Here is a 140,266-nt window from a genome sequence, read left to right as displayed (position 1 = left end):
AAGAGGGAAAAACATGACAATGTGTTGATTTTACAATCAGAGTAGACTGCTCATATAGACCTATGTGAATCTGTGCATATGTCCATATGTAATATGGTCTGTAGTTGAGAAGCTGTGGTCTTTAAGACAGGGTTGACTGCAATGACATTGTTTCACTTTTTTATTTTATTTTATGCAAAATTAGGTTCACATGTTTATGTATTTGTGTTATATCTGTGTCCCATATTTTCTATAATATTTTGAAATGTGCAATAGGCTTTAGCTTTGAGGTGCTTTTAAAAAAATGATTTAAATGTGTTTTCTATATATATATATTTTTTGTTCTTGTTTTTGATATTGTAAGCGGTGCACTTACAATATAACAATCTCCTGTCCCTGCGCCCGTGTGTTAGCCCCCCCTCGCCCGCCGCCCCGGGCCCCCAGGGGCCCCTGCTCTCTCTCTCCGGTCTGATCAGAGTCCGAGGGGCCGAATGCAGCAGGGAATCAGCTGACCTGTGGGCGTGTCGCTCCGTGTGATTGGATGAAACGGGACTCTGGGAGGATTCCTGCTACGAGCAAATTAATTTCATGCGCGGAGTGTGTGTGTGTGTGTGTAGTTATGCGTGTGTGCACGCTTTTGTGTGCAGTTACGTGCGTGTGTGTGTGTGTGTGTGCACGTGAGTGAGTGAGTGAGTGAGTGAGTGAGTGAGTGAGTGAGTGAGTGAGTGAGTGAGTGAGTGAGTGAGTGAGTGAGTGAGTGAGTGAGTGAGTGAGTGAGTGAGTGAGTGAGTGAGTGAGTGAGTGAGTGAGTTTATCTGGATCGTGTCTGAACGGGGATCAGAGTGGGGAGCCCCAGGCTAAGCCTGCTGTTCGATGGAACACGTGTTTGATGTTTTTATGTTTTTGTGTTGTTTTTAAGTTTTTGTGTTGTTTTTGTGTGAATAAGTGTCCTGCAGGAGTAGAAGTGTTCCTCATGACATGTTACATCACTTACACACTATAAGCTGATTGGCTGTTACAATCTGTAATGCTGTCCTTGTGGGCTGTGTTTTTGGAGCGGGGTTTAAACTGTGATAATCAGGCTGGGCTGTTTATGACCCCGTTACAATCGCCCCGCAGTCCCGTTACAATCATCACATCCGTCTGCCTCTCACGCTCAATCACAGCGGCTCCTCTGTCTGATTGGCTGCTGAAAGGGCAGGGGTTTCCCTTCTGCTTCTGCTCTGTTTTAAATGTACGCTGTTCAAGCTGCAAATGTTAAAACAATTTTTTACAGAGGCAGGTAATGGAAAATGTGCATGGTATCAGTACTGTGTGTGGTTGAAAATAATCTGCTCACTACTTTGTACAAAGACTGAGTCGCTCTGTTTGAGGGGTTTACATGAGGTCGTGTCGTTGCTGTCGTCTTAAAATAGCCTCTGTTTAGTCCGAAACCGTTCAGTTGGTTTAGTTCTGATCAAGGTCCAAACACTACAGACCCACAGTGTAACTGCAGAATGGATACAGAAACACTACATAGTGCTAAAGCGCATCAGGCCCAACGTTGAACACACACACACACACACACACACACACACACACACACACACACACACTTTGTTCTGATGCAACATGCAATCAGAATACTCAGCCAGTCCGAACTGCCCGGCATACACCCATGTAAACAGAGCGATTTGTGGTGTGTCTTGGCTGAATCCCCCCCCCTCCCCCCCCGGTTCTGCCACCAGGACAGTGAGTGGCAGATCTGTACGTATGTAACATACTCACCCCCCCCCCCACCACCACCACACCCCACCCCGGTGTAAATACGTTTGTATATAATGCAGCCATCCTCATATATGCATATATAACATTGATATCCAGAATCTTTGTGCTTTTTTAATTATGATATATATAACTACTACCCAACTGTTGCTATGGGACCAGTAACTACAACAGTACTGTGATATTTATCTTAAATAGTGCAGTTCTGCTCAAAAATTTCTGATCTGTAAAAAAAGAAAGAAAAAAAAAATTGCTGTACTTTGAAAGCATGTGCAAAAAAAGAAAGGATGAGGGAGGACAGATTGGAGGAGAGAAGGAGTGCGGTCAGAACCGGACCGCGCGGAGAGATGATCGGTCAGGACACGCAGGTCTGGAGCTGGTTCCTGGGCAGAACGTTTTGGGTCCGCCGCCAAGCAGGAGCCGAGTCGTTACGGTTTCAGAGACGGGACGTCTCGGGAGTCGATATTTCACTGTGGAAGCCCTCCTGCCTGCTCTGAGAGGCCCCCGCGCCCCTGTGCCCCTCGCCGTGGAGCGAGGCTTGGGCCCGCGGCTGGCAGGACTACCGAGTCTCTAGGACCGTGACTTTAACCCCAGGTCATGTGATTTTGTGGCCGGGAGAGAGGAGCACAGCTCAGACCAGCTGAAGAACCACGGAACCACAGAACGCTAGAACCCCAGAACCCTTCCCTCCGTTCTCCACACCTCTCTCTGGCCCACGGCCCCCCGTCAGCCCAACAAACTGCCATATCTAACTACGGCCACAAGCTGCTCCCACAATCCACCTGTGCTGGATTTACTTTTTTTATGTCTTGAAGTGTCTGAATGAAGCAGTGGGTGACTGTATTAAACATTGTTTTTGTAAAAAAAAAAAAGAAAAAAAGAAAAGAAAAAATGTTAAAGTGCTTTGTACACCATTTATTTTACAAAAAAAAGAGAATGCAATGTCCTGACTAATCTTGTTTTTTTTGTATGAATGAAGGGTTTGAGAAGTTGGGTGCTGAGGTTCACCTGTGATGTGATCCTGCATAAACTGAAATGTTTTCTATTAAAGCTGTAAAATAGGGAGGAAGGGATGAAGAAAGGAAACCCACGCTTTACGCCTGTCGAGAAAAATACATGCTTAAAATGGCATTTAGAGGTAAAAGCTTGCTGTAAAACCATGCATTACTACATTGATTAAAGATATTCCTGGAAAAGTGGTTGCGTCTTTGTCTCAATTTATCATTCAAAGTTGTATTTTCTTATTCATTCTTATAATCCACAAAAACATAAGATCCACTTGGGTTGGGAACCACTTACTGGTGTGATCTGGCAAAAAGCCACTTTGCTGGTGGCCAAACTACTGATTGATTAGAATGAAAATGTACTGTCATTCGGAAGAATCATGAAATGGTGATCTTGCACCACTCCTGTAACCCGGTGACTGTAGATGTATGTGGTCATATTTAAATTGGTTGGAAGTCCGTGTAGGCTTTGGAAACCCCGTATATACAATCTTAAGTAAAGAGATTCATTTTTGCACAAGTTTGAAAAACTGAAAACGCACCCTGGGTTTTTACGATTTGAAGATATCCCTGCCAAAAAAACAAAAAACATTTTATGACCACACGGTGGTGCCATTTCTCAAAATAACAGTTCAATTCCAGTTCGTAACGTCCAAAGAATAGCGTCGATGCCATTGTTCTACGCTTATTTTTGATAAAAGCATCGCAGTCGTCCCACCAGCTCCATGTGGGGAAAGTCCGGAGATTGGCGTGGAGATGGCGTTGCGCGCGCGGACACGCTCTCAATGCTTTGCCATCAAGCCAGGAACATGGTTGCGTGTGCGAAAATCAAAGCGTTCTCGCGAGAAAGGACAGGTTTGGTATCTTACTCAGTCCTTTGTAAAGTACATATTCTAAAAAAAAAAAAATGTATTCAATAATTCAATTGAACAGTGTTTAGTAATGTTCTGTTAATGTGTGGAGTTCATTATCCTAAATGTATATTTACATAATTTACAAAACATCGCTTATTGATCCATTCGCTTTCTCTCGTACACACTCACCTTTTCAAAACAGGTTACAGAACAGGGCTAAACAATACACATTGGACTTCCCTTTAGATTCATCTTAAATAATTAATATTTGCACTCGCTTTCTAAAGGATTTTTGTTTCTTTAAGAAACTGGAAAGGTTGGACTTTTGTTGAGTGTCCAATTGGAAGTTGCTACAGGGCGGGGGTTGGCCAATGGGAAGCGCGGAGGCTGAGTGGATTAGGGGTTGGCAGAGAGACAGGGTGCGTGGCGAGCGAGTGGCTCCAGTTAACGAGCGAGCCGTAGCAGCCCAGCTGCGCTAGAACTGGACGTTTGCGCAGCGACAGGGAAGAGACACGAGCACGATAAATGGACTTTCTAACAAAGGACAAAAGACAGCAAGCCAGCGACTTTTAAATAAACCTCTTTTTCGTTGAGTATTCTCCACAAAGGGTAAAATAGCATTTTCTGCATTTACGCACAAAAGGGCGTTGCTGAATAAGACAGCAATGTCTCAGAGAGTTCGACGAAACGTGTCGCCGACTACCAACATTCCCGCGAGCAGCGGTGGGGGAGGTGGGAATGGTGGTGTTGGAGCTCCGGGGGCTAATGCGGGATTAAGCTCGTTTGGTCGCCTGGTGCCCATGAAGGCTACCGTTCCGTTTCAGCTGAAACTTCAGCCACAGCCCCCCCTGCAGACGAGGTCGCCGCATGGTACCCGGAGCGGGGGAACCAGCCCCAGCGCCAGTGGATGCGAGGCGACCGGAGCGCGCACGTCGACGTCGAGCAGCCGGAGCCCCACTCGTGCTGTCTCCGCCAGCGCCTCCCCGCTCGCTCCATCCTCCGCCTCTCCTCCCTTCTCCTCCTCGCAGCACGCGAGCCCCGCCGCGGCCGTCGGCACGCAGACGGCTAGCGCTTCCTCGGGGGGCACCCCCACCATCACGACCCACGCTTCCGCGTCAGGCACGGGTAGCGCGACGGGCAGACCCCCCCAGCCGCCACCTCCCGCCCCCCCACAACAGCAGCTCGCCGTGTCCTCCGCGCACGGCACCATCCACCATAACAGCGGCAGCGTCATCAGCAGCCTATCCGCGCCCCCGTGTTCTGTGCCTGGCAGATCCCCGTGCTCCTCCCCCACGCCGCCGCTGCTCTGGCTGTCAGACTCTTCGCTGCAGGCGCCATCACCTTCGTCCTCCTCCTCCTCCTCCTCGTCATCCTCAGGTGGCCCCCGGGACAGACCGCAGCCCCCGCCCCAGCGCGCGTCCCCGGAGCCCGGCAGGCAGTCCCCCGAGAGACGGAGCCCGGGCTCGCCCATCTTCAGAGGTGTGTGTGCGCGCCGTGAAAAACAAAAACAATAGACTCCAGGAGATAATAGGGATTGCGCGTGTACGCCGCCCTGATCTCAGGTACGGAGTAGCATGAGGGTCAGCATAACAGGGCATCTGGATTGTAAGGTGGTGTGCAAACTGGAATGAATGCAAATGCTGTTCATTTTATTAATTCACGGATTCATCTTTCGTTTATATTCCTGTGCGGCAGCGCGGCTTGCACGGGGATTGGGATTGTGTGTATAAGAACCTCCTGTAAGGGAACTGCTAATCACGGTGGCATCTTTTTTGAAATATTTTGGGAATTTTAACCTTTCTGCTTGTAAACCGCCATTGTGTCCTATTTCATGTTTTCAGGCCTGAAACGTGTAATGTGCACAGGCTGCTAGTGTAAACACTCAGTTGTATCAGATTAAATCTGTCATTTCCAGACAAGCCTGTTTGTTTGGCACCCGCGCTGTGCCAGGTGTTGCGCGGCCCTCCGGTGGACGCTCGCCCGTTGTTGCTGCCTCTTTTCCACAGATGAGAAGCGACGGCAGCGAGACTATCAGCATCCTCATTGGCTGCATGCTGTCGGTCCAATCAGTGCTCGCATTGACGTTATTGGCGCTGTTGTGCGGCGCTGTTGCGCGGCATGCTAAGCGTGTTAGCGGCGCCGTTAGCGGCATGCTACGCGTGTTAGCGGTGCTGTTAGCAGCATGCAAAAAGTGTTAGCGGCGCTGTTGTGCGGCTTGCTATGCGTGTTAGCGGCGCCGTTGTGCGGCTTGCTAAGCGTGTTAGCGGCATTGATAGCGGGCGCTGAAATGCCCATCTGCTCCAGCGCATTAGCTCCCTGGGCTGTGGGGGAGGGGCGGGGAGGCCAGAAAAACAACAAGGAAGGAAGGTGGGCACTGCTGAGGGAGTCTCGTCTCATCCACAAATGAAAAGGAAGAAGGCAAAGTAGCTTGCCTGGCTAGGGGGATGTTCCTTGTGTTTTCGGGGGGACGGAGAGGAGATGACAGGCTCTGTCTGCTCACAGAGGCTTGGCCTGTGGGGCAGTCCTGCTGTTTGCGCTTGATATCTGCCGCTGAAAGCTGCTGACGGTCATATTGCTCCTGAGTCTATAAAGACTGTAAAATCAGTGGATCAGCATGTGTAATGACTCCGCTCCCATGACTGGGACCCGCAAGGTCGGCGGTTCGATCCCCGGTGTAGCCACAATAAGATCAGCACAGCCGTTGGGCCCTTAACCCTTCATTGCTCCAGGGGAGGATTGTCTCCTGCTTAAGTCTCAATCAACTCTTAAGTCGCTTTGGATAAAAGCATCAGCTAAATGACATGTAATAAGGTCTGGGGTGATGAGAATCAGCAGGCCCCCAGACTCCAGAGTGCTGACAGTATAAAAGGCCTGTTGTGTGTGTATGTGTGTATTATGTGTGTGTGTGTTATGTGTGTGTATATGTGTGTGTGCATTACATGTATGTGTGTATATGTTTGACATTTGCACAGTGTGCTGGTTTCTCTTTCCCATGTCAATGTGCCATTCCCACGGTGATGTTTAAATGATGCTAATTGGAGATGTAGATCCTGGTCTATTTATAACATTAAGTGTCCTCTGTGTTAGCTCTTTGGCCAGCCAACCAGGCCTGAATATCAGTGGAGAAAAATGAAGCTATTTAACATCAACAAACACTCATACAGCAGTATGTGTTGAAATTGAAACGATGAATGAGTTTGTTGATTCCCACGTACCTGGTCATGTGGTTATGAACAGAGGGAAGGTTTGGGAAGTTGTGAGGTGATTCCAGGCCCAGACTCAGATCCGGTGGAGTGTTTCTGGGAGAAAAACACGGCTGAGCTGGGCAACCCCCCCCCCATGACTCAGAGGAGTCAAATATGCCCCTGACGTGAACAGGCCAAATTTCAGGATTCCTGCGTATTTCATAAAACAAACAGACCCTGGACAGGTGTAAGTTCAGGTTGTTTGTTTTAGATTATCTAAGCAGTTGTATGATCAGCAGTTAAGCAAATGGACGAACCTTGACATGGGTCGGAGGTGTTGGGTCAGAGCGGAGGTGTTGGGTCAGGTCGGAGGTGTTGGGTCAGGTCGGAGGTGTTGGGTCAGAGCGGAGGTGTTGGGTCAGAGTGGAGGTGTTGGGTCAGCTCGGAGGTGTTAGGTCAGCGCGGAGGTGTTGGGTCAGTGCGGTGTATGGTCAACTCGGAGGTGTTGGGTCAGAGCGGAGGTGTTGGGTCAGCGTGGCCGTGTTGGGTCAGCTCAGAGGTGTTGGGTCAGTGTGGAGGTGTTTGGTCAGAGCGGAGGTGTTGGGTCAGCGTGGCGGTGTTGGGTCAGCGAGGAGGTGTTGGTTCAGGTCAGAGGTGTTGGGTCGGCGCGGAGGTCACGGAGGCTTGTCTGGAAAGCTGTGCTGGCTGACGGGGGAATGCTGCGGAGTGTTTGTGCTCTGTGTTATCTGTTCTAAGCTGCACACAGAGAGGAGTACGTGTGGGGAAGGTTTGTGTGAACCAACGGAGAAAGACAAAACAACCCTCCTACAGTACAGCAGATTACACTCTCACTCATTCACACTCTGGGCCTCATCTGTGTGTATCTGTGTGTCTGTGTCTGTGTATGTGTCTGTGTGTGTGCATGTATGTCTGTGTGTGCGTGTGTGTGTGAATGTACAGTGCATCCGGAAAGTATTCACAGCGCTTCACTTTTCCCACATTTTGTTATGTTACAGCCTTATTCCAAAATGGAATAAATTCATTTTTTTCCTCAAAATTCTACACACAACACCCCATAATGACAACATGAAAGAAGTTTTTTTTGACATTTTTGCAAATTTATAAAAAATGCAAAACTAAGAAATCACATGTACATAAGTATTCACAGCCTTTGCCATGAAGCTCAAAATTGAGCTCAGGTGCATCCTGTTTCCACTGATCAACCTTGAGATGTTTCTACAGCTTAATTGGAGTCCATCTGTGGTAAATTCAGTTGATTGGACATGATTTGGAAAGGCAAATCAAAAGACAGTGCATGTCAGAGCACAAACCAAGCATGAAGTCAAAGGAATTGTCTGTAGACCTCCGAGACAGGATTGTCTCGAGGCACAAATCTGGGGAAGGGTACAGAAAAATTTCTGCTGCTTTGAAGGTCCCAATGAGCACAGTGGCCTCCATCATCCGTAAATGGAAGAAGTTCGGAACCACCAGGACTCTTCCTAGAGCTGGCCTCCCGTCTAAACTGAGCAATCGGGGGAGAAGGGCCTTAGTCATGGAGGTGACCAAGAAACCGATGGTTACTCTGTCAGAGCTCCAGCGTTCCTCTGTGGAGAGAGGAGAACCTTCCAGAAGGACAACCATCTCTGCAGCAATCCACCAATCAAGCCTGTAAGGTAGAGTGGCCAGACGGAAGCCACTCCTTAGTAAAAGGCACATGGCAGCCCGCCTGGAGTTTGCCAAAAGGCACCTGAAGGACTCTCAGACCATGACAAACAAAATTCTCTGGTCTGATGAGACAAAGATTGAACTCTTTGGCGTGAATGCCAGGCGTCATGTTTGGAGGAAACCAGGCACCGCTCATCACCTGGCCAATACCATCCCTACAGTGAAGCATGGTGGTGGCAGCATCATGCTGTGGGGATGTTTTTCAGCGGCAGGAACTGGGAGACTAGTCAGGATTGAGGGAAAGATGAATGCAGCAATGTACAGAGACATCCTGGATAAAAACCTGCTCCAGAGTGATCTTGACCTCAGACTGGGGCGACGGTTCATCTTTCAGCAGGACAACGACCCTAAGCACACAGCCAAGATATCAAAGGAGTGGCTTCAGGACAACTCTGTGAATGTCCTTGAGTGGCCCAGCCAGAGCCCAGACTTGAATTCGATTGAACATCTCTGGAGAGATCTGAAAATGGCTGTGCACCGACGCTCCCCATCCAACCTGATGGAGCTTGAGAGGTGCTGCAAAGAGGAATTGGCGAAATTGCCCAAAGATAGGTGTGCCAAGCTTGTGGCATCATATTCAAAAAGACTTGAGGCTGTAATTGCTGCCAAAGGTGCATCAACAAAGTATTGAGCAAAGGCTGTGAATACTTATGTACATGTGATTTCTTAGTTTTTTATTTTTAATAAATTTGCAAACATAAAAAAAAAAAAACTGTTGTGTGTAGAATTTTGAGGAAAAAAATGAATTTATTCCATTTTGGAATAAGGCTGTAACATAACAAAATGTGGGAAAAGTGAAGCGCTGTGAATACTTTCCGGATGCACTGTATGCGAAGGAAATTCCTTCATTCCAGCTCAGAGGAATATTTCTGTTTGTTCCTCTGAAATGCCAGAATATCCCAGCAAGAGGCCGTGTACCAGCCTGTCGCATAGCCTACAGCAGGGCTGCCCAACCCTGTTCCTGGAGATCTACCATCCTGTAGGTTTTCACGCCAAGCCTAAGAAAGCACACCTCATTCAACAGCTAGAGCAGGGCTGTCCTGTAGGTTTTCCAGTGTGAGGTTGGACCAGGTTTGTAAATGACAAAACAAGTTGGGACATTAAAACTGTGTGGAGATGAGTGGGCTGGAGTCACCCTGACTCTGCCCCTAGATCTGGGGGTGACCTCCTTCGAAAGCCAGCACCCTTCTTGCTTTGTTAAAAAGCAGAAAGGATGGAGAAAATGGCAGGTGTTTGTGAAACGTTTCCCTTGAAAGAGTTCGGGTTGAGCGAGCGAGGGACAGAGTGGGGGAGCTGCTGGAGGAGGCTTCCAGAGGAAGGAAAGAGTGAGCGAATAAGGGAGGAGAGAGGGGGAGGGAGGAGGGAGGGAGGGGGGCAATTATTTGTGGCGTCTCAGAAAATGTAGGTCAGGGCGATCAGGCTGCCGGCCGCTCGGTAATCAGCTGTAAATTCATTAAAGATGGCCGCCGCGCGTGCCTGTCCGTCTCCATCCGCCCGTCTGCAGCGGGGAAGCGGTTCAACCGCGGCAGAGCGTGTTTACACTGCCAACTGTGTGCGTGTGTGTGTGTGTGTGTGTGTGTGTGTGTGTGTGTGTGTGTGTGTGTGCACGCGTGTGTGCGTGCGTGCATCTGTCTGTCGAAAGAAAGAAAGACATTGGAGCAGATCTTCATTCTTAAATGAAATTAATTGGTGTTAATAGAACAAAGGTAAAATGTCACTGCCAGAACCCAGTGACACAAAGGAAGTGACTACATTTCCCAGGGTTCCTGGGTTCTGGCTGTGCTTCCTGGATTTGTCTGGGTGTTATTTTGGCATTGTAGTGCGTTATGGCATCTGCTGTTTTATTTTAGATGGTTTCACACAGTTTACACATTCTCTCTCTCTCTCACACACACACACACACACACACATACACACAGTCTCTCTCTCTCACACACACACACATACACACACACGCACAGTTTACACAATCTCTCACACACTCGCAGTTTACACAATCTCTCACACACACACAGTTTACATAATCTCTCACACACGTACATACACACACAGTTTGCACAATCTCTCTTTCTCTCACACACACAGTTTACACAATCTCTCACACATATGCACACATAAAATTGCATTTTCAAAGAAGTGTTTAGTTCTAATAAAATTTAGCAGTAAGCCATGCACTGGTATCAAACAGCACTAATTAACTACCTAACCCTAACCCTAACCCTAACCCCTACCCCTAACCCCTAACCCTACCCCTAAACCCTAACCCTAACCCCTAACCCTAGCCCTTAACCCTTACCCCTAACCTCTAACCCTACCACTTAACCCCTACCCCGCACCCCTCACCCCTAACACCTAACCCATAACCCTACCCCTAATGTCTCATGTGACAGTCAGTCATGGTGGTATCTGACCTGTTTGGTTGTTTGTTCTGTGATCTTGATATGCACAGTTTTGTGCGATGCTTTGGATAAAAGCGTCTGCTAAACTGTAATGGTAATGTAATGTAAAGGTAATGTAATGGTAATTGAATGTAATGGTAATTGAATGTAATGGTAATTGTTCTCTCCCCCCCCCTCCAGAGAAGCCCCGGGTGGCCCCCGGCCCCGCCGCCCCCCCTGGCCCCGCCCCCCCGGCCCCCCCTCCCTGTGTGCATCACAGCTGCTCCCTGGACACGCTGACCGGGCCGTACCTGTCAGGCCACTGGCCCCGCGACAGCAGCCACGCCCAGTGCGCTCCCTGCATGAGGGACAAGGCCACCCAGGTGAGCCCCGCCCAGTCAAGCCCCGCCCACCCACACTGCCCCGCCCAGGTCTCTGTGCTGAGGGTTGTGTTGGTCTCTGTGCTGAGGTGTGTGTTGGTCTCTGTCTTGAGGGTTGTGTTGGTCTCTGTGCTGAGGTGTGTGTTGGTCTCTGTGCTGAGGTGTGTGTTGGTCTCTGTGTTGAGGGTTGTGTTGGTCTCTGTGCTGAGGTGTGTGTTGGTCTCTGTGCTGAGGTGTGTGTTGGTCTCTGTGCTGAGGTGTGTGTTGGTCTCTGTGCTGGTCTCTGTGCTGAGGTGTGTGTTGGTCTTTGTGCTGAGGTGTGTGTTGGTCTCTGTGCTGAGGGTTGTGTTGGTCTCTGTGCTGAGGTGTGTGTTGGTCTCTGTGTTGAGGGTTGTGTTGGTCTCTGTGCTGAGGTGTGTGTTGGTCTCTGCTGAGGTGTGTGTTGGTCTCTGTGCTGAGGTGTGTGTTGGTCTCTGTGCTGAGGGTTGTGTTGGTCTCTGTGCTGAGGTGTGTGTTGGTCTCTGTGCTGAGGTGTGTGTTGGTCTCTGTGCTGAGGTGTGTGTTGGTCTCTGTGTTGAGGGTTGTGTTGGTCTCTGTGCTGAGGTGTGTGTTGGTCTCTGTGCTGAGGTGTGTGTTGGTCTCTGCTGAGGGTTGTGTTGGTCTCTGTGCTGAGGGTTGTGTTGGTCTCTGTGCTGAGGTGTGTGTTGGTCTCTGTGCTGAGGGTTGTGTTGGTCTTTGTGCTGAGGTGTGTGTTTGTCTCTGTGCTGAGGGTTGTGTTGGTCTCTGTGCTGAGGTGTGTGTTGGTCTCTGCTGAGGGTTGTGTTGGTCTCTGTGCTGAGGGTTCTGTTAGTCTCCGTGCTGAGGGTTGTGTTGGTCTCTGTGCTGAGGTGTGTGTTGGTCTCTGTGCTGAGGGTTGTGTTGGTCTCTGTGCTGAGGTGTGTGTTGGTCTCTGGGTTGAGGGTTGTGTTGGTCTCTGTGCTGAGGGTTGTGTTGGTCTCTGTGCTGAGGTGTGTGTTGGTCTCTGTGCTGAGGTATGTGTTGGTCTCTGTGCTGAGGTGTGTGTTGGTCTCTGTGCTGAGGGTTGTGTTGGTCTCTGTGCTGAGGTGTGTGTTGGTCTCTGTGCTGAGGTGTGTGTTGGTCTCTGTTTGTGTCGTTCTGCCAGAGTGAAGGAGTTTCCTCTAGCCCTGCCCCCTGGCCCATTTGGCCCAGTGCATTGTGGGTGGAGTGCACACAGGAAGTCGGGGGGGGGGGGGATCTGGACCCAAACAGAGCTGCAGTCCTGGGGCTTTCTGCCAAAATAACTCCACCAGTATGACACGGGTTACCATAGAGACCACACAACAAATATAACAAGTCATACACACTCTTGCGCACACTCATATATACACACACACACACACTTACTGCCTACACATACACGCACACTGTGCATACATACACACTGCCTACACATACACGCACATTGTGCATACACACACACTGCCTACACATACACACACATTGTGCATACACACACACATGCACACATGCATGCACTGCGCTGTTGTAGATCCTTGGCATTCCCTCATGCATGGGAATACATCTGTTGATTGTACTACATTGTTGGCTTGTGAAATGGAAAGGTGTGTTTCCAATGAGCAGCAGTTCTGCAGGCAGAAACGCCTTGTTAATGAGAGACGTCAGAGGAGAAGGGCCAGACTGGTCAAAGCTGACAGGAAGGTAACAGTAACACGAATAACCACACATTACAACAGTGGTATGCAGAAGAGCATCTCTGAACACACAACACATCAAACCTCTTCAGTGGATAGGCTACAGCAGCAGAAGACCTAATAAATACCTAATAAAGTGCTCACTGAGTGTATCTCTGGCACTGTCTCGGGTTCAGGGAGAGATGTAGTACTGAACAAAGTCTTGGTGTTTGTACAGCAAGTATGACTGCTACAAACACCCTTCTGGGCGATAATCTGATGTGGAGGAGGTGTGGAAGTTATCGGGGTGACAGACTTGCAGGTGTTGAGGATTAGCCGCTGTATGTTTGAAATGGGGCGGCACGGATGGTGCAGTGGGTAGCACTGCCGCCTCACAGCAAGGAGGTCCTGGGTTTGAATCCCGGTCGGCCGGGGCGTCTCTGTGTGGGGTTTGCATGTTCTCCCCGTGTTTGCGTGGATTTCCTCCGGGTACTCAGGTTTCCTCCCACAGTCCAAAGACATGCAGGTTAGGCTGATTGGAGAGTCTAAATTGCCCGTAGGTGTGAGTGTGTGAGTGAATGGTGTGTATGCCCTGCGATGGACTGGCGACCTGTCCAGGGTGTATTCCTGCCTTCGCCTGTTCTGTTTGCAATGAAGCGTTCTTGAAATAAATGCATTTATTTCTGAAAATAAATTTGTGTATGAATGTTTGTGTGTGTCTGTCTGTGTGTGTGTGTGTGTGTGTGTGTGTGTGTGTGTGTTTGAGTGTATAGAGTCCCCTCAAAAAGTATTAGAACAGCAACGTCAATTCCTTTGTCTTTGCTAAACACTGAAGACAATTGAGTTTGAGGTCAAAAGCTGTACATGAGATGACAGGTCCAAATTTCAGCTTTTATTTCCTAGTATTTTTATGTAGATTTGTGTGTTCATTTGTTTCTGGTCCATCAATGTTAAATATGTTCTTTTTTTTGTAATTTTCTGTCATGCCAATAAAGCAACTTGAATTGAAATTGAATTGGGGGAGTGATGGAGAGAGGGAAAGAGAGAGAGAGAGAGGGAGAGAGAGGGGGAGAGAGAGGGAGAGAGAGAGGGAGAGGGGGAGAGAGGGAGAGAGAGGGAGAGAGGGAGAGAGGGGGGAGAGGGAGAGAGAGAGAGGGGGGGGATTTCGTAACATTGCATCAGCACCCTGAGGCTCTTTCTCATGCGTCTCAGCAGAACTGCAGTGTCAAACCCCCCTGCAGGGATTTCTGTGAAAAGCCTTGCTTATTCCCCCCGTTGGTCACACCACCATGAATAACTGCACTGCAATAGTGTTGTTGTAGTCATTATGATGCCTGCTGTTTGCATCAGACTACATCTCCCATCAGCCATTTCTGCCCATTCAGTTTTGACTGGTGTTCAAAATGGCTGCCATTCTTGTTGGTTAGGAGCTGCACGTTAGCCAACACAACTCCACGTTAACCATGCCAGGGACCTGTTTCACAAAGCAGGATTACTGAGTTAACTGGATAACTGCGCTGAATAAAACCCGGAACATACTGGAACGACAGCAAACACAAAATAGTTTGGCCTATCGGAGTTTATTGTTCACTGGTTCACTAATGACTCTTTCCCTCTCTCTTTTGGAAAATCATTATTTTTTAAAAATGTAGGTTTACTGTCAGGGCCCAGTTCTGACAGTATTGCTCTAGCAAATGCAGATGTTGTTGTAGCCCTTGCTCTGTGGGTGACCGCAACACCAGGTCATCTGCATAGAGCAAGAATTTAAGTTCTTTGTTGTTTAGGGTGAGGCCAGAAGCTGAAGATTGTTCCAATAACACCGCTAACTCATTGATGTAGATATTTTTAGAGTTGGTAACAAGTTGCGTCCCTGAGTGGAAAAAATCTGTTCTTTTATTGCCCATGTTTACTCTATACATATTGACATAAATTGACGTGATTGTCATCAATGTTTTTTTTTGGTGCACAAGTTAATTAATCTCTCTCTCTCCTCCTCTCTCTCTCAGACTCCCAGTGCCTGGGCTGATGAGTGTTCGGAGAAGAGGAGGAGCTCCCACAAGCGCTCAGCCTCGTGGGGGAGCACCGACCAGCTCAAAGAGGTCAGACCCAACCCCCCCATTAGATACCCCCCCCCCATGTGTCCATTGAGTGCTCAGCTCCCCCGCTCCGCTCCCCCCCGAGCCGGCCTGGGACACTGGTATGGTGATCATATTAATCTGGGTCTGCAGTGACCCTTAAGCGCCCCAGTGTCACCCCTAATTACTCACTCCCTACTCCTGACCCCTGACCCCTGACCCGTGACCCCGGCCTGCTAGTCCTGTCCCCAGTCCTCCCCTCACTCAGTTCAGCTCGCAGGCTGCATTCTGTACGCTGGAGCTGAGAGCACAGTGCTGCGATCACTGCTTTACTCCTCCGTCTCTCTCTCTCCCTCTCTCCCTCCCTCTCCCTCTCCCTCTCCCTCTCTCTCTCTCTCTCTCTCTCTCTCTCTCTCTGTGGTACTTCTGTCCTGTCTGAGGCTTCATCCGCTGGCTGGATTTTATTCTTGCAGGTTTTCTCTTTCTCTGTCTGTTCCACAGTTCAGGTGTTTACGGATTGAGCAGCAGGGTCTTGAGTGTGTAAATGAGAGACACACCTGTCCCCAGAGCACTGCATCTGAGAGTGAGACTGCACTTTGGCAGCATTTCAAACCAAAACTGGAAGAATCACTGTGATCCCAGTTATTGACTAAACCAATGGCAGTATTTTTATGTAAATATTGCTTGATTAACATAAGTATAACAGATGGTATTTAGATACATTTCATTACATGTACATTACATTACATTACATGGCATTTAGCAGACGCTCTTATCCAGAGCGACGTACAACGAAGTGCAGATCAAACAAGTACAAGTGCGAAGAGGACAGTTCCCGGTCCTAGTGTAAACACAATCAACTTCCAAACTAGCATACCACAGTTGGCAGCTAGAATACCCCGAGTACAACAATACAATAGCTAATACAAAAAAAACAACAACAAAAAAAACAACAATATCGATACAAGTAACAATATCTATACAATCTATACATAAGTGCCATTACAGTCTATGGCATATATAAGGCTAATCATGGTGGTGAGTTAGGGAGGGAAAGGTGTAGCCTGAAGAGATGAGTCTTCAGTCTGCGCTTGAAGGAGGTCAGAGACTCTGCCATTCTGACATCCACCGGGAGGTCATTCCACCACCGTGGGGCCAGGACAGACAGCAGTCGTGAGCGTGAAGTGCAGGTGTGGCGAGGGGGAGGCGCCAGACGGCACAAAGTGGCAGAACGGAGGGGTCTTGCTGGTGTATAGGTCTTGATAAGTGACATGTAAATGTCTACTTGTACGTGGAGTTAGCAGGATGCATTTCTGCTTGTTTATGGAGTATGTGCTATACGCTGGTTAGGTAACTGGTCTGTTTGTTTGTTATTTCACTTAATTTTCTGCTCCAACACTGCTTATTATCTCAGCGGTACTGTGGGAGGAAGCTACAACTCTGCATTACCCAAACTATGGTTTTATAAGTGCTGTTTTGTGATACTTCATCTTGTGTTTATTTCTACCCTGCTGTAAAATATAACTATGCAGCTTGACCAGCTTAAATATGTGCTGATTAAGCTGGTCTAGCTGGGTATGAGCAGGTCAACCAGCATGGCCAAGCTGGTCATGAAGCTGGTCTTGCTGGGTATGAAAACATGGCTTTCAAAACATGGCTTGAGCTGTTTTTTTCCAAAGGGTGTTATATATTTAAATTCCAACTCATTGGCATTCAGTACAAAGTTTTAGTTGCATAAACTCAGCAGGTGTTACAGAAAACTGCTCTTGAAGTTCTGAAGCCTGGTGTGATGAGTGAATGCTGAGTGTTTTGCAGACGCACACATGCTCAATTTGGCACACTGCTCTTCTGTACAGGTGTAGTGTGTGTTTGGTTGTGTGTGTGTGTGTGTGTGTGTGTGTGTGTGTGTGTGTTTATGAGATTGGCAATAATAATAAATGTCGGTCTAAAACAGTGAAAGGGAGTGTATTTGCGCGATGGAATTTTTATGTCATTCCTGTATGAATGGCCCCTCTAACCATCCTCCCTCCTCTGTTTCTCCCTCTCTCTCTCCCTCTCTGTCCCTCTCTCTTCCTATCCTCTCTCATCCCTTTCTCTCATCCCTCTCTCTCTCCCTCTCTCATCCCCCTTCTCTCTCCCTCTCTCATCCCCCTTCTCTCTCCCTCTCTCATCCCCCTTCTCTCTCCCTCTCTCATCCCCCTTCTCTCTCTCATCCCTCTCTCATCACTCTCCCTCTCTCATCTCTCTCCCTCTCTCATCACTCTCATCCCCCTTCTCTCATCCCTCTCTTCCCCCCTTCTCTCTCCCCCTCTCTCATCCCTCTCTCATCCCTTCTCTCTCCCCTTCTCTCATCCCTCTCTCTTCCCCCCTTCTCTCTCCCCCTCTCTTCCCCCCTTCTCTCTCCCCCTCTCTCATCTCTCTCTCATCACTCTCCTCCCCCTTCTCTCATCCCTCTCTCTTCCCCCCCTTCTCTCTCCCCCTCTCTCATCCCTCTCTCATCCCTTCTCTCTCCCCCTCTCTCATCCCTCTCTCTCTCCCTCTCTCTCAGATTGCTAAGTTGCGGCAGCAGCTTCAGCGCAGTAAGCACAGTAGTCGTCACCATCGCGACAAGGAGCGCAAGCCCCCCTTCAACGGCAACCATGCCGCCATCAGCCAATCACAGGTGAGCTCACACCTCCGCTCTCTCTGGTAGGCTGAGGGAGATGCTGTTGTTGCCATGTTAGCGGTTGTTACGGTGACCTTGGATTTGCCAGCTGTTTTTTCTGGAGACGCAGTACAGACGGGGTTTGTTTGGAGTCAGGGTGAGGAAGCTGTTTCTGCCACTCTGTGGAGGGTTTTTTTTTCCCTATGGTTTGTGGTGAATTGGGAGGAATAATGTAATGCTGAATTAGAGATATCACATATTATTTATGCAAGGTTTTTTCCCCCTGATATGTGCTCCTGAGTGCGGGTGATTCAGTACAGCAGGTATTGACCATGTATCTGTAATTTACACCAGTTCCATTGACACACACACACAGACACCCCACACACACACACACAAACACAGACACGCCACACACACACACACACACACACACACACAAACACACAAACACAGACGCCCCACACACACACACACACACACACACACACACACACACACAAACACAGACACAGACAGACACAGACACAAACACCCCCCCCCCCACACACACACACACACACACAGCCGCACACATACACAGACACAAACACCGACACACAGCCACACACACACAAACACACACAGCCACACACACTCACAAACACCCCACACACACAAACACAGACACAAAAACACAGTGAACAGGGTCGCTTATGTTTCTGCTGCGGGAGGCTTGTTATTCTTCTTGGGTATTTCCCCGACTGTGAGGAGTTTCTGCTGCAGATTAACTGTAATGAGAAGCAGCTGAGGCTCGAGCCAGGGTGAGGCTGTGTGCTCTGGGCTGTTAAACTCGGCCTGACTGTGTGTGTGTGTGTGTGTGTGTGTGTGTGTGTTTGAGAGAGGGAGTGTGTGTGTGTGTGTGTGTGTGTGTGTGTGTTTGAGAGAGGGAGTGTGTGTGTGTGTGTGAGAGAGAGAGAGGGAGAGAGTGTGTGTGTGTGTGTGAGAGAGAGAGAGTGAGAGAGTGTGAGGTTGTGTGTGTGTGTGTGCGTGTGTGGGTATTTGTGTGTCTGTGTGTGTGTGTGTGTGAGAGAGAGAGAGAGAGAGAGAGTGTGTGGGTGTGTTTCAGAGACTGTGAGAATGTGTGGGTATGTGTGTGTGTTAGAGAGAGTGTGTGTGTGTGTGTGTGTGTGTGTGTGTTTGAGAGAGAGTGTGAGTATGCGTGAGGGAACAGCCTGGTTTCAAACATAGAACAGACTGAAGAGGAAAATGAAATGGAAATGTAACACACACACATACATATACATATACACATGCACACCCATACACACGCACGCATGCACACACACACACACACACACACACACACTCTCCCCCAGGCTAAATGTACGGTGACTCGTGCAGCCTGAAGCTGTGGGTTCTTTTTCTTCCAGACAGTGCAGCAACAGCGCCCACTGCTGGCCAAACACACAGTGGGAGAAATGCCTTCCACTGGAAATGTCTGCTTGGCTTTGTTAGAGACAGTTTACTGACCCACCTCCTTTCCCAGACCACAAACCCCCTCCATTGAGGCTACAGCCTGCTCTTTGGTAGTTTTTAAACATATTTTGTTTCAGTATAAACAGTAACAGCTTCTTCCACTAGTTTTTAAAATATCTCAGTACTGTGTACTCAGTGTACCTTACATTATATCATAGTTATTTAGATGAAGTTTTTAACCATAGCAAGTTACAGTTGATTTGACTGAGCAGGGGCCAATCCCCCCTGGACCATTATGGGGTTAAGGGCCCATGCACATCAGCATTCTCTTCCTGGTTTTAGTTTCTAATACCCACACAAAAAATTCACAAAGATGTAGGTTTTTATTTTTTGTTTTTTTTTAAAGCCCCTAACCCCACCCCTGAGCCCAATTCCCCCTCCTGTGGTCAGCTCTCTGTACGATAAACATGTCACTTCATGTGGGAAATTGTTTTATAAACGGTTTGGAGAAATAGCACTTGAATTAACAAATCGAAAGCTAAAAAACACTAAAAACTGTGTTGTGGGCCATCAGGGGCCATCAGGGGCCATCAGGGGCCCAGCAGCTGCACTAATATGACCTTTTCCGCTACGCTACAGGCTGCCCCAGTCATGTACCTTAGCCACTAGGCTACAGGCTGCCCCAGTCATGTACCTTAGCCACTAGGCTACAGGCTGCCCCAGTCATGTACCTTAGCCACTAGGCTACAGGCTGCCCCAGTCATGTACCTTAGCCACTAGACTACAGGCTGCCCCAGTCATGTACCTTAGCCACTAGACTACAGGCTGCCCCAGTCATGTACCTTAGCCACTAGGCTACAGGCTGCCCCAGTCATGTACCTTAGCCACTAGGCTACAGGCTGCCCCAGTCATGTACCTTAGCCACTAGGCTACAGGCTGCCCCAGTCATGTACCTTAGCCACTAGGCTGCAGGCTGTACCTTAGCCACTAGGCTACAGGCTGCCCCAGTCATGTACCTTAGCCACTAGGCTGCAGGCTGTACCTTAGCCACTAGGCTACAGGCTGCCCCAGTCATGTACCTTAGCCACTAGGCTGCAGGCTGTACCTTAGCCACTAGGCTACAGGCTTCCCCAGTCATGTACCTTAGCCACTAGGCTACAGGCTGCCCCAGTCATGTACCTTAGCCACTAGGCTGCAGGCTGTACCTTAGCCACTAGGCTACAGGCTTCCCCAGTCATGTACCTTAGCCACTAGGCTGCAGGCTGTACCTTAGCCACTAGGCTACAGGCTGCCCCAGTCATGTACCTTAGCCACTAGGCTACAGGCTGCCCCAGTCATGTACCTTAGCCACTAGGCTGCAGGCTGTACCTTAGCCACTAGGCTACAGGCTGCCCCAGTCATGTACCTTAGCCACTAGGCTGCAGGCTGTACCTTAGCCACTAGGCTACAGGCTGCCCCAGTCATGTACCTTAGCCACTAGGCTGCAGGCTGTACCTTAGCCACTAGGCTACAGGCTTCCCCAGTCATGTACCTTAGCCACTAGGCTACAGGCTGCCCCAGTCATGTACCTTAGCCACTAGGCTGCAGGCTGTACCTTAGCCACTAGGCTACAGGCTTCCCCAGTCATGTACCTTAGCCACTAGGCTGCAGGCTGTACCTTAGCCACTAGGCTACAGGCCGCCCCAGTCATGTACCTTAGCCACTAGGCTGCAGGCTGTACCTTAGCCACTAGGCTACAGGCTTCCCCAGTCATGTACCTTAGCCACTAGGCTGCAGGCTGTACCTTAGCCACTAGGCTACAGGCTTCCCCAGTCATGTACCTTAGCCACTAGGCTACAGGCTGTACCTTAGCCACTAGGCTACAGGCTGTGTAGAAATGTGATTTCAGTGGCCATCTATTAGTGGGCCCGTGTTTAATTTGGAGAGAAAGGGGGAGGCATTCCACTGCCCCAACAAGGCATGTGTGTGTGTGTGTGTGTGTGTGTGTTCAGCAGTCTGTGTGTGTGTATGTGTGTGTGTACAGTAGTGTGTGTGCAGCAATCTGTGTGGGGGTCTGTAGTGTAGTGGTTAAGGTAAATGACTGGGACTGGGACACGCAAGTTTGGTGGTTCTAATCCTGGTGTAGCCACAATAAGATCCGCACAGCCGTTGGGCTCCTGAGCAAGGCCCTTAACCACGCACTGCTACAGGGGAGGATTGTCTCCTGCTTAGTCTGATGACCTGTATGTCGCTCTGGGTAAGAGCATCTGCCAAATGCCAATAATGTAATGTAATGGGGTGTGAGTGTGAGTGTGAGTGTGAGTGTGAGTGTGAGTGTGTGTGTGTGTGTGTGTGTGTGTGTGTACTGTCGGGGTGTATCCCCAACAATAATGTAGGGATTTTACACTCTACAGTACAGTGGTGTCTGTGTGTGTACAGTACCTGTGTGTGTGTACAGTGGTGTCTGTGTGTGTACAGTACCTGTGTGTGTGTACAGTGGTGTCTGTGTGTGTACAGTACCTGTGTGTGTGTACAGTGGTGTCTGTGTGTGTACAGTACCTGTGTGTGTGTACGGTGGTCTGTGTGCCTGTGTCATTACATAATGAGCTGTAGCCTTCGTAAATAAGACGTTAATTTCAGGCAGACTGCAACCGCAACAACACACCCTTGTTTGTGCTGCAAGCTTCATGTACGTAAATCTGGCGAGTTTCATCCATTTTAATTTCACCAACAATCTGATTTGAGTTCTTGTCGTTTAGTATTGCAGTGATGTCATGGCTAATTTGTTAGCTGTGGTGGCGTTGGCTGGCTGGCCTCGTCTGCTGCCACGGGATTGGTGGAGTAGAGCAGAAAGAGATGGTTGCCATGGTTTCAGGGCCAGCTGCTTATTGTCAGCGCAACGCAGTGGAGAAACAGCTCCATCAGGGGGAGAGAGGGATTGAGCTGGGCTGAGAAAATATGGAGCATTTTGTGAGTGTGAGTGTGTGTGTGTGTCAGAGTGTGTGTGATTGTGTGAGTGTACACGTGTATCTCAGCGTGAGCGTGTTTCACTGTGTGTGTGTGTGTGTGTGTGTGATTGTGTATATATACGTCTGTGTGTATATATGTGCTTGTAGGTGTATCTCAGTGTGTGTGTATATGTTTGTGTGCATGTTATTAGGATGTGTGTGTGTGTATGTTTGAGTGTGTGTGTGTGTGTGTGTAGGCGTGTATCTCAGTGTGTGTGTGTGTGTGTGTGTGTGTGTGTAGGTGTGTATCAGTGTGTGTGTGTGTACGTGAGTATGTTTGAGTGTGTGTGTGTGTAGGTGTGTATCTCAGTGTGTTTGTGTTTGTGTGTGTGTGTGTGTGTAGGTGTGTATCTGTGTGTGTGTGTGTCTGTGTAGGTGTGTATATCAGTGTGTGTGTGTGTGTGTGTGTAGGTGTGTATATCAGTGTGTGTGTGTGTAGGTGTGTATCTCAGTGTGTGTGTGTGTGTGTGTAGGTGTGTATCTCAGTGTGTGTGTGTGTTTAGGTGTGTATCTCAGTGTGTGTATGTGTGTATGTATGAGTGTGTGTGTGTGTGTGTGTGTGTAGGTGTGTATCGCAGTGTGTGTGTGTGTGTGTAGGTGTGTCTCTCAGTGTGTGTGTGTAGGTGTGTACTCAGTGTGTGTGTGTGTGTGTGTAGGTGTGTATCGCAGTGTGTGTGTGTGTGTGTGTGTAGGTGTGTATCTCAGTGTGTGTGTGTAGGTGTGTACTCTGTGTGTGTGTGTGTGTAGGTGTGTATCTCTGTGTGTGTGTGTATGTGTGTATTCAGTGTGTGTGTGTGTGTGTAGGTGTGTATCGCTGTGTGTGGGTGTGTATCGCAGTGTGTGTGTGTACGTGTGTGTCTCAGTGTGTGTGTGTGTAGGTGTGTACTCAGTGTGTGTGTGTAGGTGTGTATCGCTGCGTGTGTGTAGGTTTGTATTGCAGTGTGTGTGTGTGTGTGTAGGTGTGTATCGCTGTGTGTGTGTGTGTGTGTGTGTGTAGGTTTGTATCTCAGTGTGTGTAGGCGTGTATCTCTGTGTGTGTGTGTGTGTAGGTGTGTACTCCGTGTGTGTGTAGGTGTGTATCTCAGTGTGTGTGTAGGTGTGTATCTCAGTGTGTGTGTGTATCTGTGTGTGTGTGTGTGTGTGTAGGTGTGTATCTGTGTGTGTGTGTGGGTAGGTATGTATCTCAGTGTGTGTGTGTATAGGTGTGTATCTCAGTGTGTGTGTGTAGGTGTGTATCTCAGTGTGTGTGTGTGTGTAGGTGTGTATCTCAGTGTGTGTGTGTGTGTGTGTGTGTGTGTGTAGGTGTGTATCTCAGCATTAGTGTGTCAGTGGGTCAGTCATTTCTCAGCCTCCTGAGGGTGCTGAAACAGGCCAATCACAGACAGGCTGGGTTTTTAAGATGCCCCACTTTCTCCCAGTGCCGTCCCAGTTCTACACTGACCCCCCGCTGCAGCCCCAGTTACCTGCTGACCTGCCCCACGTTAAAGCACAGGAGCCCCAAAACTGCCACTCACATCAGCACTGAGTGACTGTGTGAAGTCACACTCACACTCACACACACACACACTCGCATTCATACACACACACTCACATTCATACACACACACACACACACACTCACATTCATACACACACACACTCACATTCAGACACACACACACACACACACTCACATTCATACACACACACACACACACACACACTTACTCACACACACACACTCACTCACTGCGTCACAGGAGAGCTTCCCTGTGCTCCTGCCATCCTTGAGAGGGAGAAAGGGAGAGAGAGAGAGAGAGGAGGGGGAAGTGAGTGAAAGTGAGCAGGGGGGAGAAGGAGGGAGAAAGTCGAGCTGTGTGATTGGAAGCAGCACTCAGGTAAGGTGAGCTGGGGAACTACAGGTGTTACAGACGCTGTGTGTGTATGTGAGTGTGTGTATGTGACTGAGAAGAGTGTGTGTGTGTGTGAGTGTATGTGAGTGTGTGTATGTGACTGAGAAGTGTGTGTGTATGTGAGTGTGTGTATGTGACTGAGAAGAGTGTGTGTGTGTGAGAGTGTGTGTGTGTGTATGTGAGTGTGTGTATGTGACTGAGAAGAGTGTGTGTGTGTGAGAGTGTGTGTGTGTGTGTGTGTGAGTGAGAAGTGTGTGTGTGTATGTGAGTGTGTGTATGTGACTGAGAAGAGTGTGTGTGTGTGAGTGTGTGAGTGTGTGTATGTGACTGAGAAGAGTGTGTGTGTGAGAGTGTGTGTGTGAGTGAGAAGTGTGTGTGTGTGTGTGTGAGTGAGAAGTGTGTGTGTGTGTGAGTGTGACAAGTTTGGCTCACAGATGCACGTGCCACACTGCCTCTCTCCCGGAGTGCTAACCCCCCCCTCTCCCCCAGGCTCCGATCCCGAAGAGTGTCCTGATCCCCATTCCCATCTCCAAGCCCGTGTCCCGCTTCCGGAACAGCGTGGAGGGCCTGAACCAGGAGATCGAGCGCATCATCGTCCGGGAGACCGGGGAGCGCGACGAGCAGCTCCTGGTGAGTGGAGCCAAGATGGCCGACACCCACACCCTCAGCCACCCGCACACAGTGGGGCCTTGAGCGTGTGTGTTAGTGTGTGTGTGTGTGAGTGGTGCGTGTGTGTGTGTGTGTGTGTGTCCGTCCCTGTATAACATGACTGTGGGCCCTGAGCATGTGTGTCCCTGTATAACATGAATATGGGCCCTGTGAGTGTGAGTGTGAGTGTGAGTGTGAGTGTGAGTGTGAGTGTGAGTGTGAGTGTGAGTGTGCGTGTGCGTGTGCGTGTGCGTGTGAGTGTGAGTGTGAGTGTGAGTGTGAGTGTGCGTGTGCGTGTGCGTGTGCGTGTGCGTGTGAGTGTGCGTGTGCGTGTGCGTGTGAGTGTGAGTGTGCGTGGTGTGAGAGTGTTTTCTCACCCCCTCTCTCTCCCTCCAGCCTCAGGATGTCCCTGACGGTCACCGCGCCCCCCCTCCCCTCCCCCAGCGGAGCAGTAGCACGCGCAGCATCGACACGCAGACCCCCTCAGGCGGGGGCGGGGGGGGCCGGGGCAGTAACCATAGCGACAGCAGCAGCCGCTCACAGTCGGTGTCCCCCACCTTCCTCACCGTCACCAACGACACCGGCAGCCCGTGTTCCCACGACGACCTGCTGACGGACGGGCGCAGCAAAGGTGCGTGACGCGTGCAGTAACGCTGTCTGAGCAGCAAACAGCCAGGGTGACGCTCGCTCAGGTGTGCTCGGCTGAGGGAGAGGCCAGTGTAACACAGTGTATCAGGTGTAACAGTGTATCAGGCATAACACAGTGTATCAGGTAACACAGTGTATCAGGCGTAACACAGTGTATCAGGTGTAACACAGTGTATCAGGTGTAACACAGTGTATCAGGTGTAACACAGTTTATCAGTTGTAACAGTGTATCAGGTGTAACAGTGTATCAGGCGTAACACAGTGTATCAGGCATAACACAGTGTATCAGGCCTAGTGAGACGTGTTTCCCTGGTAACGACTGACACCCCCCACCCCCTCTCCCCCCCAGACCTGGGCTCGAACTCCCCCCTGCCCAAATACGCCTCATCGCCCAAACCCAACAACAGCTACATGTTCAAGCGTGAACCCCCCGAGGGCTGCGAGCGGGTGAAGGTCTTCGAGGAGACACCGTGAGTACCTCCTGCTCCTCCTGCCCTCTCCATCCTTCTCATCCTGCTCTCTCTCCATCCTTCTCCATCTCCTCCGCACACTCACTCCATCCTTCTTTACCTCCTCCTCATTCTCCCCATACTTCTGTTTTCTTCCTTATCTCCCAGTTTTAGTGGGGAGCTTGGTGTCACCATCCCTGGCCCCAGGGAGCCATGGGGATTTGTTTTTTTGTTTTCACCTTGAAATCTCAAATTATTCACATTTATGAAAAATTTCACTGCAGTCAACTTCACTGCAGTCTGCAACTCTCCAGACCCCTGAACTGGGAACATGGAATTAAAAGAGATTTCATTATAACATCCTTTTGTTCAGAACTATAAAATATATAGTTGTATAAGGAATATAGAGAATATAACATGTAAAGGAGTGAAATAATCACAAGTAGAATATTGTAGTTATGCAATAATACACGATAATTGACCATGAGATGATGTCACCGCTGTGCTGTGACGCCAGATTATAATTGCAGTTACACAACAGCTTTACAAACAGGTTTCTGTATTTACAGGAAAATTAAACAATACAGTAACTCACATAAAGTAACAACTATTATTATGCCGTTTTCTCGGTTCTAAGTGTTGCTAGGTTACAAGTTTATAAGAGTTTTTGAGTTTCGCCAAGTTTACGTGTAATGTGAGATTATATCACTCCTTCGAATGTCTCTCAGCCAATCAAATTGCTAGGTCGGAACTAACTGTTGTATAATGTATAAAAGACGTTAAAAAAAACGTCCGATTCTCATGTTTCGTTTTGGTTTTCCCGCGGCTGGGTCAGGATGCGGCCGGACGCGCCGCAGTTCCTCTGCCCCGACAGGAACAAGGTCAACTTCATCCCCAAGAGCGGCTCGGCCTTCTGCCTGGTGAGCATTCTGAAGCCCCTGCTGCCCACCCCGGAGCGCCCCCTGAAGGCCGGCGGCGGTATCGCGGCGCGCAGCCTCTCCCCCGCCCCGCTGGAGCAGGAGCAGCGCGTCACCCGGGGAACCAGCACCACCAATCAGCCGCCCAGCCTGCCCCGGCACCTGGAGGAGCCCGAGAGCTAGGGCCCGGCGGCGCCCCCTGTGGACAAACCAAGAAACTGCACCTTTCAAAATGCCTAAATTATTTTTAACGAAACCCAGCAGCCGTTCAGACCCAGCGCCTGTTCAAACCCAGCACTTGTTAAACCCAGCACCAGTTCAGACCCAGCATCCATTCAACATTAAATTCAAAGCTTTTTATTTTCTTTTGACAAGACTGGGAAAGTATTCACTTCCTGGAGCAGAAACAGCCTGACCAGCATCTCCAGAACATAACAAGCAGAAAAGGGTGTCGGTGGGGGGTCCAGCTGGCCCCCCCTGGTCTGCTCCTTGCTTCTGCAGAGCTGGGACACACACAGGTAAGACGTGCCGGGGCTCACCTGTGCAAGCTGGCGGAACCTGGCCTGTGCTTCTGAAACCTTTTACCGCGGAGCCTTTTCAAACAAACAGACAAACAAACAAACAAACAAACAAACCTGCTTTCTTTTCACTGTCAAAGAGGGTTTACCTTATCAGGACATGACTTTTTGGACTTGTCTGCGCAACCAAGAAACCTGGGTTTAAGACACGCCCCTGGTTGGTGAAGGTCAGTTCTGATTGGTTTCCGTAGGGCCCTCTGAGGCTCCGCCCCCTGTCTCTCGGGCTGGAGGCGGTACTGTAGCTCCGCCCAGATCCCCGGGTCCAATCAGACGGGACTGACACTCCAATCTGGCTGGTTACCGTGTGCTACCTGATTACCGTGCGTTACCTGGTTACTGTGTGTTACCTGGTGTGTCTCGACCGGGAGCTGTTTCCCCCTCGGTTTGCGTGAAAATATGTAGAAAAACAGAAAAAAAAGAATGTGTGTACCTTTGTGTGTCTGACGCGCACTGCTCGTGTCCTTGTTGTGGAGTGACATTTGACCGCAGGACTCGTGACTGCGGTAGAAGGTGTGTTCTGTTGGCTTTTAAGAAACACGATTGATTCAAAACTCTGGGTGGTGGAAAAGGACAGGATTTGACGCAGGCTTTGGTCACCAGACCCGAATAGAAAATGCTAAAATGGTGGTTGAGCAAAAGGCACTGTGAGGCTTTGAAGGGCGGGTCACAGGCTGGAGAGATGATGACAGAAATGTTTCTATGTGGAACTCTTATCAAAGGGGAAACGTACAAGCATTGGGCCTTTCTTTTTCAGGATTACATTTAAAACTGAAGTACTCGCACCGCTTATTCTCACACATGTAAATTCCTTTCGTGTTTTTTCGTCTGGCTAATTCTTGTTGACGACAACAGTTTTTCAGTTGTTTTTCAGACTCAGGTGGAAAAGACATTAGCAGCAATGAGGCGGCGGGGTCCTACAGCCAGACGTCGCAGGTTGTGTGTTATTAGGTGACTGTGGTCAGCTAGTAGAGAACCGCAGTAGCGCTGTGTAGAGCAGACTGCTAGCTGTCCGTTAGCGAGAGAGATGGCGGTAGCTGTGTAGAGCAGGCTGCTAGCTGTCCGTTAGCGAGAGAGAGCGGTAGCTCGTTAGCGCTGTGTAGAGCAGACTGCTAGCTGTCCGTTAGCGCTGTGTGTAGAGCAGACTGCTAGCTGTCCGTTAGCGAGAGAGAGGGCGGTAGCTCGTTAGCGCTGTGTGTAGAGCAGACTGCTAGCTGTCCGTTAGCGCTGTGTAGAGCAGACTGCTAGCTGTCCGTTAGCGAGAGAGAGGGCGGTAGCTCGTTAGCGCTGTGTAGAGCAGACTGCTAGCTGTCCGTTAGCGAGAGAGAGAGCGGTAGCTCGTTAGCGCTGTGTGTAGAGCAGACTGCTAGCTGTCCGTTAGCGAGAGAGAGGGCGGTAGCTCGTTAGCGCTGTGTGTAGAGCTGGCTAACGGGCGGACATGGAGGCGAAGACCACATTATTCAACCAGACTGATCCCCTGCTGATGTGCAGGGAGATTTAACGGTGCATCACAGCTGTAATTGCGTGTGTAATTGTGTGTTTTACTGCGTTGGTGAGAGGAGAGGAGTATCAGCCCAACAGACCCGTCCTCATAGCGTCACAGTGCTGACCGCCAGGAGGTGCTGACCAGGGGGTCCTTTAGTGTTCATCCTTTCATTCCTCGTTTGCTCTTTAATTTATCTTTATATTTTATTTATTGTTTTATTTAGTTGTAAAACAGGCTCGTTCCAAAGCCCTGGCTTTAACAGGTTATTCCACAGACTGCTTTGACTTGCCGTCCGTTACGGGAAGCTCTGAGGGTTTTTCATGGCGTTTGGAGAGGCAAAGCAGGCACGTCGCTCTGAAGCTGAAACAATACGGAGTTACTGAACGCATTCCAGACGCACGTTCCGTGTAATGTTGGGACAGGGAAATGCCATGGGATAGGAATCAGTCTTCCATGGTTTAGCTGTACTACAGGGTCATCAGAATCCGCTTCTGGAAGGGCTGGGCGTGTGTGTGTGTGTGTGTGTGTGTGTGTGTGTGTGTGTGTGTGTGTGTGTGTGTGTGTGTGTGTGTGTGTGTGTGTGTGTGTGTGTGTGTGTGTGTCAACGTATTTGTATTGCTTAATTATCCTGGTCATATACTCACTGCTGCCTTTTTCCATTGCTCAGCTCTTTTACCTGTCGGTTTAACCACTGGAAGTTAGTTATTTCACCCAAAACATTTATTACTGCTGCAAGATTTAACCCATTCGCTGCCCTGGTTGACAAAAGCCACCCAGTTCATTAACTGCCATGGGTGACAAATGTGACCAATTTTAAAGAAGGTAGCTGTCCACAAATAATTTAATTCATAGTGTTTGCAATATAGACTGCATTCTCTGCACGTTTGACATGTTCAGAGGCTGAAGTTATAATCTTTTTTAGAAGTTAAAATGTCACTCAGGGCAGTTAAACTCCCAGTCAGCTATACAATTGATGAGACGATTTGACCAGTAAATGAAGACGGAAAATTGAAACCAAAAAACCCCCCAGTCCTGGTGCCAGTGCCTTCTACAAAAAATGCCGTTTTGTAGAAGGGCTTGTGTACGTATGTGGCTCTGCTAGCTCGAGCTGTCTGTACGTACATGATTCAGCTAGCCGTGTGTACATATGGGGTTCAGCTGGCTGTGTGTACGTACATGCTTCAGCTAGCTGTGTGTACGTACATGATTCAGCTGGCTGTGTTTACATACATGATTCAGCTAGCTGTGTGTACGTACATGATTCAGCTATCTGTGTGTATGTACATGATTCAGCTAGCTGTGTGTACGTACATGATTCAGCTAGCTGTGTGTATGTACATGATTCAGCTAGCTGTGTGTACATGCATGATTCAGCTGGCTGTGTGTACGTACATGCTTCAGCTAGCTGTGTGTACATACGGGGTTCAGCTAGCTGTGTGTACGTACATGCTTCAGCTAGCTGTGTGTACGTACATGCTTCAGCTAGCTGTGTGTACATGCATGATTCAGTTAGCTGTGTGTACGTATGGGGTTCAGCTGGCTGTGTGTACGTACATGCTTCAGCTAGCTGTGTGTACGTACATGCTTCAGCTAGCTGTGTGTACATACATGATTCAGTTAGCTGTGTGTACGTATGGGGTTCAGCTGGCTGTGTGTACGTACATGCTTCAGCTAGCTGTGTGTACATATGTGGTTCACCTAGCTGTGTGTACAGGATCAGACCTGGTTCAGCTAGCTGTGTGTGGAATCAGACCTTCCTTTTGTACCTTATCTTATTTAGATCCTAAGTTTATGCTTTTTTAAAAGCATGCATTTCAGGGCGTGGTTCACAGTGCTAGTTTGCATTTGTATTATTTTCCTCCCTTGTGTGATGATTGTTGTTACGGTATCATGTTGAGCGTTGAGGATTCATTTTCGTACTTGAATATTCCAGCACTTTTCCCAGCTTTAGATCCGCTTGCTGGGGCTTCTGGGTATTTTCCTGGTTACTCTTTTCTCTTCAGACAAACGCAAACCGATATCTAAAAAAAAAAAAAGTCAAATTTCTTGTAACAACATGACTGCTTATGTAGTTCTGTACTCAGGAATGTAAAAAAAAAAAAAAAAAAATACGAAATTAAAAAAAGTACAAAAAAATCTTGCAAGTGCATATCTATCATACATAGATTATATCCACTGCATCTATAGCTACTTTTGAGTATATATTTATATAGATGAATTTACTGTATCTTATTCAGACAGGGCCATTGTTTGGGAGGTTTTGTTCAGGTAATGGCCTGTGTGTCTTTCCTCTATACACTTAAATGTTAACTCTGTACAGTAGACAGGAACATAAGATGGCCTTTTCGACTATTTTACTGAAACAGAATTATGTAGCAAAGCAGCGACTGGGTTTATACACATGACCGTTTGACTGGACACAAGTTTGATTAAACAGCAGCTGGATCCTTATTATATTTGGACTTTTGTTTCCTTATTTCCCCCAAGTTTTATTATTCAGTCCTCTTCCTCTCTGGTGTGAGTGAACCAATGCTGTCCACATGAGAATAATAAACTTGCACTTGCTCTAAATCATGCATGTGGTTTCTGCTTAGAGGATTCGACTCATTAACCACGAACTTCTCCAGGTTTCTGTTCTCTGGATTTGGGAAGCTTCACCCTGCTCATGGGCCTGCCGCAGAGCCGCAGAACCACAGCCCTGCTCCGGTGAGAGACGCTGCTGATGCCTTTGGCATGAAACCGCAAAATGTAGCAAAGAATCAACCCTTGCCGTCAAAGTCAGAGAACATCTCTTGTTCCAATATCAGTAAAATATAAACCTGGGTCCTGTTTCTCAAGGCAGATTACGGAGTTAGCAGGATAACTGCACTGAGTAAAACCTGGACCAGCTCTTTTTACTTCAGTCCACGTTCCAGGTGTGGGAGGGTGCCGGGTTTTATTTGCTGCAGTTACCCTGCCAACTCCATAATCCTGCTTTGCGAAATGCCCCCAGAACAGGCCTCATCACTTCAGAGACCCGCAGTCAGGGAATTTTGACCGTCGGCAGAAGACTTTTTTTATAAAGAAGAGTTCAGTCTCTGAAAGAAAAATCCATTAAAATGTTGTCAGTTTATTATTTCAGTAGTTAACAACTTTTACCAAAGCAATTTCAGCTTCCTGTTCAACAGAGTTGAGAATCTGAGAAACAACCGTGACATTCAGTATTGAAATAAAAGGCATAGATGGAAAACATTTAAAGCATGTTGTGACTGAAATACATTCCGTTCTATGTCATATCTGTCATTTTATAATGTGTAAGACTCCTTTTGACCTGCCTAAAAGAAAACTGCCGTGTTCAAATATTTACATCTTCTTACTCTCACAACCACATCAACGTTAATATTAATATTAAAATTAAAGCATACTTGAGTTTCAGTGTCACAGCAAAGTGTTGATGTGGGGAGGTGGGTAATGTCTCGAGCATGCCCAGGTCGTGTTTACTCATGGAGAAGAGGAAATTGTGCGTCGACCATGACAGGGACAGGCAGGTATCAGCACTCCAGCAGGCAACACAACCTCATTTTCTGAGCAGCTCAAATAAGAATAATAAAAAGCCTGTGTGGAGACCTTGGTGAGAGTCAGTCAGAGTCCGCCTCCTGTGCACCATCACAAGCTCCTGCAGCTTCAAGCAAACAACTTGGTCCCGCAACAATTCAAATAAAACGTAGGATCCAGTGTCCCAAACAAACACCGCCCCCAGCTGACCAGCCTGACAAACGCCACCATCCCCAAGTGACCAGTCTTTCAAACACCACCGTGCCCAGCTGAACAGGGCTACAAACACCACCGTGCCCAGCTGAACAGGGCTACAAACACCACCGTGCCCAGCTGAACAGGGCTACAAACACCATCTTGCTTCTTGGAGTGTCCGTATACACAAATATCAGGCTATACCAAACAATACTTTAAATAATACATACAGAGACGTATTTGTCTTACATTGGTTACATATTGTCTGCTGTAGTGTAAAATAAAAAATGTGTCAGTTTAAATTTCATAAGCAAATATTTGCAGAAGGCATACCCTGTTCCTCCCCCTATGTCACCCAAAACATACAGTAATGAAATTCACAGCAGTGGGAATCGCTTTAATATTATTAATGGAAACCCAAATCAAACCCCAAACATTACTTTGCATATTTCACCCTCTCCAGTCGCCCACAGTATAGTTATAGTTTCAGTTCAACACTCAAAACCCAACACATGGGGAAGTCCCCATAAAGAGCATTCCCGAATGCTCCGTGATTCCCCGAACTGGGAATTCTCAGCCTCCGTGCTGAGCAGTCACGGAACGAATGTGACCTTGTTCACTCCGCGACGCGATATTCAGTCCACGGTAAAATGTACTCTTTGGGAATAAGATTTTAATATCCACACACACATTAAATCACTCAATCATTTACCCAATGCCTGGTCGATTGTTTTGCTATTCATTAATTGCATCAGTTGCAAAAGTGAAAAAAGTTAAAATATTCAGTGCCCCGTTTACCCCCCAAATGGAAGTTATGCCAGAGCCGAAGATCTAGTGCGCACAAAACACCAGAAAAAAAAAAAAGCAGCTATCTATAATATACACCCAAGTATACTGCCAATAATGATATTACAGAATTATTATAGAATTATTATAGTGTTCCGGAATCTTAATACATTTCCGTGGCCTAAGAGAATATTGTAATCTGCCCGCCAAGTCTGGCCAACCAGAACTTGGATACAGAGAGAGAACACACAGACACACACACACTCACATTGCAGACACTCACACACAGACACACTCACACAAGCAGACAAACACTCATACACACAGACATGCAGTCTCACACACACACACAGACACACACGCTGCTCTGCTGCCCCACAGCGCCCCCCTCAGGCGTTGAGCAGCTCTTCGTCAGAGCGGCCGATGGCGTCCGGGTTGGAGAGCGGGTCCAGGTCGGCGAAGAGGTTGAACCAGGCGGACATGTCCCGCGTCGCTCGGGCGGGGGCTGCAGAGGGAGAGCCAGGGTCAGGGACCGCACCAGAGCACAGGCCACGAACACAACACAGCGCAGAGCGCAGGGAACACAGCACAGAGCGGAGGGAACACAGCACAGAGCGCAGGGAACACAGCACAGAGCGCAGGGAACACAACACAGCACAGAGTGCAGGGAACACAGCACAGAGCGCAGGGAACACAACACAGCACAGAGTGCAGGGAACACAACACAGCACAGAGCGCAGGGAACACAACACAGCACAGCACAGAGTGCAGGGAACACAACACAGCACAGCACAGAGTGCAGGGAACACAGCACAGAGCGCAGGGAACACAGCACAGCACAGAGTGCAGGGAACACAGCACAGCACAGAGCGCAGGGAGCAGAGCGCAGGGAACACAACACAGCACAGAGCGCAGGGAACACAGCACAGAGCGCAGGGAACACAGCACAGAGCGCAGGGAACACAACACAGCACAGAGCGCAGGGAACACAGCACAGAGCGCAGGGAACACAACACAGCACAGAGCGCAGGGAACACAGCACAGCACAGAGCGCAGGGAACACAGCGCAGAGCACAGGGGACACAGCACAGAGCGCAGGCCACAAACACAACAGCACAGAGTGCAGGGAACACAACACAGCACAGAGTGCAGGGAACACAGCGCAGAGCGCAGGGAACACAGCGCAGGGAACACAACACAGCACAGAGCGCAGGGAACACAGCGCAGAGCGCAGGGAACACAGCACAGAGCACAGGGGACACAGCACAGAGCGCAGGCCACAAACACAACAGCACAGAGTGCAGGGAACACAGCGCAGAGCGCAGGGGACACAACACAGCACAGAGAGAAACCCTGCTGAAGATTCCAGCTAAGACCAGCTGGGGTTCTAAGATGCGTGCACACACACCCGGTTATTAGCACACGTCTGTCCATCCCTGGTAACAGCTTAGCATAGAAAATGCAGCCTTCTGCTGCGCAGAGAATGTCAGCATCACTGAATAACTGCACATGCTTCAAGCAGCAGATAGACAAGTGTTTGATACAGGCTCTCATTATCTATAATCTACAGCTATATTTTTGTAACGAAAGATCTACATTGACACAACATGGGTGTGTGTGCATCAGTGTAACGTTAGCACTTAAATCCAGGACTTGGATACAGTCCGACTCCACGCACGATTTTCAAGACTTCTGACTTTGACTTTTCTTTCTTTTTTAGACTGACATTCTCGCAGCATCAGACAGACTCAATTATACACTCTAAAATGGACGCATACATAATTTAAATGGATTTCATCGCAAACGGATATTTTTCAATCGATTTCCAATTTTAAATCTTACCTGCTATTCACCTTTCACTACGCATTCAACGTCAGCGACGTAGGACGTTTGATCAATTTCTCGGTCGACGCGATTTTTGGAGTAAATACCATTTGTGTTTGCACCTTGACTGAGACAAAACTTTGACTCGATGCACCGTTTGTAAGCGTAAAATGGACGCGAAACGACGTCAAATGTTGGTCCCTGGTCCACATACATCCTGAGAGGTAGGCTCAATCCTTTTTTTATATAACAAACGTTCACTTACGCGGCTACGTGACTAAGTTAGCCTACCCAGCTAACGTTACAATGGCAACTCGCGCCAGTCGTGTTTTTTTCCTTCATTTTCTCATGTAGCGAGCTATAGTTATCAAACGCGTAAACTTTTAATAGGCAGTTAAACCAACACTTTTATTTCGGCAAATGGGCATAACTATTGGGAATAAACCTATTGTGGACAATGCTTGTCATAAAATGCGGGTTTAATATGATTTTTGGACTAACTAAGATTCTGCTACTTTAAAATGCGCATTTTTCAAGAATCCGTTGGGTAATAAAGTCAGGAATCCGATGGTACCGAAACGAACAACCTTTACCCGGTATTCAGTTATTTAGACTGAACTTGTTCTGATACTGTGGTCACAAGTTCTTTGGCGTTTCTGGTACGAGGTTACCCCAACGAGTTTAAATTACACCGTTGACCTACGTTAGTCTGCCCTTAGTGTGTTGTGTTACTTGTTGTAGTGAAACGTTCTCATACACTTCTCCAACTAAAACCACTTGTATTTAATTACTGCCAATATCATTGGCGTATGTGTACGCATTTTCCCGTCATTTAAAAAGAGATATATTTGGCTTTCTGTGCACCTCTGCTTAATTTGTAATATCATCATTGATAGAGGGAGTTATGAATTATTATTATTATTATTATTATTTATAAAAAATGTAATTCCCTACATTCTTGACACAAACCTTAGCACTACTGACTTGCGCTTGTTTTTCACGCCACCCAGTGGACGTTCAGGAGAACAGCAGCCGATAGAAAAGTAATGGAAGCGCACTGCACAGAAACACACCACTAACCAGCCAGATACGCCATCGTCTTACCAACCAAAGTTGTTTAAAAGATCAGCAAAAGCTGCCGTTCACTCGGCAGACCGGACGGGCGTCTGTCCCAACACGGACATTTTCCCCAGAGATTCCCGCCACGGAGCAGAGCCAGGGGTGAACCCTCATCTCCCACCCATCACAGCCCCAAAAGTGTCCCGTCACCATGGAAACTGTTGTAGCCCCCGAAAAGTGTCCCGTCACCATGGAAACTATATCAGAGCCACCCAAAAGTGCCCTCACCATTGGCTGTCGTCTTTGGAGCACTTGGAGTGGGCGGGGCCTGGCCAGGAGCCTGTGGGGGCTGCAGGGGCGGAGCCTGGAACATGGGCGGAGTCACCCAGCCTGCAGCAGCAGAAGGGAACAGTCAGTCCGGACATGCGTCCATTAACAATCAAAATTCACTTTTTACTCAATTTACGAAAGTCTTCATAAACAAATGAACAGGTCTCAAAGTATATATTCCAAAAAAAAGTATAACATTGTAATACTTATGTATTTTCACGCACAAGGAAAAGGATTTTTGAACGTTATCCTGTACCAGTGGGCGTGTATGGTGACCAAATGTACGGTTCCCCTCCAATCAAAATCCTTTCACACAGCAGCACACATCCTCATTTGATGTCAGACCCCCACACTTATGTGTATATGTATACTAAGCTAGTGCCGCTCTAACCTGCATTTCAGGGTGTTTTAAAAATGCCATTAATCTGAATAGGGCTCCTGTGTAACTGCATTAAGTGCTGTGATACAGCATGGACAGTGGCAGGGCATTCCTCCGGCCAGCAGGGGGCAGACTGCCGCAGACAGACCTGTGGAGCTGAGGCTCTGGTCCAGGAGCTGAGAGGGCAGGAAGGCGGCTGAGGCGGGGGTGTGGGAGGGGGAGAGGAGGGGTGCGCTGGCGGGGGCCGCGGGGGGCGGCGGTGCCGGGGGCTCGAAGCTGCCGAAAGCGTCCTGCCACTCCCGGCTGAAGTCCTGACTGCCCCCCGACGGGCCCCCGCTCAGGAACTCCTGCAGGAACAGCAGCTCCCCCTTCATCTCTCCATCCTCATCCTCCTCGCTCTGCTTCTGCTGGGCAGGCTCCAGCAGGTCTGTGGCCCCTGTGGGGAGAGACAGAGAGAGGGAGAGAGGGGGTTGGGGGAGGGTTAGAATCTTTATTTATCCTCCTATTTGGCAGACTCCATTACCCACAGTGTCTTACTGGGAAGATGACATCACACATGTGATGACGTCACAGCAAGCGAATACGAGTTAACCCGTATAGCACACGGCTACCTAAGGAAGCACAGTGATGAAAACAGATCCTAGCAAGTGATGCTGATAGTTAGAGACAGAGTCCTGAGCAGAGAGAGACTGTCAGAGACCCACACCATCCCCCCAGAGAGACCCACACCATCCCCCCAGAGAGACCCACCATCCCCCCAGAGACACACACCATCCCCCCAGAGAGACCCACACCATCCCCCCAGAGACACACACACACCATCCCCCCAGAGAGACCCACACCATCCTCTCAGAGACACACACACACACACCATCCCCCCAGAGAGACCCACACCATCCTCTCAGAGACACACACACACACACCATCCCCCCAGAGAGACCCACACACACACCATCCCCCCAGAGACACACACACACCATCCCCCCAGAGACACACACACACCATCCCCCCAGAGACACACACACACCATCCCGCCAGAGACACACACACCAGCCCCCCAGAGACACACACACCATCCCCCCTGACAGGAGAGGACAGGGGTACTGCAGGGGGAATGAGGAAGCAGGAGTCAGGCCCAGGAGCAGAAGAACCGCTCTCTACAGCACACGGGTGAATCAGCAGCCCAGTCCAGCAGGGACTCTCAAATCCGGCCCTGGTTTTCTTTCCTCCCGGATAATTAATTGAACAATTTATGCTGCTGATTGGCCAACCTGTCTGCACACCTGACTCCCAGGTAAAGAGAGGGTGGAAAACCAGCAGCCCTCGAGGGCTGTGATTTCAGGAGCAGGGCTGTACAGCATAGAGGAGAATCAGACAGGAGCACTGTACAGTATAGAGGGGACTCAGACAGGAGCTCTGTATCAGGGACGGTGCAGAATCGGGCATTATTACCCAGGCCCCAGGGCTCTGTGGGTTTGGTCTCCAGTGGGGGGAAGCTGCTGTACCAGGCGGAGCCTGCTGGGGGCGCTGTGGGCGCTGGGAGGGCGGGAGGCACAGGGGACTGATGGGATAGGAGCTCTGGAGGGTCGGGCAGCAGGAGGTCATCGTCTGTGTCGAGTGCACTGGGGGAGTCACCCAGCTCACAGAGGGCTGGGCCACACACACACACACACACACACACAGGTCACGTTAACATATCCATGCACACACACACACACACACACACACACACACAGGTCACGTTAACATATCCATGCACACACACACACACGCACTCGCACGCACACACACACACACACAGGTCACGTTAACATATCCACACACACACACACACACACACACACACACACACACACACACACACGTCACGTTAACATATCCTTGCACATCCACACACACACACACACACACACACACTCACACTCGGACGCACACTCACACTCTCACATACACACTCACGTTAACATATCCATGCACACACAAACACACACACACACACACACACAGGTCACGTTAACATATCCACACACACACACACACACACACACACAGGTTTTTGGGGAGCTCACTGCAGACTCACCAGAGTCCAGGCTGGCACACAGGGAGCCGTCGCTGTCCCTGCCCCCGCTCTGCCTGTCCAATCCCTGCGCCGACGCTGCAGAGAAACCCCACCCACAAGCTCTGATTGACAGGCACACCAATGCAGTCTGAAGATTTCCAGTGCACCAGGGACCATCGAACCTGGCCTCCAAATCCGGCCCTCTAACCTAAACGAATGCATTTCTGTCTGTCAAGACACCGGTGTATATCATCAAGTTCCTCAGCATGAGATGGCAGTCCCGGAGGTGTGGTCACGTTAAACAACCTCAGGATTTCTGTTTGAAAAAAGAGTGAGACGTAGGCTTCATACCAGTGTCTGTGGCCGGGTTGCCAGGTTTGTCCTCATCCAGGGAAATCAACCTAAGGGGGAATCAGGAAGTGTGTAAGGGACGGCATTGAGAGAGAGAGAGAGAGTGTGTGTGTGTCAGAGGCAGCAGGCTCACTTGTCAGGGCTGGGTTCAGCGGCTCTCTCCTGGCTCTTCTCCCGAGTGTCTGCCTCCCCCAGCTGGTCCAGGGGGTCCCGCAGCTCCTACAGGCACACGCAGACCAGTAAAACTACATTTCCCATCAAACCCCATCTCACAGCATACACACATGCAGTACACAGGGAATTACAGTATTTTACCCCACAGGTTTTTTGGAACGGCCATGCGGACACACACACACACACACACACACACACACACACACACACACACACACACACACACACACACACACACACACACACACACACACACACACACACACACACACACACACACACACACACACACACACACACACACGGGCACCTTGAGTGTGGTGAACTGATATGGCACATAACCCTTGAAGGCCTCGTGGATCCCAGACATCATGTGGGCCGTCTTCTCCCAGAAGTGCAGCAGATTGGTCTGGGGGGGGCAGGCATATATCAGCCCTCCACACGACACAGACAAGCAGCATTTAAAGCATTTCACAAGATGAAGAGCTGGTAGGTTGTGAGCGAGTGGGTCAGTAGATTTGGGACAGACCTGGTAGGTCGTGAGCGAGTGGGTCAGTAGTTTTGGGACAGACCTGGTAGGTTGTGAGCGAGTGGGTCAGTAGATGTGGGACAGACCTGGTAGGTTGTGAGCGAGTGGGTCAGTAGATGTGGGACAGACCTGGTAGGTCGTGAGCGAGTGGGTCAGTAGATGTGGGACAGACCTGGTAGGTTGTGAGCGAGTGGGTCAGTAGATGTGGGACAGACCTGGTAGGTTGTGAGCGAGTGGGTCAGTAGTTTTGGGACAGACCTGGTAGGTCGAGTGGGTCAGTAGATGTGGGACAGACCTGATAGGTTGTGAGCGAGTGGGTCAGTAGATGTGGGACAGACCTGGTAGGTTGTGAGCAAGTGGGTCAGTAGATGTGGGACAGACCTGGTAGGTCGTGAGCGAGTGGGTCAGTAGATGTGGGACAGACCTGGTAGGTTGTGAGCGAGTGGGTCAGTAGATGTGGGACAGACCTGGTAGGTTGTGAGCGAGTGGGTCAGTAGATGTGGGACAGACCTGGTAGGTTGTGAGCGAGTGGGTCAGTAGATGTGGGACAGACCTGGTAGGTTGTGAGCGAGTGGGTCAGTAGATGTGGGACAGACCTGGTAGGTTGTGAGCGAGTGGGTCAGTAGATGTGGGACAGACCTGGTAGGTTGTGAGCGAGTGGGTCAGTAGATGTGGGACAGACCTGGTAGGTTGTGAGCGAGTGGGTCAGTAGATGTGGGACAGACCTGGTAGGTTGTGAGCGAGTGGGTCAGTAGATGTGGGACAGACCTGGTAGGTTGTGAGCGAGTGGGTCAGTAGATGTGGGACAGACCTGGTAGGTCGTGAGCGAGTGGGTCAGTAGATGTGGGACAGACCTGGTAGGTTGTGAGCGAGTGGGTCAGTAGATGTGGGACAGACCTGGTAGGTTGTGAGCGAGTGGGTCAGTAGATGTGGGACAGACCTGGTAGGTTGTGAGCGAGTGGGTCAGTAGATGTGGGACAGACCTGGTAGGTTGTGAGCGAGTGGGTCAGTAGATGTGGGACAGACCTGGTAGGTTGTGAGCGAGTGGGTCAGTAGATGTGGGACAGACCTGGTAGGTTGTGAGCGAGTGGGTCAGTAGATGTGGGACAGACCTGGTAGGTTGTGAGCGAGTGGGTCAGTAGATGTGGGACAGACCTGGTAGGTCGTGAGCGAGTGGGTCAGTAGATGTGGGACAGACCTGGTAGGTTGTGAGCGAGTGGGTCAGTAGATGTGGGACAGACCTGGTAGGTTGTGAGCGAGTGGGTCAGTAGATGTGGGACAGACCTGGTAGGTAGTGAGCGAGTGGGTCAGTAGATGTGGGACAGACCTGGTAGGTAGTGAGCGCGTGGGTCAGTAGATGTGGGACAGACCTGGTAGGTTGTGAGCGAGTGGGTCAGTAGATGTGGGACAGACCTGGTAGGTTGTGAGCGAGTGGGTCGGACAGACCCGGTAGGTTGTGAGCGAGTGGGTCAGTAGATGTGGGACAGACCCGGTAGGTTGTGAGCGAGTGGGTCAGTAGATGTGGGACAGACCTGGTAGGTTGTGAGCGAGTGGGTCGGACAGACCCGGTAGGTTGTGAGCGAGTGGGTCAGTAGATGTGGGACAGACCTGGTAGGTTGTGAGCGAGTGGGACAGCATGTTGCAGCGGCTGGCCCCCAGCATGTCCACCTTCTGACAGACGTCGTTCTTCAGCTTCTCAAACTGGCCCTTAGTGTTGCGCACCTGGCCCTGGACCTGCAGACCACGCTGATGAGTTATACAGGGCAGCCTGTGGCCTCGTGGCAGCTAAATAGCTTGCAATGAATATTCTTTCTGTTTCTCTGGATGCAAAGATCCAGAGAATAACTGCAGGAAACAATGTTTTAACATGCACATGCACATACACGCACAACCAGTTTGTCATGTGACCGAGTCTAGGATCGAGTGCGTGGTGACAAGTGGAACATAAACTCAGAGAAGTAAAATATTGTATATAGTGTTAAATATTTCACATGAATTATGTCTGTAAACCTACAGAAGTGTTTATTCACTGTTGAAAACTTGATTTCTCCTTGTGGAAAACGAAACGGGCTCATGTACAGCTTCAATGTGGAGTGTGTGGTTCAGGTCTGACGGAGTCGTTGATTAAACAGTCGCTCAGAGACATTTCAGGGTCTCTAGGGAGCTCTTCCTGTTTTCCCTGGAGGGCTGAGATAATGGTGTTTTCACTGAGGGAGAGCAAACATCGCGTGCTGTTCCAGGACACTAGCTTCCCCCCCCAAAAAAAAACAAAAAAAACAACCTGGCTTTCTTTTTAAAACAGAGCGTTCTGCTGAAGTGTCAGATGGGTTCAGGGTGTTCAGGTCAGGGCCCTGGTTTCTGTTGCTTAAAGCGTCTGTACCAGTAGACCAGGACAGGATGGCAGACTCATTTACCCACAACCCATCTTGATTAGCGCTCAGGCCAGGAAAGCAGGGCACAATGCTGCTGATAAGAGGGGAGTTTCAGCATCCGGCCGCTAAGCAGTCCCGCGGAGGGGAACCTGCTCCCTCCACCAGGGGAAACGCTGCACTGATTTCAGCAGAGAGAGTTTGCGTTTCAAATACCGTTAATGAAAACCGAAAAAACAAAAGCCTGATTGAGGTATGTCTCATCTCGGCTGCACCTTGTCCAGGCTAGTGCCCACAACTTCCCCCCCCAACTCATCAGATCATTAAAGTCATTCACTTCTTTGTTGCTCTGGATAAGAGGATCTGCTAAATGCCTGTAGTGTAATGTAATGTAATTCAAAAATGAAAATACGAAGAGGGAGGCTTCAGAAGGTTTTGAGCCTGACCCAGGGCCAAACAGGCTGTCAGGCAACACTGTGGCCATCCTCACTCTCTCCAATGTGTATTTATATTTAATGATCCCCATTTATACTTTAACGGGGGAGGGGGGTAATGTTGTGGCAGATGGCGCCAAGCCATTTTTAAACTGGCTTCTTCAGAGTCCTAAAAGTGAGTGTAAATAATGCGTAGTGTGTTGCATTAAATACAATTTCACAGAGAACGTAGTCTGAGCTCCCAGCACTGAGGAGACCGGATTGTTACAATATGAAAGGTGCCTCCATGGAAACGCTGCCTGGCGCTCAAACAAAGGGACAAAACCTCCATCTGAGCCAGCCTCCCGAATCATCGCCTAACCCTCCCCGCGGTCCCGTCGAACGAGGCCGGCGTGCGTATTGGGTTACGGGGTTCACACAGCTCCGGTTCGCAGGGTAATCGCAGCAGTGTGTGTTTTCTGGTCTCATCTGCCTCCCCTTTCTCCAGCCACACACAGGGCCCATTCACCGCCACCACCTCAGTGTGACGCACAGCCCACCTGGGAGCCGCGCGGCAGCCATTTTGTGCCGGGAAGCTCACCGCACACATCGGCGAGATGGAGGGGTAAGGATCTGTGCGCCGCAATTAAAAGTCACAACCTCAGATAGAGGTCTGAGCCCAGCCCCCCAGCCCCCCAGCCCCCCAGCCCCCCTGACCTTGCGGAACTTCTCCAGCTGCTTGTACGTGTCGGGGTCCAGCTCCTGGGACACGTCCTTCATCCAGAGCAGGGCGCCTCGGTACTCCGTGCGCGACTTCTCCATGCGCCCCACCGTCAGCAGCGTGTCTGTGATGGCCCGCCGCCGAAACGTCTCCACCTCCTGCTCCAGCCGCTGCAGCGGGGCGCAGAGAGCCAGCCTGGGGGGACGCATGTAACAGGGAGACGGAGAGTCAGTCTGGGGGGACGGGGACGCATGCAACAGGGAGACAGAGAGTCAGCCTGGGGGGACGCATGTAACAGGAAGACAGAGTCAGCCTGGGGGGACGCATGTAACAGGGAGACAGAGAGTCAACCTGGGGGGACGCATGTAACAGGGAGACAGAGAGTCAGTCTGGGGGGGATGGGGACGTATGCAACAGGGAGACAGTCAGTCTGGGGGGATGGGGACACATGTAACAGGGAGACAGCGTCAGGAAAGAGAAAAATAAACAGTGGTGGAACAGGCCTCTGAAACTGAGTGCCACTGTCTATTTGGGCCAGTAAACCCCAGCCTCTCACTCTTCCTGGGGCGGCCTGTAGCGTAGTGGTTAAGGTACATGACTGGGACACGCAAGGTCGGTGGTTCTAATCCCGATGTAGCATAAATAAGATCCACACAGCCATTGGGCCCATGAGCAAGGCCCTTAATCCTGCATTGCTCCAGGGTAGGATTGTCTCCTGCTTAGTCTAATCAACTGTACGTCGCTCTGGATAAGAGCGTCTGACAAATGCCAATAATGTAATGTAATGTCCTATGGTTCCAAAGACAAATGCGTTCCCAGTCAGTTAATGCTAACCAAGCTGACCCCGTGCTAGCCGAGCTGCTAACCCCACGCAAGCTAGCTAGCCGCGCTGACCCCCGCTAGCCGCTGTAGCACTGCAGTACCGCTGCTTGGCGGAGGAGCACAGGGCCCTGCTGGTGGCGTCCATCATGTTCCCCGCCTTGGTCTTGTCGTGTTCAGCCTGGAAGCGCAGAAACAGCCCCAGCTCGTTCTCCTCCTGGGACAGATCTGGGGCGGGCAGAGACAGCGATTGGCCCCTCTGAGACACTCACACTCACACTCACACTCACACTCACACTCACACTCACACTCACACTCACACTCACACTCACACTCACACACACACTCACACACACACTCACACACACACTCACACACACACTCACACACACACACACACACACACACACACACACCAGTCTGCCGCTCTCTCGGGCTGTACTCACGTGTGATTCGCTCCTGATACTTCTCCACTACTTTCAGCAGCTCGGTGCATGTGGCCTGCACCGACCGGAAAAACTGCAGAGAGAGAGACCGTCACTAGCATTACCTCCTCTTTCCATTCTCATCCTCAAAAACTTCTATTTCATAAATAAAACCCTTTACAGGGATATGGACCCTGAACTCTGAAATCTCCAGAGTACTGAGAACCACACACACAGATACTCAAAGGCATATCTTTATTCTCACAGACGTATTTGGCTGTATACATGTACATATAGATCAGCCTCTGGATGGACAGCTGTGTTAAAGTGCTGAGTCAGCAGGGAGACGGGCTGGGCTGAACAGGGGAGAGGTGTGACACACACTAACATCCCCTCTGCAGGGAGACATCACAGCTCACTGTGTGAGTGTGAGGGGCACTACAGCAACTACCGCTACACACACACACACACACATGCAGACACACACACACACACACACACACACACACACACACACTCATACACACACTACAGACTACACATACAGACACACACTACACACTACACATACAGACACACACACACATGCAAGCATACACCCCCATACACACACACACACTACACACTACTCACTCATACACACACTACAGACTACACATACAGACACACACACATGCAAGCATACACACCCATACACACACACACTACACACAACTCACTCATACACACACTACAGACTTCACACTCATACACACACTACAGACTACACACTCATACACACTCATACACACACTACAGACTACACACTCATACACACACTACACACTCACACTACACATGCAGACACACACATGCAAGCATACACACCCACACACCCACACACACACACAGAGCAAGCTGCCATAATGCCTTTATTCCAGGAACTAACAACACAACTCCTTTACCAAAAAGTTGTGAAATACACCCTGTCTTTCATAACCTCCATCTCACTGGCAGCCTAAAACCGGAGGCAGATGTGGCACATTGTAGTTGCGCACGTGCGTGCGCGCACACACACACACACACACACAGGTGGTGTAGGGTGGAGGAGCTGATGGAGCTGTGTTGGGTGGTGTTGACCCTAATTCACAGCGATGATCTCTGGCCTCTTGAGACCCGGCAACAGAGCTGTTTCTCTAGCCACAGCTGGCACCAGACAATAGAAACGCAAACGCACACTGCCTTAGCAAACACACCGATGCCTATGCAGAACTGAAGTCTCGCTGTGTCACCTCTCACATTAGTTTTATTCCAGTGCACTTGAATAAATGTCTTGTTTGATCAGAAACAGGAAAAGGATTTACAATAATGATCTGATCTAGACTGGACACAATACAAAGACAGATTTGGCAGGGATATGAAGGAGTCAAAGATCCACACAGACACACACTTTCTCTCTCACTCTCACACACACACACACACCCATACACACATACATACACACACACACACACACACACACACACACACACACACACGACAGATGTACTGCACACAGTCGGGCATTAGCACACCTCCAGCTTGGCATCCAGATCGGCGTCCGATGCCACCACATACTCGTCCTCTTTCTTGCCCGTCGCCTTGATCAGAACCTGCTTGGTCTTCCAGAACTTCTTCTGCATTCGAGCCATGACCGAGCTATCGTCCTCGAGTACCGCCCGGCCACTGAACATGTCAGCGGAGAACCTGCCGTTTCAGGACGGAGACGGGTTACCACGGTCTTAATACAGGCCACAGTATCCTGTCTGCTATTCATTCGCTATTTTAACACTGAACACCTACCCGTAAGTGCTCATTTTCTGCGCAGCTGTGCTTCAGGTCTGTGAGGGAGACAGTACAGAAACAGTATTTTTTTAAATCGTTGAAATAGACCTGTTTGAAACATACGAGTCATTCCAAAGTAAAAAAAAAACTTAACGTACCTTTTTTTCTTTTTTTTCCCTTAGGCAGCTGACGTGGGCTACATCTCGGTTTACCTAGGTAGTGAAAGACATTACTGGACTCCGCGTTCTTATTCAACAACGTTACAAAAAAAATACATTAGCCAATGATTCTTTATGAATCACTCACGCTTATTTCAAACAATAGGCAATAATGTTAGCTTTAAATGAACGATAGGAGTGCTGTCGCCACTGGCAAAGACGCACCGAGCTTCCCAGGAATATGCTTTTAGAGAAGGAGGAAAACGGAAGCGGTGACAGCTGTCTGCCGGACTAATTCAGGAGCAGCCCATCGACCGATCTTACAATTTCTATCTACCCTAGTAATGTAACGTTAGTAAATACACGGTTACAATATGATATAACACAACAGACTAGCTGCTAACATACATTTTTCAAAATACACCGTATCCGGACTCTGCGCCCTACCAACCAAAAGACACCGAACCAAATAGCGAGCTAACTCCAACGATTATCTTGTCCAAGAAACCGCCACGATAGCCTTATTCTGCAGAAATTTACTTGAACCCTTACGCAGTTCCAATAGGGTATCCTTTCAGCAAGTGATGAAGGTCATGTATTTTTTACAACCTGCCATGAAGTGCCTAAAATGTGCGGTTCACAGAGACAACAATTCTGACATCAGATCTCCGTGTAAAACACCTGCTCTATTTCAGTACAGCTGCCTAAGAAGTTGAACTGGAAAATTATTGCTTTCTCTGGTTAGGAGTCAGCGAATAAGCAAGATAGTCCAATTTTGCGTTAAAAGGTTGCATCATGATAATAGCTAGCTAGCTACTTCTTGCCGATACAAAAATACGTGAGTCAGTCGCCGCTACGTATACGTGTAGCCAGCTCTATCAGATCGTATGTCCACATTGAATGTGCACGGTTATTCGGATAGCTCTACGTCTGCACAAGGACAAAACTCCATTATTCTCCCATTTCACACCCATCACAGATGTAAGCTACGCCTGGCACCCTCATTAATGTACTCTGAAGGACGTTAGCTGCTGTATCCATTATTGTCATCGTTGACAGCTGGCCACATTACCTTTCCGTGCAGCACGCAGTGGGGTATACGGTCGTTTTTATTCGAGGCTTTATTGAGAAAAACAGGATGTGATGCCGCGGTTCATCCGCACCGCTAGGGGCCGCTAAACCGACAAAGAATTCAAAGGAGGAGAGCACATCTGAGTGAGCGGCGAGCATATGGTTCATCTGTTTGGTGACAATTAATTGTTGACATTGCTGTTTGTGGAAACGTTAGTCACTGTTTAACGGCGAATAAACACAATAAGCTCCCCTCGTGAACTGAGATTTGGAACAGCAGATATTCCTTTGGCAAAAATATAAAGCGATGAACTCAGCCATATTAGCCAGTTTATGAACAAGATGCACTTGTCTGACCTGGAGATTGCGTTTGTGATCTGCACCCTGAAATACATTGGCTAATTAAATTTTTTTATTCTGGACAAGAAACAAGTTGGCCTTTTATTTAATATATATTATTCTGAGAATATACACTCAGCGAGCACTTTATTTATTAGACTTAAGTCTACTGCTGCTGTACCCCTTTGTGTGTGTTCAGAGATGCTCTTCTGCATACCACTAACGGTTACCTTGTCAGCTTTGAGCAGTCTGGCCCTTCTCCTCGGCAAAAATGTTTTTTTGTTTATCGCACTATTCTCTGCAAACTCTAGAGACTGTTGTGCATTAAAATCCCAGGAGATCAGCAGTTTCTGAGATACTCAAACCACCAACAATCATTACACGATCAATGTCACTTGCATCACATTTTTTCCCCATTCTGATGGTTGATGTGAACATTAACTGAAGCTCCTGACCTGTATCTATATGACTTTGCATTGCACTGCTGCCACACGAATGGCTGATTAGATAATCACACAAATAAGTAGCTGTACCTAATAAAGTGCTCAGTGAGCATATATTATTTTAACATAGGATACAAATTATCCATTTTTTGTCAAAATATATTAAAGTAGCGAACCATTTCATTAACAGAAGGGTAAAGGCAGGTTCAACACCTTTTAATCAGTAAGACAAAGTACCTACAGTACAATAAAAATGAATTATGTACAACACACACACACTTAACAGATGAACGTCCTCACAAAACTTGCCCGTTTTGGGTTGATAGTGAATAAAGGTTGCGTGGTTGTGAAGGATGTTTTCTGATTGTTGGACATGTCGGAATAAGGGATGCAATCGTCGACCATTTCTATTACATATTGTGACCTCAAGCTGTTCACATCATTTATATCAATAACAGAAATAAACAGTCCAGTGCTCCACTTCAGTCTCAATAAAAACAGAAAGAGTCGGGACTGGCCAACAAGAACGGCTTCTAAGGATAAATATTGAATACTAATTCATAATTCAGCTTGCAAATGGCATTTTACGAATGGTAAGACCCTAAACTGCACCATCATTTCTGAAACCATTATATTATAGGCTGCATAAAATATCAAACCATAAACGCTTCTTGACAGCAGAAAAAGGCTGTAAGTTCATTCAAGTGAAATCTAACAGAAATTAAGAACAAGGGCAGACGCCCAATTTATGCAAGCTTCAGTGATCCTTTTGAAATCAAACCACTCCTATCATACATCAATCCTTGACAGCTATTGACATTCACACTGGCTTAATTCCTCAAGCAAATCCTGTTCTTATATGCAGAACAGGTTCATACACGGTTAAGTTCAGCTCGGTACAAACCACAGAACTACTTATCAACAATTATGGACATTTTACAGCAATTATCCCAAAAAACAGTTCAAAAGCAGTTATGCTTGACAGAATGTAGGGGAGACACTTTTGTTCAGTCCCATGATAACTCTGCAAATCAATATTTATTTTTTTCTGAAACCTCTTTTACTCCACCATGCTAGCAGGGCACAGGGGGGATACAGAGCTATCACACAAAAAATACTGCACTCCAAGTGTTTCAAAATGAATTTTAAAAACTAGTTCATTTCACAACAAACATGTTTGTCAACTGTCAGAATACCCGAAAGTTGCGGTTTGCAGGTTTAATGTTGCATGGTGTAATGGCGATTGTCGTGTTGCTGTGGTGATCTGGTCCTGCAGTGGGTAGGCTATGCTCCAGCGTCAGACACACAGCCTGAGTACCTGTAGGTGTACAGCTTGTTGTCTGCACCTCCACTCAACAGCAGCTGCACAGAGAGGGAGAGTCAGAGGAAGCCTACCTCACACACACACACACACACACACACACACACACACACACACACACACACACACACACACACACACACACTCTCCACCGTCTCACACACACACTCCACCATCTCACACACACACACACACACACACACACACACTCATACACACACACACACACACACACACACACACTCCACCGTCTCACACACACTCTCCACCCCCTCACACACACACTCCACCCCCTCACACACACTCAACCATCTCACACACTCTCCACCCCCTCACACACACACTCCACCATCTAACACACTCTCCACCCTCACACACACTCCACCCTCACACACACACACTCCACCGCCTCACTCACACACTCCACTGCCTCACGCACACATACACACATGCGCACACACTCCACCATCTCTCGCATACACACACACACACACACACACTCCACAGCCTCACACTTCCACACACACACTCCACTGCCTCGCACTCCCACACACACGGCTATCTTACCTCACTATCCGTCCAGTCCACACAGAGCACCTTGTCTTCATGGGCCGCCAGGTCATACAGGGGAGCCTTGCAGCTGCAGGACACACACACCACAACGTCAACCATAACAACTCAAAAAGAGAGATGATGTCACTAAGCGTGTCCCAGAATCCTCCTCCCCCCTCGAGTGGAGGAAAGGACGCGTGTTGGGACACACACACACCGTGTGTTCAGGGTGAACGGGGGCTCACGCACCTCCTGGTGTCCCACAGCTTCACCATGCAGTCCAGCGACCCGGAGACCAGCTGGTGCTCGTGGGACGGGGCCCAGCGCACCGCCGTCACCCAGCCCACGTGCGAGGTGAGCGACAGCAGGACCAGCGACCCGTCTGCAGCCGGGGGAACACGGGAAGGTCAGGTGTGAGTGGGTCTGTGCGCTAACTTTGCCCAGTAGCTTTGCAGTGAGGTCTGTGCGCTAACGTTGCCCAGTAGCTTTGCAGTGAGGTCTGTGCGCTAACGTTGCCCAGTAGCTTTGCAGTGAGGTCTGTGCGCTAACGTTGCCCAGTGGCTTTGCAGTGAGGTCTGTGCGCTAACGTTGCCCAGTCGCGTTGCAGTGAGGTCTGTGCACTAACGTTATCCGGTCGCTTTGCAGTGAGGTCTGTGCGCTAACGTTACCCAGTCATTTTGCAGTGAGGTCTATGCGCTAACATTGCCCAGTTGCTTTGCAGTGAGGTCTATGCGCTAACGTTGCCCAGTCGCTTTGCAGTGAAGTCTATGCGCTAACGTTGCCCAGTCGCTTTGCAGTGAGGTCTGTGCGCTAACGTTGCCCAGTTGCTTTACAGTGAGGTCTATACGCTAACGTTACCCAGTGGCTTTGCAGTGAGGTCACTAACGTTACCCAGTCATCTCACGGTGAGGTTTGGCTCACCTTTCGAGCGGGGATCCCAGAGTCTGACGTGCCGGTCAGTGCTTCCTGTAGCCAGGCGTCGGCACAGCCGAGAGTACGACACGCAGTTGAACACCTTACTGCCCGTCTGCCGAAGAATACAGACATCACTCTCCTCCACACATAGACATCACTCTCCTCCGCACACACAGACATCACTCTCCTCCACACACACAGACATCACTCTCCTCCACACACAGACATCACTCTCCTCCACACACACAGACATCACTCTCCTCCGCACATACAGACTGACAGAGCTTCACCCACCAGCGTGGACTTCACGGCCCCGGTCTCTGCGTCCCACAGCCTCATGGTGTGATCCCACGATGCACTGCACACTTCCTCGTTGTCGGTCCAGAGCAGGGATGAAACGGCCTCGGAGTGTCCGGACAGGGTCATGAGGGGCGTCTGAAGAGAGGTGGGATTTGGTGAGAACGGAACAGAGTCACACATGAGTCGGACGTTGGCACGCTCAGGGTAGATGAGCCTATGAGCTGAAAACCACCGACCGTTCACAGGTCAGTCAATAGCTGAGCTCATGGGCACCTCACTGTGAGTGGACCAGGTCCTATATTCAGGATGTCACATGGTTTGAGTCCATGCTGAAACCCATCTGCAGGAATGAGGCCCATTGTCACTTCTATCCACGTAAGGTGGCCTTAGGGAGGCCTTAGGGAGGCCTTAGGGGGGCCTTAGGGGGGCCTTAGGGGGGCCTTAGGGAGGCCTTAGGGAGGCCTTGGGGTGGCCTTGGGGTGGCCAAGTTCTCCATAAGCTCCCCATCAGCCACTCGGGACTGCCAGTGAGAGATATGGCATCTCCTGAACCGCACTGGGTCAGGTCTCCTGAACCGCACTGGGTCAGGTCTCCTGAACCGCACTGGGTCAGGTCTCCTGTACCTGTCCCGCACTGGGTCAGAATTCAGGTGGTGAAGTGACCAGGTTTCAGTCGGAGAGCAGGCTCACCCGGGTCAGGCCCATCTGCTCAGTTTTCTGCTTCTTCCTCGGCCTGTTGGGCTGCTCTTCCACCTCATCCTCTTCCTCGGTGGGAACTGTCAGAGACACGCTCAGGTTCATATGTGCTATTACTAATATTATACATTATTTTTGCAGACAAGATGCAACAAATTAAAAAGATTACAAACAATACCTGCAGACCATATTTTAAGCATCGTATCCCAAGAACCACTGCAGAACTGTAAGGTAAACAGAGAAAAGTAAATAGAGAAAAAATGTTAAGCTAAGTAAGCAAGTTCTCTCAAGCTTGGCTTTGTGTAAAGAGGTCATGACAAGGTTAAATCAGCAGTCCACTGAATGCTGCTTTGTTTCTCATAACGATGGGATGCACTGCTGGACTCATTAGTGCCTGCTGCACTTCCACCAGTAAGGCTGGAATCTCAGATGTCTCCATGACGACCTGTTGGCCTTTACTGCCTTTACCTTGGTCTGGGTGGGGTCCACGGCGACCGTATCCACGCTCCCGGCGTGTCCACGGCAACAGTGCCGAGCCTTCAGGGTGTTCTTTTCAGAGTCCCACTCCCAGAGCAGAGCCGTCTGATCCACCGACGCAGTGAGCAGGAGAGAGCTGAGCCCATCTGCAGAACACACACACACACACACACACTCAGCCTGTCTGCAGGAGAGCCCAACACACACTCTCACACACACACTCAACCTGTCTGCATGAACACACACACTCACACTCAGTCTGTCTGCATGAACACATACACACACACACACACACACACACACACACACACACACACACACACACACACACACACACACACACACTCAGCCCGTCTGCAGGAGAGCCCAACACTCACACACACACACACACACACACGTTGCAGGAGGGTCACTCACCTCTCTTGACCCAGGCCACGTCTTTGACCACATCCGTGTGCCCTGCCACCGTCATCATTGGCTTTCCCTGGAGAGACCAGATCCGTGCCGTTTTATCGTAGGAGCCCGTCAAGATCCTGCAAAAACCCGCCGATACATTACAGCCATCGTCCGTTTAATCAGACACTTGGCCCAGGGATCATCAGCTCTGGCTGCAGGTGAATGAGGAGCTGATGAAGACACTCACCACTCTGCGTCTGCGTCCACCGCACTGATCCAGTCATCGTGCATCACACACTCCTCTGGCTGCGGGGCGCTGAACCTCTCCACGTACTCCATCTCCACCACCTCTTCCTGAGCACACACACACGGGCACACACACACACACACACACACGGGCACACACATACACACACGGGCACGGGCACACACACACATACACACACGGGCACGGGCACACACACACACACACACACACGGGCACACACACACACACACGGGCGCACACACACGCGCGCACACGCACACACAGGCATGGGCACACACACGCACGCACGCACACACACACGGGCACGGGCACACACATACACATACACGCACGGGCACACACATACACATACACACACAGACACACACACACACGGGCGCACACACACACACACACACACACACAGGCACACACAGAGGCACACGGGCGCACACAGACACACAGGCACACACACAGACGCGAAAACACACACAGACACGTGCACACACACACACACACGCACGCACGCACAGGGTGAGACACAGGCACTTGAAGACCAAGATTGCTCAAGGTCAGGGGCGATGCCAGACCCATGTTTTCTGTGGCACAGGCCCCAGTAATATTTCTCTTTGGCCCAGTAAAACCATCATGAAGAAATAGTGAGCACTATCACTGTCCAGCAAGCAGTTAAGACAACTAAGGGGGGAAGAACTTGTCAGCTTATCCACTGTGGGTGCTGGTCGGGTCAATGTACTGGTCGGGTCAGTGTGCTGGTCGAGTGTGCTGGTCGGGTCAGTGTGCTGGTTGAGTGTGCTGGTCGGGTTGCTGGTCGGGTCAGTGTGCTGGTCGGGTCAGTGTGCTGGTCGAGTGTGCTGGTCAGGTCAGTGTGCTGGTCGGGTCAGTGTACTGGTCGGGTCAGTGTACTGGTCGGGTCAGTGTGCTGGTCGAGTGTGCTGGTCGGGTCAGTGTGCTGGTCGGGTTGCTGGTCGGGTCAGTGTGCTGGTCGGGTCAGTGTGCTGGTCGAGTGTGCTGGTCGGGTCAGTGTGCTGGTCGAGTGTGCTGGTCAGGTCAGTGTGCTGGTCGGGTCAGTGTGCTGGTCGAGTGTGCTGGTCAGGTCAGTGTGCTGGTCGGGTCAGTGTACTGGTCGGGTCAGTGTACTGGTCGGGTCAGTGTGCTGGTCGAGTGTGCTGGTCGGGTCAGTGTGCTGGTCGGGTTGCTGGTCGGGTCAGTGTGCTGGTCGAGTGTGCTGGTCGGGTCAGTGTGCTGGTCGAGTGTGCTGGTCAGGTCAGTGTGCTGGTCGGGTCAGTGTGCTGGTCGGGTCTGGAGTGAGTGCTGGGGCTTGTCCCATGAGAGTCGAGTCGAGCATATCGCCCCGGTCAACAGTCAGTCCCACAGGCACAGCCTGCCCCCATTTTACTTTAAACGGAGAGGCCATGGCATTCCCCACAGGGCTTGGGCAACGCTCGCTCAGTTTTAACTACATACTGTCGAAATCCCCTCCGATTCCATGTGGTTGACCAGTGAGGTGCGGAGGAACTGTCCTCTGACCAGGAAGTCGAAGTCCACGGCACGGTGCGCCCCTGAAACGCAGCGAAGGGCAGAGTTAAGCCCACTGCTGTCACAACGCAGGGAAGTCATGGATACGTGATCGGCATGTGATGGTCAGGTTATTTCTGATTATTTTAAAGATTGTACTCGTCATGAACGTTAAGAAACCTCGACCAAAGCCAGATATTGTATGAAAGGCAACAGTAACGTTACACAAGTTACACAGTAGTAATGCAGAAGTTGTACAGATTACAATAATCGTGAAAAACATTTTTTTTCCTACCATTCTTTGCTTGCAGCAGTTTGTTGATGACATTGCTGAGATCTTCCACCTCGGACGCAGCCGGGATGGAGAATGGGACATCGTCTATTGCATATCTGTAAACACAATTCAACGCACTCCATCTGAAAACAATCGCTGACCATCTTACTGGCTAAACGTTACGATGTTGACCAACGGCAAAGAATGGACCAGTGATGTATAGTTGTCCAGCTGAATGTTGATGTCACACAAGCATATAACTCAGCCAAATAATCTTAATTCAACTCACCGTGTAGCTATTAGCTACGTTACGCATTTCTCGAAACATGGTTAACGTTCCATTAATTAATCTTATCATGAGGTTAATGGTTCAGACAACTAGTTGTGAATAGCCAGCTAACTTTAAATGGGCAGAAATACTTACTTTTTGTTTTCCGTGAAGAATCTCGCTTGTAGCTGTGACATTCTCGAATCGTGGTTTAAAATAGAAGCTCAGCCCGATTTTGGTGCATGTGCGTAATTAGTTACGCTTTACAGTTAGCTAGCTAAGCTAGTCAACTAGCTCGTGAGAAACAGAACACAGTGCTTCTGCGTTCGCTTGCTATGGAATGTTAGCTTGCTAACGTAAACCATGTGGGTCAGCGTGCGTGAAGTGAACAGGTTTTCGGGTCAATCGCCGATAAATTGAGCAGATTGAATTATCGACTAATAATGCCTGTTCAAAGGCATTCTAATTTGTTTTAGAGTGCATCTTCTCTCGTTGAATCTGTTTTAAGCAGCGAATGCATTGCTTTTCATTTCAATTGATTGAATGTTGTGCGCTTTGTGGCTAATTTCGAGCCAAAACGAAATAATTTGATATTTCATATTTCTGTCTGAGTAACGGTGGTCTCAGAGTGTCAAAAAGCTCTCGTCACCAGGTTTCGCGTTGTGCCTCCATGGTGGAAGAGAGCAAGTGGAGTTCGGGTGAAGACGAGGTTGAGTAGACTCGTTTTGAATTTTCAGCCCTTCCTCTGTTTGTTTCCACTCCCGCACACCACATTGGAAGCGGTTTAAAGAGACAGGATCTACGAGAGATAAATTTGCAGAAAGACTGTATTTTTGTTATTTTCCCCGAGATCGTTTGTCTTTATTACTGTACAGTCCAACATGGCGTTCCCACGAATGTGCCTATTTTGTTGTCTACACGATAAAGGCGTCTCTTTGTTTTGATTTGAATCATGTTGACTAAGTTATATGGCATTAGCCAGCTAGCTAACAGGCAGATAGATACTTAATATAATAAGTAGCTGTTTGTGACCCGAGTAACACTAGGAAATGTAATCTTCAAGAGTTTTACGATCTCCTGTTTGATAATTTGATTATCAATACCCCCCCACCCACACACACACACACACACACACATACATATTAAATCTTTTCACATTGCCGTATTAGCTAGTAACCTGTTTTTGATTACCTGTATTTTGAAGCGTCCTATAAATAACCTGAACTCGCGGGTTTCATATTTCAGTTTAATGTATGTTTATTTATTTAGCGAATAGGCTGCTAGGGTTTTGAAACTGCATTCGCGTTCATATTATGTTACAATCATCCTAATCAGTTGAATGGGATCTGTGAATTACTTCCCAAACTGACAGCAGCATGTCCACTGAAAACAGATTTAAAAAGTTAATCCATACGAAGAAAAACAGAAAGCTCTTGTTTAGTTGCCCCACCCCTGAGTTCACAGAGAGGCGTGCCCACATGCTCACAGTTATTTACACTTCATACCAGCTCTCCAGGTTCAAAAGGGAAGCTCCTTTTGAAATTCCCACCTCCTTTTGTGTCCCTGCCCGACTGACACAGCTGTGTGTGTTGGGTGTGTGTGTTGGTTAGGTGTGCAGGCCATGGAAGCACAGGTGAGGGATGTGGAGAGTGTGGAGGAGAAGGACCAAGACGCCCTGAAATCAGAAACCAGCGCATCGGCCCTGCACATCGGCCCTGCAGTCACACAGGCCTGTGTCCTCGAGGGTGGAGCACAGCAGGTGACGATGCCCAAAACACACCCGACTGTTGAAAACCTGCACAATACGATATATATATACGAACTATACAACTATTTAACCCCAAAGTTATACTGTGGGTTATATGCCTGCTATGGCCAGTGAGTAGAGATGTGAGCGTCAGGTAGAGGCCCAGATTGCACCTGAGCTGTGTGCTGTTCCAGGTGCCAGGTGGGAGTGTTCCACCCGAGGTAAAGCGGGAGTCTCAGGAGCCGTCGGCCATTGCAGAAAATTCCCAGAACCCCCCGCGGCCCGACAGCCAGAACCAGGCCGAGGAGTTCATCATCTTCGACCAGAACGGGCAGCCTCTGCAGTATGAGCGCATGGTGAGAGACTTCAGCCGCACACTACATTACACACACACTTCATTACACACGCTACATTATACACACACGCTACATTACACACGCTACATTATACACACATGCTACATTACACCCACTACATTATACACACACGCTACATTACACACGCTACATTATACACACACGCTACATTATACACACACTTCACTACACACGCTACATTATACACACGCTGCATTACACACGCTACATTATACACACATGCTACATTACACCCACTACATTATACACACACGCTACATTACACACGCTACATTATACACACACGCTACATTATACACACACTTCATTACACACGCAACATTATACACACGCTACATTACACACGCTACATTATACACACACACACTACATTATACACACACTACATTATACACGCTACATTATACACACACTACATTATGCACACACTACATTATACACACATGCTACATTACACACGCTACATTATAGACACACACTACATTACACACGCTACATTATACACACACGCTACATTACACACGCTACATTATACACACATGCTACATTACACACGCTACATTATAGACACACACTACATTACACACGCTACATTATACACACACTTCATTACACACGCTACATTATACACACACACTTCATTACACACGCTACATTATACACGCTACATTATACACACACGCTACATTATACACACACACTACATTATACACACACTACATTATACACGCTACATTATACACACGCTACATTACACACGCTACATTATACACACACACACTACATTATACACACACTACATTATACACGCTACATTATACACACATACACTACATTATACACACACGCTACATTATACACACACACACTACGTTATACACACACGCTACATTATACACACACACTACATTATACACACGCTACATTATACACACACACACACTACATTATAAACACACACTACATTATACACAGGCAGGAGTCGAGCCGGCTGGATTAATGATGTGTGAACACAACTTTAACTCTCCAAAGTAATCATCATGCCGAGAACTGCTCCAGTCCAAGATCTTCAAGCTCCTTTGCATTGATTAGGGCAGGTGTAGGCAACTCTGGTCGGGTAACATTGGCTCGGTAGGTAAGAGCAGTCAGTCTGGCAGTCAGAGAGTTGCCAGTTGGTTGTGCCGGAAGTGTCCCTGAGCAAGACACCTAACTCCCAAACGAGCTGGTCGGTGCCTTGCATGGCAGCCAATCGCCATCGGTGTGTGAGTGCGTGTGTGAATGGGTGAATGAGAAGCGTCAATTGTACAGCGCTTTAGATAAATGTGCTATATAAATGCTAACCATTCCCCATTTCGTCCGGGAGTGCTGCCAGTGCCGTTTCTGGTTTTTGTTCCATCTGAGCTCGGACGTCGGACGGATGACAGGAAATCTGAGCCTGAATATTCTGCATGGCGAATCGCTGAGAGCCCTGGATTAGTCGGGTGATTGAATGAATTTGACTGGATCTGTGTGGGGTTGGGTGTTAGTCTGCGGGCGTTGGTGACCTGGGTGTCCCTCCCCCAGGTGATCGTGACGGGGCAGGCGGAGGGAGGCCAGCTCTACGTCGTGCCCTCCGGCCACTTCGGGGGTACGCAGGTGCTGCTGCCACAGGGCCAGCTCATGGACATCGCGGAGACGGCAGGTACCAATCAGAGCAGGCTGATTTTCATCCTCTTTCTGCCGTCATCCATCCATCTAGCCTTTCTCCCTCTCCATCCATCCATCCTTTCTCCCTCTCCATTCATATGGCTATTCCGTCTCTCTTTCCGTCTCTCTCCCTTTGGAGGCTCTCCCAGCATGCACCAGTGTCCCCTCCCTTGTGTGTTTAAAGGGTCCTGTGTGGAGAAGTGCACTGAGCATGCTCAGACCATCACTCTGACGGCCATCACAGACCCCACCAGCGGACCCACTGCGCTGACCTCACCGCCTGTCACTCAATCCAAGGCCCTGCTCCAAAGGTAGGTCCACACTCTGTACCTGACCATTACACATTAACAGTACCATTACCCAGTACCATTACACATTGCCATTACCATTACACATTATCATTACCCATTACGTATTACCCTTACACATTACCTTATGGCTCAGCCCAGCAGAGCCCATGCAGACAAACTTATAAACCATACATGTCCTGTACCGTATCCTCTACAGCAGGGAACCTCAATCTTACCCAGCTTCCTGCAGTCACGTCACCATGGTTTCCTCCAGTCATGTTGCCATGGTTACCTACAGCCAGGTTGCCATGGTTTCCTCCAGTCATGTTGCCATGGTTTCCTCCAGTCATGTTGCCATGGTTTCCTGTCTCCTGTAGTTCTCCTGATGGCTTTGCTGTGCCCCTGAAGCCCCTCCCCCCGAACACACCCAGCTGGGCTCACCTGCTGCACAACTGTGAGGTCTGCACAACGCCGGAATACACACATATACACAACACACGTCGCACAAGTGTGTGTGCTACCGTATCTGACTTTGCATGGACCCATTCTCACAGTCAGTGAGATTACATTACGCTACACTGCAGACACTCTTACCCAGAGTGGTGTGAGATTACATTACGCTACACTGCAGACACTCTGTGAGGGGAGCCATGGTGTGATAATGAGGTGTGATAATGAGGTGAGATAATGAGGTGAGATAATGAGGTGAGATAATGAGCTGTGATAATGAGGTGGGATAATGAGGTGTGATAATGAGGTGAGATAATGAGGTGTGAGAATGAGAGGTGAGATAATGAGAGGTGTGATAATGAGGTGAGATAATGAGGTGGGATAATGAGGTGTGATAATGAGGTGAGATAATGAGAGGTGAGATAATGAGAGGTGTGATAATGAGAGGTGTGATAATGAGGTGGGATAATGAGGTGAGATAATGAGGAGTGATAATGAGGTGAGATAATGAGGTGGGATAATGAGGTGGGATAATGAGGTGTGATAATGAGAGGTGAGATAATGAGAGGTGGGATAATGAGGTGTGATAATGAGGTGAGATAATGAGGTGAGATAATGAGGTGAGATAATGAGGTGGGATAATGAGGTGGGATAATGAGGTGTGATAATGAGAGGTGAGATAATGAGAGGTGTGATAATGAGAGGTGTGATAATGAGGTGAGATAATGCTGGTTGTTATGCTGGTGAACTCTGTCTCTGTGTTTTCTCTGGGAGCAGAAGATTGGCGACTCGTACCGCGGCTTCTGCACCAATGAGGCGGAGCTGGAGGCGGTGCTTATGCTGCACAAGCAGCACACGCACAGCGTGTTCGGCACACGCCAGTCTCCCTCTCCCGCCAAAGCCGCCACGCGCCTCATGTGGAAGTCGCAGTACGTGCCCTACGACGGGATCCCATTCGTCAATGCAGGTAAGCCCCGCCCCTTAACAGCACGGGTAAGCCCCGCCCCGGTCCCGGCCCCGCCCCTGATCTAAAGATCCTCTGTCTCTCCCTCACTCTCTCTCTCTCTCTCTCTCTCTCTCAGGCAGCAGGGCGATCGTGATGGAGTGCCAGTTTGGTCCGCGGCGGAAGGGCTCCCAGCCCAAAAAGAGCCCAGAGCAGGAGAGTTCCAGCGCCCTGTACAAGGCCACCTGCCCCGCCAGGTACACACACACACACACACACACACAGACACACACACACACATGCACACACACACGCACACACACAGACACACACACATGCGCACACACACACACACACATGCACACAAAGACACACATACACACGCACGCACGCACATGCACACACACACACACACACACACTGGCCGGTGTCATACTCCTCTCCATACGGAGGCTGCTGGGTGGAGCTGGAAGCATCAGGTGGTCCAGATTGACCTGCACACGTTCAGCATTCCCCCGCGGTTCTCTCTCCCCCTGCAGGATCTACATTAAGAAGGTGCGGAAGTTTCCGGAGTACAGAGTGCCCACAGACCCGGCCGTGGATAAGAAGCTGGTGCGGCAGGAGCAGGAGAAGGCCTTCTTCAACCTGAAGAAGAGCCTGTGGGACGCAGGGGGGGTGCTGAGGTACGGCTAGATCCAGGCCTGTGGGGCGCAGGGGGGGTGCTGAGGTACGGCTAGAGTCAGGCCTGTGGGGCGCAGGGGGGGTGCTGAGGTACGGCTAGAGCCAGGCATGTGGGGCGCAGGGGGGGTGCTGAGGTACGGCTAGAGCCAGGAATACCCTTCATTCCATTTCTGCTAATGTTCTGTACCTATCGGCTTAGACTACTATTTCCTCAATCTCCAATATCCCATCTAGACACGATCATGCGTGCGTGTGCCTGAGTGTGTGTGTGCCTGTGCGTGTGTGTGTGTGTGTGTTTTATAACTGTTCTTTACCCTCTCAGGTACTATGTGCAGCTGCCCACACAGAAGGCCCATCTGTACCACAGCGTGGACCCTCCTGTGCTCCCCTCCCTACCCGCCCAGCTGCTCCTGCCCAAGGAGGAGGAGGAGGATGAGGAGGAAGAGGAGGAGGCGGGAGAGGGTGGGGCGGGGGACGATGGGAGCTTCGTGCCGTCCCGTCTGCACCCCTGTGTGGCGGAGAAGATCGTGGAGCTGGTGGCCCAGGGACACCGGCAGGTGTACTCCGTCCGTAAACAGCTCAGGTAAGTGATTGGTCAGCCCCTGCGCGTGTCATCATCACCATGGCCTCCCATTGGCTGGCAGCGGGCGGGAGTCTGGGTGACACGCTTCCTGTCCTGTTCCTGTCACCCTGCAGGAAGTTCGTCGAGCGCGAGCTCTTCAAATCGGACAAGGTGCCCGAGAGGCACAACCTGTGCTACTTCCCGACCGTCAACGACATCAAGAACCACATCCACGAGGCGCAGAAGAAGCTTCCGCCGGGCCCCGGGGTCGACTCCACGGACACGCAGGCGAGGGGCGTGACTGCTGAAACCGTGCTAACCAATCATCAGAGCCAGAGGGGCTCCTGACCGGGCTCCCAAATATGAGAGCAGTTGTGGAATGTTGTGTCTTTTAAATGCAGGAAATTTCTAAATCTGCGATGTAATCTTTACATTAATATATGCCAGCCCATAATAACAGCAGTATTCATAATTTTAACATGACACTTGTAACTAAGTAGGATGAAAGAAACTACAAATAATGTTTCTGTTCAAAACCGGCTAATAGTATTACAACAAAAACCTAGGAGTGACTGCTGATGAGCACGGCCGCTCTCACTCTAAAATGGCCGCTCTCACTCTAAAATGGCCGCTCTCACTCTTAACGTGGCCTCCCTCGCCCTAACATGGCCGCTCTGTTTTCCCCGCAGTGGGCTGTAGGCAGCGAGAGCTCCTTCTCTGAGACTGTGACCTTGACGTTGGCACCTGCAACTATAGAAGGTAAAACCTGCTTCTGCCCGTCTCACACACACACACCCAAACACACACACTCACACACCCACACACTCACACATACGCACACACACACACCCACACAATCACACATACGCACGCGCACACACACACACACACCCACACAATCACACATACGCATGCACACACACACACACCCACACACTCACACACACACACACACACACACACACAAGCAATGTCACAGTCACTCCTAATTGTCCCGCCCCCCGTGTCCCAGTGCCCCCCAACAGGGGCGAGGTTCTGGAGGACACGCTATCCCATGAGGCCATGCAGCTCTTCAGCTCCCTCACCGCCCTGCAGCCCAAGATCTTTGCGCAGCTACACGTGAGTCCTGCGCAGTTGACTGCAGCGTCTGCAGCCCTGACCCCTGACCCCCCCACACCCCGACTGCAGCCCTGACCCCTGACCCCCACACCTCGACTGCAGCGTCTGCACACCTCTGATTGACTTGGCCAGTCTGAAACCTTGCACTTTTTCTCTATAATGAAGCCCTTCATTGTGTTGCCAGTGTCTTTGTTTTGTCATTGTCTTACGATCATGATGAAGTTCCTCCCAATCCCATTTCTGCATAATCTTGGTCTCATCAGTCCATTAAAGTTTGTTCTAGAACTTTTGTGGTTCATCTGTACTTCTATTGCAAATTGTAATCTCCACCACCACCGTGGGCAACACGAAACACCTGTCAGTCACATGTTCCAAAACTCAATTGTCTTCAGTGTTAGGCAAAAACAAAGGAATTGACCTTGCTGTTCCAATACTTTTGGAGGGGACTGTATGTATTCATTTATGTTTGGCAGATCTAATGTTTTCTACATATCAATTACTATTAAATGTGCATGATGAAAACAAGGCAAAAAGTCAGTCAACAGACAGTCTCTAAGCAACATGGTTATGGTCCTGATTTCTATGGTTATGGTCCTGGTTGCCATGGCTGCGGTCCTGGTTGCCATGGCTGTGGTCTCTGACAGGGCGTCCAGTTCCAGCCTGCGCTGTGCAGCGTAGAGAGGCCGACGCCCCCTCAAGACCTGGCCCCGCCCCAGGATACCTCTGGCCCCGCCCCCTCTCAGCCCCTGCTGCTCAGCCCCGCCCAGTTCCTGCAAGCCGCCGCCCCCCTGGGAGAAGGCATGTCCCTGTCCGGCCACGCCCCTCTGCTGGTCAGCGTGTCCACGCTCGGGGGCGGGGCCGGAGAGGGAGGAGTCCACCAGATCCTGCTGGATGATGGACAGGCCATCCCGGTGCAGATCGTGGAACCCGTCGCTGCAGGTAAGAGGGTGAACACAGAGGGTCCAGTCTTATCCGAATCGGGGCCGGTGTGGGTGCAGGCTGATTAATCCAGCGCGAAGACACCTGATCCTACTGACCCGGGTCTTACCTGAGGACCACGATTGGTAAATCTGTAGCACCGGGCTAAAACAGAAGCCTGCACACACCGGCCCTTTTGGGGTGAAATCGGACCCCCCCTGGATCAGATTCCGCTTCCAGCTCCATGGATCCCTACGGGAGCTGCCCAAGGGCACATGCAGCCAGGTCACAGAGGCAGCCATGTTGGACTGTGAGCATGTGCACCTGGTACCTAAACCTGAATTGAAATAATCTGATATCTGATCTTATATGTATCGTCTGTGGTGTGAATACATTTTTAAAGTACTGTAAAATAAAATAGTATAATTTCACCAGAGGCTTAATAAACTGCAATACCTCCAGTGCCCCAGAAGCTAACGGGTTTCTGGGTGAATGTCAGTCACCGAAAGAGCCGCAGCCCTGTATTTGAGCCTCTCGTGACTGTTTCTCCCTCAGGGTCAGGGGTCAGCATTCCTGAGGACCAATCAGAGGAGGTGAAGGCAAAGGACAGCAGGATGGAGCCCCTGCAGTCTCCCCAGAACTGAGACAGGAAGTGGGGTCCTGCGGCCCCGCCCTCACCTCGAGGCCCCGCCCCTGGGAGGAGCCACAGAACAGCGCCTGTGTGAGAGGACTGAGGACTGACAGGAAAGGACTTCAGCTGGGTCAGGTGTGTGTGTCGGATGGAACACTGGGAAACGCAGTCTGTGCGGCACACTTCTCCCGTTTCTGCGCTGAGTTTTTAACCCAGTGACGGTGCGCTGCAGTGACATTTTAGCCATCGAGTCTGAACGGCGAATTACGTTACAGAAGGGGTGTGAAACTCCTCACCTCCACGATCAGGGACTGGAGCCTAAGACCCACCGTGTGATCCAGACGGGGATCGCTCTCTTGCGGGAGCGTTTAATGGGATGCGTGACCTCTGCTCCCCTCTCTGCACCAGTGGAGGAGTGGTTCAGGTGGTTTTGCGTAATGAAAAGGAGGGAACCGGTTTAGCCGCCGTGCGATGTCCGCGGGACAGCGGTTCCGCTCTCAAACGCACAGCCGCCAAACGGACCTCCAGTTCCTTACTTCTTGAAAATGCTGCATTTTTCATTGTGTCTCTCGAATCACTCCTGTCAGATTTCACACATCAAGAATACGGGAAAACCCAGAACAGCTCGTTACTTAAGTCCATGTTCCAGATTTGAGTAAAACCCAGAACAGCTTTTTACTTCAGTCCGTGTTCCAGATTTGAGTAAAACCCAGAACAGCTCTTTTTACATAAATCCATGTTCCAGATTTGAGTAAAACCCAGAACAGCTCTTTTTACTTCAGTCCGTGTTCCAGATTTGAGTAAAACCCAGAACAGCTCTTTTTACTTCAGTCCATGTTCCAGATTTGAGTAAAACCCAGAACAGCTCTTTTTACTTCAGTCCGTGTTCCAAATTTGAGTAAAACCCAGAACAGCTCTTTTTACTTCAATCCGTGTTCCAGATTTGAGTAAAACCCAGAACAGCTCTTTTTACATAAGTCCATGTTCCAGATTTGGGAAGAGTTCCAGGTTTTACTCAGCGCAGTTATCCAGGTAACTCCCGTAATCCTGCTTGGTGACACAGGGCCCTGATACATTAGCATACGGTTAGCGCAAATAATATGCAAATTCTGCTGAATAAAAACATGGCGTAAACTTCATAAAAGTATAAAACATACAAAAGCACAGGCGGCCCTCTCCCAGGCTCAAGTTAGACTTTCCTCTGAAACGTTCTTGGAAGAGCAGAATTTCTCAGGGTCAGTTTCACTGTTTTGTGTATTTACGGATGTTCGCTGCATTAACAGTGTCAGCCAATGGCTTAGCAAGTTTTATAGCACTTAATGAACTGAACAAAATGAACTTCAAGGCTTTAACACTGGAAGAAACCATGTATATATTGTATGCTGTGTATAAAAATGATGGAGATTGTGACTGAATGATTAATGTTATAATGCATCCTAAATCTACTCATCTTAAAACCAAGATCATCGGTTTTTAATAATTCTGCAATTCTATGGCTGGGTGTTGCACACTACAGGACATAATTAAAATGTACACTACCCCATTAATCACAACGCTACCACTCAACCTTTTCTCAATTCTGTTCACTGCAAGCTGGCAGCCATGTTGAGGCATCTTTATGGCAAAAATGCCAGCTCCTCAAACACTTTACATTTCAGTCCTGGCCTGATAAACCCTACACATGTAGACATGTAGCAGATTTAAACTGACCAAGGAAGATTGCACGCATTCAGTTTGGATAATTATCTAGTGTGTGGGGCAGTCTTCCTTAGTTTTAATGAGGTCAGTTTGAGTCATGCACAAAGTCAATAATGAGTCTCATATTACACATTACTCATTTCAGCTGCGTGCTACTTGCGTTATAAATGCTGTCATAGCAACCATATTTAAAAGCAAACTGCCAAGTACAGAATGTATCTGTTGAGAATGAAATGATTCAGATGAAATTCAGGTGTAAAATAAAGGCCTTTAATGCAGCAAGAGACATACGGCTAATGTGGAATTAACATTTGATGTTTGTAATATACAAACATTCCTTTGAAACATAGAAAGAAAAAAAAAAAAAATACAGGACTATCAGGTGTACATCAGGATCACCTTACACATCTTTCTGGAAACTTCTCTGACGCTCATGACACATCACTCAAGCGGCTATATTACAAAGGAAAAATAAGAAATAATAGATCCGACATGATGAGTGGCAATGTGCATCTTTTTTTTTTTTTTTTTTTAAACGTCATTTCTTTTTTTATTAAGTTCAGAGAAAATATACGTTTGAGAAAAGCATCCTTAAATCAGTGGATTGGTCACTGGCCTCAGTGTGGGTGACAAACTGAGCTGGGGGAGAAAGCGCTGGAGCGTCCCCAGGGATCGTGTGCGATTCTGCCATTCAGGGAGAGAAGACGTGCAAAAAAATAATAATCCAAACAAAACTAAAAACAAATCAAATCCTCCTCAGTCCTCCTCTTCCTCCTTCACCTTCTTTTTCTTCTTCTTCTTCTTCTTTTCTGTGGTCTGAAATAAAGATGGTGTGGTTTAATTTATCTGCAGAAATCTCCCTGTACCACGCCCCCGAACCCCCTGCTAGCAAAAACGCTGCTGATCGGAATCGCCATGCAGTCGGGACCATTCAAATCCGGCCCTCTAATCCACATCCAGTCCTGGTTCTCTTTTCTCCCGAGTAATTAGTGCCACTGATAGGCCGCTATACTTTTCACCGGCTCCCCAAAGCTGACCTCTGACTCCCAGACCCCTCCGTTGCTCACCTCCTCTGCGACTTCCTCCATAGGCTCCGCCTCCTCCACAGGCTCCGCCTCCTGCTTCTTCTCTTTCTTTTTCTTCTTCTTCTTCGGAGGCTCCTCCACCTCTTCCTCTACCGCCTCAGGTTCTGGGGGAGAGAGAGAGGAACGTCAGAACAGAACAGCGAATGTGACCACTGTAGACCAGGCGCCCTGGCCATGAGACCCTAGACGTGTGTGTGGGGTGTGTGCGTGCGTACGTGTGTGGGGTGTGTGTGTGCGTACGTGTGTGGGGTGTGTGTGTGTGGTGTCGTTGATTGCCTTGAGTCTGCACTGATTATTTCCCAGGCCTAAAATGGCTGCCAACTGAAAGTAAAGCAGAGCCCAGGACCCCCGCGCTCTCCTCTGTGAAGAGGGCGTGAGGAGGAGCTCTCCTGTGCTCTGGACTTGAGGAGCTCACCTGCTGCGGCCGCCTCCTTCTTCGGCTTCTTGGTTTTGGTTTCCGCGGGCTGCACCTCCGGCTCCTCGGCCTCCAACTCCTCGAACTTCCTCTTCTTGGAGCCGGAGGGCAGCGTGGAGTCGCCAGAGGGGTCGTACACGCGCACGTCACTGGGGGGGGGGGGGGGGGGGAGACGGGGAGCGTTACGCACACGACCACACCCTGCTGAAATCACTGCATCAGCAAGCCGGAGTCCAATCCAGCCTCCACCACGCCCTGCTCAAATCATTGCCCTGCTCAAATCACCCGAAACACTCCTACTGCCCCTTGGTCAGTACAGAGATGCAGAGCCAGTTCAGATGAGGTAGTGACTTATGAACCCACATCCTGTGTTCAGGGAGGAGACGCATTGTCATCATCATCACCACTGTCACCTGCCATCTCAGGCTGCCCCAGCACTGCAGTCCCCTTCCCGCACCCCCCCCTCCCCTCCCAGCATGCCTCAGGAGCGGGGTGTCACCGGCGCCGTGGCGGGGAGCTCACCTCTTGTGCTGGTACTTGTCGGCTCTGGCCGTGGCTTTGCCCGTTCCGCTGATGCGGCGGATCTGTTAAAGCAGGAAGTGTTCCTCAGGTCAGCGGGGGAAAAAGAGAGCACCGACACTACTGCCTAATAACTCCGGTCGGCAAGCGAAGCCAGTTTTAATTCGGTTAATTCAGATTCCCAAGTGGTGCTGGGAATAATAACACTATAAAATGTGCGGTTGAGTGAAAGGTCATCCATTTTGTTTCGTGGTTTTCGGCGCTCACCCCCTTCTCCTCCAAGTGCCGCAGCCGGGCCTCCAGCTTGGCCCGGTTCTCCACGCCCATCTCGGCGGTCGCGTCCTCCGCCAGCGCGTCGTAGCGGATCGCCAACGCCGCCTTCGCCGCCAGCATCCTGGAGATCTGAGAGGAGAGAGAGAGAGAGAGAAGCGCGCAGGTCAGGAGCACGCTCACACGCTCACGCTCCAGTCAGTTACTGCCACGAGTACCGATTTAGCTTCGGTTTTCAATTTAGACTGACTCCCACTGCTCTTCGTTCTCAAGCCCTCAGCGGTCAAGGTCATGGCAAAAGTAGACCATTCCAGTGGGTCTATTAAGGTCAAAGGTCACACAGCCCTCGTCTGAGGGGAATAATGCAACGCAGTGTGTGAGATCAGGAGGCCACTGACGGCGGCGGCCATTTTGGCTCTGCGGCGAGGCGATGTTCCGCACCTTGCCCTTGTTCTTGGCTGTGGTCTGTCCCACCAGGGAGGCGTGGTAAATGAGCCCGTATTTGGGGGTGTCCCTCCGCGTCTTCAAGGCTCGAAACAGGGCCTTCTCCGCGCCCAGGATCTGCACGGTGGAGGCAGGGTGCTTGGCCAGGTTCAGCAGTGAGCCTGCGAGCAAGAGAGAGACACACACACACACACACACACACACACACACACACACACACACAGAGAGAGACACACAAACACACATTAAACTTGGCTCGGTCTCCACCTTATACCTTTTCAACCAATCAAAATGACCGCTATACTATTGCTTTCAGCCCCTGACTAAATTCTCAACTCAAAACCCGTTGGGAGTTGGGAGGAGTTGGGAGGAGCCACTTTGTATTGGACTCGGGACTGAAAGGGGTTAAGAGTTTTAGGTGGTAAACACTTCACAAGCTCAGATGAGGTAGTGACTGAAAGACCCACATGTAGATTTCAGGGCTGTGACAGAATGTCATCATCATCATCACCGCTTGTAACCCTGACACACACGCGCACACACACACACACCAGCGTGCACACGCATACACGCACACACTCACCTGCGTGAGAGATGAGCCGTGCCCCCACCAGCTCCCCCACCATCACAGTCAGGTTGGGGGCGATGGCCATCATGCGGTTCTTCAGGTAATCGTACAGCTGGCTGCGGTACTCTGTGATCTCGATCACCTGGAGGGGGGCGATACAGGGTCAGGCGTGCCTCAGTGGGAGAGGCTGCTAACGAGCGGCTTTAAGGGACTGAGATGCGGAGCCAGTTCAGATGAGGTAGTGACTTATGAACCCACATCCTGTGTTCAGGGAGGAGACGCATTGTCATCATCATCACCACTGTCACCCGCCATCTCGGGCTGCCCCAGGGCACCATGGGTCATCGGCTCCCGCCCCCCCCCCGGCTCACCTGGTCGCACAGGTGCATGATGTTGCCGATGTCCTGTTCCGACACCTCCGTTCCCATGGAGATCTCCGCCGCCAGTTTCACCTCCGCCTCCACCTCCTCGGGCAGGAGCTCCGACAGGTCGGAGGTCGCCACGTTGGTTCGGTCTCCTGCACGGTGATTGTTAACTGGACGTTAATTGGACCGCTCCAGACACGGTGAGCAGACGCAGACGCGCACGGAGGCGTTTGGGCGTACCGAGCTTGCGCACACTCTTGCAGTACGCCAGGTTGTCGGTGATGATCTTGCCGAGCTCGGGGAAGTGCCAGCCGTACCACTCTCTGCAGCGCATGATGTAGTTATTCAGCTCCTTGTCCAGGTCATCCAGCAAAGCTGCAGCAGACAGCACAACTCTTACATTCTGCACAACATCCAGCACACAACACACAACTCTTACACTCTACACAACAGCCTCTCGCTACACTCTACACAACATCCAGCACACAACACAACTTTTACACTACACAACAGCCTCTCTCTACACAACTCTTACACTCTACACAACAGCCTCTCGCTACACAACAGCCTCTCAATACACAACTCTTACACTCTACACAACATCCAGCACACAACTCTTACACTCTACACAACATCCAGCACACAACTCTTACACTCTACACAACATCCAGCACACAACTCTTACACTCTACACAACATCCAGCACACAACACGCAACTCTTACACACTATACAACAGCCTCTCTACACAACAGCCTCTTGATACACAATTCTTACACTCTATACAACAGCCTCTTACATTTACAACAGCCATTCTTTAACATCCAGCACACAGTGTTAGTAACCCCCCGCCCCCACACACACACTATTTTAATAACTTGTGTTTAAGAAATCACTAAGCCACAAGTCCAGAGACTATTACCAAAACATCAGACACTGAACCAAGAGCACGTAGCCTCTAGCGCAGGGCTGCTCAACACCACGTCCTGCGGGCCGCAGTGTCTGCTGATATTTGCTCCTACCGTGTGCCTGATTTCACTCATTATATGGACCTGCTTGGTGAAGATAAGCAAAGTAGTGAAATCAGGTAGCGCACGGTTGAAGCGAATGCCTGCAGACACTGCGGCCCGCAGGGCGTGGAGCGAAGTAGCGCTGGGCTGGGCTAGGCTCTCCGTCCACAGCTCAGAGGAACTTACAGATGGCCTGCACGATCATGGTGTCCACTTTGTCAGGGCTGAACTTGAGCTTGTATCGAGAGAGGCTGGGTACAGGACAGAGGATAAACAAGTCAAACCTTCACATCAACGGAGAAACTCAACCTGCCCAACTATTACACAGGTTATACATCTCTGCATAAAACCTTGAGATACATACAAGAGAAATGTTCATTTTAATTTTATTTCACTGGACTAATAGCATCAGTTCCTTTTGATGAAATGCATAAAGATCATCCAGACAGAAGTAGTGGATAACTCACTGCTAAGTAGACCAGGCTACTGTCCCCCATGTTACTCTACTAGCCAATCAGATGTGCTGTTTCAGTGGTAGTAACGAATGCAGAGCCAATCAGAGTTGCTGTCTCAGTGGTAGTGACGAATGCTGGTAGGAAATCCTCATGAGGCATCGGTCAGCAGAGTGTAATCATAGACAGCGTCTGGGGATGGCAGTGCGTGCGTGCGCGAGTGTGCGTGCGTGAGTGTGTGTGGTGCATGTGTATGTATATGTATATGTATATGTGTGTGTGTGTGTGTGTGTGTGTGTGTGTGTGTGTGTGCTGGGTGGTATGTGTGTGTGTAGGGCAGTGTGGTGCGTGTGTGCGTGCGTGCGTGTACTGCATGTATTGTGTGCCTGTGTGTGTGTGTGTGTGTGTATTGTGTGCCTCTGCATCTGTATATGTATTCTCTGTGTGTAGGGCATGTACTGAGTGTGTGTATGTTTGGGGCAGTGTGTGTGTGTGTGTGTGTGCGCGCACGAGAGGGCCCCACCTGTGTGCCAGCCCAAGGGACATGGCACTGATCTCTCTGGGGGGCAGGCCTGTGATCAGCCCCTCCATCTGGGTCCTGATGCCCCTCATGAGCTCAGCCACAGCAGGGCTGTGCACACAGCTCAGGTTCAGCTTATCCTGCAGGGGGCAGCAGAGCGCGGGTTACACCTAACCACCCTGTGCGCAACAACCGAAGAACACTTTCTGCAGCAGTGCAACAGGATTAATAGGGAAACACATTGGCTAAACAGTCACAAAGGCTGGTAAACCTTGAAGTTGTTGTAAATGTAGTCAATTTGACTATATATGCAACTAGCCAAGCAGAGTTGGCATATTTGCCCCTCAGCAAACAGCCTCTATTTTAACACCTTTAAATGAACACATCACCGACTGTTCACAACCTCCAGTCTTCCCAGAATGCACTCCACCTACTTTGATGACTCCGCCCAGCTTGGCGTCAGTAATGGCCAGCTGCTCGTGCGCTTCTTTGGCCACCACTTTTTTCAGAACCTTCTTCAGCGTCTTGCCGATCTTGCCCTCCACCAGCGCCGTGGCGGCTGTGAACATTAGAGCCGCGTCACTACAGAGAACAGGTAAACCGTACGGCACGCATACGCGCGCTTAGACTGCAGGGATACAATAAACAACCCGGCGTGGTCTCAGTGGTAGTGACGAATACTGCTGAATGACTTCACTGTTCAGTCAGACACAGAGATACATCATAGACCAGAGCACCATGACAAAACGATACCATGGTCCCAAAATTGGGGGAAGAAAACCTGTTAAGAGTTGAGCCAGTGCCATTTAAGTCCCAGGTGTGGTGCATAACCGTACCTGCCAATGCTTCTGTGGTATCCTGAAACTTCTCAAAATGTTTCAGCTTTACTCTGCAAGAAAACAACACAAACATCACTTATAGAACCACAATTGAGCACAAGTAACCGATATTTACGAGACGCTATTAATTTGGGTACTGCGAGTTGCTCACTCTGTTCACATTTCTTCGTGGTAGCTAGCCGGCTGCTCCCACACATTACAGACCTAGGCACGGCAGCTTTTAGCACTGATATCCTGGGCTGAGAACCGGGGATACGATACGGGCAGAGGTGTCGCTTACATTTTATTGGCCTTTTCTGGGGTCTCGAACTCCTTCCACAGGCTGTCCACCTCCTGGATCTTCTGCTCGTCCAGTACCTGGGGGGTGGGGGGAAGATTGAGGATTGAGTGGCTAAATTCAGTGTGGATTAGAAGCACTGTTGCTTACCGAACAGTTTAGCTATTAATCATTCCAGTATCAAAAATGTCTATTTTAAACGGTTTTCCAATAAAAGTTAATGTTTTGCGTCGTAAAATTAGCACACGATTGGACTGTGAAATTAGCCGTTTGTATGAAACGTTGGAAATTATTTGTGCTGCTGCCTGTCTTGGCCGGGTGTCTCTTGAAAGAATTTAATTAATGGGACATTCCCGGATAAATAAAGGTTAATAAATAATAGCACGCGACTGTCAAATATTCGAATGAATGCCTGTACACAGCATGCTAGAAAGATGCAACAACGTGCTCAGCGAAGTTAAGTTCGTGCCATGCTGCGGCATTCAAAGGCCGGAGCTCGTCTACTCCGCTAATTAAGCCGACCATCAGTATCAGTCCGCAAAAGAAAACGGCACATTACAATCCTGAAACCAACAGAATAATCATACAATTTTGGTGATAATGTAGTGTCAACATTCGTATCTGTAAACGTGCAATAATGCTTACTAGCTACACGTTAGCTAATACAGCTAACAGCCAACTTGACTATACAAGTACATGCATCCATTTTTCAATTCATTTAAATTCATTTAATTAATTGGCTACTTACTTTGAAAATTGCATAGCCGGCTGCGGTCTCAAACAACACCAACATTTTTAAAAATTGAGTATTAATCTTTCTATTTGCCCTTAATCTTCCCAAGACTGCTGCTTGGGCAAATACTCCTGCTCTCTCCCACGAGGTCCTCGCACACTTAGTCGCACTCAATCTGCGCAGCTGCGCGCTTCCTGACCTGACGCATTAGCTGAAATCTGACACGTGTAGCCGCCATTTTATGAAGGTCCATTCCACACTTTTCCTGGGGGTGTGGTTACAGTCTCGTGGCGGACTTCTCCAACCATAGAGTGTATAAGAACCATAGACACCCGTAGCAAAGAGCAGAGAAGAGAGAACGAGGGAAAGGTTCCAGCAAGATTAATGGGAGGGGCTGTAGCGTAGTGGTTAAGGTACATGACTGGGACCCGCAAGGTCACTGGTTCAATCCCCTGTAGCCACAATCTGCACAGCCGTTGGGCCCTTGAGCAAGGCCCTTAACCCTGCATTGCTCCAGGTTAGGTCCCCTGCTTAGTCTAATCAGCTGTACATTGTTCTGGATAAGAGTGGCTGCTAAATGCCAATAAAGTAATGTAATGTAATGGATGTAATAGAAATTACACTGTGATGACGTCTCTAACGTTAAATGACAGATATATGCTGCACTCAACTTCATTATTCGACCGTTTCACCGTTTAAGCTGCTTTTCGTAGTCATATGAAGGACAAGAGTTTTGCGCCCAAAGTTTATTAATGCTTATTTATTCATGTTTATTAATACAGCACAATGCATATTTGCAATATAATTCGCAACATTTGCTCTGACCTCACAACAGGTACGTTTCTGCCCCTTGGATGTTTTCGCTCACCATTCTCTGCAAACTCTAGAGACTGTTGCGTGTGAAATTCCCATGCACAGATATATAAGTGTGTGTGTGTGTGTGTGTGCGTGCGCACGCGCACGTATGGGGTTGAATATTATACTTTTTCTTCTAAAATACGATCTGTGTGATGCTCAAAAACATGTCCTGTATGTCTCATTAGAAAAATATATGCGGTGTAACAAAATTATATCTGATGTCTGTGTGAATTGCTGTAGAGCAGGAACCATGTCACACTTGGAAAGTGTACATACTGGAAAGATATAATCTGTTTGAATGCCATTAAATTCCATCCTTCCTAACAGTCTCAAAGAAACCACTGATCTAATGTAACTGAATTGGTCTAAACAACTGAACACTGACTTGACTGCATTACTACATGGAATCTATGGTTTCTTCATGGAATGTTTCAGTAGAATTTAAACGGGTCCCATGTTATGAACATAGTGTGTGATTATGGAATGGATTGATCAGTATAGTTTAAACTGGTCCATTTGAGCCCCCACCCCCCAAAATGTCTGCAAGGCCCCAGGTGGAAAATTGCCATTTGGCTGGGAGCTCATGGTGATGTGGGTCCTTCAGAAGATCAGAGGTGTTGTGGGCTAGGTTAAGGTTGGGGCATTGTGTTGGGGGCTAGGTTAAGGTCGGGGCGTTGTGTTGGGGGCTAGGTTAAGGTCAGGGCGTTGTGTTGGGGGTAGGTTAAGGTCTGGTCGTTGGGGGCAGAGCTCTATTTGATGGTGAAGCACACAGACGGACTGGGTGATGGCTGTGGGGTGTGGGTTGTCAGAGTGTAGGACGTATGCTCGGAGGATTGGCAGACATCGGTGTGACCACCCTTTGGCTACACTCCCTGCAAGATCGAGGGAGGATGAGCCTGACTCAATGGTGCTAAAATGGTGATAGACTTTCAATTGGCCTGCATACCAGAGTGTGCCCATTGTGTCCTTTTTTTAAAAGCACAGGACTGTGGTCTGCTGTGGATGAACATACCCCTCAGTACTGAGGTTTGTTTTTTTCTGGTTCACAAAGTCACATCCTTAAATAACATCCATGCTGCGCTCAACCTTTCTGTGGAAGGAAAGGCACAGGATTATCGCTTAATTTACTGCCTTTAATTTATGTGACAAGACCTGCACTTTATTGCTGACCTGCAGTGTTTGCGATCAACCAAATGTATTTTTCTATGCAGTCTAAACTTTGGAACGTGTCTGGATAAAGCATTCAAAAATGTGAGGGCAGATTTAATGTGGAGACGCAGAATATGGCAACTAAACCAATTTGCTGCCAACTAACCAAAACATCAAGGCAACCTGATGAGTTGTGATGACTTTTATTGCCAAGTACATGCAGCACTATTCAGAAATGGAAAAAATAAAATAAAATAAAAAACATTACCTTCATCATGTTACAGTGAGTGAGACTTTTCATGGTTTTATTTTTCTGAATCCACAATTTGTCTAGACATTATTTGTATCTTTTCATTTGGGTGCTGGAACTGGGCTAATTGGGCAATGAAATAAAGCTAATGAATATCACATTTTAATTGATAGTCGTTATAACTATACGTTTCATCATTTATGTTAATGTAAGTTAAAATTCAACTACCTAGAAGCTTCAAATTGCTCCAACAGCAGAGCCAATCTTTGGAAAAAAATAAATCAATCTTTATGTACTTGCATCTTTACTTACAGCACCATCTTGAGGATGAATACCTGCACTGCAAGAAACAGTGCTTCTGTCACGCATACACTGTATGGCATCAGTGTATGGGTTTGCAGTGTTATGATAAAGAATATGTTCATTAATGCTCTTCCCCCAGTATTTTACCATCATGGAGTGCCCTGACTCTAAAGAACTTGCTCACAGTTGAGCAAAAAAAGTCAAAACAAACTAAACAAAATTAAATACATCGTGCTTAAAATGGAAAGTTCACAGGTCAACAACTGGAGCGTGTTGTTGGCCACTACTGCTAAAGGTGGCCTGGACCCTGGATACACTCTACAGGAAATGGGGGACTTGGTAAAAGATTAACTGGCCTCAGTAGTAACAGGTACTCTTTAAGTGGTCATTGTCCGAGCTAAAGGGGGGGTGTACATGGGCTTAGCTTAGACGTATTTTTTGAATTCGTCGTACAGGACGAGCACGAAGGCCCCGCCCATGCCTCGGAGCACGTTGGAGAGGGCGCCCTTGAAGAAGGCCTTGCCCCCTTCGTCCCGCGCGATCTTCCGCCAGCAGTCCAGCGTTCCCGAGTACATGATGTCCGCTGTGGGGAGAGGACGCAACTCAACTCACAGACCCATACTTGGTCGCATACTAGCATACTACTATTTCAGGCTGTTGTAAGCTGTATGCCACGTGTGCGGTTTCAAACACATCCTAAGTGGTGTGGTGCAGTGGGTTTGCACTGGGCAGTGAAGTGTATGCGCGTAGGCAGTGTCTGATGAAGTCTTGTGCATCTTGTCATGTCATGTCATCTTGTCATATTCGTCCCTACTTAGTGATACAGCTTTACATCATAAGGCAAACAAAAACACATTTCTCCTAACCTGACATTATATCACTATCACAGCGAGGATTAGATATTTCTAAACTAACCGTGTTCCTATCTACCGTCGAGTAGGAGAGGAGGGGGGGGGGGGGAGGAGGGGAGGAGAGGAGGAGGAGGGGTAGGAGGAGGAGGAGGAGGAGGAGGAGGAGGGGTAGGAGAGGAGGGAGAGGAGGGAACGAAGGAGAGGAGGGGACGAGGGAGAGGAGGGAGAGGAGGGGACGAGGGAGAGGAGGGGAGGAGGGGAGGAGGGGACGAGGGGGAGGAGGGGACGAGGGGACGAGGGGGGGGAGGGAGGAGGAGGAGGAGAAGGAGGGGGGGAAGGGGAAGGAGAGGAGGCGGAGGAGACGAGGGGGGAGAGGAGGATGTGTTGTAGGTGGTTGGCGGTTGTGAGGCTCACCTCCTTTGCGTCCGGATTGCATCATCATGCGACGCCTCACGGTGTCGAAGGGGTACGACACCACCCCCGCCACGGCCGTGACGCTCTGCGCGATCATCCAGCTCACCATGATGTGCGTGTTCTTCGGGTCCGGGAGCATGCCTGTCAACAGACCCAGAACCCAAACCCTTTCAGACCAAGGCCCAACACCAAGCCCTCCCTAGACCCTTTCACACAAAGCCCTCCCTAAACCCTTTCAGTCCCATTACATTATATTATTGGCATTTGGCAGATGCTCTTATCCAGAGCAATGTACAGTTGATTAGACTAAGCAGGAGTCAATCCTCTCCTGGAGCAATGCCGGGTTAAGGGCCAAACTGCTGTGCAGATCTTATTGTGGCTACACCGGGGATCGAACCACCGACCTTGTGTGTCCCAGTCATGTGCCCTAACCATTACGCTACAGATTGCCATGTGTGACCGCCAGACTGACCGTCCCGAGCCCAGCATGTAGCCCTCCAAGGTGTTCTGGCCTTGGTTGCGAAAGTTGGGAATTTAGTATGATTTTGATAGTGGCTCAAAACAATAGTACAGCAGTCACTTTCATTAGTTGAAAAGGTATGAGGGTTTTTACAGTTGTTGCGCTTGAGTGCCATATGTCCTGGGACAGAAAGGGTCAACGGTCTCACTGCCTGTGAGTGGGGGCTCTTTCATTAACCGCTGTACAACATACCCACCACTGCACTGGCGTTCTGTGATTAAAGTTTGACTCAATTGTGATCACAATACCCCTTTATTCTTTATTTTCTTGAATAATAACTAGCCAATCATTTGGCAGCAACTAAAGGCATAAAAGCCTGCAGAGGTGGTCAAGAGGTTCAGACCGAGAATGGCAGAGTGGGGAAGAAATTTGACCTAAGTGACTTTGACCGTGGAATGTTTGTTTGTGCCAGAAAGGGTGGTTTGAGTATCTCAGAAACTGCTGATTTCTTGGGATTTTCATGCACAACAGTCTCTATAATTGCAGAGAATGGTGCGAAAAACAAAAAACATGGGCAGACACGCGTTGTTAATGAGGGAGGTCAAAGGAGAATGGCCAGACTGGTCAAAGCTGACAGGAAGGTGACAGTAATGCAAATAACCACACATTACAACAGTGGTATGCAGAAGAGCATCTCTAAACACAACACATCAAACCTCCTTATGTGGATAGGCTGCAGCAAAAGAAGAAAGAAAGTCTAAGATACCCAATAGTATCTTATAGTGCTCACTGAGTGTATATCACTGTACGACTAAACTGACCATCATTAACTCAATAAAAAAAAGCTGGGTTTAGTTTTATCTTGTAAAGTGTACTCTGGGTCAAATCCGAGCCTTTCGGGACAACATGCTACACAGTTGAGGACGTAGTAGTTCAGTACTAGTTCAATAGTAGTTCAGTAGTAGTCGTGTGCTGTAGAACGCTTTAACTACTCACTGCTTCAGCTCAGTGTCTGTAATGCACTGCTACACTACAGACAGAAATAACAGATGTGCCATATTTGGTCACTCGCCTACGAGTCCTACGACTGGTAAATATCTGAGGGATAATTCCTGCGCTCTATCCAGTGTCACAGTCCTTGAATGGGAATGAACGAGGTACAATCGGTGTACAACTGTTCAATGGACAATGAAAGTGCTTTGACCGTCAAATATTCTGTGCTATGTCAAATAAGCTAAGTTATTTCTGTGTACATTAAGTCACAATTCACCCACTCCTGTATTCAGGCTGGAATGTAAAGAACATTATTGAAGAATCCGTGAATTAACGCAGGTCTTCAATTTTTCGATCACAGGATATTGAATTGAAACAATCAGTTAACTGAATGACCAAGCCCCCTCCCACCTTTAGCTGTGTCATAGATGCCGAAGTAGGCCGCTCTGTAGATAATGATCCCCTGCACAGACACGTTGAAGCCTTGGTAAAGGCCTCTTATCCCATCGGACCTGGAGATCTTGGCGAGGCAGTCACCCAGCCCGTTGAACTCTCTCGTGGCGCCGGCTTTGCCCACATCCGCGGCCAGGCGGGTTCGGGCGAAATCGAGCGGGTAGACGAAGCACAGCGAGGTGGCCCCCGCCGCGCCGCCGGAGGCCAGGTTCCCGGCGAAGTAGCGCCAGAACTGCGTGTGCTTGTCCACGCCGCCCAGGAACACCTGCTTGTACTTGTCCTTGAACGCGAAGTTGAGCGCCTGGGTGGGGAAGTAGCGGATGACATTGGCCAGGTTGCCACGCCAGTATGAGGCGAACCCCTGCTCCTTCGGGATTCTCACGACGCAGTCGATAATGCCTTTGTACTGCTGTTCCGCGCTGATCTGCTTGCTGGCATGTTGGACCTGAAAGACGGAGATGGAGCAGTCAAATGTGCGCGAACTGAAACCATAATTCGCCAGCCCGGCTAAATAAAAAATAAAATAAAAAAACAGCTACAGAGATTTTGAAACAGCTGGCTGACCAGTTAGAACAGCTCAAGTTATGTTTCGAAACAGCTGATCGTTGGTATTTCAAACCAGGGAGGGTTACCATGCATAAACAATCATTGCCAATAGTAATTTTAATGTGTATGTTGTATTGGAACAAGACAGGCAAAGATTTAATTGATTAAAAATGCACATCCATACTGTAAAACGAACTTTGTGCTGCAGTGTGTAAGTCGGCATACTATCCAGTCATTTACAGAATTCAGCGAATGTTAGCTAGATAACCGGCTACAGTATAGGCATACGCTTAGCAAATTTGGTAACTGGAAAATCAATGTATGATGGGTAAAAAGAATGAAGATGATTTTTTATTAGCGAGGCCAAACAACTGAAAGCGAAATCTTATGTCATCACCGCCGCTCTAAACGGCAAGGCCTGCACACTGCACTGCAGATAAACGCATCAGGATGTCTGGAAAGAGGATGCGGATGCAATGCGCGGTATATGATACAGGCTGCGGTCAGATGTGCCACTTCGCCAGCCCCTGTAGCATTAGCCACTGAAATGTGATTATCTGTATCGCCGTAAGCAACGTGAAAGAATAAAAGATGATAACTGGTATAAAATGTGTCGGATCGCGGGCTCAGTAGACGTGAGCCGAGTAGGCGAGAATCACAGCACAGATGATGGACAAAACGAGAGGCGGAGCACTTCAATATGGCTTCTGAAGGAGAATGCCGAACGTGTTGCTACAGCAACCTCACTAGCTAGCTAGTTAATATTACCTCGTCGTTCACATTTTAAAAAGTGTGCATTTTCAAATCAAACTTTGGCAACAAGGCATTGAGTTATCTAACATTAGCTAAATCCAATATATCCATGTGGGATCTTGCCCTTGCTCTATGACGTTAGCCCGAGCTAGCAGCCCAACTAGAGCGCTGTGGCCCCGTCCTTCACACCCAATCACTCATGCGATGCGAATTTTACCTGCAGCAGTAATTTCACCCGTTCAATGGGCGCGACTGCGGTTTTGGAAATGGCAGCAGCAACTCCACCTGCTAAAAAATCCTTTAAAAATGAAATCGCTGCATCCGCCATGGCAGTCGCGGTTTGTGATGTGCGTTCACTTGCTGAGCCAACACAACTATGCTTGACACTCGAGGATGCGATGCGCTTGACCCAGATGTTTCTCTGCTCTGACCGGGCAAAATGGACGCTCACTGTAATTTCTCACGGAGGTTAAAACGACCCCCGTACTTATCGCGAGATGCAGACACTCTGAAAATGTAAAATAGCTTTCGAGATACGCGTAATATTGACGTCAAAAGATGCTCATAGCATCACGTCGTTCAGTGATGCTTTCCCACAATATACGTCTGCACAATCCGCGGTTATGGTTCGCTAAACGTTGGATCGACACTTGTGCATTTGCAGACCGAAATGTGTCTGCAAATTACTGTATAATAGTGCTTCACAATTGACAAATGCATAATAAACACTTTTCTTTTTGCAGAATTATGGAGAAAAAAAACAACAACAATTAAATACCTCTTAATTCTTTATTCAAACAATGTAACTGTCAAATGAATGTAACAGCAGAATGACATTAGCAAGATTTAAGATTCGCACTTCATTGCTCGTCGCTCTGGATAAGGGCGTCTGCTAAATGCCTGGAATGTAATGTAATGTTCTGCAGTGAAGAACTGTCAGTTCACTTCACCCCCCAGAGGCCGCAGCAGGGGCAACGTCACGCACTTTCTGTGAACTGGACATTCCAAATTCAGGTGGAGATGCCAAATTTATACATTAAAAAAAATAAATAAAAGAAGATATATCGGGTACAGTATTACCAAGCGTGTATAAACCAGATTCAAACCCCATGGTTTGTTTTTTATCTGAAAGTCAAAATATGTATTTTACATAGGTTCCCATTGATTGAGTAATGAGTGTAGAAGTAATGCCAGACACGTCCAATTTATTGACAGCCTCCACATACATGGAAAAGTGCCACAGAGTTAGTGCTTTCCAGTGCCCACACAACGTCCCTCCAACACTGCAGGAACATCAGAACATTGTTGCTTCAACATTACATCAGGCTTTGACAGGGATCAAATGATATACAGTATAAACACCACAAAGGGACCTACTTGCTATTGGCGATGTGAAGCCAGATATCTACGTTTCTAAAGATTTGGCGGCTCACTGTTTTATACACAGCAGCGTGTCGAGGAGGTTGCCGGTGCGTCTGACGCGCGGCTGGGAGAAGCCGTGCTGGCCGAGCAGCTGCAGGTACTCAGAGACGCTCCTCTCCCTGCCCATCCCCGACCCCGCAGCCAGGAGCAGCACTCTGCTCGGACCGCTCCTCTCCTCATTCAGGAACATCTCAGAGACCAGCAGCCCACAGCCTGGAGCGAGCCACACGCACGCGCACGCACACACACACACGCAGACACGCACGCACACACACACGCACACACACAGACACGCACGCACACGCAGACACGCACGCACAGACACACGCACACGCGCAGACACACACGCACACACACACGCAGACACACACGCACACACACACGCAGACACGCACGCACAGATGCACGCACAGACGCACGCACAGACACAGACACAGACACAGACACAGACACACACGCACACAGACACACACGCACACGCATGCACGTACACGCACACATGCGCACACACATACACACGCACACATACACATGCACGCACGTACACACACACACACACACACACACACACACACACACACACACACACACACACACACACGTCAGCGTCGGGTTAACACAGACCTTACACTCCGCAAACCATGCTGTAGGTTTTTAAACGGGTTATCAGATCAACATATCATGTACTGCTGCACTTTGAATCGTGTAAAATGTACTAGACATGTACTGAAGAATAGACTGATCATTTTCCCAGGAAAGCTTTACCTGGAGAACAGATCCTTGACAGTTTACTCAGCAGCAGGTTGAGTTTTTCATCAGTGAAGTCGTGCAGAATTTTAGTCAGGATGTAGAGGTCTGCTTTGGGAAGGTCGTCCGTAAAGAAGTCCCCTGTTGGAAATCACCGTCAAACTCCACAATACTGTTTGATTATGCTCGACACCGAGTGTAAATATCTATACACAAACACAAACACAAACACACACCCACGCATGTACGCGAATAAACGCACACTGTACACACGTGTGTGTGCATGTAAAACTATAGGCTCAGGATGGGTGGGTATACAGACAAAATGGCAAGGCAGAATCTAACCTGACAACATGTGCATCACTGGACCACAGAGCAGCATTGTATTAAGAGACTCTTTAAAAAAATCTACTTGTGCCATTTTCAAGTATATTCTACTTGTCATGAAGAATAAGATGTGAAATATCTGAGCGTAATACAGTCAGGAAATCTCTGATTTGGGAAACGGTGAAACCCACCAGCGACGAACGTGATTGGGCCGGTGTGCTGGGGGGCGGGGCAGAAGTGGCTGCTCAGCTCCACCACAGCAGGCAGGTCGAAGACCGTGACGGACAGGCCCGGGTGCGCTTCCACCAGCTGGCGGGCCATCGCTCCAGTGCACCCTGGGTAAAAAGAGCGACACACCGGAATGTCTGTGTGGACGACTTTCACACCAGTTTTAAAAACACTACAATGAGAGTGAGAATGAGACTCACACCAGTGTGCAGCAAGCAGCCAGGAGACCACCCCCCCCCCCCCCTTCATAAGAGGGTGTTTGAGCCAGGTCTGTATATTATGCAATATTTCATAAAATAATGTATTTGTCCCAGGTCTGATGAGATACAGTATTTTTGATACATACTGGTGATGATGTAGGAGGCGTCGATGTCACACACCTCCGAGGTCACACGCCACTTTAAAGCGAGACAGATCGAAGGCTGTCGCCACGTCTCTCCCCGCCACCTTGGCGATACTGTCCATGGCACTCATGAATCGCAGAGTCCCCTCCTGAGTGCTGTAATAGGCCTCCTTCACCCGCAACACACAGACATGACCGCGTTATTACAGCAGCACAGCTCAGGGCTCTTAGAGAGATCATCCTGCAGAAGGCATTCGTCTGCATATAGTGCATCTGACCTCAATGCATCTGATTATATATATATGCATTCCGCAGGTTCAGTCGGCAATAACGACAGTTACCATAACCACCACAAACTCATCCCATACTGCTTATGACCGCTAGAGGTCGTATCTTTAAAAAAAAATCTTTTTACATTTTTTTACTGGATTACTGAGAAATAATTGTATTTAGCTTTATTTTGGCCCATCTCAATAGTTAAATGCCAACATTGTAAATCAGATAATAGTAAGTCAGCCTAATTGCCGAATTAAATATTTACTTTTACACTGAAATTATGCAGTATAACCTCACAGTTGCAGAAATCTGTAGTTAAATCCCTGTAGTTTACGTCCAGGCAATACTGGTCGATCGTGTGCCATTTTTTAAATGCACCGGTTAAAATGATAATTCTTGATGTTTTCATCCCACTTCTCTATGGCTTCTGCCTGATCGACTTCATTGGCATGAAATGTGTGAATATGCTGCTGTTAACAACTTTCTTACAGACGGGGTTGTGCACTCCACGCAATATTTGCCTGATATAATATAACACCGGGTCTATAGGCGACTGATCTAATGATTTTACTTTCATGCAAATGCAGGTCTCTGTACAATTTGATATATTCTTATGTAACGGTAAACTTACATTTTATATGGCGTGGGACAATCGTGGTGGTGAGATTAACGTGTCCATTTTTCGCTGAAAGCAGGGGATTTTCGCTTTCAATATCCGCTATATTTAAATAGCCTAATGATATTTTATTTTTATGTAGATACCGCATAGTGGAAAGTGAAGTTCGGTTTGCCGGTAGTGTCAACGAATTCGCGTGTCAACGAATAAACACGCATGAAGAAACCCCCTAGAATAAGTGAACTAACAGCTCCAGATTTAAAACATACAACCATAGTAATGTAGCATTCAATTCCATGCGGTGTTTGCATTCTTAACCCTCTGAAATGGCCGCAGATTTCTTGCTTGTACGACTGTAGCTTGTGGATTGAATGTAAACGGCGTATTGTAATATTGCGTGCAACATTTGTGCAATGATGTATTGCTTTGTTCATTTTTATGTGGATACAGATTAGTGGAAAGCTCTGTTCAGTTTGCCGGTATTTCCGCGTGACCGCGAATAAACGCGGATCTTCTATGAACCTTAAGAAACTTATGGCTTATTGTAACGTCAACTAACAGCTTCTGAAATTATTTGATAACTATAATATTGTAGCATTCAATTGCCTATGGTGTTTCCATTTTAAACCCCTTGAAATGGCCAGATTGCTTGCTCGAACTACTGAAGCTCGTTGCTAGTTTAGAACCGCGATAATACGCCTGGTGACGAACGTGTATTTACTTTAAACTGAGCTTACAATTTCACCTTCTGAAAAAATATATCGGTTATGGGTTATCAATTTTTTGTAACCGGTTACAAATCAGTTTCGGTTAACCGTTCACACCCGTAGTGCACGCCTCCAGAACACATCTCATAATCTCGTTGGGTTTCACACAGATCCAAAGCTGGTGTGAAACTCAGTACTGATATGAGGCCGATTCAGACTGTACTATACTGTACTATACTTGGCAGATAAACAGGAAAACAGTTTAGAAAGACAAACGGTGCCAGACAGAGAGACTCGACTGCTGTTGCCCCATTTTTGTAGTTCTTCCAGTCCCACCCGGAGGTCCCACACCTGAAAGGCGGGTTCGGGCGTGTCCCTGGGCCGGGGGCTCCCCTCCAGCAGGGCGAGCTCCAGGCGGGAGCAGAGAGGCCACACGTCCTCGTTGCAGTACATGATGTACCCGTGCAGAGAGCACTCGGCCGAGGACACCAGGTACCGACTCCCCTCCTCCGTGTTCCTATAGGCTGGGACACACCAGAGCCAATCACACGCCAGGAGCCAATCACACGCCAGGGCCAATCACACGCCAGGGCCAATCACACGCCAGGGCCAATCACACACCACAGCCAAACACACACCAGAGCCAATCACACACATTACATTTTTAACATTTGTCATTTAGCAGACGCTTTTTATCCAAAGCGACTTACAAGTGCATAGGTTCTTCCACAAATTAAAGCATCACATCCATAACTAGTAAAATACACATGAAGTGTTGTTCTAAACATATAGTCATCATAAGTGCAATTTTTTGGGGGGGTGGGTTAGACGAGAGGGATAGGGATATCAGAAAGGGGGCGGGGGAAATCAGGAGGGAGTACTAAGAGCCAATCACACACCAGGGCCAATCACACACCAGGGCCAATCACAAAATCACACACCAGGGCCAATCACACACCAGGGCCAATCACACACCAGGGCCAATCACACAATGACACACCAGAGCCAATCACACACCAGGGCCAATCACACACCAGAGCCAATCACACACCAGGAGTCAATCACACACCAGGGCCAATCACACACCAGAGCATGCCCTGATTCAAAATGACAGCACCAGCACTGTGCAGATTCAAACATAGCAAATACTGTCCTGCACGGAACAAGCAAAACACAGGTGTGTGTACAGGTGGGTGTGTGTGTGTGTGTGTGTGTGCGGGTATGTGTGTAAAGGTGTCTACAAGTGTGTGCAGGTATGTGTGTGTGTACAGATGTGTATAAAGGTAGGTGTGTGTGTGGGTGTGTGTGTACAGGTTTTCTGTACACAGGTGTGTGTGTGTGTGCGGGTGTACAGGTGTGTGTTTACGTGTGTGCGTGTGTGCAGGTGTGTGTGTGCGTGTGTACAGGTGTGTGTGTACAGGTGTTTACATGTGTGCGTGTGTACAGGTGTGTGTGTATGTGTACGTGTGTACAGGTGTTTACGTGTGCGTGTGTACAGGTGTAGGTGTGTGTGTACAGGTGTGTGTGTGCGCGCGTGCGTGCGTGTGTGTGTACAGGTGTGTGTGTGTGTGTGTGTACAGGTGTTTACATGTGTGCGTGTGTACAGGTGTGTGTGTATGTGTACGTGTGTACAGGTGTTTACGTGTGCGTGTGTACAGGTGTAGGTGTGTGTGTACAGGTGTGTGTGTGTGCGTGCGTTTATACAGGTGTGTGTGGTCTCACCTGTGGTTCCTCTGCGCGTGCTCTTGTTCAGGAGCTCTAGAGAGACCAGCGCCTCCAGCAGCTTCTCAGCCATCCGCACAGTGGCTGCCATTTTCCCAGCAACCTCCTCTGCGCTCAGCCCGTCCTCACTGGCCAGCAGGTCAAACAGCTTCAGCTTCGAGGCTATAAACAAACACTGCGGCAGAGTGACATCACACGTCACAGTGAGGCTCCGTACTCCAAACTCTGCTGCACGTACTCACACCCGCTCAGGAAAGACCTGTCTGTTTTTTCATTGGTCCAGCGCTCAGTAGATTTAGGGAATAAGGGAATAAATCGGGAATAAGTCTTTACTTTGATCCATTCCTGTCCCTTTTATAAAAACATTTAGGAAAAATTGGTGACCTCTTTATAACTATTCCGTAAGTAAAGATCAAGCTGCTGACCTGGTCCAGTCCAGTCCTACATACCTTAGAGGCTTTGAATCCGTCGATTATGTCGACAATCTTGTGCGGAAAGTTGGGGCTGTGTGGCACCCCGCCGCGTGGCTCAGTGAGGTTTGGCGTGTGCACAGCGCCCCCGGTGGCGGGGGCAGGGACTGCACTAGCCAGCGTGGGCTCCTCGCAGTGGGGCTGCCTCTCGGCCGTGCCCGGGTGCTCGGCGGCCGCGCTGTAAATCTGTCCCAGGCGCTTGCAGAAGTGATTCAGCGGGAAGCCCACCACGTTCAGATAGTCTCCCTGCACAGACTCAACCAGCATGCCCCCCAAGGCCTGGATCCCGTAGCCCCCGGCTTTGTCCCTGCGCGTATAAAAAAATAAAAATAAATTAAAAAAAGTTTCGATTCTAAATGCAATCTATTGCACTGTACTGTAGCATTCCCTTGTCTGTAATCTGGGTTCAGGGCTGGTGTTAAACCGTGCGGTCTGCAGGGCACTGCTCAACGGGCACACAGCAGGTCTCCATACGCAGAGCTCGTGTCAGCTCATGGCCTCATTACGACACGAAGCACCGCAGCATTCGTACTGAAGGAGGGCCCTTCTACCCAGAAACGCAAGCAGTGGGCCCCACCACAGCGCTGAGGGCTCGGGGCTGAGCGAGGCTCGTTCTAAAAGAAACCGCACTTCTTTCATCAGTAAGTCAGGGCATGTGACCCCAACCCTAAGAGACAGTGATTCTGCAAAGGAAAACTGAATATGTACCATAATATACTACTTTTAAAAGGTAAAATTTGTGTTAAAACATTGTTTCATAACCATTGTAAATCCCTTCCGTGTCGTTAAGGCTCACTGACATGTTGACTCACCCTCTGCCTGTGTTTATAGTCCTTAACTTCTGGTTTCAAAATATACAGTTGATGGGCTGTCACTCTGTACCAAAACATTGCACAGCTGTACAAGAATTCAAGTTCATTGGTTGAAAAATTGTTCTAATTGCCACAGCCAATGGCGTGGGGACTCATTCTGATTGTTTGTGTGTAGCTGCCCAAATTGCACTCCAGACAAGCTATCACTGAAACTCTGTATAATAGTGCTTTTTATCCAAGCAAAGACTATATCTAGTTATAAAACAATACCAGTTCGCTATCGGTTGCAACAAGCAAATTAGCTCAACAAATTTACAAATATCCACCTGAGGCAACACGAACATGGTAGCGAGCATTGCTGCACACATGTTGTGTCTCAGGTGGATATTTGTAAATTCGGCAAGCTAACTAATTGCTAATTTGCTTGTTGCTACCGATAACTAACTGGCATCGTTTTATAACTAGATATGTATTCTTCACTTGGACAGTGTAGTATACAGAGTATACAGAGTTTCAGTGTTTTAATAGTATACGCTTGGCTGGAGTGCAATTTGGGCAGCTACACGTTCCTTTTACGTGTTGAATCATGCGTGTTTAGCTAAACTTTTATTTGTCTCAAACTGTAAGTTACAGTTGCATCATTTGTGGTACACTATCATATCCTAGTTATATAGCCAGCTAGTAACGGGGGGCGGCCTGTAGCGGAGTGGTTAAGGTAAATGACTGGGACAAGGTCGGTGGCTCTAATCCCGGTGTAGCCACAATAAGATCCGCACAGCCGTTGGGTGCTCCAGGGGAGGATCAATGTAATGTAATGTAATGTAATGTAACGTAGCCAAATAAGTTGCTTGCTCATAATATAGTTGCTTAGCTAAAGTGAAAACGTCAAAAAGACAAAACATACAAATAATGTTGTGCAGCACACTAAAGTCAACATTTCATAAAGTGTTCGGCGAGCATTTTCTTACTAGAACAATGTGAAAAGACGGCAGGCTCTGTTGCTTTTGTCAGCATCAACTTTCCAAAACAGTGCATGTTGTGGTGTGTTTGTTGCTGCAATTCCTCTCTTGACCGTTAGGAGTCCGAAATGACCCATTGTACCTTTAAGTCATTTCGGAGACAGTATTTTTTACACTGCATTACATTTTATTTGGCCTACGCTTTTATCCAAAGTGAGTTACAGTTGATTAGCCTAAGCAGGAAATAATCCCCCCTGGAGCAATGTGGGGTTAAGGGCCTTGTTCAAGGGCCCAACAGCTGTGCGGATCTTATCCTATCTACACTGGGGATTAAACCACCAAACTTCCGGGTCCCAGTCATGTGCCTTAGCCACGAGGCTACAGGCAGCCCTGTACACATTCACATTATAATATTATTATGCATATTGAATCCCACATTTTAATCATGGGTCATTCATTTGTTGCCGTTTGACCTTGGCTTTGCCAGAGTGATGCTCTGGCTGCTGTTAAAGTAAACCAAGAAAGAAAGTTTTGCAGAAGCAAATAAAACATGCAGGGGCATGAAGTTTACATTCTCTGACAAAACTGTTTGCAGAAAAACTGATCAGAGTTCAGTTTACACTATAACACTCACTGCAAACAATGAAGAGTACAGCCCAGGTGCCCAGTAGATTTTTATACTCACATGGGCTCCCCGCTGTTGACATATTCCCAGACCATCTCTTCAGACAGATCGGCGAACTTTACCTTGGTCTCTTCGTAAAAATCAAAGATTCTTTTCTCCATTTCCCTACCTGGAGAAAAATTATGACTGCCCCACTTGAATGGTCAAGCAAATGATAATAGCAACATGACAAATAACAAAGATCAGACCCTTAAATAATCCTTCCCGGAATTTACTGCACTTTGTGAAAAGCCTTTATGTTTATATTGTTCTTACCTTCCGGCTGATGACAGAGGACAATCACCACCCCAGTAAACACACTGTGTTCTTTACCGCTCAACCTGAAACACATTCATTTACACACAATTCATCACTAAACAATGTTACAGTGACTGTACAACTCAGTCTTCAGACTGCAGGGTATATCACATTGAAATGTGTGCTTTCTGGTTACCAGACCTGGGTTCCAGTATGTGTTATGGATTCAAATACTTTTCTGCCTTTGACTGAGCTTGCCTGGTGTATTGGAGCAAATAAAAGTACCCCGCCGATCTGCTTCTCTGAGCAGGCTCAAATGCTCTAGGAAAGATCAGCAGAGCACAGAAAAGTACTTTAATCCAATGCAAATGCTATTTGAACCCAGGTCTGCTGGTTGCACATGGTTTGGAGTTGTGTTTGAATTGATGTGGGACATTGCAGTTATATTTACTGAAACTGGAAACAAACAAAAAATATATACATACAAAGAAAAATACAAACAAATAATCTCTGAAGTGTTGGGCCTGCTCTTTGCTGGGAAATTCACACACAGCTACTGACAAGAGTAGGGTCTCGCAGGGCAGAATGGACAGTATGTAAATATTAACCTGGAAAGCATATTGTAGGCGTCCTGCTTGTCAGCTGGCTTCTCGAGGATGAGTCCGTCCACTGTCTGAGGACAAAATGGAGGAAGGCCAACAGGTGACAAATGCCACTGAATTACTTCTGCTAACCATTCAAAAACCACCTGGAAATCTGTTTATGGAAACATTCAACTCTGTATCAAACAAACGCATTGACTCCATGATTCAGTTTGGGATTTAGGCCAATGCGGAGGCCCACTGCCCATCAAAGTGAATTGCATCATGGGGGAAATGTTAAAACTAGAAATGTGACTGACGGGAGTAAAGCAATGGCAGGAATCCTGGAACCTGAACGGAGGCAAAGCGATATGCTCTCTGGAGGACATCTGTGTCATGCATAAGGACTTATGAAGAGGGTACAGAGGTTTACGAAGGGAGCTTAAATATGGCTTGTTTTAGTGCCATTGCCACTTACCACTACAGTGTCTGCTCCAATCACAATGTCCGGGGATTTCAAGTGTTTCTGAGTAAAGTACAATAAAACAAACCTTTCATCACCACATATAAACTGTGGAGGAACATCTCCACTTTATTTGTTTCTGCTTTCCTCAGCAATTCTCCCAGGTCCCCATTTAAATGATTTACAAGAATTTAAAGTGTACCAGCCTAGCTTGGCTTAGACATCACAGACCACAGAAGAGTGTGCACCAGCCTAGCTTGGTTTAGACGTCACAGACCAGAGAAGAGAGTAGCAGCCTAGCTTGGCTTAGACATGACAGACCACAGAACAGTGTACACCAGCCTAGCTTGGCTTAGACATCACAGGCCAGAGAAGAGTGTACACCAGCCTAGCTTGGCTTAGACATCACAGGCCAGAGAAGATGAAAATGTAGAAAAATAGGCTCCAGTTATGAGCACTGAATCTGATGTAGGTTTGTGGCAGTGAATGCTGCCTCGTCGCCTTCAAATAAAGACAGAAAATAAACTAAAGCTGTCGCATGGCACAATGTCACGGGCTGGTCGGAAATACAGATCTGCACAGACTGTCAGGACTGTTAAGGGGTGAAAGGTCATTCACTCACGGAGGGCATCCTCTTGGCCACCTCCAGGGCCTTCTGCCTGGCGGTCTCTACAGCATACTCATGAGGCTGCTTGAACAAGGACTTGTCCAGAGTCTCTTTAAACCATGATGGGACAACCTCAAACTTCAACCCCTACGACATGGATAACACAGAGGTGCAGCAAACCACCTTAAAAGGCCCATTTCAGATTCATATAATTCAGATTAAATAATAATAATGAGAATAATAAGAAAAAGAAAAAGCAAATCTCACCAAATTTGTCAGAATCTCCCTCCTCCTTGGAGAGGCACTGGCTAGCACCACGAGTTTCCCCGTCAGCTTGGACACAACAGGATTCAACACCATCCTAGTGCTTTTCCTCCTTCCGCCAGGTAATTCTGAACCTAAAAGTCAAAGTTGTTAGAGATGGGATTTTTTCATTCATATTCGTCCCTTCGCTTAAAGGTACCACGGACGTGCGGTCTGGGTAGGCGGCGCCTAGCCAGTGATGAAAAAAATAAATAGGCAAATAATAAATAGGCTACATAAATAAAATAATAATAATAACAATCATTTATTTTTTATGAGCAATAATGTCAGTCAATTGAAAACATTAAACATTCGGATTAATAATTGTCTCTCGACGCAATTCAGATTTAATTCACTGATTCGGCTCGAAGGCTGCGCCTCTCTCGAAAGCAAGCCGTTTGACAGATTCGCGCATAATTTACGTAACTTGCGACTGCCTTGACCTGTGAATCCCCCCTTATAAGGTAACATGTTCCCGCGCTTTTACATCAGTCTGACGATCGCGAGCCTGGCTGAAGTATTTCGCTTGAAGAAAAAACGTTTTCAGGCTTATCCAACCGAATCCAAAACGATTTGATAGAAGCCCTTACTAATGGAAAGGTCTATTTATTTTCTTAGTTAGCGTTAACTGCAGCTATCACTCAATATTTCTGTAATAGATTTACAGTAATATTGATGTCAAATTATTTTATTTATTGAATGGAAAGTGGCCCATCCGCAACATTTTGTCTTGAAAGTAGGTTAGGCTAAGGCTAGCTTAGCTAAGCATTCTGTAAGACCGACATTAATGTCAACGTAGCTGACGTTATTCATTGGCTGTTTTACCGGGTGTCAGCCATTGTATTGACACATGCTTTACGTTATAAGTAGTCTATATTTGCAGTTGACGGGTGAAAATACTATAGCGATCATACTAATCACTGTACATTTTGGCAATTAAAGAAGTTATATTCACTGTTATGTTTGTAGTTGTTTTAATGTTGACTGTTAGTATTGCATATTTCCATGTTTATCTTCAGGAGTTTTGTTTACCTAGCTCATAGCATAGCTTCCTACTTGGATTGTTTACAATGGCATGGCAACAAGTATCAATGGCATACAATTGAGATTCTATGTGGAGACCTCCCTCGTTGACGCTCGCAGCGCAGTGAGAAAAGCCACAACACAGTGTAGGGACTACAACTTCCACATTCCCACAGGAAAATTCCGCGACGTCCATCACGAATGACGTCTAACTTGGTTCAGCCAATCCCGTAATGGCGGGAGCAATAAACGGTCCCGTATAAGAGCAAGACACGTTCTTGGGATCTCTCTTCTGCTTTTTTTTCCTTCTGCTTCTTCTCTTCGACGCACCTTTTTTGGCCATTCGCTTCAGCTCATCTGCTCCGAGACTCGGACAGAGGCTGAATGCTGCACAGCGCACTACCAGGCCTACGGACACACCCAATTGCCTCGTGGTAACTTCCTGGCCTATAGCGAGTGGAAACTGGTGTACGCGGAACGCTACATCAGTTTACCCCTGCAAAGCTCACCAAAGAACAACTGCAACGAACATCCTTCCAGCAACCGAGTGGACCAGACAACAACGCGCGGCTTAGACGCATCGCTCCAGGACACGCATTAACAGCACCATCGCGGCTCCTATAAGGACAGCACGTCTTTTGGATCCAATGCGTATGGACTCTTCCAATGCGTATGGAAGAGAACAAACATTCGGGCATAGCCAGTGTTTAGTTTAGTCTTAACTGTTTTTTGTGAATCTGTGTTTCAATATTTACCATCCTACCATTGTAATGTGTTTGGTTAGCTACATATATATGTACGTGAATTGATTCGCCGTCTTTTGCGCATATATAGAGTAAAACTACGCAAGTAGTCCCTTCTCACAGCTAACTAACTCATTACCACACCCAACTCTATCTTACTCAAGCTAGCTACTCCCACCTTTCCTTTGTTCAAGCGACACGCGCGCTCGCGCGCGCCCACACACACACACACATACACGCCCTAACTTAACCTACTAATTTACCCAACTAAATTTCCGTTAGTTTATCTGTTATGTGTTTGTATGTTTGTTTAATAAATATATTTTATTAAACCCCGGTGTCCGTTTTGGAATCGCATCGACATGAGAGCCGAGTTAAAGCAGTCTTTCGAAGAACTTCCAACCTTCAGGTTATCGGTATGTTTAATCTTTAATATTGGTTATTTTAATTATTAATTAAAATACTAAATTTGTGGTTAGATATTTCTGATAACAGTAATTTTATGAGACTGATTACTTTTTTTTAGCAGTTATACTGCTGCATAACATTAACTGGCGCCCCGGTTTCGTAGAGTAAAATCCCTACGTTATTTGGCGGCCCGTGCGAGGACCCTACATAATTTGGAGCCCCGTGCGAGGACCCCTAAATATTTTGGTGCCCTGTGTGAGGACCCATACAACAGCTACACAATGCTGCTCTCGATGACTGTTTCTATCATGCAACAAAAACGTTACATTTAGCTAACATAATGGTAACGTTAAGAAGCCTTTCGTGTTCTAAAACATCCCAATAAATAAATGATAAATACATGACGATAAATGGCATATGACTATCACTATGAATATAAACTATTTTAAAACTAGTTTAATAGCGTTCTAAATGTCTTTCTGATTAGTGTCAGCCTAGTCACCCCGAGACTCCCCGCACCAGCCCTGGTACAATGGGTAAGATGTTTTGTGTTAAAACATTGTTATAAGACCATTGTAAATCGCTTCCTATCACAGAAAAAGAATCACTGACATGACTCACCCTTATAGTCCTTCAATTTGGGTTTCTAAATATACAGTTGACGAGCCGTCAGCGCGTTCGCAGAGTAGGGGAGGATGATACACAGTGTTGTGGTTACAAGGCGTTTGTTGTTTCTAATTGTTTTTGACCGTTAGAAGTTACCTATTGTACCTGTAAGTACCCAGCATGCTCTGATGCTAAAACAGCCCTAAGCGCGCATGCGCCCGTGTCAAACATGGCGGCCTCCATGAACTGGCTTCATGCACCAGTTTGCAGGTGCCGGAGGGATCCATGGAGCCGGTAGGTGGGTTTATTCATCCCCGTGGCATGTACACATGGTCGCAGGGACTGGTCTGTTTGATTTGGACAGATAATGGAGTCCACTCTTTGATAGGGTGAGTGGGTCATTTTAAGATAGATTATGCATTAGACTCACGCTCAAAGAGCGATCGTTCGTTTCTGGATTTAAAGAGAACACGACACAGCAAAAAGGTCAGTTAAAAAAGTTGCAGATATCAAAAATCAATCTTATTTTACAAAACATCCATGGCAGTGATATAATTTGGTAATTTGATGTTACTCAAGCGAGATAGTTCCCGAGAAGTTTCCAACGCGTATTTCCAAAGTATTTTCAAAACTTTCCAAGTGAGCCATTACAATATAGCCTATATCTTAATTTCAAATCATGCATTGAGCCTGACAGAGTATGCTCTTAATACGACATTACTGGGGTATGTAGCAAAGCAAGCGTACTTAAATCATATGTGATTATGCGAAGAAGAAAGCAGTTAACAGGGATCCAACAAAACAAATATTTTGAAAAGTCTAAAATAAATGTGTAATCAAGAAATACCGACATCGCTGTCTCTGACCATACTTTCTTACTTAACCACGAACTTATTCAAGCCATGTCTGGGTAAATAGAGAACTGGCAAATACAAATGATGCGAGCTACATTTGAACTTCAAGTTAGTGCACTATTGCAGTGTTACACATGGTAAAAGCATACTTGCTCACGAAGTGACCTACGAGAAAGTCTTCCTTCCTTCTTCCTTCCTTCTCACACACTCTCTGCGCGTGCGCATTAAGGACAGCGTGCGAAAGGAATTAAAGCTCGAGCGAAGATGGTGGAGAATATAACAAGATATAAATGTGCACTCGGGTTTAAACCGAAATAGCAGGGGAGTAGCTTTCAGTCCTCGAGGAAAATGTCTACTAATGTTAACAAAACGTGATTGACAGTTTGCAACTAAACCATGTGAAATGTATATTGTTCCTCATGACAAACTTACATTATGTTTTATTTGGTATAATTTCGGTCAGATTATTCTCATCACTATTGACCAAGTAGGTTCTGTTTGCTCTACTAAGTCGGGGGTTGGCAACCCTGGTCCTAGAGAGCCGCAGGGTGTGCTGGGGTCCTCACTCCTGGTCCTGGAGAGCCACAGGGTGTGCTGGGGTCCCCAACCCTGGCCCTAGAGAGCCGCAAGGGGGTGCTGGGTTCCTCTTTATCTGACATGGTTTTGCACTACCTTCAATAAACTGGGGGCCACAGCAATTCAGCAGTTGCATTGATAGCTTCCACCCGTGTGATGTTCTGGTCTTTACCATGCAGCGCATTTACGTGTGTCGTGAGATGGCAGATGTTGGGTGGCTTTGCAGGTAGCTGAGTCTGCATCTGAGCGGTGCCTCAGATTAGTCATTATGTCTCAAAACCACAGGATGTGCTCGCTTTGGTGCCATCTCCTTCCTGCCCTGATTTACAATTCTTCTCTCGCACAGATTTCTGCCAATGTATGTCCGTACACTTTTTCAATATAGTCAATATACAAATCAGTATTGCAGTTTATTACATTGATATTCCCCTCAAATCTCGAATATGTATTCTGTAAGTGCTAACAAAATGCTAAAGGATATATTATTATTATTATTATTATTATTATTTATTATATACTTCATTTCAACTCAATAACATCATAGGTCAAGAAATTAAAATGAAAAGAGACCAACCTCTTTTTTTGATGGTCGAGTGGTGAACAAAAATACACAAAAAGAAGAAACAAAAGAAGAAGTACATAACTAGATACATTTGCACAGTGACTACATAGTAGAGAGTTGCAATTCATAAAATAAGTCTTAAAAATGGTTTGATTTAGGGTATCTAACATGGATAGGAAGGTCATTATAAAGCATTGGCCCATTAATACTGAAAGCACGTTTATACATTTTAGAACAAATAAAAGGAATGTTTAAAACTTTCATTGACACAGATCTTTAAGACATTTGTGTGAACAGATTATAATACTTCACTAGATAACTCATATAACACAGAGTCATTTGATGGATAGCTTTATACATTCAAATGCGCACTTTCAACTTATACCGATAAGCAAGCGGAAACCATTAAAGCTTACGGTACAAGGGTTCAGATACTGCCTCAGTTTCTTTCTGACAGAAACCATTAAAATTCACCATCTGACTTTGTCCATTTAGATGGTCACAGTAGGAGTCAAGGGCATTGCCCTGGGCTCCATGTAACTTAAGCTTTTCAAAGCCTTTCTCAGGTCCAATAAAATCACACCAATCAGGTTTTTAGCCTAACATGACTGCTCCAACAGTCTATTAGCTGCATCAGAGCAGCTTGGCATGAATGGAAGGTCTGGAATCCGCCTGTTTACCATAAATTAAATCACATGAGTTTGAAAATTCAGTAAAATAGTTATGTTTGTGTCTTACCAAAAGCTTGGATAAGATTGGTAAGATCTTGGCTGGAAATATTGGTGCAACACCCATGAAGAAACTCAATGACAAGAGCTCTATATTTGAAAGTTTTGTTTAAGCAGTGAGCAGTGCATGCATATCTGACTTGTGCAAAGCACACAGCACTTTTATTACCTTCTGTAGTATTATGCTGTGACTTGGATGATCAGAATAATACATCTTTTGCACTATTGTTGACAGCTTTGTTCATAAAGTGAAAAGATGAAATGCATCTTCTGCAGTATTCATGACTGTTGGCACTGATACTGCGCCCTCCATCCTGTTTCCTGTTTTCAGGTTGTTAAAGTGTCGGTATTCACACCTCACTGAGGTCACACAATCTTCACGCATCTGTCATCGAGAAAATTAGAGAAATGTCAGTTTGCGTGTGAAGTGCATTCTTGTTCGACATGTTTTTCGTGAAGCAGTTAAGAAATACCGAACTTTCATATCAGAAAGTATCCATTAAATCTTAATGGAGAATGTTGCATATACTGTATGCTACAACCTATGAATCATATAGAAGACTTGTAGTTTTCCTCAGATTTATGGTATACCTATGAGTACTTTAACAGTGAACACATTTTTTCCAAAATAAGTACTTGCTTTGAAACAATGAACATATGCAAAAATCCTTCTGTGTTTGATATGCAAAATATAAATTAATTTGAGATGCAATGGTGTCCTCGTTTGTTATTACTTGGGGTTGAAGCACTATTAAGGCTATCATTTCGGTACAAATATTGACATCGTAATATCAAGACCACTATTTGGGTACAGACGGACACGTTCTCAATTTTTTATCAGCAAATAAAAATGTAAATGAATTCTGTCTAACACATTTCTCACCACAAACCATAGCCCTTATCTGTGCCTTTTAGATTTGCCATGAGATATTTGTCAGACCTTACTATAATCTGACATACATGTATGTGTGTTACATTTTTACTTTATTACACCTGCCAGTAATTGTTCACAACAACCATCAGAATGGGGAAAAAATGTGATCTAAGTGACTTTGACTGTGGAATGATTTTTGGTGGCAGACAGGGTGGTTTGAGTATCTCAGAAACTGCTTATCTCCTGGGATACTCACAAACACTAGTCTCGAGAGTTTGCAAAAAATGGTGCAAAAAATCCTGTGAGCAGCAGTTCTGCAGACAGAAACGCATTGTTAATGAGACGTCAGAGGAGAATGGCCAGACTGGTCAAAGCTGACAGGAAATTGACAGTAATGCAAATAAACACACATTACAACAGTGGTTTGCAGAAGAGCATCTCTAAACACACAACACATCATAACTCTAAGTGGATAGGCTACTGCTGTAGAAGTCTAAAAAAATGAGTCTAATAAAGTGCTCACTGAGTGTTATAATCTTGCTAGATTTTTACAAAAAGAAAAACGTATGAACAAAATCATTCTACTCAGAAGAAAGCTCTTTGATTGTACTGGAATGATAAACATAATTCTGGTCGGTTCAAACTGAATATAACTCGCCACCTTGCCTCCTCTGGTTTCCTGTTTCTGTGCTCCCTGAACAGGGTGGCCTAAATCCTGCTGACTAGAAATGACAGATGTGTAGAAAAGCCGCCCCCCCCCAAAAAAACCCCCAAAAAAACAAATGACAGAGGTGAAGCATATGATCGTTTGCTGTACAGACATGAAAGGTGCCCGGGGTCTGTCTGAACTGGGGGTGATAACGAGGGCAGAGAAAGCTCATCCCTTTACCAGAGCAGTGAGGAAATGAGATGAGAATAAAAATAATTTTCTCCGTCATTTCAGCGACAAAAGCTGTGTGCACAGGGTTCTGTTGTTTCTCCCACTGAAGTTCTGTGACTTTCAGCACTTTAAGTCCTTTAATGTACTTTAAGTCCACTACATAACATTGTTAAACTACCATGATATAAGTTAAGTCCACTACATAACATTGTTAAACTACCATCATATATGTTAAGTCCACTATATAACATTGTTAAACTACCATCATGTACTTGAAGTCCACTAAATAAGGTTGATGTAAGCCAAGGCCACATATTACTCAAGGTGAGAGACATCAGAGAATAGTCACTGCATTCAAGCTTTATTAAAACAAAAAAGGACCACATATCACACAATTGGCACAAATCGAACATAATGTTATAAAATCTTAATTAAATATACTTTGTCAAGTGCATATGAGACATTCAGTTCTGAAAGAAAAGCGCACATGATTTACAAGCTAAGAATGTTTTTTTGTGAGCTCTCGAACACTGCAGTTTCCATTTCCATTTCCATCCGTTTCATAATGATATCCATGTATGACATACATATATATGACGCCTTAATATGACGAATTAATAAAAATTAAAAAAAACGAAAATTACATTTGTGAAACTTAATTGCTTAAGTATTATGTTCAAGTATTGACCCATTGCGGGAAAAAGTTTAATAAAAAAAAAAAATAAGTTTAATAAATTGGAATAAAGCAAAAATAGACAAAGGCGGGGACATGTTAAATGAATTTAAAAGAAGTTATACTCACATCCCCACTGCCAGGATAAAATTACTGTCACAAATCTTCCTTCTTGTTATGCAAATCTCATACATTTCAGTGCATTCTTTCTTTGAAAAGTCTGAATGAATTTCCCCAGGTGTGATAATACTGTAATCCTCTGGCAAGCTCAAGTGACTGTATGAATTTTCATATGGATTCTCAGGATGTACACGAATGATTGGATGACAGAAATAGATGCATCCTGAACGTCTGGTTTCTGGCCTGGACTGACGATGGCTCAGCGGAGCGGGCGCTGTCCGTAACGGGACCTGGCGGCGTTCGTGAGCGTTTCTGCACGTTCTGCTGAGCGCGCAGACTCGGCGATGGGCGGAGTCGGGCTCTTACCCGGGTCCCTCGGAGCGGTTGGGCCCGAGCGGCTCCTGCAGCTCCTCGGCGCCGGCCAGGCCCTGGTTGGCGGAGTGGCCGGAGAAGTGGCTCTCGCGGTTCGGCTCCGTCCTGGTCCAGTCCGCGCTGCTCAGCGCCGCCAGGCCCAGCACGGACCGCAGCTTGCGCCGGAACTCCTTGGAGGCGAAGTAGTAGATGAAGGGGTCCAGGCAGCTGTTGACGCAGCTGAGCGACAGCGACAGCTTGTAGGCCATGTAGAGCGAGTCCCCGTAGAACAGCCTTCGCACCGCGTGCGCCAGCAGCAGGACGTTGTTGGGCGTGAAGCAGACCACGAACACCGACAGCACGCAGAACGCCAGGCGCAGCGCCCTCGCCTTCTGGTTGCTCCTGCTGGTCCGGACCAGCTTGTGGATGATGCTGACGTAGCAGACCACCGTGGTGATGAAGGGGACGAGGAAGAGGACGCCGGAGAGGGTGAAGATGAAGACGGCCCAGTGGCTGACGGTGGGCAGCATGTCCTTCTTCAGGACGTCGAAGCAGGTGGTGATGTTGAGCTCCCGCACCCGGTAGGTGAGGTCGGTGCTCTGGAGCGGGGACAGGGCGGCGAGCACGATGCCCCACATGACCACGCAGCCCAGCACGGCGCACTCCCTGCGGCGCTTCAGCTCCCGGAACTGCATGGGCCGCACGATGCCCAGGTAGCGGTCCACGCTGATGGCCATCATGGTGAGGATGGAGCAGTACATGTTGGCGTAGAAGAGCACGGTCATGAAGCTGCAGAGGCCCGAGCCGTAGGGCCAGTCGTAGCCGCGCAGCTGGTAGATGATCTGCAGAGGCAGCGCCAGGCCCACGGCCAGGTCGGTCAGGGTCAGGTTGATCATGAAGATGATGGAGGGGCTTTTGGGGTGTGTGCGGAACCAGAGCAGCCACAGGGAGATGCCGTTTCCCGGGACGTTGATGAGGATGATGATGATGTACACCACGGACAGCGCTTGGCTGGCCGACCGGTCCTGGAGCATCGCCAGCGTGTCATTGTCCAGCTGAGTGATATTCTGGGTCCGGTTCATCCCGCGGCGTTCGGAGCACCGACTGGAGCCAGTGGCATACGCTGGGGGAGGAGAGCGAATAACTCTGAGCACAAAAACACACACAAAAACACGCGGGAACACACACAGGAACACATGGGATTGCACACAGAAACGCACAGGAAAAATCGTAATGGTGAAATTGCGTGAATCTGGCAGCTTAATCTCAGTGCTCAGTGATTTGTTGGGTGGTGTTTCAAAAGCCGTGGAATGAGTTCTACCTCTGGAACCCCCCTCATTCAGAAATACATAAGATATACTGACGTTCTTATCCAGAGCAACATACAACAAAGTTTATGAACCCCTTCACTTAAGTTTGATTTGAAATTTCATCCAACACAATAGTCTAAAAGTATGTTCTTTTTTTGTTGTTGTTATTTTTGGTATTTTGCAACACAATTTATATTTTCTGTGGACACACAATTACAATTGACTTAAAATGATCTAATGTGTTGGGAGAATATAGTTATTAAGAATTCATTTTTTAAGTACAAAAACCATTTTTGCATAGTGTATCAGGGGAAATATTGTTATTATAATCCTATGATCTTCTGAGCTTCATGTTTTTAAGACTTTTAAGAGCTTTACACATTATGTTGTCACTTTCTGTACAAAATGCTGCTATTTTTCCTTGATTAATGTAAAATAAGTCTAAAATGTGAAATAATATCACAGTCAGTGTGTGTTGTTCCTCTTACCTGGATTATGTGTTCGCAGTGCTGAGATTGACGTGTGAGAGACTGCGTTGTGGGTAGATCGGACCGAAAGAGAGGGCGGTATGATGTGTGTGTCTGTGGAAAGCTGGGTTTGTGAAGTGATGTGGGGCAGATCTTTTGCTTTTCTTACGAAATGACAACTTCATCTGTGCCAAAGGTTGGCCGCTGACTCACGAGCCAGACAGACACAGATTTAAACGTGTTAAATTTCAGTATTGCTCTCGATGGCTGCAGGGGGGAGGGGTGTTCAGTTGATCAATCATGCATTGGAACAGAACCTTATCATAGACCTGGGACAGATACTTTATCCAAGGCACTGGATATTAACTATATAAATAAACTGCTTTAAGTCCTTATAGTAGGAAGGCAATGTTCAGGTGCAATAAAACCTTTTTATCCGATTTCAAAGGTGCAGGCAGTGTTCCAGTCTCTGGGTTTTAGCAAAAGCTTTTTCTCTTTTTCTTTGGCCCCCTCTTTATACTTTGTAAATTGTCTTATCTTGGTACAAAACTCGCATTCATATTCATGAATATACTTTAAGAGAAATGAATGCATTGAAATGAGCAGAATGTGTAGAATGTTGTTGTGGTCTGTGTTACGGGGTCTGTGTTACGGGGTCTGTTACTGGGTGTGTGTTACGGGGTCTGTGTTACAGGGTCTGTGTTACGGGGTCTGTGTTACGGGGTGTGTGTTACGGGGTCTGTGTTACAGGGTCTGTGTTACGGGGTCTGTGTTACAGGGTGTGTGTGTTTGTGTTACGGGGTGTGTGTTACAGGGTGTGTGTGTGTGTGTGTGTGTTACGGGGTCTGTGTTACAGGGTGTGTGTTACGGGGTGTGTGTAGAATGTTGTTGTCGTCTGTGTTTATTTTAATACCCAGGGAAACATGCAATTGCCAAAGCACAAAATGAATACCACCAATAAATAAGACATTAAAAGACAGGAATGGTATTGCAACATGAATTAAACTTTCACAATTAAATATATGCCACCTGTGTAACCTCTTCCAGGTGCTTTTAACTCCCAATAATACATTCAGTGTCAATGTGTTAATCCTAAAACATTATATGAATAGAAACTCCAGTGCACACAGCTCACGGCGCCTGAGATGAAGAGAGATAAGTTGGCAGCCTGAGAGTGTAAACATCTTGTTTGAGGATACGGAAACTAGGGTAGAATTGAAAACTTTACGGGTGAAACTAGAGACCGCGATCACCGTGCCGATTCCCCAGGGCCCCATCTCTCATAACTGCACCGCTTTGAGGAACGGATGAGCGGCGAAGCGTTCGTTTACACGCGCGGCGAAGCGTTCGTTTACACGCGCGGCGAAGCGTTCGTTTACACGCGCGGCGAAGCGTTCGTTTACACGCGCGGCGAAGCGTTCGTTTAGACGCGCACTGCACTGCCAACGCCCGGGGGGCCTCCGCTGCGCTTTTGACATCAACAGAAAAAAAGTTTGCAATTGCGTCAGCCGGATGAGTGACAGCCGTTTCATCTCTTCCATCATCTGGAAACCATGGCAACCTGTTCTCAACCGCACAGCACCTGACACTGACTTCAGGAAAGGGAGGAGTGCCTTGGCCTCACTCACGTCTGCTTCCTGGAATTATGCAAAGTCGCCACTGTTTCAATAAATTAAGTTGAGTTTGAAAGAGGAGAAAGAGAGAAACTTGTTTAAAAACAATTCATTCGTATTTTGGAAAAGCAATCAATTCCTGAATCCTGGAGGGCTTTCCAAATGCAATAGGGATGGAGATTCTTACATTTTTTTAAAATGGAGATTCTTTTAATCTTTAATTCTGCTATTTAATTTGAAAGATGTGAAGTCTCCTGGCTGTTATGGTCACAGAGCACTTTTCTTCAGGCCTCAAGGCACATTTTCAACACAGTCTTCTTTCATTTTCTCTTCTTTCCATGAGAACAGTGGGGGAAAGTGCAATGGCCACAGTCTCCTATTTCAGCCTGAACTTCCCCTGTTTGAGGAAACGCTCTGTCAGGGCTGGATGCACACTCACAGATACATGGCAAAAAAACTTGTTTTATTGTATTTTATTTTATCGCCCTCCTGGTGCAAACAGCTCTTTTCGGTCAGATTTCAGTGACTTTTTAGCTTCCATCATTAAATTTGAGAGAGTCTTAATGCTTGGAGATTTTCATGTGCATGTAAATTACATCACTGACAGATTTGCTGTTAATTTTCTTAATTTCACTGAGTTGTTTAATTTTACTCAACGTGTCTGGCCCTACGCACATTAGGGGTAGTACACTAGACCTTGTTTTCACACTTGGCTTAGACATTGATAGTGTTTGCACTGAGGAGTTGCATGTCAGACCACGATGGTGTATTTTTTTTTTAATCGTTGTTTCACCGGCAGCACGGATGGTGCAGTGGGTAGCACTGCTGCCTCACAGCAAGGTCCTGGGTTTGAATCCCGGTCGACCGGGGCCTCTCTGTGTGGAGTTCTCCCCGTGTTTGCGTGGGTTTCCTCCGGGTACTCTGGTTTCCTCCCACAGTCCAAAGACATGCAGGTTAGGCTGATTGGAGATTCTAAATTGCCCGTAGGTATGAGTGTGTGAGTGAACGGTGTGTGTGCCCTGCGATGGACTGGCAACCTGTCCAGGGTGTATTCCTGCCGTTCGCCCAATGCATGCTGGGATAGGCTCCAGCCCCCCTGCGACCCTGTTCTGGATACGCGGGTTAGGAGAATGAATGAATGAATAAATGTTTAACCGGCAAGCGAGTGAAGTGCTTGCGCATGTTAAATCGTTTTCCCGCAGACAAATTCTCCACTGCTTTTGACAGTTGCGTAGGTCTAGTGCAGCCTCCGCATGTTAATGTTGACTGTTTGGTCCGCTCTTTTAACTCACGTTGCTCCGTCATTTTAGATTAAGTCGCTCCCCTGAAAACCAGATCTGTGCCCTCTGTAATTTCATCCCCCTGGTTAAATGACGATATTCGTTGTTTTAGACGCAAATGTCTGAGAGTGGGGCGCTTGTGGATTTCCAGCAAGCTCCAGGTTCATCGCAGTTCATTTCATTCAACAGCATGGTTAAGGATGCAAGGGACAAGTATTTTGCTTATCTCCTCTAGTAGGTGAAATCCAAAAGTCCTTTTTGACACAATTAATAACATCGCACCTCCTGCTGTACCTGTTTTTTCTAATAGGGACTGCAGTAATTTTCTTTCGTTTTTTGTGGACACGGTTGCTTGTCTCAGGTCTAGAGTCATCCCCTTTTCCTCCTCCCTTCCTGTATGTCCTACCCAACGGTTTATTCTGAGACCAAAATAAACCAAAATAAACCAAAATAAACCAGACCTGAATAAACCAGACCAAAATAAACTAGAATAAACCAGACCAAAATAAACTAGAATAAACCAGACCTGAATAAACCAGTATAAGCCAGTATAAACCAGACCAACATAAACCAGAATAAACCAAACCAGAATAAACCAGACCTGGGTGAAATGTGTCATTATTTTGGATTCAAATACTTTTCTGTGCTCCATGTTTCATGCCTGGTCCAAGAGGACCAGAAGGCGGGGTTTGCACGGGTTCCAGTATAGCAGCTAAGTAAAGCTTCAAAAAGTGAGGCACATTTATATTATAGGCAATGGTATGCATGCCCACAAAGATATGTGACATTATATGCTATTTATTTTACCACTAGTACACATGAGGAGATCAGTAACATGCATCAACATTATACTGAACATGCACTGTATGGTCCTTAGCGGGTATTTCTCATGGTTATGAAAAAAAACCCACGGTGTGTATTTAGTCATCCCCTTTTCCTCCTCCCTTCCTGTATGTCTTACCCAACGGTCTATTCTGAGTTGTTTTTGAGCTCTATGAAATCTTCCTCCAGCCCTTTAGACATCTTACCAACATCTATGCTTTGTTTCTAATGTTGTAAATTGTATTGGGTCTCTTAAATCAAATGTGCGCTCAAAATTGAGAAATCTTGGTGTTATCTTTGATCAGACTATGCACCTTGACAAGCACATTAAGTCTTTGTTCCGTACATGTTTTTTTCCACCTTAGAAACATTACTAAACTCAGGTCTGTTGTATCACACTCTGACCTGGTAATGAATATACATGCTTTTATCTCATCACGCCTAGACTACTGTAACTCGCTTTTTACCTGCCTCAGCAAATCATCTCTGGACCGCCCACAACTGGTCCAAAATGCTGCTGCCAGGCTGCTGACCAGGTCCAGGAGGTCATGTCTTATCACTCCTATCTTGGTGTGAAACGGGCCGCAGCAGGCTGATGGTGAAGGAGGAAGCTGGTGCACATGTCCCAACAGCGCCACCTCTGGACAGGCACAACACACTGCAGCTGGGGTGTGACTTTCTGGACTGGCATGTGAGCTGGAGCCTGCGCCTAAGGCTGTGTATAAACCAGACCAAAATAGACCAAAATAAACCAGTATAAGCCAGTATAAACCAGACCTGAATAAACCAGACAAAAATAAACCAAAATAAACCAGTATAAACCAGACCTGAATAAACCAGACCAGAATAAACCAGACCAAAATAAACTAGAATAAACCAGACCTGAATAAACCAGTATAAACCAGACCAGAATAAACCAGACCAAAATAAACCTGAATAAACCAGACCTGAATAAACCAGTATAAGCCAGTATAAACCAGACCAAAATAAACCAGAATAAACCAAACCAGAATAAACCAGACCTGGGTGAAATGTGTCATTATTTTGGATTCAAATACTTTTCTGTGCTCCATGTTTCATGCCTGGTCCAAGAGGACCAGAAGGCGGGGTTTGCACTGGTTCCAGTATAGCAGCTAAGTAAAGCTTCAAAAAGTGAGGCACATTTTATATAATATATGAATAATTATTATATTATAGGCAATGGTATGCATGCCCACAAAGATATGTGACATTATATGCTATTTATTTTACCACTAGTACACATGAGGAGATCAGTAACATGCATCAACATTATACTGAACATGCACTGTATGGTCCTTAGCGGGTATTTCTCATGGTTATGAAAAAAAACCAAAAAACCCACGGTGTGTTCTTAGTCATCCCCTTTTCCTCCTCCCTTCCTGTATGTCTTACCCAACGGTCTATTCTGAGTTGTTTTTGAGCTCTATGAAATCTTCCTCCAGCCCTTTAGACATCTTACCAACATCTATGCTTTGTTTCTAATGTTGTAAATTGTATTGGGTCTCTTAAATCAAATGTGCGCTCAAAATTGAGAAATCTTGGTGTTATCTTTGATCAGACTATGCACCTTGACAAGCACATAAGTCTTTGTTCCGTACATGTTTTTTTCCACCTTAGAAACATTACTAAACTCAGGTCTGTTGTATCACACTCTGATCTGGTAATGAATATACATGCTTTTATCTCATCACGCCTGGACTACTGTAACTCGCTTTTTACCTGCCTCAGCAAATCATCTCTGGACCGCCTACAACTGGTCCAAAATGCTGCTGCCAGGCTGCTGACCAGGTCCAGGAGGTCATGTCTTATCACTTCTATCTTGGTGTGAAACGGGCCGCAGCAGGCTGATGGTGAAGGAGGAAGCTGGTGCACATGTCCCAACAGCGCCACCTCTGGACAGGCACAACACACTGCAGCTGGGGTGTGACTTTCTGGACTGGCATGTGAGCTGGAGCCTGCGCCTAAGGCTGTGTATAAACCAGACCAAAATAGACCTGAATAAACCAGTATAAACCAGACCAGAATAAACCAGACCAAAATAAACCTGAATAAACCAGACCTGAATAAACCAGTATAAGCCAGTATAAACCAGACCAAAATAAACCAGAATAAACCAAACCAGAATAAACCAGACCTGGGTGAAATGTGTCATTATTTTGGATTCAAATACTTTTCTGTGCTCCATGTTTCATGCCTGGTCCAAGAGGACCAGAAGGCGGGGTTTGCACTGGTTCCAGTATAGCAGCTAAGTAAAGCTTCAAAAAGTGAGGCACATTTTATATAATATATGAATAATTATTATATTATAGGCAATGGTATGCATACCCACAAAGATATGTGACATTATATGCTATTTATTTTACCACTAGTACACATGAGGAGATCAGTAACATGCATCAACATTATACTGAACATGCACTGTATGGTCCTTAGCGGGTATTTCTCACGGTTATGGGAAAAAAAACAAAAAAACCCCAAGGTGTGTTCTCAGCCGATCATCTGTTTCTGCTGATCTCTGAGATCAGCAGGATACGCCACTGAGAACACAGAACTGCCGAAATTTCCACTGTCCTCGCCAAGCGCTAGTGTGTAACCGCACCTGTGTGCGGTGCCCAGGGTTCGCATGCGACAAGCAGCTGTGCCAGCACTCTAGTCTTCCTGTGTGGATGGAAAGTGACTGTTCCACTTGGATACTTAACTTTGGTCTCTTTCGCTCTGTTGTTTGTTTGTTTGTTTGTTCTTATCTTTGTTGTACAGGTAGCAGTTGAAATTGTACTTCCCTCTAGGGTCTTTCAGCGAACTTATCCCTGGTTATGGGTATGCACTTTGTTGTACGTCGCTCTGGATAAGAGCGTCTGCCAAATGCCAATAATGTAAATGTAATGTAATGTAATGTTTCTACACGGTACATTACCACACAGGTGAGTACCTGATTCGAGTTGTGTTAGAGCTAATTGTTTTGAGGATAAAGAAAAAACTTTATCACTTTGTTATGATAATGGCATTGCGTTACTATATCACACACAAGGTTTTCGGCTACAGTGAAAACTTCCTCTTTTCAACACAATTATTCCATTATTTGGGGCGGAAAAATATCCATGACAAAAGCTCGAGCTTGAATTTCAGTTCATGTGTACAGAATGTGTATGCAGAGTGCTTCTTACCTTGCTGTGAGTGTGTGTGTGAGAGTGTGTGAGAGTGTGTGAGAGTGTGTGTGTGTGTGTGTGTGTGTTTGTGTGTTCATTTTGCACGCCCCCCCTCACACAGCTCTTCCCTTGCTCTCTGTATTGCTTTTCAGAGGAACGGGCTGTTTGTGGCAAGATGTTCTGAATCGCTTCGCCACAAACAGCCTATTTCAGTCTGAGACATGAGAACGTGATTATTAACCCTTCCGAGGGGTCCGTGTGTGTGTGTGTGTGTACTCTGTGCAGCTCATGTTTTCCTTCAAACCTGTATTATACAATGTTTTTATCTGTGTTTCCTGTTCATGAGGCGCATCACTAAGCCCACACACACACACACACACAGATACAAACACACACACACACACAGATAGAGCACACACACACATACACACACACACACACACACAGTGCGCTGGCAGCGTCTGAACATCCACGTGGCTGCACCGTCCTTGTCTCGCATGCACACCCAGGTCGGACATTCTTCAGCAGATTGGCACTTGGCTATGAATGGCTCCCGGCCATGTACACTCAAACTTTGGATCATTCTACACCAGGAACCCAGAGAATGTGGGAATTTCAATCTCGACGAAGAAGGTGCGCGCACGTGTAACGGAGTATTCCGCGTCACTGCGTCTCGCCTGCGCTGCAGAGAGAGCGCTGTTTTAACAGCCGTTAAAATTTAATAAGGCACGTGTACTCACCTCGGTGATACTGTGCGCTCCCTTCACGAGGGTGAAAACCGAACCATGCGTCCCACCGCCACGTTTGACTGACTGAGCAGGAAATGATTGTGATTTTTCAGTTGTTGTCTGTTAGAAAAGAAGGAAGCGCGTCATTCTAATCTACATGTGTCAAACCCATTTCACTATAGCACTGCTCCACGGGTGTAGAATCGGGGAAAGAATCTCATTGTTTTCTGTTATAACAGTTCCATTATTTCCTTTATGATCAGATTTTACGACTGGTTTTACGTTTGGGGTCAAATTGAGTCCAACAGTTGAAATAAACACAGGAATATTGTAACAAAATATTTTTGACACGGAGTGTGTCACCTCATTGTCTCCCAAATTACTGTTTTTTTTTTAATTTAAAAAATATAAAAAATCTGTGAAAAACATGTCGTTTTAGAGCCCAAGGAACAGTAAGTGAAAGCCAAGCTTTGGGCATACAGGGAACCGTCATAACATCACTACAACGTAAAATTTACGGACCATCATAAAATATGCAATCGAAATACATTTCTCAAGCAAACTTTGTTTTGACTATATCAGAGGGGCATTTTTGTGTTGTGGTGGTAATTAATCTTCACACGAGGTGTCCGTTACTGTCCTGTGCAATGCAGGCCTGTCTCACATTGACCAGTCCATGCTACACATAATATTTTAAAAGGGGATGTGAGAGTTGAACTTTTGATTTCAGCATTATGTGTCATAACGCATTTATATATTAAAAAGGGAACAAATCATGACCTTTTATTTTTTTAAGCATAGTTCAGAAGTCTGTAGAGACTACCTGCACACCTATCATTGTGATTACCACAATGTGGTAATCACTAGGTGGCGGAGGACCATCTTATATGACTGCATCAAAGCAGTGGGTCGTCCCAGAGACCACTGTGGTATGCTGGTTAGGGTTAGGGTTAGGGTTAGGCCAAGCAAGTGTCTAATTAAGAACCATCAGTAGGCCATAGAAGTGTCTAATTAAGGACCATCAGTAGGCCATAGAAGTGTCTAATTAAGGACCATCAGTAGGCCATAGAAGTGTCTAATTAATTACCATCAGTAGGCCATAGAAGTGTCTAATTAATTACCATCAGTAGGCCATAGAAGTGTCTAATTAAGAACCATCAGTAGGCCATAGAAGTGTCTAATTAAGAACCATCAGTAGGCCATAGAAGTGTCTAATTAAGGACCATCAGTAGGCCATAGAAGTGTCTAATTAAGGACCATCAGTAGGCCATAGAAGTGTCTAATTAAGGACCATCAGTAGGCCATAGAAGTGTCTAATTAAGGACCATCAGTAGGCCATAGAAGTGTCTAATTAAGGACCATCAGAAGGCCATAGAAGTGTCTAATTAAGAACCATCAGTAGGCCATAGAAGCGTCTAATTAAGAACGATCAGCAGCTCATGAAGTACATTCCTTATTTTTCAGGTTTGAACAAGGTCCCCAGGGCCAGGGTTGAGAGACGCTGCGTTCGCACGTTAGCGCAGCGGTGCACTGTTGCAGAGAGCAGGGAGGGGAGGAGCTGTGGCGAAAGAGGCTAAAGTCAGAAACCAGCCCCACCCTGTCACCCCCCCCCCCCCCCCCGCCTCCAGCCCTGCAGCTTTCACTTCTGGCTTCTGGTCACACCGCCTGTTCTTCAGCTTCACCGCTGGTCACACCGCCTGTTCTTCAGCTTCACCGCTGGTCACACCGCCTGTTCTTCAGCTTCACCGCTGGTCACACCGCCTGTTCTTCAGCTTCACCGCTGGTCACACCGCCTGTTCTTCAGCTCCACCGCTGGTCACACCGCCTGTTCTTCAGCTTCACCGCTGGTCACACCGCCTGTTCTTCAGCTTCACCGCTGGTCACACCGCCTGTTCTTCAGCTTCACCGCTGGTCACACCGCCTGTTCTTCAGCTTCAACGCTGGTCACACCGCCTGTTCTTCAGCTTCACCGCTGGTCACACCGCCTGTTCTTCAGCTTCACCGCTGGTCACACCGCCTGTTCTTCAGCTTCACCGCTGGTCACACCGCCTGTTCTTCAGCTTCACCGCTGGTCACACCGCCTGTTCTTCAGCTTCACGCCCATTCTCACCAGCGAGCGATTTCACATGGACACGCCTCACCACTCCCCATGCCTTGCCTTGCACATTCTCACTCAAACCCCTGTGAGCGATTTCACACGGACACGCCTCACCACTCCCCATGCCTTGCCTTGCACATTCTCACCTCAAACCCCGGCGAGAGATTTCATACGGACACGCCTCGCCTTGCACATTCTCACTCAAACCCCTGTGAGCGATTTCACACGGACACACCTTGCCTTGCACATTCTCACTCAAACCCCTGTGAGCGATTTCACACGGACACGCCTCGCCTCGCCACGCCACGTCCCAGCCTCCACAGCGACGCTTGTGACGGCTGCCCTTGGCCAGGGACCCGCTGTCTTCGCGCAGTGTGGGCGCAAACAAGCAGTGGCACACCGAGGACCTTGACTAGTCGTACCAGGTGTGTAACGATTGAGATCGAGGATCCCTGGTGTAGGCCGTAGGCTCAAACGTGGGGTGTCGAAACCAGAGGTCTGAAGGGCTTGTGTCGGTATCGAAGAATCCGGAGGCACTTTTGTATAACTGTAGGTGACAGTAAATAACTCCATCAGTGATTTTCATGAAAACAAATCACGAATTGATATATTTGCAAGCATGTTTTACAGCCGAGATTAAGAACACTTTAACATCAGTAGTAGAAATGAACCACCCCATACACATATGAATTACCCATTCAACCCTTCAACCTTCAGGAAAGGAGATTAAGATGACCAACTCATTAACCTGCCGCAGTAAGAGACCAAGATGCATCACTGTGGGGCGACATGGCTCAGGCAGTGAGAGTAGTCGTCTGGCAGTCGGAGGGTTTGCCGGTTCGATCCCCCGCCCGGGCTGTGTCGAAGTGTCCCTGAGCTAGACACCTAACCCCCAAATGCTCCTGACGAGCTGGTTGGTGCCTTGCGTGGCAGCCAATCAGCGTCGGTGTGTGAGTGTGTGTACGAATGGGTGAATAGAGAAGCATCAATTGTACAGTGCTTTGGATAAAGGCGCTATATAAACGCCAACCATTTACTGTATATTACTGTATACTGTATTTAGCTAATAATAATAATAATAATAATAATAATAATAGTAATGTTAATACTCTATATTAGTTCATGACTTGTTCGTGGTACTTCAGTTATTAGTTTGTGCTTGTAATGTAACCTTATTTTATGTAATGTACAACAAAGTATTTATAGGTGTTTTGTTGCTGGTGGACCCGTGGTGGGTCTGGTGTTGTTGTGATGGAAAATTTCTTGACTGCAGTCATGAGTTTTGAGAGGAAAACCCCGGTGTTAGTGCTTCCTCTCCTGCCTCCGCTGTAGGGGACACATTTAAGCCTGAGAGGGAGTGCGGCTATACTGCATTATCCACTCTATTACACCTTATATCTGAGCTATTATACCTTATATCTGCTCTATTATACCTTATATCCACTCTATTACACCTTATATCTGCTCTATTATACCTCATATCCACTCTATTATATTTATATTATACCTTTTATCCGCTCTATTATACCTTATATCTGCTCTATTATATTTATATTATACCTTATATCCACTCTATTATACATTATATCCGCTCTATTATATTTATATTATACCTTATATGCACTCTATTATACCTTATATCCGCTCTATTATACCTTATATCCGCTCTATTATACCTTATATCCACTCTACTATACCTTATATTATACATTATATCCGCTCTATTATACATTATATCCACTCTATTATAGCTTATATCCGCTTATATAGCTTTAGTGCCAAAGATAATCACACAAATCTACTGAATGTGGGCATGTATGCATGGATGTGTATATGGGTGTATTGCCTTTTATTCTTTCTGTGAAGGACTATGAGCTTTCTGTATGAAAGGTGCAATGTTATTATTATTTAAAAATTAATATTTTATATTTCAGTCCTACTTGCCTACAAGTCTATCAAGTAATTATTCGGACAACAGGTTATGATTTTGTCACTTAGCCTTTTGGATTCCATTAAAAATCCCCAACAATGAATCCAGCAGAGTGATACTTGTGCTGCATCTCAGCACGATATATGGACTGTTTCTTGTCTAATCAAAATTCCTGGACCAGAACTAATTGTTGTGCAGTGGTTATTACTGAAGAACTTGTGAAAACCAAAGACTTTAATAAGACTGGCACTGTGACTTTAAGGTAAATATCAGCAATGCTATTTTAGCCCTTGAGGCATTTCAAAATGGATGACTATCAATTACAAGGACAAGCCATCGCACGGTCCGCCAGAAAAACACAATCGTGTACACAGAGGAATTATGGGAACAAGAGAGGTTGAGAGGAACATGACAACTACAGTTTGGCCACAGTTTTCGGCCAAAAAGGCGATTCGAGCTTCATTATGCATGTGGAAGGATCTGTCCCTGGTGTCGTTCCAGAATGTCCGATCACACTATAGCCCACCTTCAGCCCACCTTGGCCCACTTTAAGACCACTTCAGCCCACTTCAGCCCACCTGGGACAGCATTGCGGTGGAACACCTGAGATCTTCCTGATAGAGCCATCTGTTACATAACATACTGACAGGGCACTGAATGTGTGTGATTTTACAACCAGTAAAGTGAACCTACTGCTTAGTTTACCAACAAACTAGATCAAGCCTATCAAGCCTGGTCTCAAACACCCCAGTGTTTCTGCCTCACACTGTGACCACTCTCTGTGTGAAAAAATACTTCCTAATGTCTGTGTGGAATTTATTCTTCGCAAATTTCCATTTGTGCTGACCGAGCTCGCCCCAAAGAATCTCCTGTGGTTCACTTTGGGGCTTCTAAAATTCATAAAAAGAGATTCCTTGCCTTCTTAGTCTTTACTCATAACTTTAATCTTTCACACCAGGAATGAAATTGTCATTTTTGCGACTGCCCTTGTGCGCACTTTCGGCTCCCACGCACTGCCACACCAGATCCACTTTTACACATTTCCTTCCCTTGTGGGTTTTGCCCCATTTCACACATTTCATTGCAAAGTAGCTGATCTTGTGCAACAAGAGAAAGGAACAAGTGCTCTTCTGCAAGGGGCTTTGTGTACATGCACACAGTAACCCAGAATCAAAATCGTGGTCAGAAAGAAAATGAATGTTCAACAAAAGTCTGGAGAAGTGAAAATATAGCCGTGTCCACTCTTCCTCTCGGCCCGTCATGAGCCCAGCGAATAGGCGTGAGGTGTGTGCACATATTCACAAGATTCTGTGTTAATGTGCCAACGCTTTCCTGTTTGTAGTGACAGTTCTGCTTTTGACAAGCTGCAATAGCAATGAAGCAAAACGGTTCTGAGTGATCACCGCACAGCAAAACGGTTCTGAGTAATCACCGCACAGTAATCACCGCACAGCAAAACGGTTCTGAGTGATCACCGCACAGCAAAACGGTTCTGAGTAATCACCGCACAGCAAAACGGTTTTGAGTATTGAGCTTAAAATATACTCTAAGTGTGAAAGACTGATACCGAGAAGCTGTCAAGTTTGACACAAGCAGGAAAAACTACAGTGCGGAGTCCAATAACAATGAAATATACTCCATCAGGGTAAAACATACTTAATCAGAGTTTATTTAAAACGGAGAACATTGCTGTGGTGCGTGTGATGCTGGTTTTGGCTGTTTGGCTGATTTCTTTGAACTCGTCAGCAGTGGGAAGTTCCCCCAGGTCTCTGTGCTTGCTCCCATTTCTGCCAAACTGCAGTGTCTCTGTGGTGATAGAACTCTGAGTGAAAGGGACTACTTTATTCTTTCAGCAGGGAGGCGTTTTGGCTCAAACCTCCCTTGGAGGCATTCCCCTCGTCTGAGGTGTTTTCCTGGTCGCCCGCAGCGCACGAAATCTTTGCGGAAAGTTTCTGCCGAAACTCCCTCGATGCGAAGTAGTAAATGAACGGGTCGAAGCAGCAGTTGAGGCTGTTGACGCCCAGGGAGAGCTTGTAGTAGACGTACAGGCTCTTGCCCTGGGCCGTGTAGGCCATGTGGAGCATCAGCATCGTGATGTGGGGCAGGTAGCAGATGACGAAGCAAAGCACCACCACCAGGAGGAGGCGGATGGTCTGCCTCTTGGCCTGCTGAGGCGTGTCCGTGTCCCGCGACCCGTACAGCTTCCGGATGATGGCGGCGTAGCAGCCGATCAGCACGAAGAGGGGGGCGATCGTGAACAGCAGGAGGACCGTGCCGAAGTACAGGTATCCCAGGGACTCGCGGGGGAAGAGCGCCTTGGGCAGGACGTCGAAGCAGGTGGAGACGTTGAGCTGCTGCACGTGCAGCACCAGGTTGTTGTGGAGCAGGGGGAGGTGCACGGCCAGCACCACGGCCCAGATGAGCAGGCACGCGACGGCGGCCCTCCCGCCCGTGCGCCAGTGCTTGGTGCGCAGGGGGTGCACGATGCCGCAGTAGCGCTCCAGGCTGATGGCGCAGGTGGTCAGGATGGAGCAGTGCGTGTTGGCGTAGAACGCCGTGGTCACCGCGCTGCACATGGCCCGGCCGAAGGGCCAGTCGTTGCCGCGGAGGTGGTAGGCGACCTGGAAGGGGAGGGAGGCGCTGTAGAGCAGGTCGGTGAGCGACAGGTTGATGGCGAAGACGGCGGTGGCGTTTTTGTGCTTGGTGTGGCAGCAGAACAGCCAGAGCGCCACGAGGTTGCAGGGCGTGCTGAAGACGAACACCAGCAGGTACACCAGCGGGAGGCCCAGCGTCAGCACAGGGCTGTCCAGCATCTGCAGGACGCTGTCCGACACCAAGACGGAGACGTTCATCTTCCCACAGGCCTGTTCAGCTGCCGCTCGCTGCAGGGACCTGCTGAAAACACACAACGTGTGGAAAGGGATATTCACTGGAATTCAATTTCACTGGGATTCAATTTCACTGGGATTCAATTTCACTGGGATTCAATTTCACTGGAATTCAATTTCACTGGGATTCAATTTCACTGGGATTCCATTTCACTGGAATTCAATTTCACTGGGACTCAATTTCACTGGAATAAAATTTCACTGGGATTCAATTTCACTGGAATTCAATTTCACTGGGATTCAATTTCACTGGAATTCCATTTCACTGGAATTCCATTTCACTGGGATTCAATTTCACTGGAATTCAATTTCACTGGAATTCCGTTTCACTGGGATTCAATTTCACACTGGGATTCAACTTCACTGGAATTCAATTTCACTGGGATTCAATTTCACTGGGATTCAATTTCACTGGAATTCCATTTCACTGGAATTCAATTTTATTTGTTGGAGAAAATTGTTGTCGCAGAGATGCTGCACAGGGTAACAGGCGGGTAAAAAATTATGTTGTGATGTCTAAACCCCCAGAAACACATGAGGTAAAACATTTTTACTAAATCTCAGGAGGAGAACCCTGCGATAGGGGGACACTTCATCCAGGTTATTTTAACACCTAGACCTGAACACACAGTTTATATTGACTGTGACTTCTCTGCGAGTCTTGCTTCTCCATCACCCTGGCGACCTCTCAATGAGCTCAAGCGGGGAAAGTTTACATTTTTACATTTACATTTACATTTTTGTCATTTGGCAGACGCTTTTAATCCAAAGCGACTTACAAGTGCATAGGTTCTACCACAAGTCAAAGCATCACATCCATAACTAGGAAAATACACATGGAATGCTGTTCTAAAAAATGTTTTGGGTTAGACAAGGAGGATAGGGATATCAGAAAGGGGGGGCGGGGGAAATCAGGAGGGAGGACTAAGGTAGAGTTTGAAAAGGTGTGTTTTGAGTCTGCGTCGAAATAGGGGGAGGGATTCTGCTGTCCTGACAGTGGTAGGCAAGTCATTCCACCACTGAGGAACCAGAACGGAAAACAGGCGTGAACGTGCAGCTCGACCGCCAGGTGCACGTAGAGAGGGAACCATAAGGCGACCAGAGCTGGCAGACCGGAGTGGTCTAGTTGGGGAGTAGGGAGTGATCAGGGATTGTATGTAAGGTGGGGCAGTCCCCTTAGCAGCCTGAAATGCCAACACTAGGGCCTTGAATCGAATGCGTGCGAAGTGAGTGAGAAACTGAAGGTAGGGGGCAGCATATTCCTATTTTGCCCAGAGTGCCGACCTATTGTACTCCAGAGTGGACACTAGAGGGAGACAACAGCAAGGTCTCAATTGTAAGCACATCTGACAGTTTACAAATTACCGAGGGGAATTTCATACACATGTCCAAATCGCCATCAAACATCCCCTGAACACACTGAGCCATAGTCTAAGAAGCAATACAAAAATAAGTATATAATATAAGTAAAATAAAATAACATATTTGGTTTAAACCCGTGAAAAGTCACCAAGTCATTGCAAGTGTTTGCCAACCCATTACAACTATTTAACCACAAGTTTAATCTTTAAGTTTACATTTGTTCAACTTTGTTTAAAAGGTTTCTGAAATGTTTAAAAGACAACTTAAACCATCTCGCGACTCCATTCTCCAAACACACAGCGTGCGTTATCTTTCATGTGAAATTTTTGCATTATAAAAATAATACTCACCCTTGGTTTTTGTTGTGACGGTCAGTAAGTAATGTTTCCGAAGATACAACTCAAACACGTGTTGAGAAGCGCAGCCGTCTCAACATCCTGTCTGTGGCCACTGAAGAGCATCTGCTGAGGGTTCCGGAAGCTCTGCTCTAATGCTGGAGACTGAGAAATGGGAGGGTCAGAGCAGGCTGTTCTGTGCATTAGCGTTGGGGAAATGAAACGCTTATGGGGGGTTTTTTTGGCACACCCATGCGAGACAAGGCGAGATGTGTGGGTCAATCGATACTCACTGTAGACTCATAGAACTTGTGTAATGCATGTAACTGTAAATCCGGATTCATTGTAATTGCAGGGAATTGGGCAACTAGGGCTACACAATTACAACCAAATGCCTCTCAATCACCCATTCACACACACTCTGACACACACACACATACATTCACACACTCACACTCACATTCACACACACACATGCACATAACAACCAATGCACACACTCGCACACACATACATTCACACACAGACACACACACATACATTCAGACACACTGACACACACACACATACACATACATTCACACACACTGACACACGTTCATTCACACACACACACACACACACACACACACACACACACACACACACATTCATTCTCACACACACACACACACACACACACACACTCACACACACATAGACACACACTGACACATTAAGAGCGAATGGCTGCTCTGACTGTTGAGGTTAGGAGTCTGGCTCAGGGACACTCCCAGTGCGGGGATCGACCCTCCGGCTGCCACAGATAGATAACGTCATCTTTTGTGTATTTGGTACACAAATCTGACCGTGCGCTCGTAACTACAAAATCTTCCAAAAAGCAATTAAAAGCTGAGTAGCGATAATTTGTAGATGATCAGGATCCTTGTCATTCAGCAGGTTTTACCTCCCTAGAAGCGACATACAACTCTGACAAATCACTTCAACCCTAATCTCACATGTTTGTGCTCAATTTTCTAAACCTTAGACACAACACTCAAAATGGTGAGCACTTGTAACACAGTATCTTTGAAGAAATCTTGCACTTCCAAACTCAAATTCCTAATTTTTCATGATATACTATAGGAACATTTGTTTAGATAGCCCACACAAAAAATACCTATAGCTTCACTGTTTAGTTGTTTTTACAAAACTTTACTATCGCAGGAAAAAATACTTGATACATGTTTCAATATGATCTTTTTGTGGTTCTAAATAAAGAAAATAGTGGAATCATTGAACAAAATCAGAATACTATAAAAATATATACAGTGGTGTGAAAAAGAGTTTGCCCCCTTCCGGATTTCTTATTTTTTTGCATGTTTGTCACACTTAAATGTTTCAGATCATCAAACAAATTTAAATATTAGTCAAAGACAACACAAGTAAACACAAAATGCAGTTTTTAAATGAGGTTTTTATTATTAAAGGAGAAAAAAATCCAAACCTACATGGCCCTGTGTGAAAAAGTGATTGCCCCCTAAACCTAATAACTGGTTGGGCCACCCTTAGCAGCAACAACTGCAATCAAGCGTTTGCGATAACTTGCAATGAGTCGCTTACAGCGCTGTGGAGGAATTTTGGCCCACTCATCTTTGCAGAATTGTTGTAATTCAGCCACATTGGAGGGTTTTCGAGCATGAACCGCCTTTTTAAGGTCATGCCACAGCATCTCAATAGGATTCAGGTCAGGACTTTGACTAGGCCACTCCAAAGTCTTCATTTTGTTTTTCTTCAGCCTTCAGAGGTGGACTTGCTGGTGTGTTTTGGATCATTGTCCTGCTGCAGAACCCAAGTTCGTTTCAGGTCATGAACAGATGGCCGGACATTCTCCTTCAGGATTTTTTGGTAGACAGCAGAATTTATGGTTCCATTTATCACAGCAAGTCTTCCAGGTCCTGAAGCAGCAAAACAGCCCCAGACCATCACACTACCACCACCATATTTTACTGTTGGTGTGATGTTCTTTTTCTGAAATGCGGTGTTACTTTTATGCCAGATGTAATGGGACACGCACCTTCCAAAAGGTTCAACTTTTGTCTCGTCAGACCACAGAGTATTTTCCCAAATGTCTTGGGGATCATCAAGATGTTTTCTGGCAAAATTGAGACGAGCCTTAATGTTCTTTTTGCTCAGCAGTGGTTTTCGTCTTGAAACTCTGCCATGCAGGCCATTTTTGCCCAGTCTCTTTCTTATGGTGGAGTCATGAACACTGACCTTAACTGAGGCAAGTGAGGCCTGCAGTTCTTTGGATGTTGTTGTGGGGTCTTTTGTGACCTCTTGGATGAGTCATCACTGCGCTCTTGGGGTAATTTTGGTCGGCCGGCCACTCCTGGGAAGGTTCACCACTGTTCCATGTTTTCGCCATTTGTGGATAATGGCTCTCACTGTGGTTCGCTGGAGTCCCAAAGCTTTAGAAATGGCTTTATAACCCAGACTGATAGATCTCAATTACTTTCTTTCTCATTTGTTCCTGAATTTCTTTAGATCTCGGCATGATGTCTAGCTTTTGAGGATCATTTGGTCTACTTCACTTTGTCAGGCAGGTCCTATTTAAGTGATTTCTTGATTGAGAACAGGTGTGGCAGTAATCAGTCCTGGGTGTGGCTAGAGAAATTGAACAGTTAAGTTATGTTTTAACAGGGGGGGGCAATCACTTTTTCACACAGGGCCATGTAGGTTTGAATTTTTTTCTCCCTTAATAATAAAAACCTTCATTTAAAAACTGCATTTTGTGTTTACTTGTGTTGTCTTTGAATAATATTTAAATTTGTTTGATGATCTGAAACATTTAAGTGTGACAAACATGCAAACAAATAAGAAATCAGGAAGGGGGCAAACACTTTTTCACACCACTGTATATAATTAGGGATGCACCGATACCGATACCAGTATCGGGCCGATACTTCGTTAAAATACTCGTACTCGTATTGGTTTTTGAATTGCCGATACCAAGCACCGACACCACTCAACAGTATTTCACTACATCAAACTGGTCGCGCTATGCGGACAAAGAGTAGGCATATAGGAGTTGTTGTCCTCCCTGTTGTTGTCCTCTTCCTCCCTGACTTCGGAACAGTATAGCCATGTCAGCGATTTGGGCACATTTTAAGATAAATGACGACGACAGGAGTAAGGCACAGTGTAAGATCTGCACTGCTACGGTGTCGAGGGGCGGAAAGGAAAGTACTTCGTTTAACACAAGCAATTTGATTAAACATATGAAGACACACCATAGTGCTAAGTACACAGAGTTCACTAGTGCTAGTGGCGCAAGACCGAAGCAACCAACCTTAACTGCCGTCTTGCAAAAGCGAGAGAAAATGTCCAAAGACAACTCACGGGCCATAAAAATAACAGATGCACTTACTCACTTTATAGTGCTCGATGACCAGCTACTTTCGGTTGTTGATAATGTCGGATTTCACCGTCTTCTCGACGTGCTAGAGCCGAGGTATGAAATTCCTAGTCGCCCCTACATCACAGATGTGATGTTGCCAAAGGTGTATGATAAAGTGAAAAGTCACGTTAGGTCCTTGGTGCGTGATGCTGTGGCAATTAGCTTTACAACTGATACATGGACTAGCAGTGTTTGTCCAATGTCTCTCCTCAGTTTGACCGCTCAGTGGATAGATGAAGCATTTACTCTTCACCACATCACCGTGCACGCAAAACCATTTCGGGGCTCTCACACTGGCCAAGCTATAGCTAATATATTCGAAGACATGCTACAAACTAGGGGAATCCCAAAAAGCTCCGTCCATGTTGTGCTCCGAGATAACGCACGAAATATGATTAAGGCCATGACTGATGCTGGACTCCCTAGCCTGCCGTGTGCTGCGCACACGCTTCAGCTGGTGGTTCACGAGGGCCTCCTCTCGCAGAAAAGCGTTGCTGATGCTGTGGCAGTCGGTCGCAAAATAGTTGGGCATTTCATGCATTCTGATTTAGCCTACTCCCGCCTCGAAGACATCCAGTTGCAGATCAATCAGCCCACAAAACGACTCCAACAAGACGTACAGACTCGCTGGAACAGTACATTTTACATGATCCAGTCCCTGGTCGAACAGAAACGGGCGCTAGGAATATATGAATACGATCTCCCTGACAATCTCATAACTAGCCAGTGGACGCTGCTGGAGAAGACGGCATCTGTTCTGGGTCCATTTGAGGAGTTGACGCGAAGAGTCAGCTCTTCAGATGCTATGGCTGCAGACGTAATTCCTGCGATTACTGTGCTGCGGAGATTTCTGTCTAGAGAGACCGAGGAGGACGACGGCATCAAAACTAAGGGGACATTGTCTGCAGCTGTCATGAAACGATTTTGCGACGTGGAAGGAAACCTGCTCTACAGCCTAGCAACTTTACTCGATCCAAGGTAGGCCTACGTACTCGGTGTGTGTGCGCGCGTGCGTGCGTGCATGTGCGTACAGAGCAGTGAACGCTAGGATTTCATGCAAGTTGCTTCTTGGCTGGAATTTTTTTGTGGAATTCCTAAATGCCCACATAATGACCCTAAATGTTGTTTGTTTTAGATATAAAGGTGTGTTTTTCTCTAACATCAACACTGCTGCAAATGCCAAGGAGATGCTGTTGATTGAGCTGCAGAGGCTGACTACAGAAGAGGACAAGCAAGAAGTAATGTAATGTAATGTAAGATCACAGCCAGTATGAACCACCTACCAGAAGACCACGCAGGGACCAGGCCAGCAGCAGTTTAGACTGCATATTTGATGAAATTGCAAATTAGCAAACATCAGCAGCACTGACCCCAGCTGCTGTAGGGGTTACTGCACAATTAGGGACATACCTTGGGGAGGCCCCAATGGCCCGTGAGGACAAACCACTGCAATACTGGGAGGTTAACAAAGTGCGGTTCCCTTCTCTGGCCAAAATGGCATGCAGATACCTCTCAGCACCGTGCAGTAGTGTTGAGAGCGAACGGCTGTTTAGCTCAGTGTCACATATTGTGAATGAAGGCAGAAACAGGCTAACACCTGATCATGCAGAGATGATTCTGTTCATCAAAAAAAAATCTGCCTCTCACTTTCCCCAAAAATGCCTAGCCTAGCTCAGAGGTGGCAACATTGTGTGATAGTCATTTGACAAAATAGTGTGTTGCTGATTCATCTTGTTATTACACACACACACACACACACACACACACACACACACAGAGAAAGACTAATAGTGCCACATAGGTTAAGTGATTGTTTGTGTACTTGAAAGTAGGAGACTCTTTTGATCCTTTTGTAACTGAAATGTGCTAATGAGCTAATCCAATAGTTCGGCTCACTTTTTGTTAAGTAGACTGTGTTGTTAACTATGCAGCAAATTGAATTGCCTATCAGGGTATATTTGCATTTTGTTTAATGTGATGACATTGTCTCTTTGAAGGCTTTTTTGTTAAAACCAGAAAGCTCTGTTTATTTTTGGCTTGGAATAGCCTTCTGTTAATTTTGTACTATAGGCTTGACATAATCTGCAGAGAAGAAAATAAAATCTGCCTCCAAATGAATTGCACTTTCATAGAGATCAAATCTAAGAAGTATCGGTATCGGTATTCGTTATCAGGAAGTACACAAATAAAAGTACTTGTACTCGTATCGGTTTGTAAAAAAGTGGTATCGGTGCATCCCTAGATATAATTATAGCATACCGTGAGTTTGTTTCACAGTTTTATTTTTTATTTTTTTTGATAATTCCAAAGAAACATTGTTTGATACTTTTTATAACTTTTTTATAACTTTTCACAGTTAACTGAATGGTTGTTTTTATTGCTTTTACAAAAAATCAGGCTGAACCACCAAAAACTATATAATTCAACAGTCCAGTTTGAAAATCACTAACAGAAAATAGTACATCGACTGTAATACCAGTGGTTGTTAGTGTTTTTTAGATCATTGTTCTATGATTGACACAAAAAATTCTAGTCCTTTGAGACATGTTCGCAGTGGTTTGGTAGTTTTGATTCACCATTGTGAATCAAATGAACTGACAAGCTGCATGTTGGTGCAGAGAGTTGTATGAAGAGTTTTGAAAAAGTTAATTGGAATCATAGCAAATAAATTATAGGTACAAAGTGGGAAAAAAATTCTGAACTGCAGTGAAAGACACTGTCCTCGACCAGGACAACCCCCCCACCTCTAAGACAAGGCCGCCTCTCTGAAGGAGTACCTGTCGTCTGCCATTCCATTGACCACCTCTACCTCCTCTTCCTTCTCCACTGCTTGATCTCTGTTCTAACATGGATCATCTGACTGCTCCATGTTATTTCTATGATGTTGCAGGTGGATACACACCCTTCTGCTCTTAACACTATATGAAATCAATCATTTGACCACCAGCTGAAACATGCGTGTCAAAAAAGGTTGAAAACCCCTGTGACAAAGGATGGTGATGCAATATTACATTCAATGATAATGTGGTAAAATTGATCCTGTTCCAAAGTAATTGGTGTCAAACGATTTATTTATCCTAAAACATTTATGATCTAAACATGGAATGTTGTTACAAGTAATCTGTTTCCAAAAAACTAAGCTTTAGGAGTAATGTTACAGTTACTTATAATTTTGAGTAGTTGGATACATTGGTAGTTAGATGCATTGCAATAAATGAAAAGACAGCATTTTCAAATGTAATGTGTGTATTTAATTTAGGAATGCTAATACTTGCACACAGAGGACCAGGTTTGATTCACGGTCCTGCCGAAAGCCAAGTTTGGCCGGCTCTAGTGGAGCGGCATAATTGGCTCGCTGCTCCACAGGGAAGGACTTGGCAGGGTTAATGGATTGCCGCACAAAAACAAGCACCTCGGGCGCCTCGGAATCACGGTCACGAGCATGAGACGAGACGGCTTGAAGAAGGCGTGTCGCTCTCCTTCGGGCCGCCGAGGGACGGGGTGTGGGCGGTGTATCTAACACTAACTCTCATTGGAATAGATAGGGTACAATTGGCTACCAAAACGGGAAATAAATATAATTAAATAAACTGCTAATACTACTTTGGTTCAGTAATCAAATGATTCTTGTTTTATGTACAGTACTGTGCAAAGGTTTTAGGTTGGTGTGAAAAAAGGCTGTAAAATAAGAATTCTTTCAAAAATAGAAATGTTAATCGTTTATTTTTATCAATTAACAAAATGCATGAACAGAAGAAGTGAATGAACAGAAGAAAAATCTAAATCAAATCAGTATTTGGTGTGACCACCCTTTGCCTTAAAAACAGCATCAATTCTTCTAAGTATACTTGCACACAGTTTTTGAAGGAAGTCAGCAGGTAGGTTGTTCCAAACATCTGGGAGAACTAGCCACAGTTCTTCTGTGGATTTAGGCAGCCTCAAATGCTTCTGTCTCTTCATGTTATCCCAGACAGACTCTATGATGTTGAGATTAGGGCTCTGTGTGGGCCATACCATCACTTCCAGGACTCCTTGTTCTTCTTTACACTGAAGATGGTTCTTAATGACATGGCTGTATGTTTGGGGTCGTCCTATTGCAGAATAAATTTGGGGCCAATCAGATGCCTCCCTGATGGTATTGCATGATGGATAAGTATCTGCCTGTACTTCTCAGCATTGAGGAGACAATTAATTCTGACCAAATCCCCAACTCCATTTCCAGAAATGCAGCCCCAAACTTGTAAGGAACCTCCACTATGCCTCACTGTTGCCTGCAAACACTCTTGTACCACTCTCCAGCCCTTTCGGCGAACAAACTGCCTTCTGCTAGAGTCAAATATTTCAATTTTGTATTTCAGAAAACCTGCTGCCATTTTCTGCACCCCAGTTCCTGTGTTTTCGTGCATAGTTGAGTTGCTTGGCCCTGTTTCCATGTCAGAGGTATGGCTTTTTGGCCGCAGTTCTTCCATGAAGACCACTTCTGACCAGACTTCTTCCACAGTAGATGGGTGTACCTGGCATGGCTGTTCCTCACCCAGTTTTAACCCTCCTACAGAGCTGATTCTGTTTCAGTTAATGATTGTGTTTTAATCTACATATTACATTGATTATCATTAGCTCCTGTTTAGTATAATTGCTGAATCACACACCTGACTGTACAGTATGCCTACAAAATCCCTGACTTTTTGCAAGTGTACCAAGAAGAATTTATGCTGGTTTGAAGGCAAAGAGTGGTCACATCAAATATTGATTTGATTTAGATTTCTTCTGTTCACTCACTTTGCATTTTGTTAGTTGATAAAAAGAAACTATGAACATTTCTATTTTTGAAAGCATTCTTACTTTACAGCATTTTTTCCACACCTGGCAAAAGCTTTTGCACAGTACTGTACATTGTATGCAAGCAGTTGAAAAAAAGTGTTACCTCAAGGTTCTGAAATTACTGTCAAAGTGATTGTAACATACTGTGTGACGTGCTGTGGTCAGATGAGACCAAATAGAACATTTTGGTCAGAAGTGAAGACCACCGCGTCCCTGCTGCTGAGCACAGGAAGTGATTGCACTGTGCCCACAGGAAACCACAGACAGCCTGCAAGAAGCTCAATGACATGTCGGCATATTTAGCACGTGTCACGGTAACGCAATGAAATACTTCACTTGTTAATATTAGCAAGGGGCATTTCCGTAGAGTAGCAATGGCAGAAGTTCTCTACAGATCAGAACGGGCCAATGCGTGTGGGGAAAGTGCTGTCCTGTGTTGGGAATCACAAAATATGTTTTTATTCAAAATGGAATTCAATATGTTAAGTGGGTGCCATTGCTATAGTTATTGACAACGATAAGGCAGTTCCTAATACAGAGTCCAGAAAATGTGTCAAAACTCCAGCAAACAGATATAACAGGGATAATCCAAATCGTAATCATGGTCACAGGCGAAGGGTTGGTAATTAACGGGCTAAGCAGTCTGAAACAGAATCCAGAAACAAAAGTCAAGGTACAAAAACAGGTCGATAAGCTACTGTTCGAAATCAAGCAGAAAGTTGGAGACGAAACAGGTCGTAACAGGTTGTTACGTTCCACGTATGTATGTCTGTCTGTTTCCCCCTTGAACTCTACAGATGAAGCCATCAACCATTTCCATTCGCTGTCCCTGCTGTCAATCATCATTGCACTGGTCCCGCCTCCACCAATCACGCCCCTCCTCTGCTTATATAAACTGTGTGTTGGCTGCCCTATAAGGTGCTATGCTAGGCTTGGCTGCTCATTCGCTTGAGAACCCTGTTGTGTGTATGTGCGTTCTTCTCTACCAGTTCCAAGGATAGACCTCATTATGGGGAACGATATTGCAGGTGGAAAAGTGTACCCTGTACTAGAGGTTGTGAAAAACCCTGAGACACACGCTACGCCAGAGGTTTCGAAAACTCCCCCTGACATTTACCCTGCATGTGTGCTTACCCGAGCACAAGCACGAAAATGGGACGAGCATGTGAATTTGTCAGACTCTATCTTAGCCACTCGGTTCGCTAGCGATGTTCCGGTACCCGAGAGATCGCCTAAAAAGGTGAAGGAGAAACACTTGTCAAGGGATATAGTTTCGATGAAGCTGCCAGTCACACGCGAGCAGCTTATTGACGCTCAGAATATGGATATATCACTCAAGCAGTGTTTTAAATCTGCTGTCACCCTTGAAGCTGTGAAAGATAGGCCAGTAGCTTATTTCGTGGAAAGGTTCTGTTGATGAGGAAATGGTCATTACCTGTTGCCGCTGGCATGGATTGGAGTGTGGTAACTCAAATAGTTGTACCCACACCGTATCGCCAGCAGGTGTTATCGTTGGCACACGAGAACCCTTGGTCTGGTCACCTAGGAATAACCAAAACGTATAACCGGGTTTTGCAACATTTTTTCTGGCCCAAATTAAAGACCAAGGTTACGGAATATTGCAGAACCTGCCATAGTTGTCAGGTGACAGGAAAACCCAACCAGGCAATTCCTCCTGCTCCTCTATGTCCTATCCCTGTTAGTGATAGCGGTGATATGTAGTGATAGCGGATTGTGTGGGTCCGTTACCGAAAAGTAAAAGCGGAAATACATTTCTACTTACCCGCATGTGTGCAGCTACACGATTTCCGGAGGCGATTCCTCTCCGTGCCATTACTGCCAAAGCAGTGGTGAAGGCTTTAACCAAGTTCTTTTCAACCTTTGGCTTCCCTAAGACGCTTCAGACCGATCAGGGATCTAACTTTCTGTCAAAGATATTTAAACAGTTCCCTTGCAATAAAGCATAAGGTCTCTTCCGCATACCATCCCGAATCGCAAGGTGCGCTCGAACGCTGGCATCAGACGTTTAAATCAGTTTTACGAAAATACTGTCTGGAAACTGGAAATAGCTGGGACGAGGGAGTGGCTTTTGCGTTGTTTGCCCTAAGAGAAACTGCAGGAGTCACTTCGCTTTAGCCCAGCCGAATTGGTTTTCGGTCACACAGTACGAGGGCCCCTGCAAGTTCTTAAAGAACAAATCATGTCTGACTCGTCTGTTAGGTCCACTAATGTGTTGGACTATGTAAGTGAGTTTCGAGAGCGCTTACATCTGGCTTGCTCTATGGCAAAAGAAGCACTTACCACTTCTCAGAGCGCTATGAAAAAACGTTATGACCGGAAGTCGGTTGCGCGCTCCTTTAGTGTCGGAGATCAGGTGCTGGTTTTGCTGCCTATTCAAGGTTCTGCGCTGTCTGCTCGCTTCTCAGGTCCTTACACTGTGGAAGAGAAGTTAAGTGATACTGACTATATCATTCGCACTCCTGACCGTAGACGTCAGTCCCGAATGTGTAACGTTAACATGTTAAAGATGTACCATGCCAGAACTCTAAAACTGGAGGAGGATAATGTTTTACCGGTCTCGGCTATAGCTTCGGTGTTCCTGGTGGTCACTTCTGATCTGGCTGGGGATGAGGACGGTCTGCTGCTCCAGAACGCACCACAGCAGTGCGCTAAGCTACTAAATTCAGAAGTACTAGCGGATCTGTCTTCCCACCTTACCCATTTGCCAAACATAGTTCCGATATAGTCAAACTAATCACAGAGTATCCTATGCTCTTTAATGACACTCCTACACAAACATCAGTGATACAGCACGACGTAGAGGTGAATAACTCTGCCCCAATCCGGCAGCACCCATATTGAGTGAATGCTGCCAAACGGGCGGCCATGAAAAAAGAGGTACAGTATCTCTTGGACAATCAGTTGGCCCGCCCTAGTTCAAGTCCTTGGAGTTCGCCGTGTTTGTTGGTGCCCAAGCCAGATGGAACACTCCGGTTTTGTGCGGACTTTCGGAAGGTCAATGCAGTTACTGTACCCGACTCTTACCCTCTCCCAAGGATGGAGGACTGCATTGACAACATTGGCTCCGCTCGATATGAAAGTAAACTCGACCTGTTGAAAGGTTATTGGCAGGTCCCCTTAACGTCCCGTGCTTCGGAAATCTCTGCATTTGTGACCCCTGACGATTTTTTGCAGTACAACGTCTTGGCTTTTGGTATGATAAATGCTCCGGCCACCTTTCAAAGGTTGGTAAATAGTGTTTTATCCGGTGTTCCGAACTGCAATGCATATCTGGATGATTTGGTGGTGTATTCCAGTACTTGGACAGAACATGTACAACTCCTACAAATGGTGTTTGACCGATTAGCATCTGCTTCGCTAACTGTCAACCTTGCCAAATGCGAGTTTGGGAAAGCAACTGTCATCTACTTAGGGAAGCAGGTTGGTCAGGGTAAAGTACGGCCTGTAAATGCAAAGATTATGGCCATTACCAATTTTCCCGCACCTACGACCAAACGCGAGTTGCGTATGTTTATTGGAATGGCTGGCTACTACCGTAGCTTTTGCCGTAATTTTTCTTCAGTCTTAGCTCCCCTGACAAGTTTGCTCAGTTCGGCAAGACAGTTTGTTTGGACACAAGATTGTCAACATGCCTTTGAAAGCGTCAAAGCCTTGTTGTGCAGTGCTCCTGTGCTCGCCGCTCCGGAGTTCGCGCTGCCGTTTAAGTTAGAGGTAGACGCGAGCGCCTTGGGAGCTGGAGCTGTGCTACTGCAGGAAGACGCAGGCGGAATTGATCACCCCATCTGTTTCTTTTCGCGGAAGTTCGCTAAACTACTCTATAATAGAGAAGGAAGCACTGGCCTTACTTTTGGCATTGCAACATTTCGAAGTGTATGTTGGATCCAGCTCTGTCCCGGTTGTCATATACACCGACCATAATCCCTTAGTTTTTCTTTCGAGAATGTATAATCAAAACCAGAGATTAATGCGTTGGTCACTAATCATACAAAGTTACAACCTAGAAATAAAACATAAAAAAGGTAAGGACAATGTTTTGGCAGATGCTTTGTCTCGTACATAGGGTAATCATGTCCCTCCTCTGCTTATATAAACTGTGTGTTGGCTGCCCTATAGGGGGCTATGCTAGACTTGGCTGCTCATTCGCTTGAGAACCCTGTTGTGTGTATGTGCGTTCATCTGTTCTCCTACTCCTGTGAATGTGGTTGTCCGTGTGTAGGCCCTGGGGCAGGTAAGACAGAGGCCTCTATACACTTGCTGCACGTAGGGTGAACAATTGTTTAGACACCTTAGGAAAGGGGTGATTGCCACCTATGTACTTTTGATTATAGAGTAGAGATATATTATTTTGTTCAGGGAACAATTAATATGTATTTTGTTTTTAGCTCTCTTTGGTTTTGTTAATTTACTTGATTTGGCAACACCCAGGTCCCTTGGCCTCGTACCCCATGTGTCTTTGTCGTGTGAATATTTGTTTGAAAACTGTAAATAGCACCGCCACTGTAATTTTGTAAATACACTTATTGCACCTCAAACCTGGTTTGTTCGATCATTTTTCACTCCCATAACGCTCAAATACATCCTCCCGGTCATTTTATTTCATTATAATTTTGTTGCGTACTCCCTCCTACCCCTGGACGCCTGAGAACGTAACACAGGTATCAATCAGAAAACACTGGAGAGTATGGATAAGACGCATAACAATCTGGCGACTAACTGAACAAGCAGAGGGGTTTAACAAGAGGGAATGGCAATCAGGTGTGGGGAAACAATCAGGAAGTGAAAACACAGGTGAAACAAATAATGAATGAACGGGGAGACCGACAGACAATGGAAATCATAGAGGGTGACAATACATGGAAACACTAACAACTAGACAAAACCTAAACAATGAAAAAACACAAAACCTGACGGATTTGAGTTTTAAAGAGAATTGAAGAAATTGAGTCTTCATTCAGCCTCACAGCAAGGAGGTCCTGGGTTCGAATCCCAGGCAGCCGGGGCCTCTCTGTGTGGAATTTGCATGTTCTCCCCGTGCTTGCGTGGGTTTCCTCCGGGTACTCCGGTTTCCTCCCACAGTCCAAAGACATGCATGTTAGGCTGAATGGAGAGTCTAAATTGCTTGTAGGTATGAGTGTTTGAGTGAATCGTGTGTGTGCCCTGCGATGGACTGGCGACCTGTCCAGGGTGTATTCCTGCCTTTCACCCAATGCATGCTGGGATAGGCTCCAGCCCCCCTCCGGCCCTGTTCAGGATAAGCGAGTTAGGATAATGAATAAATGAATGAATTAGTCTTCGTTCAAGAGGCAGAAACAGTGTTTACTTCAGTACTGTGCAGAAGTGTGTGAGGTAAATTCATCCAGTGCTTGTAACATCTTTTGTAAAAATCACATAAAGGAAGCCACATACCAAAATAGAAAAGGGAAATGGGGGCAGTATTTTGTACTGCTCGATGCCACCTAGTGGTTTATCAGTATTTCAACCAATTGACTAACCGACAGAGAGGGAAAATACACCTGACCTCATGCTGCAGAGACAAACATCTTTCTCAGAGACAACATCTCCCCCAGAGACAAACATCTCTCCCAGAGACAAACATCTCTCTCTGAGACAAACATCTCTCCCAGAGACAAACATCCCTCTCTGAGACTTTATTTTTTGTGCATATGGATTTTTGTGTCATGCAAAACTCCACACTTCTCCATTTTCAAAGGGGAGGAGTTTTAACAGCTGTATGCTAATCCGGTCAGCTCCAGCTATTCCCAGCAGTTTGGTCAGAGGCAATTCTCTGCAAAGGATGATGAGAAATGAAGTTCACAGCTAGCTGACTGCTAGTGAGCCAACAATAACACGGCATCTCCTTGTGAACTTCAACTCCCATCTTGCACCTCAGAACAGATTAAGCCTTGTTGCCCCTGTCCTTGGTGGTGAGGGCAAATTTTGACCAATGAGGAATCACACCTCTAGTTTCATTGAATGCAGACCAGGCCACACAGAACGTATCACTGCTTAAAGATGACATAAACATAAAGATGACATAAACATGTTTATTGTTTTTCCCAGAAGACGTCAGCCACAAACACACAGTTTCATTACTCACTTTAGCCACTTTCACTGACCTCTGAAACATTTGCACATTGTCGTGTTTTAATAAAATTCTTGAAAGTTAATGAAGCATAATTATATAATAAACATTTAAATATAACAATATGCTTTTGTAATGTGCATGTTATAGCTAAGGCTTCACCCTGGGCTGGCATCACAACACTGGCATTAACTGAATCTTAAATGTCACCAATTTGTAGAAAATCATGCACACTGTATATAAAATTAAAATACTCTCACTTGTATTAAACTCTACTCTGATCATAGCTTCCTCCGAGGATAATGAATACTAAAAGTGTTCTTCTTCTTGGCTCGTGGATAAATACTATTTCAAACTGGATCTAGAAATATATCACCCTTCTTCAATACACAAATACACACTGATTTCAAAGTATTATGTTTCCAAGAAATACACAATTGAAGATGGTTGTAAAAAATAAAGGATGTCACTTCATTAGGGATATTTAGGGGAACAGAGCATGGAAATAGGACTGCCTACTGTAGCATCATGCACAAGGGTATGAACGTATCCCAAAAGTTCTATATTCAATTATGTAGGTTATGAACACTTTAATTAAACAGACATGTCAGTGCTGAATATATATTCTTCAGGATAAACAGTCATATATTTAATTAATAAATTCTCTGCCAGCCAAGGGAATCTGCTCCAGTTAACTACAAAATATGAAAAATAATATTTTTCTTAATCTCGAGGTATTCCATAGCTATGGACAGGCATGTGGTGGACACAGTTAAATATGTTACTCTAAGTGCATTTCGTATAAACCGTCAGGATTTGGAGGATTCCTACAAATGTCCCACCAGCTGTAGCTGTGATTAATGATTAATCACTTTGCTCAGACCTTCCTGTGCCCCCACCCCCACCCCCACCCTCACCTAACTCCTTTATGTTTGAAATCATGTCATTTATGTGTTTATGGCCTTTAAAAAGACAGGGCGTGAAGTCAGTGACTTGGGGCACTGCTGTTTTTATGCCTTTAATTCCACCCTCGGGGCTCATGAAATCGGATCGATTTTCTTGTTTAAGGGCATGATTCAGTCCTCCAGGCCTAAACACACTTTGTTACTGTATAGAAATGTAACTATTCTCAGGCAGTGGCTTCTGGCGTGAAGCTCATACACGGCTTAGTTACAGCAAAGCGAGAGCAGAGGGCGTGTTTATCGCCTGAGCTAAAAATGCAGGACATTTGTATCCGATGAAAATAACATGCCAGCCTTAACACCTTACAATAAGGTCACAGTTTTCTGCAGTTCTGTCAATGCATTTGTACACCATTCATTCATGTTAACTACTACAATTCATATTGGAATAAAAAAAACAAAAACAGTTAATGTATTTGTTAATCGACTAATTATGTTTTGTCAATGCAAAAAGTCAAGTCAACTCCTATATTGATGCATTTGTTAACTACTAGCTAATGAAAAGTTAATTACATTTTGCTTTATTTGAAGCATTTGTTCATAATTAATGTTAACAACTGCATTAGTTAATTCGAATTGGAATAATAATAATAATAAAAAAAAAAGTTAAGGTATTCGTTCACGGTGAGCTAGTTTCGTAATCTGTTTTCGTAATGTATAAATCATGTAACCGACACATTAATGTACTTGTTAACTACTAACTGCTGAAAAGGGTCATTGACGTTGCTGCTTAATGTATGTATGTGAATATATGTCTGTGTATCATTACTTCATGATTAACCACGATGTTGGTGAATGTGAGCTGATGTGACCGTATTGTGAAGTGTTAGCGGCGTGGTGGGAGAGCGGTCGATGGGCCGGGCGCTGTTTCACACGCACGTGAGGGAGCGGGTCCCGCGTCGGTCCGCGGGGGCCGTCGGCTGCGCCTATTCGTCCCCGCTTTTCTCCGAGCCGGTTCCCATGACGACCTCGTACCTGGGCTCCGCCCCCCACTCCGGGGAGGTGCTGAAGCAGTCCGCGACCCCCGACCCCGCCCCGGTGCGGCTGCGCACTCCTGGCTGGTACAGCTGCATCGTGGGCCGGTCCTGCGACAGAGGAGGAGTGCCGTGAGCGAGCTCACCTGCTCTCACCTGCTCTCACCTGCTCTCACCTGTGATATTCACACAACAAGGATCTGCTATCACCTGTGCTTTTCACACAACAAGGAATCCACTGCTTTGCAGCAGGGGCGTCCAGTCTTATCCAAAAAGGGCTTGCGTGTTTTAGTCCAGCGCTACGACCCCAGACTCAACAAATCAACTGATCATTATCCTCAATCAAGACCTTCATGAGTAGAATCAGGTTTAAAACAGAAACCTGCTCCCACACTGGCCCTTTTTGGACAAGACTGCACCCCCTGCAGGAGGATATGAGTGTAGACATACAACTGTGTTTCCCTGTTCCTGTTCCAGACTGTGTTTCCCTGTTCCTGTTCCAGACTGTGCTTCCCTGTTCCTGTTCCAGACTGTGTTTCCCTGTTCCTGTTCCAGACTGTGCTTCCCTGTTCCTGTTCCAGACTGTGTTTCCCTGTTCCTGTTCCAGACTGTGTTTCCCTGTTCCTGTACCAGACTGTGTTTCCCTGTTCCTGTTCCAGACTGTGCTTCCCTGTTCCTGTTCCAGACTGTGTTTCCCTGTTCCTGTTCCAGACTGTGTTCCCCTGTTCCTGTACCAGACTGTGTTTCCCTGTTCCTGTACCAGACTGTGTTTCCCTGTTCCTGTTCCAGACTGTGTTTCACTGTTCCTGTTCCAGACTGTGTTTCCCTGTTCCTGTTCCAGACTGTGTTTCCCTGTTCCTGTTTCAGACTGTGCTTCCCTGTTCCTGTTCCAGACTGTGTTTCCCTGTTCCTGTTCCAGACTGTGCTTCCCTGTTCCTGTTCCAGACTGTGTTTCCCTGTTCCTGTTCCAGACTGTGCTTCCCTGTTCCTGTTCCAGACTGTGTTTCCCTGTTCCTGTTCCAGACTGTGTTTCCCTGTTCCTGTGCTGAAATAATAGCTAGAGTTTATATGAGCCGGAGTGGACTGGATCGGTCACCATCTACTTTAGCGTAGGCAATTCCAAAATATTCCGCTCAGTTGTTTATTCAAAATGCAATTCAATATATCAAGTGATGCCATCGCTATAGTTATTGACAACAAAAGAAGATCGCAGTTTTAAAAGAGATTTTACTCAAGTGGCAAACCCCGGTTTGTATTTTGTCATTCTATGCCAAGAACAAAATATATAGATTTAATCTCACATTTTCATGATTTGGTTTCCCAGCCACCAGTTACAATGTGCCTTCTGTGCGAAACATCACCTCGGCCTCATTCAGACACTGAGTTGGTCGCGCTGCCAGGCAGACTGTTGGGGTTCGTCAGGCTGACTCTTTTGCTGTCAACAACGTGGGCCTGGATCAGGGGCGGGCCTGGAGAGCGGCAGGGTGCGGTGGGGCAGCCCGGGGGAGACAGGGCTCCCTGCGGAACGGGCCGCTGTCACTGGTGGACTGAGAGCAGAGTGACGGTCAAACGGGCCCACCCTGCGGCTCTCCAGGAGCAAGGCTGCCCCCCCCCCCCCCCGGTCTGGATGGAGCCTCCCAGCCTGGTGCAGTGACCCCCCCCCCCCCCCCCCCCGCCCTGGTGTGACGCCCGGGGGCTGGCTGTACCTTGGCTTCCACAGCCCCCGCTATCTGGTCTGGCCCCTGGGACTGGGAGGTCCGTTTCTCCTGATGCGCTAACACAGACTGGGAGACACGTGCCCGGGGTCAAAGGTCCGCCCAGCGTTGCCATGGCAGCGGTCACAGCTAAGCGAACTCTACGCAGAAGAGCTAAGTTACACCGCGCAGCCGGTTCAACAACAGGCGGCAAGAACTGCGGCGCTGAGGCGAAGCCAACAGCCATCAAGTCAAGAGCAACATCAGTTTCACACACCAGCCGAGCCACGGACGCGCCGTGCAGGGCTGGGGGGCGGGCGGGCGCCGTACCTTGTTGCGGATCCGCTCCTTCCTGCTGGCCGCGTCCTCCCGGCCGCCCTTGGCCGGTTTCTCCGCGCCCGGGTCGGGGCAGGGCCCGTACGCGTGGTGCGGGAGCCCCTCCTTCTTGGCGCGGTCCTGGCAGTAGCCCTTGCCCCACTTGGTCTCCTCCTTGCGGCGCATGAACTTGTCGAACTCGTAGTGGTGCCTCTGCCGCTTCCGCGTCTCCTCGCGGCCGCGGTGTCTCTCCCCGCCCGGCTCCTTCTCCCGCGGCCTGCGCCCGTGATCCCGCTGCTCCCTGTCGCTCTCTGTCTGGCCTCTAGGGGGAGACAGAGTGCTGCTTACCGCCACAGAAACGGGGTGCAGTTTGTTACCTGACCTCTAGGGGGAGACAGAGTGCTGCTTACTGCCACAGAAACGGGGTGCAGTTTGTTACCTGACCTCTAGGGGGAGACAGAGTGCTGCTTACTGCCACAGAAACGGGGTGCAGTTTGTTACCTGACCTCTAGGGAGAGGCTTACTGCCACAGTCTCACTCAGAAACAGACCTGGGTCAAATACGTAATTGTTTTGGATTCAAATACTTTTCTACACTTTATTGAACTTGTCTGGTGTATTGGAATTCATGAAATACTCTCAAAAGTGCAAACCCCACCTTCTGGTCCTCTTGGCTCAATTGCACTGGATCAATCCAGCACAGAAAAGTATTTGAATCCAAAATAATTATGTGGACACACAGGACTTAATATTATTCTTGGAATGACATGCACAACATTCTGTATGTACAGGTACAGGTGATTGTTTCACACACACACACACACACACACACACACCCTGACACACACAGTCGCATACAGACACCCTGACACACACACACGCACGCACGCACACACACACACACACACACCCTGATGCACACACACACACACACACACACACCCTGATGCACACTCACATACACACACACGCACACACACATCCTGATGCACACACACACACACACACCCTGATGCATACACATACACACACACACACACAGTTTTTACTTGTCTTTTGCGTCCTTGTCCGGGTGTTTGGCCTTGGTGTGTGCTGAGGTTTTGTCCAGTTTGGTAGTGTCTGCGTCTCCACTGTCTCCGCGGTCCTTCAGCCTGTCTGAGTCCACGTCCTCGTCCTGCTCACACTTCTTCAGCAGCTGGAGCAGTCAAAATGGACGCTCTCATTACCCAGCCTAAGCATACTAATGTAGACACACAAATAAACATGAGGAATGATGGGTTGTGGTATGTGTACGTGCTCCAGTCTGGAGCTGCTTTTGGAGTGCTAAATGTCATCATATATCAGGTCTTTTGAGTTTTATACAGCAACCTTAGTGAATTTGAATATGCCATTCTTGCTTGTGTTAACTGTAAAAATGTGTGAAATTGAGGCTCAGTTTCAGTTCATGCGGAGCGAGTGGCACACCACCGCGGGTTTAAAATGCGGAACAAAGAAGTTCTGTTTGGTGCACGCATCTCAGAAAAGCAGAAACCAGGACAAACTTTGAATTTGATTTCCTTCTCGGCGAGCTTCTTCTGCTTCTCGGCCTCCTTGCGCTTTCTCCTCTCCTCCTCCCTGCGCTTCCTCTTCTCCTCCTCCCGCCGCTTCCTCTTCTCCTCCTCTCTCCGTTTCCTCTCCTCCCGCTTCTCCTCCCGGATTCTCTGCAGAGGAGCATCAGCACCTCCTCATCAGCACCTCCTCATCAGCATCTCAGCGCCTCCTCACCAGCACCTCCTCATCAGCACCTCAGCGCCTCCTTATGAGCGCCCTTATCCACAACGATGAAGAGCCGCTCGGCTCAGAATATGTACTGTCTGCTGTTATTAAAGTCACGGTAGAGCGGGGCATACACTGTATATGCAGGGAATATCCAGCGTGCTGACTCAGTGTGGCCCCTGTCTGAGGAGTGTGTGTTTCTCAGTTTGGCCCCTGTCTGAGTGAGGGCTGTGTGTTTCTCAGTTTGGCCCCTGTCTGAGTGAGGGCTGTGTGTTTCTCAGTTTGGCCCCCGTCTGAGTGAGGGCTGTGTGTTTCTCAGTTTGGCCCCTGTCTGAGTGAGGGCTGTGTGTTTCTCAGTTTGGCCCCTGTCTGAGTGAGGGCTGTGTGTTTCTCAGTTTGGCCCCTGTCTGAGTGAGGGCTGTGTGTTTCTCAGTTTGGCCCCTGTCTGAGTGAGGGCTGTGTGTTTCTCAGTTTGGCCCCTGTCTGAGTGAGGGCTGTGTGTTTCTCAGTTTGGCCCCTGTCTGAGTGAGGGCTGTGTGTTTCTCAGTTTGGCCCCTGTCTGAGTGAGGGCTGTGTGTTTCTCAGTTTGGCCCCTGTCTGAGTGAGGGCTGTGTGTTTCTCAGTTTGGCCCCTGTCTGACTAAGGGGTGTGTTTCTCAGTTTGGCCCCTGTCTGAGTGAGGGCTGTGTGTTTCTCAGTTTGGCCCCTGTCTGAGTGAGGGCTGTGTGTTTCTCAGTTTGGCCCCTGTCTGAGTGAGGGCTGTGTGTTTCTCAGTTTGGCCCCTGTCTGAGTGAGGGCTGTGTGTTTCTCAGTTTGGCCCCTGTCTGAGTGAGGGCTGTGTGTTTCTCAGTTTGGCCCCTGTCTGAGTGAGGGCTGTGTGTTTCTCAGTTTGGCCCCTGTCTGAGTGAGGGCTGTGTGTTTCTCAGCTTGGCCCCTGTCTGAGTGAGGACTGTGTGTTTCTCAGTTTGGCCCCTGTCTGAGTGAGGGCTGTGTGTTTCTCAGTTTGGCCCCTGTCTGAGTGAGGGGTGTTTCATATCACAGCAGTATTGGGTAATGACCTGCTTCTCCAGCTTCTTGTTTCTGATGTACTCCAGGAGCGGTGTGCTTCTCTGGGCTGAAACAGAGCAATATAGCACAGGAATACAGTGATGTCATGAGAGGTAAACATAGACA

The 140,266-nt window shown here is 47.3% G+C and overlaps 11 protein-coding genes, 1 long non-coding RNA gene and 3 other non-coding genes across 23 annotated transcripts in view; 4 read left to right on the top strand and 11 right to left on the bottom strand.

The window, feature by feature from the left end:
- Window positions 1-2,942, top strand: part of LOC133116484 (bone morphogenetic protein receptor type-2-like) — a 40,573-nt gene extending 37,631 nt beyond the window's left edge. The window contains exon 13 of the mRNA XM_061226094.1: window positions 1-2,942. This exon is cut by the window's left edge and continues 768 nt beyond it. The gene's annotated coding sequence lies outside the window, so the exon portion shown is untranslated.
- Window positions 2,943-4,032: 1,090 nt separating this feature from the next.
- Window positions 4,033-30,124, top strand: LOC133116870 (protein FAM117B-like). Its single transcript, XM_061226870.1, has 8 exons — window positions 4,033-5,080; window positions 11,139-11,272; window positions 14,967-15,059; window positions 17,584-17,697; window positions 24,506-24,646; window positions 25,061-25,295; window positions 25,662-25,782; window positions 26,597-30,124. Exons 1-8 carry the CDS (start codon window positions 4,267-4,269, stop codon window positions 26,859-26,861), a joined length of 1,917 nt encoding a protein of 638 aa, XP_061082854.1. The 5' UTR covers window positions 4,033-4,266; the 3' UTR covers window positions 26,862-30,124.
- A 1,704-nt stretch (window positions 30,125-31,828) lies between these two features.
- Window positions 31,829-47,723, bottom strand: ical1 (islet cell autoantigen 1-like). Of its 3 annotated transcripts, XM_061225802.1 has the most exons (16): window positions 47,220-47,723; window positions 46,668-46,721; window positions 46,528-46,565; window positions 46,260-46,431; window positions 44,728-44,800; window positions 44,386-44,509; window positions 43,459-43,657; window positions 41,568-41,693; window positions 39,741-39,839; window positions 39,390-39,475; window positions 39,257-39,306; window positions 38,927-39,001; window positions 38,299-38,496; window positions 36,995-37,282; window positions 36,426-36,527; window positions 31,829-33,759 (listed from the first exon to the last, which is right to left on the bottom strand). In XM_061225802.1, the coding sequence occupies exons 3-16, from the start codon at window positions 46,539-46,541 to the stop codon at window positions 33,644-33,646; spliced, it is 1,722 nt and encodes a 573-aa protein (XP_061081786.1). In that variant the 5' UTR covers window positions 46,542-46,565; window positions 46,668-46,721; window positions 47,220-47,723; the 3' UTR covers window positions 31,829-33,643. The 3 variants fall into 3 exon arrangements, with proteins under 3 accessions (XP_061081786.1, XP_061081787.1, XP_061081788.1); XM_061225803.1 differs by lacking the exon at window positions 38,299-38,496 and having other exon boundaries at window positions 46,668-47,723; XM_061225804.1 differs by lacking the exons at window positions 31,829-33,759; window positions 36,426-36,527; window positions 36,995-37,282; window positions 38,299-38,496 and having other exon boundaries at window positions 38,978-39,113; window positions 46,668-47,723.
- Window positions 35,129-43,674, top strand: LOC133116352 (uncharacterized). The gene is made up of 3 exons (XR_009705856.1): window positions 35,129-35,302; window positions 43,250-43,366; window positions 43,477-43,674. It is a non-coding gene; the product is annotated as an uncharacterized LOC133116352 (long non-coding RNA).
- Window positions 47,724-48,720: 997 nt separating the features above from the next.
- wdr12 (WD repeat domain 12) lies at window positions 48,721-56,168 on the bottom strand. Its single transcript, XM_061225807.1, has 13 exons — window positions 55,658-56,168; window positions 55,255-55,349; window positions 54,909-55,003; window positions 53,424-53,530; window positions 53,198-53,313; window positions 52,772-52,926; window positions 52,482-52,527; window positions 52,298-52,383; window positions 51,603-51,743; window positions 51,315-51,420; window positions 50,643-50,775; window positions 50,409-50,481; window positions 48,721-49,882 (listed from the first exon to the last, which is right to left on the bottom strand). Exons 1-13 carry the CDS (start codon window positions 55,696-55,698, stop codon window positions 49,805-49,807), a joined length of 1,272 nt encoding a protein of 423 aa, XP_061081791.1. The 5' UTR covers window positions 55,699-56,168; the 3' UTR covers window positions 48,721-49,804.
- Window positions 55,274-66,889, top strand: carf (calcium responsive transcription factor). The gene is made up of 15 exons (XM_061225796.1): window positions 55,274-56,210; window positions 57,112-57,260; window positions 57,443-57,604; window positions 59,189-59,306; window positions 59,496-59,622; window positions 59,979-60,060; window positions 60,829-61,018; window positions 61,134-61,251; window positions 61,534-61,677; window positions 61,998-62,258; window positions 62,372-62,525; window positions 62,927-62,996; window positions 63,250-63,356; window positions 64,001-64,295; window positions 64,830-66,889. The coding sequence occupies exons 2-15, from the start codon at window positions 57,123-57,125 to the stop codon at window positions 64,916-64,918; spliced, it is 2,055 nt and encodes a 684-aa protein (XP_061081780.1). The 5' UTR covers window positions 55,274-56,210; window positions 57,112-57,122; the 3' UTR covers window positions 64,919-66,889.
- On the bottom strand, window positions 66,860-74,304 carry nop58 (NOP58 ribonucleoprotein homolog (yeast)). Its single transcript, XM_061225806.1, has 15 exons — window positions 74,115-74,304; window positions 73,370-73,446; window positions 73,087-73,139; window positions 72,685-72,809; window positions 72,254-72,390; window positions 71,465-71,529; window positions 70,510-70,644; window positions 70,276-70,421; window positions 69,920-70,046; window positions 69,334-69,497; window positions 68,890-69,024; window positions 68,626-68,687; window positions 68,104-68,252; window positions 67,671-67,792; window positions 66,860-67,419 (listed from the first exon to the last, which is right to left on the bottom strand). Exons 1-15 carry the CDS (start codon window positions 74,157-74,159, stop codon window positions 67,360-67,362), a joined length of 1,602 nt encoding a protein of 533 aa, XP_061081790.1. The 5' UTR covers window positions 74,160-74,304; the 3' UTR covers window positions 66,860-67,359.
- LOC133117303 (small nucleolar RNA SNORD11B) lies at window positions 68,431-68,515 on the bottom strand. The gene has a single exon (XR_009706084.1). It is a non-coding gene; the product is annotated as a small nucleolar RNA SNORD11B (small nucleolar RNA).
- Window positions 69,768-69,855, bottom strand: LOC133117304 (small nucleolar RNA SNORD11B). The gene has a single exon (XR_009706085.1). It is a non-coding gene; the product is annotated as a small nucleolar RNA SNORD11B (small nucleolar RNA).
- LOC133117301 (small nucleolar RNA SNORD11B) lies at window positions 70,127-70,211 on the bottom strand. The gene has a single exon (XR_009706082.1). It is a non-coding gene; the product is annotated as a small nucleolar RNA SNORD11B (small nucleolar RNA).
- Window positions 74,305-76,293: 1,989 nt separating the features above from the next.
- Window positions 76,294-81,705, bottom strand: slc25a6 (solute carrier family 25 member 6). Its single transcript, XM_061226914.1, has 4 exons — window positions 81,347-81,705; window positions 79,789-80,275; window positions 77,925-78,065; window positions 76,294-77,242 (listed from the first exon to the last, which is right to left on the bottom strand). The coding sequence occupies exons 1-4, from the start codon at window positions 81,455-81,457 to the stop codon at window positions 77,085-77,087; spliced, it is 897 nt and encodes a 298-aa protein (XP_061082898.1). The 5' UTR covers window positions 81,458-81,705; the 3' UTR covers window positions 76,294-77,084.
- A 199-nt stretch (window positions 81,706-81,904) lies between these two features.
- asmtl (acetylserotonin O-methyltransferase-like) lies at window positions 81,905-110,524 on the bottom strand. Of its 5 annotated transcripts, none has more exons than XM_061225798.1 (14): window positions 110,432-110,524; window positions 92,599-92,729; window positions 92,347-92,478; window positions 91,740-91,787; window positions 91,289-91,353; window positions 90,699-90,763; window positions 90,444-90,552; window positions 87,967-88,294; window positions 87,518-87,692; window positions 86,147-86,319; window positions 84,234-84,366; window positions 83,817-83,960; window positions 83,317-83,439; window positions 81,905-82,764 (listed from the first exon to the last, which is right to left on the bottom strand). In XM_061225798.1, the coding sequence occupies exons 2-14, from the start codon at window positions 92,689-92,691 to the stop codon at window positions 82,559-82,561; spliced, it is 1,794 nt and encodes a 597-aa protein (XP_061081782.1). In that variant the 5' UTR covers window positions 92,692-92,729; window positions 110,432-110,524; the 3' UTR covers window positions 81,905-82,558. The 5 variants fall into 5 exon arrangements, with proteins under 5 accessions (XP_061081782.1, XP_061081781.1, XP_061081783.1 ...); XM_061225797.1 differs by lacking the exon at window positions 110,432-110,524 and adding an exon at window positions 96,418-96,484; XM_061225799.1 differs by lacking the exon at window positions 110,432-110,524 and adding an exon at window positions 96,438-96,466.
- Window positions 100,228-110,525, bottom strand: LOC133116351 (P2Y purinoceptor 8-like). Of its 2 annotated transcripts, XM_061225809.1 has the most exons (3): window positions 108,265-108,519; window positions 106,992-107,239; window positions 100,228-102,155 (listed from the first exon to the last, which is right to left on the bottom strand). In XM_061225809.1, the coding sequence occupies exon 3, from the start codon at window positions 102,112-102,114 to the stop codon at window positions 101,044-101,046; it is 1,071 nt and encodes a 356-aa protein (XP_061081793.1). In that variant the 5' UTR covers window positions 102,115-102,155; window positions 106,992-107,239; window positions 108,265-108,519; the 3' UTR covers window positions 100,228-101,043. The 2 variants fall into 2 exon arrangements, with proteins under 2 accessions (XP_061081793.1, XP_061081792.1); XM_061225808.1 differs by lacking the exons at window positions 106,992-107,239; window positions 108,265-108,519 and adding an exon at window positions 110,432-110,525.
- A 5,423-nt stretch (window positions 110,526-115,948) lies between these two features.
- Window positions 115,949-119,287, bottom strand: LOC133116847 (P2Y purinoceptor 8-like). The gene is made up of 2 exons (XM_061226842.1): window positions 119,048-119,287; window positions 115,949-117,329 (listed from the first exon to the last, which is right to left on the bottom strand). Exon 2 carries the CDS (start codon window positions 117,297-117,299, stop codon window positions 116,289-116,291), a length of 1,011 nt encoding a protein of 336 aa, XP_061082826.1. The 5' UTR covers window positions 117,300-117,329; window positions 119,048-119,287; the 3' UTR covers window positions 115,949-116,288.
- Window positions 119,288-134,315: 15,028 nt separating this feature from the next.
- Window positions 134,316-140,266, bottom strand: part of upf3a (UPF3A regulator of nonsense mediated mRNA decay) — a 9,234-nt gene continuing 3,283 nt past the window's right edge. Inside the window, exons 6-11 of one of the 2 annotated variants that reach the window (XM_061226775.1) lie at window positions 140,152-140,207; window positions 138,881-139,039; window positions 138,389-138,534; window positions 137,356-137,662; window positions 137,038-137,115; window positions 134,316-135,442 (exon numbers count right to left, since the gene is read on the bottom strand). In XM_061226775.1, the coding sequence (XP_061082759.1) occupies window positions 135,284-135,442; window positions 137,038-137,115; window positions 137,356-137,662; window positions 138,389-138,534; window positions 138,881-139,039; window positions 140,152-140,207 (905 nt within the window). In that variant the 3' untranslated portion in view covers window positions 134,316-135,283. The remainder of the gene's footprint in view (window positions 135,443-137,037; window positions 137,116-137,355; window positions 137,663-138,388; window positions 138,535-138,880; window positions 139,040-140,151; window positions 140,208-140,266) is intronic. The other variant, XM_061226776.1, reaches the window with a different exon arrangement.

This window comes from Conger conger, chromosome 17 (genome assembly GCF_963514075.1).
Source record: "Conger conger chromosome 17, fConCon1.1, whole genome shotgun sequence".
NCBI lineage: Eukaryota > Metazoa > Chordata > Actinopteri > Anguilliformes > Congridae > Conger > Conger conger.
This window is presented reverse-complemented; position numbering and strand designations above follow the sequence as displayed.

Coding starts and splice junctions, on each gene's coding strand:
- asmtl (XM_061225798.1), bottom strand. CDS start 92,691: ATGGTGTTGAATCCTGTTGTGTCCAAGCTGACGGGGAAACTCGTGGTG. Junction 90,764..91,288: donor GCCTACAATATGCTTTCCAG/GTTAATATTTAC, acceptor AATGTGTTTCAG/GTTGAGCGGTAAAGAACACA. Junction 83,440..83,816: donor CCCAATCACGTTCGTCGCTG/GTGGGTTTCACC, acceptor GATTTCCAACAG/GGGACTTCTTTACGGACGAC.
- LOC133116847 (XM_061226842.1), bottom strand. CDS start 117,299: ATGAACGTCTCCGTCTTGGTGTCGGACAGCGTCCTGCAGATGCTGGAC.
- carf (XM_061225796.1), top strand. CDS start 57,123: ATGGAAGCACAGGTGAGGGATGTGGAGAGTGTGGAGGAGAAGGACCAA. Junction 57,261..57,442: donor TCGAGGGTGGAGCACAGCAG/GTGACGATGCCC, acceptor GTGCTGTTCCAG/GTGCCAGGTGGGAGTGTTCC. Junction 61,252..61,533: donor AAGGCCACCTGCCCCGCCAG/GTACACACACAC, acceptor CTCCCCCTGCAG/GATCTACATTAAGAAGGTGC.
- slc25a6 (XM_061226914.1), bottom strand. CDS start 81,457: ATGGCGGATGCAGCGATTTCATTTTTAAAGGATTTTTTAGCAGGTGGA. Junction 80,276..81,346: donor GGGTGAAATTACTGCTGCAG/GTAAAATTCGCA, acceptor TCCGTCTTTCAG/GTCCAACATGCCAGCAAGCA. Junction 77,243..77,924: donor GCAATCCGGACGCAAAGGAG/GTGAGCCTCACA, acceptor CTCTCCCCACAG/CGGACATCATGTACTCGGGA.
- wdr12 (XM_061225807.1), bottom strand. CDS start 55,698: ATGTCACAGCTACAAGCGAGATTCTTCACGGAAAACAAAAA. Junction 55,004..55,254: donor ACTGCTGCAAGCAAAGAATG/GTAGGAAAAAAA, acceptor GCTGCGTTTCAG/GGGCGCACCGTGCCGTGGAC. Junction 51,744..52,297: donor AGCAGATGGGCCTGACCCGG/GTGAGCCTGCTC, acceptor ACCTCTCTTCAG/ACGCCCCTCATGACCCTGTC.
- nop58 (XM_061225806.1), bottom strand. CDS start 74,159: ATGTTGGTGTTGTTTGAGACCGCAGCCGGCTATGCAATTTTCAAA. Junction 73,140..73,369: donor CCAGAAAAGGCCAATAAAAT/GTAAGCGACACC, acceptor GTTTTCTTGCAG/AGTAAAGCTGAAACATTTTG. Junction 68,688..68,889: donor GGCACTTGGAGGAGAAGGGG/GTGAGCGCCGAA, acceptor CTGCTTTAACAG/ATCCGCCGCATCAGCGGAAC.
- ical1 (XM_061225802.1), bottom strand. Junction 44,510..44,727: donor GTATCAGGAGCGAATCACAC/GTGAGTACAGCC, acceptor TGCCCGCCCCAG/ATCTGTCCCAGGAGGAGAAC. Junction 41,694..43,458: donor AGCTGGAGAAGTTCCGCAAG/GTCAGGGGGGCT, acceptor CGTGGTCTGCAG/GTCCAGGGCCAGGTGCGCAA.
- LOC133116351 (XM_061225808.1), bottom strand. CDS start 102,114: ATGAACCGGACCCAGAATATCACTCAGCTGGACAATGACACGCTGGCG.
- LOC133116870 (XM_061226870.1), top strand. CDS start 4,267: ATGTCTCAGAGAGTTCGACGAAACGTGTCGCCGACTACCAACATTCCC. Junction 5,081..11,138: donor GGGCTCGCCCATCTTCAGAG/GTGTGTGTGCGC, acceptor CTGGCCCCGCCC/CCCCGGCCCCCCCTCCCTGT. Junction 11,273..14,966: donor TGAGGGACAAGGCCACCCAG/GTGAGCCCCGCC, acceptor TCTCTCTCTCAG/ACTCCCAGTGCCTGGGCTGA.